This window comes from Asterias amurensis, chromosome 10 (genome assembly GCF_032118995.1).
Source record: "Asterias amurensis chromosome 10, ASM3211899v1".
Taxonomy (NCBI): Eukaryota; Metazoa; Echinodermata; class Asteroidea; order Forcipulatida; family Asteriidae; genus Asterias; species Asterias amurensis.
Genome location: NC_092657.1, coordinates 1982929 through 2112673, shown reverse-complemented (window position 1 = coordinate 2112673; position 129745 = coordinate 1982929). Strand labels below are relative to the sequence as shown.

Below are 129745 nucleotides of genomic sequence, written 5' to 3'. Positions count from 1 at the left end.
TTCTCGGATGAGGTGGCTTTCAAAGTTGGCGACCCTGATCAGCGTGTAGTCGTACAGGAAATCCGTAGTGCTGTATTATCTTTTCCCAGAGTATCTTAGCAACTGTGCCTGCCTTCTGATCGCGAGATGGAACGCCTGGGCATACTTGGTGAAATGATCTGTGATTACCAAAATGTTTTTCATAGCCACCTTTGCTTCTTTCCAGCTTGAGGTAATCGATGCAGAGTAATTCCATAGGCTCAGTTGTGGTGATGCTGACCAAAGGTACACGCGTTTTTGTAGACGGAGTTTTTCTTAGGCAGCATCGCTTGCATTGTTCACACCAAGTTTTGATGTCACTTGCCATCTTGACCAAAGAAAGCGGGTTCTTGCGATGTCGAGCGTTCTTTCGTAGCCCAAGTGACCGAAATCATTGTGGAGTGATGTCATTACTGTGTGTCGAAATTGGTTCAGGGAGAACAAGCTGTTCGGCTGTTGATCCGTCATGGGTCTTTCTGAGACGATAGAGTACGCCGTTTTTCATGTGAAGCTTTTCCCATTGTCTTAGGTACATGAGGCATCCGAGCTTTTCACAACTCCTCTCTGCTCTGGTGGTTTTCTTCCTTTCTCTAGATAGTGTATGACTCTGGATATGTCCGTGTCACTTCTCTGAGCGGATATGATGTCTTTCTCTTGTAGTCTCGGCAACTCATTTGATGGGAGTGACGTGTGACTCTGTGTCATGACATCGCATCTTGCAATTGGAGGTTCGATGAGGGAGTTGTTTCGGGTGGGTGACTGTTGCAGATAGCTTGCACGATGTGGGGAGGAATTGTGATTGCATCCTTTTGGAATGACAAGAGACTTCTTGAAGTATCAGCATGCGATTTGCGAGAGAGTGCATCAGCCGCTCCGTTGTTCTTTCCGGGCTTGTATTTAACAGTGAAATTGAACTGAGATAGTGCCGCAATCCATCTTTGGCCTGTCGCATCTAGTTTGGCAGATGTAGTGACATAAAGGAGAGGATTGTTGTCTGTCAGCACGGACATTGGTTGCCCAGAGATAGTCTCGTAGCTTGTCAGTAATCGCCCACTTCATGGCTAGGAATTCTAACTTATGTGCTGCGTAGTCGAGATTCGGCGGGTTGAGTCCTCTGCTTGCGTAAGCGATGACTCTCTCTGTCCATTTTGGACTTGGCTGAGGACAGCTCCGAGCCCTACTCCTGATGCATCGGTCTGGAGTATAAACGGGAGTGAATAGTCGGCGTAGGCGAGGATCGGTGGAGATGTCAAGTACTGCTTTAACATGTCCATCGCGTTCTGACACTCTTCTGTCCAGATGAAAGGTGGGGTTACAGATGGAGAGGTGTTTTTGGTATTCTTCTTCTTTCGTCTTGGGTCACCAGCAGTGAGCTTGTAGAGAGGTGAGACAACGTGTGAGTATCCTTTAATAAATCTTCTATAGTAGCCAGTGAAGCCGAGGAAGCGTTGTAGTTCCTTGCGATTAGTGGGGTTGGCCAGTGCTCTACTTGTTGCGTCTTCTCTGGATCAGTACTAATGCCTTTGTTCGAAACGATGTGTCCGAGGTATCTAACTTCTTCTTGGAGGAGGTTACACTTGGACGGCTCAGTTTCAGACCGTGTTGCCTCAAACAGGAGAACACTTTAGAGAGGCGGTCGAGATGGTCTTCGAAGTTGGCAGAGATATGATGATGTCATCGAGGTAGAGGAGACACGTGACGTAGTTTTGCTCTCCGAGACAAGTCATCATCAGACGTTGGAATGTAGCTGGGGCATTTGCTAAGCCGAAGGGCATCCGATTACATTCAAATAGTCCCATGGGGGTAGTGAACGCTGTCTTAGGTATGTCTTCGTCCTTCCATTTGAACCTGCCAGTAGCCTGATGTGAGATCTAGAGTGGTGAAGAGTTGAGCATTTCCAAGAGCGTCCAGTGCTTCATCTGATGTGCGAGGGAGAGGATATGCATCACGTACAGTTTTGCTGTTCAGGCGACGATAGTCAATACATATCCGCAGTGAACCATCCTTCTTATGGGCTATCACTATCGGTGAGGCGAATGGACTGTTACTTCTGCGGATGACACCTGCTTCTTCCATGGCCTTGAGATGATCTTTGACAGCTTGGTATTGTGAAGGAGGAATTCGGCGGTGAGGAAGTCGAAAGGGTTGATTGTCTATGAGTGGGATGGAGTGCTTCATCGTCGACGTACATCCAAAGTCCAGGGGACTGGATGAGAATACGTCAGAGTAATTCTGAAGGAGACTCTCTAGCTGCTGCTTTTGTGACTCGCTGTCTAACTTCGCTTTGGATAGGTCAACAAGTGGTGTATGTTTAACATCTCCTGGACTTTCATGGACTTGGCTCAGCTGATAAGAAGGAGAAACATCTTCGTCTTCCTGTCTAGCTTGTAACGTTTCGTAGTCTTCATTGAGTGGTAGATCATCAATGCGCTGGATGTATGCTAGCTGTGCGAGTTTGCAGTTGTGTTTGATGGTTATGGGCTTGGCGGAGATGTTGCAAAGTCTCACGGGTACTTGGCAGTTAGATTCAACATCTGTGACCAGGTTGCTAACTTTTAAAGATGAAGAGCTTCGAGGAAAGTTTTCAACTACTGCAGTGTACGGACCTTTGCCAGGGGGTGCCTGACAAATGATGTCTACTTCTTGGCCTGCTGGTATCACTCGGGGGTATCGGCCGATGTACCTAGCGTAGCCGATGGTACCGTCGCTGTGGCTACCAGGTTCTGAAGCAGAAATACTGTTGAAGGCTGCATACCATGCAGAGCTCTTCGGAGGCAGGAACTTATTACTCTTTGTCACTTGATGGTCTCTCTTCACTGCTCTGATGACATTAGTACCAATGAGGACTGGAACGTTTCTACGGTAACTGTCTGCTTGTACAACAAATGTAGGAACATCCTTGTAGACGACGTCCATTATAGTGATGGTTAAAGGGATGACACCTCGGTGAGGAACGCTGTGCCCACTAGCACTTTCGATGGAGACTTCTGAAGGAGAAATTTCCATGTTCTGGAGCTCAGGGTTTTGCCTCAAGATGTCTTCCGTTATCGACGTGATCTGGGAGCCAGAGTCTATTAGGGCAGTGTAGTTCACACCATTAACGTTGACGACGTCTTCGTTTGTTGGACCAATCAATTGCTGGTGATGGAGAGGTATGTTACCACCGTGGCATATTGAAGACAGACGTGGTGCAGTGTTTGAAGGAGAACTTACTACTGGGCTCGCTGATTCCCGGCCTCTGACGGCTTGCCCATTGGCCGTGGGCCGTTGGAGTTTAAAGGGGCACTTCTGCATCCTTTGGCAATATGACCTTCATTGCCGCATCTGTGGCAGTAGAACACTCGTTGACCAGAGGCATGTTGGTCTGTTCTTGGTTGCTGAGGTCCACGTGGAGTTTGATGAGAGATATCATCTACCCTCAGAGCTAGTTGATGGACAGTGGCGAGAAGTTCTTGTAACACATCATGATCGGTAGTTGGTTTGGGGCTCTTGACATCTGGCACTTTTGGTGAGGATTGCTGGTATGGAGGACGAATCTGCTGCAATTGTTGAGCTTGAAGCTTGGTTCCTGTCTTTGCAGCTGCTGCAATCCTAGACTCTCGTTCCAGTTGACGAAGTTCAATTTGAAGTTCCCGAAACGTCATATCTCTGGGCTTCATCGGTGCGAGTCTCTGTGTAACTTTCTCGTCTTTGACGCCTCTCATAAATTGTAGCGTCAGCATACTATTTCTATTAGGAAAAGGGCGACTTAGGGTTGACTTTTCCTCTATGGTTCTCAGCGTTGCCTCTAGTTCGACGGCGTAGATGCTCGGTATTTCGGTGGGATGTTTCACACGCTCATAGAAGCTGGCTAATGGATCACCAGTCAGAAATACATCTCCGAACTGTGCTTTGAGTTCTGCAAAGGCGTGGCTTGGGGTCTGATGTGTTGGATGGAGATTGAGTACAAGTTTTCTTGCAGCGCCACCAAGATATCTCACGATGGTAGAAAACTGGATTTCTTCAGGCATCGAAGTAGTTTCGATGAGATAATTCACGTCTCGGACCCAATCTTCAATGGCGATTGTTGCACCTTGGTCACGCCCTGTAAACATAGGTACACTTTTCACTTGATGTGATGGAAGTAAACGGTGATGAGATGAAAGCGTAGTGGAGTTGCGGTCAGGTAGGTGGTGATTCTGAGGTGTGAGAACTGGATAGTCGGTTGAAGAAGAACCTTGCCTCGGCGCTTGGCTAGACCTCAAAGGATAGTCATTTGAAGAAGACCCTTGCCTTGGCAATGTGGTAGACATCATTGGAGTTGACCGTTGTGCATGAGTACCTGTAACTGATTGATGCAGTGAGCCTCGGGATAGTCTTCGCTCGATGTTTCCCAGTTGCGAAAGCATGCGATCGGTTGTTTGCTGGATGTCGCCTAGTTCTTCTTGGAAGGGAGAGGTATGTTGAGGTCTGTTCGGAAGAGTTCGACGAGATGATCTGTGACCAAATGCTGCTGTGGACGATGGGAATTCTTCCTCGTCAGACATGCTTCCAAGAACACAGTCCAAAGATAAAATACAGAGTGACAAAGTATGCAAAAGAACACAATTCAAAAGTATCAAAAATGGTCATCAATGCAATACCTTCACAAAATGTAAAATGGCTGTCAGAAAAAAATGATAATATCAATCCAACTGAAGCAATCATGAAATGCAATCAATGTAACCAATGCAAAAACAAATCAGCAATAGCAAAATATAATCTTTGAATGCAAATTGGAACACATCAATATTCAGAAGAAGAAAAAATTCTGTACACAATTGAAGTACCAGAAACAATGAATTTTCGTGCGACAATTCTGAAGGAAATGACTTCAATTATCTCTACCCAATTGAGGTAATAAAGAGAAACTTTCACACAGCTGGACAATCAAAATGTCTCAAATACAATACAAAAGAATTTACAGGTGTTCTTTTACACCCCAGGAATTTAGCATCGCCAAAGGCAAACAACAATGTATGGATTAAAGTTCTTTTCAGCTGAATGAGAACTTTAAGTACCTACTCCCATTAAGTGGACACCTGTCTAAATGCCAGACAAGATTAATGACTCCTAACAATACCAACAATACCAAATCCGAATCCAAAATACAATTGAGACTTGATTCAATCAAATTCCAATAATGTCAATGTTCATAATGGGAATTGTTCATCAGCTGCTTGTCTGGTGGTAACAACCGAACGCACTCTTAATCGGCACAGTGGAAGAGTACAAAGGAGGTCTTTAGTCCGTGTGACAATGCTATTGTGTTTATTGTCCTGATGATGGTGCTTTCCCGATCGTATGAGTTTAAACAACTATGAGTTTGTCCAAAATGGAGGCGATCGAATTCTTTGCGAGAGTTCGTGAAGTCTGCAAATTTTTATTATTGGCAAAATGTTCAAGAACACCGCGATAAACTTGTTCTTGATGTTGGCGAAAATGTTCAACAGTTCCGATCGTGAAGAAAAAACATCCGGCACTCAGGGGCGTTGAAGAGGCTGGATAAGGTTGCTCAATCACGGGTGATCCAAGTTCGATGGTAAGGATACGGCGGTCCAAAATTCTTCACGTCTGGAGTGTTGAGGGTCTCTCCGATCCGCGGGGCAGGGTTCAGGGGGGAAGGCCGCTCTGCCCGCTGGAACCCGGCTGTCCTGGCTGGGGATGCCTTCAACGTCTTGATGGGGTAATCTGTACCGGTCACAAGATTGACGGGTATAATGTACTCTGACGATCAAGTGATGCTTGATGCCGTCGTCGATATGCCCGTACCCGGATTCTCCACCAAATGTGACCCTTGGAATAAGTACGGGCATGAAACGGCAAGTCTGATCATATAGTAGCTCTTTAGTTTTATTGAGATCTGTAAACGGTGAATCTGTTGGGTGAAGACACGCAAAGACGTCAGTTAAGGTCTTCGGCCCAAAACAGAAAGCTCTTGAACCGGAAAGCAGCCCGCAGAGGGCGCTAGCCATGCAAGTAAAGCAAATGATTACGTAACATAAAAATAAACGTGGGGGGGGGGTCGCATCGCACCCGTGACATATGCAATCTTTCAATAAATAATAGGCAATTTGGTTGACCTTTGGTCTCGATATTTGATATCATAATTTACGACTATGAAGACTATTGTGCAACAGCTTTGAACCCCCGTGGTCTTTGTGTACACTTCACGGTATAACAAACATTCTATGCTAAAAGGCAGTTCCGGTATTTGCAGCAAAATGGATGACGATATGAAAACAGGCAAGTTTGTTTTTGTTTTTGTGTCCCAGAAGGGCATACTGGTAACGAAACGCAGCCTGTAAGACAACATAAAGTAATTAATGTGTAAAATTGTGTTTCAAGAAAACGGGATGTGAACGTTTGAGCGGGTTTCTGACATTATATGAAGGTATTATTCAGGATGGATAATACAGTTGCGTAATTCTAGCAAAACCAATTAAACGTAATAGCATTTTGCTTTTTCAAGATCCATTTTATTACTTATATGGCCTTTCGTGACTGAAAATGGTGCCCTTCACGAGCACATGGCGTTTTGGTGTAAACCCCCCCCCCCCTTTCCTCTTTCCCTCCCCTCCCCGTCTCCAACCCCATCCCTTTTCCCGTCTACTGTGGTAGGATGGCTCTAGAGAGAAGTGCTGGTCACAAAGGCCCAAATTTACAGGGCCGCTTAAGCACAACAAATGTTATAAGCACAACGTGCTTACCAGGATAAGGTTACCAGCCTAACTAGCGTCTCACATTGTACCAGCTATTGTTATGTCTGGTCCAGCTATTGTTATGTCTGGTGTCCTGTTCATTTCTGCTTGGCAGAAGTTTCACAATAGTCTCTCAGGCTTAACCTTCCAATCAATCACTGGCGATTTATTATAATTTCTAAAACATTTGCTTATGTATAGGCCTAATGTATGTTACAATTATACACTTTTTGTTCTCTTTTTGTTTTGTATGTTTTGTTGTACATGCAAAGAAACAATATCATTTTGAAGGCAATTGTTTACAAAATCTTTGTGAAATCTTAGCTTTTGTCAATCATTATTAATTTGTTACAGATTTGGTGGAGAATGCTGTAGGAGTTAACATTGACGAGCCACCACCACCGTACAATGTAAGTAGATTGTGACAATGAGCTTCCAACCCAGAAAGATCATCGTTATAACAGATTTCCAATTGATGTTTTCTTAGCACGCAGTGAAAGCATGAGCGAGCCCCACACTTTAAAACTCGGTCTCGGGAAGTCTAAACCCGCCGTTTCTGGGTTAATCTCACCCGGATAATGGTTAAAGGCAGTGGACACTATTGATAATTACTCAAAATAATTATTAGCATAAAACCTAACTTGGTAACGAGTAATGGGGAGAGGTTGATAGTATAAAACATTGTGAGAAACGGCTCTCTCTGAAGTGACTTAGTTCACGAATTTGATTTCGAGACCTCAAGTTTAGAATTTGAGGTCTCGAAATCAAGCATCTGAAAGCACACAACTTCGTTTGACAAGGGTGTTTTTTATTTTATTCATATCTCGCAACCTCGACGACCAATTGAGCTCAAATTTTCACAGGTTTGTTATTTTATGCATTTGTTTAGATACACAAAGTGAGAAGACTGGTCTTTGACAATTACCAATAGTGTCCACTGTCTTTAAGCAACAGGATACTGACTCAGATTCTGTGTCAACTTGACACTGACCCGGGTCATGTTGGTCATGTTGGTCAGATATACCGTTTGTCAAGTTGACCCCCCCCCCCCCCCAAAAAAAAAAAAAAAAAAATGGCACAGGGCCCAAGAGACACAGATCATCCAGCGAGGTCAGTTCTGACCCAAAAGAGTTTAGAGTGCAAGGTCAGTTTTGTAATGGACTTACTTCCCCGCAAATGAGAGTTCTTATTATGGTAGTCAAGAAAGATAAGTGCAAAAAAGGGCTCCATCGATGGGGCTTGAACATGCATGTTTAATACTCTTAGTAACTCTTGGCCAATGAAAAGTCTTCTTTTACCTTTGACCTCTCAGTGACGTCAATGTTATAAATGTGACGTCATAAGCAAGGAGTATGTGAATACAACATTTTGTGAATGTTGTATAATGATTTAGATTTTTTGTTATTAAAACCATTACCAACTTGTCGCCCCCCCCCCCCACAAACATCCACAAAATAAAATGCTTTTGAAAGAGTGTCTGTCTTTTTGTGATAATCTCACTTAACAGAGTCTATAGCAGGAGGTGTGTTATGCCTCCCTAATGGAAAGTATTTTTGTATTTTAGTCTTTTGAATATCTTGTATTTTGTATTTGTACTTAAATAAACATTTTTATATCCTAATGTTTTTCTGTAATTTTAAAAATAGTATATATATATTTTCTTATGCTCTGTAATTTTAAACGCAATTCAGCCTCTGGATGTTTTTAATAAACCAATAATACAAAATAATATTTAAATTTTTGTTTCTGTTTAAATAAAAGGCGTCACCCCCTGCAGGCGAGCATGGACAGCAGTTGCCACCCGCTTTTACAGAACAGGTAAAATGAAATGTCATTTTAAAAGGGATTGTCTTTATTTTGACTGTGGCCGAATTGTTTGTATTAAACTTCTACTCTTAAATGTTATGTTTTATGCACATCCAATAACTGAACGAGCGCCAACAAGATGGTGAAAATGAAACAAGAAGAAAATGATCAGTATTTAGGTATGAGATGAAAACCCCAAAGGGAGACAACCCACCAAGCAGTCAGGTATAGGGACTGCTGAAAACCCAATCCACATGCTAGACTAGAGTCTGAGATAAAAATAGTTCAGAGACTTATTTTTCAAGATGGTTTCAGGAAATTACAATCCATTAAGCATGGTGAAAAAGATAAGCTCCTTGAATTTTAGCCAAATCCTGCGCTCCACTTATAGATTTTACGCTGGTTTCACACAAAGATGTTCATAATAGAGTTAGTTACCAATTTGTGCATAATAGTCAGGTTGTCAGTTAACAATTAAAACTTCGTTCATTTTTTTCCCCCAGCCAAATGTCGGGGGCATGTATCCGGGCCAATCTCCCAGTGTTCTACAGAACCCAACTTTGCAAGTAAGTTTACATTCCCTTAATTACACTTATGGGGTCAGACTTGACCCGCATTCCGGGTCAAAGTGGGCATTGACCCTTAGCTGGGTCAGTGTGACTACCCTACGGTCCGATACCACCCCCGCCGATCTGCACACAAGGGTGAGTTTGGGTCGCTAAGGGTTAGGGTAAAGGTACCGGAACACCGGGAGTAGAAACATTATTGGTGTCAGAAATCAAGATTTTGTTCTTCTTCTTTTTTTGTAATACTTTATTGGTTTCTAATTTCTTACGTAATTTAGGTGCAACCGACGACAGCAGCTGTATTTGCTCACGAGGAATGCTTCGCAGAATGTGTGCGTTTCTGCTGGTGCCGCCCTCTTGGTTGGCTGGCAAAGGAAGAGCTTACACGGGTTGGTTGATTACCTTACTTTTAGAAAGATATAAAAAAGTTCATAATTTTTCTGGTACTTTGATGTTGTCGTGACCTTTTGTCGTTTACGTACATGGTTATTTATGTGCACGTACATGATTTTAACTTGTACATTCGTATGTAAACTGCTCACAAAAAGTAAGGAAACTTTCAATCCAGTATATTTGTTATTATTTAATACTCTATTTGTATATGGTATATATCATTGCAAAGCTGAAATGTTCCTCTTCAAAATGATACCACAATTGCAATGATTACATGTTGCTGGACTTGACCACGTTAATGAGAATGAGACAAAGTCACAAATCAAATGTGCCAAAATTAGCAATTTTGTGTTATAGTGTGAACAATCAAATTGACACTAATTTAAACAATTAAGCAAGACAACTTCATCCACTTTATTGAGACAAGAAGTTTGGTATAGAGCAAGACAACTTACTGATCTTAATACACTTTATTGATACAAGAAGTTCAGTAACGAGTGGATGATCCGAAGGCGTTGATGACAGCCTGGCACCTTCTTCTCATGCTGCACAAAAGTCTTGTGATGCGCTGATGATGAGGGATGGCGTTCAATTCTTCATAAAGGAACCTGGTTAAGTCAGCCACAGTTGATGTGTTGGTGGTTCTGGCGCGGACAGCGCGGCCAAGCTGGTCCCACAGACGTTCCATGAGATTCAGGTCTGGACTGTTAGCGGGCTAATCCATCCGGTGCACCCCAACATTGTTCAGGTAGTCAGTCACCAGTCGGGCTCGATGGGGGCGAGCGTTGTCATCTTGAAAGATGGCATTTTGGTCCAAGAGTCTGCAAGTATGGGACTGCAATCGGCTGTAGAACATCGTCTTACAAATACCCATCAAACAAGGTGTTTTTCAAGAGATGAGGGTTAATTGTTTCTGATGAGCTCTCTGGTGCAAATCTTTGTGTAAATCATTAATGGTTCTGAAAAGCTTGACCGGTTTGATTATTGAGCATTACCTATTGACCATTTAGCACAGACAACGGTAATTTTGGCACATTTGATTTGTGACTTTGCCTCTTTGTTATTCGTGTAGCCAAGTTCAGCAACATGTAATCATTGCAAATGTGGTATCATTTTAAAGAGGAACATTACTCTCTTTGCATTGATATATACCATATACAAAGAGAGTAATAAATAATAACAAATATACTGGATTGAAAAAGTTTCTTTACTTTTTGTGAGCAGTTTATATGAATTATATACGTGCATGGCAGTTATCGTGTATATGAACAAATGGTTCGTCTTGTACGTACATATTATCATGTCAGATTTTTTTTTTCGTGTACGTACATAGGAATTTGTGTGTAGGTTTCCGTACATGATTTTAGTTTGAGTTTGAATCGCATCTTGTACGTACTCTCCATTTAAATGCTGTACATACATGGACATTAAAGTGTACGCACATGTCTTTATCTTGTACCAAATGTTATAGTGTACGTACATTTTATTTAAATAGTGGACGTGCATGGAAATTATAGTGTACGTACGTGGTCATTATCGTGTACGTACACAAAATATCAATAGAATTATGAATGAAATCATCTTACTAATGGTGGTCTTTCTATTTTCCCTGCAGGCCCGATCTCTGTATATGGCCGGGGACTACGATGGCGCACAAGCTGCAGCAAGGTGCGCTAATGCATGGAGTGTGGCTGGTCTGATATCTAGTATCATCTTATTCGCTGGTATAGGGGTTGGAACTTATTTCCTCGTCACCAACCTTTACTAATAATGGGGAACTTTGGGGACGCTTGGTGGCAGCAGACGTACATGGTGAAATCCATTAGTCTCGGTACTGTGCGCATGCTCAGAACCGCATGGAAATTTATCTGGTAAGTCTGCTGCCACCTAGCGTTTCATAGTCTCCCATCGTAATCGGGGCCGATACCATAACGCTGTTAAGCAGAAAAAATGTTTGACAGATTTTCTATGCTAAGCAAAAATTGAGTCGGACACCAGCCACAACAATGCAAATTTCATGTGATTATGGTTGGTAACCTGATTTTGCTAAGTAACTGTTCTTTGTTGAGCAAATTTTTGATATCCGATGATATCATTCTGGGAAAAATGGCTCTGAACATTGTAATGGGGATGTTTTTGTTAACTAATTTTAATGATGCTAGGTCTAGTTGCCTGTGATTTAGAATAAATATTTGCATAATTTATAGCTTTTGTTGTGATACTACTGCATTTTACATTACGTTTTATGTTTGTCTTAAGGCACCTACATACACAAATAAAATGATGGACACTTCCTAGTGGAAAAAAACCAATCCGAACTGTCTTCGTGGCTACACTATCTTCTCTAACTTACACAATTTCTGTGCAGGCTAAATGTATGATTTAACTCTTCCTTTCCATTCATACAAACTACTGTATTTTATTAAAAAAAATTATGTAAACATACAGTTATGGTAGTCATGTCTTCGTTTATCCAATACCCAGTCAGTTTCCCTTGTTGTTTGTTATACTTAAAGGCAGTGGACACTATTGGTAGTTACTCAAAATAATTATGAGCATAAAATCTTTCTTGGTAACGAGTAATGGGGAGAGGTTGGTGGTATAAAACATTGTGAGAAACAGCTCCCTCTGAAGTGCCATAGTTTTCGAGAAAGAAGTAATTTTCCACGAATTTGATTTCGAGACCTCAGGTTTAGAACTTGAGGTCTCGAAATCAACCATCTAAACGCACACAACTTCGTGTGACAAGGGTGTTTTCTTCTTTCATTATTATCTCGCAACTTTGATGACCGATTGAGCTCAAATTTCTCAGGTTAATTATTTTATGCATATTATGTTAGTCTTTGACAACTACCAATAGTGTCCACTGTCTTTATATGGTCCTAATACATCAACGTATATTTAATATTACACAGCATCATTGAATTATAAACATGCAATTTTATAAACTATGTACTAGAATTTTATGAGAAATAAATGTTAATAATACAAAATCAAATGATTTAGTCAGTCGTCTTTTGCTCTAATGTCCGGTGCTCTTATTAAAAACCGTTCGGCCTCTATACACTCCACAATTATAATATTAATAATAAATATAGAAGTTACAAATAATACAGTATAGTTTAAAAACAGGACAGTTATTTTCATAACTGAGAAGTCTCCCGAACAATCCGATAAATCTACTCCGCGGTAGTAGAATAAAGCAAGACAGTTCCCTAAGAACAACTCTAACTGGCAAGTAGATACACACATGGTGTTACCGCAAACCAATATTGATACCTCATCATGCATGCATTGCCTCAAATCCTATATAATTATGATATTATTATTAATATAACAGTTTTAGTACTTGACCAAAAACCTATAGACGATGTGACCTCTGAAGTCACTCGAAAACCATAACGTGATTCGCAACCATACACTGCCGGGCAAAACCTTTGTGTTATGGCAGTCAGCTCGGAAGTAAACACAATCTCACCATGGCTACGCGTCTTTTTGCCCGGGACAGCGAAACATGACTTTGACAGTGTATTGTCAACAGAGGGCGGTTTGAATGTAAACAGAGGTCACATTATCGTCTTTACTAATGGTGACTGTTTTTGTTTTCACGAAACAAACACTTTCCGTCTCAAGTGCCTCAAGCCCCAGAAACATGTGAACCCGGCGGACTGGACTGTCAACAAATACACAAAATTATCGCCTAGAAAATTCACATTTTGTATTGTGTATTACTATTAGAGCCAACCGTCTGTCATCCGACGAACGTATTTTTTAAAAGTTACTGCGCGTAGTCATGGATCCCAATCTGTTGGTATAATTATTAACAGAATCAACGATATGGCTGCATTACTCACTTTCACGAGACCGTGTTTACATAATAGAGTGAATGAGTTTTTAACACAAGACACTCAAACAAAGTACGGCTGCCCCAGAAAAAAATTGACTCTTGTTAAAGGCACTGAACACGTTTGGTAATTGTCAAAGACAAGCATTTTCATTTAATGTATCCCAACATTATACATGAAATAACAAGCCTGTGAAAATTTGGTCATTGGAAATGCTAGAAAATTGTGAAAGAAAAAACATCCATGCTGTACAAAATAGTGTGCTTTCAGATGAGAATAAAAGGCTGATTATAATTTTAAAGAGAAATTACCTCTTTCTCAAAATCTATGTTACTTCAGAGGGAGCCGTTTCTTATAATGTTTTATACCATCAACAGCTTTCTGTTGTTCGGTTATGTTAATTGTATATTTTATATTTTGAATAATTATCAAACGTGCACATTGCCTTGTAAAGAGTCTTTGCTGGATATTTACTGGTGGTCACTAGCTGTAACAAAAGTACTCTTGTAGGCGGAAAAAACCCACAAAAACCACTAGTATTTAATTTTTACTGACATAATGTCTGCAAGTGAAACAAATTTTGTAAAAACACCGTTTCTATACACATTTCGTAAATTTCTGTTAACATTTGTTTACACACACGTAAAAAGGAACAATATCCGTAATTTTATAAAAATCATTGTAATTTGTTTTGTAAAAGAACATGGGAATGGTTTCTCAGTAAGTTTTAAGCAATTACTCAATTTGCTGTAGGCCTACAATTAAATAATCTTGTAGAGCGATAACAGAAATCATTGTAATTGTTTGTAGAAAATACATGAGTAATGTTTTCATAAGTAATTTTACTCAATTGTTTTTATATTTACATAATCTTGTAAAAGTAGATGGATTACACAAATCATTGTATTTTTTTATTTTTATTGTACACATGAGTCATGTCTCTAAGTAGGTTTTCGAGTAATTTTCACTATTATTTCTATGTATGTTTACAGAATCTTGTAGAATGATTACAGAAATCATTGTAATTTTTTAAGTAAAAATACCTGAGCTATCAAATCAAATTAGCAATGATGGTTTTCCCCCTCAAATTGTGAGTAACGTTCTCGTGATTTTAGGTCATAATAGCTCTGCGGTAATGATTAATGGAGAACAAACAAAACTAACAAAACATTGAAAAGGGGTTGATCATAGATCCAACAAAAATCACCTCTCCAAAGTTTGCGTGTGTGTGTGTGTGTGTATCGAATAAAAAACAAGATTATTAAAGCCATTAATTATACACTTTCGGCACAGAAAAAAAAAGTTCACAGATTTAAAATAACTTAAATATTATTCCATGAAATGCTTTACTTTCGAGAAAACATTAAAACAATATTATCAATTATCTTTGTCGAAAATTACGGATTTGTTTTAAACACATGTCATGACACGGCGAAACGTGCGGAGAACAAGGGTGGGTTTTCCCGTTATTTTCTCCCGACTCCGATGACCGATTGAGCCTAAATTTTCACAGGTTTGTTATTTTTTATATCAGTTGTGATCCACGAAGTGTGGGCCTTTGGACAATACTGTTTACCGAAAGTATCCAATGGCTTTAATGAGAAGGAAACAATGTACTTAAAGCTTCATTGTTAAGCAATGACTAATTATTAGGTGACTGGACAGGATCACCTAAGATCTTTCCCGCTCTAAAGAAATGTGCGTCCCTCAAGCCATACAAGCTCAACCACCACCAGTTGTCCAGCGTCCTCCTGAAGACAAGCAGAGTATACTGTACGAAACGTCGAGACCACACCGGGTCTTTTAAGAGCCAACACTCTCTCAAAAGGTATATTATTATACATGGTTGTACACGCAAGTGTACTATTTTTAAGGGTCTTAATAAGTGATTTATTGCATACAATGGGTTTCCATGGTGTTCATCACGTGAGACAAAAACAACAGTATCAACCAATTGAGGACTAGGCGTGGTTGATTAGCATTTGTATAAAATAAGTGCTGCTGCCAATATTTCGCTCCATTATTTGGAATCGGACCAAACTGTTGTCAACGTACAAGGTAAGATGCGACTTTTTTTTCATTTTTCAAAATTATGTTTAAAAAATTTGGCCTTTTTGAGCCAGGATTTGCGGTTGAAAAAAACTGCAAGCATTAAACATGTTCTTCAGACTGATTTGAGGCCGTTTTATTATTCGACACTTTTTTTAAAAAGGGCCTTTATGAACCAAGATTTTTTGTTAAATAACTGCAAGGGGTATAATTTGTTCTTTTGACTGATTAATGACCATTTTATTTTCGGACATTTAACAAAAAAGTGGGCCTTTATGAGACAGGCTTTTTGTTTTTTTAAACTGCAAGGGTTAAACTTCTTCTTGGGACTGATTTGGGACCATTTTGTTTTGTTCGGCAATTTTTTTTTACCATTTTCTTTGAAAATAGGCCCTTTTGAAGCAGATATTTTGGTTAAAATACACTGCAAGGGGTTGAACTTATTCTTTCGATTAATGTTTTACCATTTCATTTTTCGGCCAGTTTTTGAAACAGGCTCTTTTGAGCAAAGATTTATTTAAAGAAAACTGCAAGGGGTTAAACTTGTTCTGTTGACTGATTTGGGATCATTTTATTTTACGGTCAAATTAAAAAAATGGTTTTTTTTTGAGCCAGGATTTTTGTTACAAAACGGCAAGGGGTTAAACTTGTTATTTTGAATGATTTGAACCTTTTGATGTTTCGGCCAATTTAACAAATATATATATATATTTTTAGCCAGGATTTTTATTAAAAAAAACTGCAAATGGTTAAATTTGGGGGGTTTTCGACTGATATGGGACCAATTTATATTTTCTGCCAATTTTTAAAACGTTTTTTTTTCAGCCAGGATTTTCAGTTATAAAAACTGCAAGGGTGAAACTTGTTCTTTTGACTGATTTGGGACCATTTTATTTTCGGCCAATTGTTTAAAAAATGGCACCCTTTGAGCCACGATTTTTCATTGAAAAAACTGCAAGGGGTTAAACCTGTTCTTTTCACTGATAGGGGGGAATTGTATTTTTTCGGGAATAACAAAAAAAAAGAAAGTTTTGTTTGATTGTACCACACGTCGGCCCTCATTCTGCATAAATATCTGTGCGCTTTCATGGTGTACGAATCGTAATTATTTACGTAAATATTTGCGTAAACTAGTCCTTACTGCTGAAATAAATGTGAATTTAAATTAATAAAATCTATGATTGTCATCATTTGTTCTCAGATTCTCTCGCTTCAAGTCAAAGACTAAAGATTCAACGTTGCAACAATGAAGGTCCTGTGTGTGCTTTTGATTCTGGCCGTTGTTGGTAAGTACTTATCAGAATATAATTACTAGGGGGTGCGTTTCACTTGCGCTAACGTTCGCCAAAATGGAACGCTAGGTGGCAGCAGACTTACCAGGTAAATGCCCACTGTTTACGTAGTTCTGATCATGCGCACATTACCGAGAATAATGTACTTTACCCACAGATTTAAAGAACTTCTTAATATCTGTGATTTGTCCTAGTAATTCTGCTGCCACCAAGCGTCCCGAAATTCCCATACTGTGAGTGGAACGAGTTGTGCGCGGCCATCGATGGCGAACGTATAACAACATTGGTTTGATTCTCGGCATACGACACTCAGTGTTTTTATATTTTCAGCCCCACAATTTTTGGGGAACTGACGACCCACCAGTCTTAAAAAATGGAATGATCCAGTCTAGGATAACTAACCTTTTTCAACTTTTAACTTGCTTTGCAACTGAAAAACAACAACAAAATTGCGCAAATTGAGACTCGGAACACCTGGGGCCAATTTCATAGAGATGCTTAAGTCAAAAATTTGCTTAGGCACGAAAATAGCACGCCTTTTTTCAAAACATGTATGCCATATACTTTGCTTGTGACCGGTATTTAGCTGTTGTTTACTTAGCATATCAATTGAGTGGAGTCTTGGCCGGTGATCTGATTTTACTAAGCAAGGATTTTTTTGCTTAAGCAAAATTTTGTGCTTAAGCAGCTCTATGAAATTGGGCCCTGTTCTTAAGTGTTTTTTGTTTGTTATTGTATTACTATATATAGGACACAGTCTGGCGCTCAAATGCAAGAAGTGCACCGGGGCAGAGTGTGCTGCTACGTTGACGTCAGGGGAATGCACCGAGTCCTTCTGCTATGTACGTGAACATAAACCACACCGATTTCTTTAATATCCAAATTGTTTCTTTATGACAAACAAACATACAAACACCCCCCAACAAACACCCCAAGACAGTGTTCCAATGTTTAGACTGCTTGACTTCACAAGCTGGTGGTAGGTTCGAGTTCTACCAAATTAACCACTGCTTTCACAAGTATTGTCGTCTAGTTACCGAAGTAATAGTTCTTGAGAAAGAGGTAATTTCTCGCCCAAATAACAAACTACCTCATTCAGGCCTGAAGCCTTATTTAGGCATCTGAAAATGCACATTGTGCAACAATTGTTGTTTTCTGTCATTGTTCTTTTGCAACTTCGATGACCAATATTGTGTTTCCAAATTTTCACAGATTTGTTGTTTTATGCAATTATGTTGAGGGATACACCAAGTGAGAATACTGGTCTTTGACAACTACCCAACGTGTCCAGTGCCCTTTCCTGACATATTGCCTATATTCTATCAATATATCAGTGCATTTATAAACAAGAGACATTTGTTGTTGTTTATGTTTACAGCGAAAAAGTAAGGATTACGTACTTCTTGAGGCTGGTTGCGGAACCACATCCTTGTGCACAAAGGAGGAGTGCAAGTCCGAATCCAATGGCATCACTAAATGCTGCTGCAAAAAAGATGACTGCAACAGCGCAGGTGCTGTGACCTTCAACCTGGTTGCCCTTGTAACGCTGGTTACAGCAACATTCGTGTTTTAGAAAATCACGATATGTTTAAGTTTACCAATTTTGTAGGCCAACACAATTTGAGCTGAGGGCTTTGATATAGTTTAGGTTTAGTTTATAGTTTAGGTTGTGTGTCAATTTGTTTACTGTGTGACTCTTCTACACTATGATGATAATGGGTGCGTTTGATTAGCTTCCCTGGGTCTTCCCCGCGGTGCTCACTCGGGTGAGCCCCTGACAAGAGGTAATCGGACGATCACTCACCGCTCTCGTAGTGACGTCATGCACCTGGGGCCAGCCCCAAAGTGACCCACTCCACAAACAGGGCACTGGGGGCTGACCCGGGTGAGCCCCTGGAATGACGTCAAAGCTATTCGAACACACCGCGGGGCAGACCGGGGTCGACCCAGGAAAGCTAAACGAACGCACCCATTATTTGAAAGCCTGTGACGATGTTCTTTTAGTTCATTTATAAATATGATACCTTTGGGACATTGGTGGCAGCAAATACACCAACTCATCCCGACTGCCATAGACCTTTAAATCGCAAATACTCGGCACGAGCACTTTTCGCGTGGAATGAGGTGCATGCTGGTCTAGCTAGCGATCAATTTTGATTGCTAGCTAGACTAGCCTGAACATCTAACGTCACACTTCGAGGCTCGTGAATAACGCAAGAGACCTGCCTCCAGACCGGCGTGTATTTTCACCTTAGATTTCACATAGAGATACACAGTCAAAATTCTATTGCGGACTGTTTGGTCATCTATGGAAAGCTCATGTCACTGCACGTTTATCACAAGATATCATTGTATCCAATGGAATCACTAGATCTGCGGAGCAGGGACCTGTCTTATAAAGACTGGGGCCCAGTCTATAGCTAGACCAACATGCACCTCATTCAAATGGAAGTGCCTGCGCAATGGATATTTGCAAAAAGGTCTATGCTTGACGTTGGGATGCATGCAGCTGCTGTGTGTCAAGACTTACAAGGTAAATCCATGTGCGCATGCTCAGATCTAAGAAAGCAACTTGCGGAAATTTATGTCTGCTGCCACCTAGCGTTTCAAAGTCTCCTGTTGGTGTGTCTAGTAGTTATGAACATTTGAGGCTTGATGACACTGCACACGCGGTGCTAGATTTTAACTAATAATTATTTAATTCTTAAATGTGCCAATGGAAATTAAATTTCTGTATATCTATGATGCGGGCAATAAAACATTATAATTTTAATTCTGAAACAACGTTCTCGTATAAAGAATACCGCAACAATTAATTGGTTGCCACTTTCTCTAGCACGTAGAGACTGTATTCAGCTAAGTCTTTCACAAGTGACTTCTATTACATCTTTTGTTGTAAATATAAAATAAAAAAAATTACATTGAATTATCAAAAATCAAGTTATAACTCTGCCTTCAATGGTCCCCTTGGCATACCCCGCCCACTGAAGATTGGCTGAAAATGTATCCAGTGGAGTCAACAACCAACCTGTATAACCCACGCGAAGAAATACCAACATAAATAGATTTAAAAACAGCGATTCACCTCTCGCCGAATATAACCACCTAAACACCACATTACCCCCAAGTGCTCAAAATGGATCCGCCTTCAAGCTACCTACGCTATAAGTAATCATGGTTTCGTAGTTATCAAATCTACAGAGTCACAAAATAGCCCTAAACCTTGTTTGCCCGCGTACTCTAGCCATGTACTTTGACGTATACTTTAAAGGGCTATTATGTACTTTTTGAATGACAAAAAACACAATGTCCATAGATCTGCGTTTCACTTACACAGTTTGAAGATAATGATAGTAGAAAGAATTCCTGAAAATATTACTGGCTGAGGTGCTGTAGTTTTTGAGAAATGAGTAAAACAAATGTCATGAAAATAATTTTCGTCTCACTGATCATGAGACGACGCACAACATGAGACGAAAATTATTTCAGCATGTAAAAACGCATTTTCATGACATTGTTTTACTCATTTCTCAAAAACTACTGCACTTCAGCAACTAATATTTTAAGGTTCGCTTTCTACTATCATTATCTTCTAGTGGTGTAAGTTTAATGTAAATCTGTGGACATTGTGTTTTGTGTTACAAAAAGTACCCAAATTCTTTAAGAGTAGAATATACCTTTATCACGGTGTGGCCATCTTGAGTTTACTCCATTCCAACTCATTGAAACCAAACTGAGGCTGGACGAAATAATAGTCTGGTGCCACGTTTGCGCAATGAATGTTAGCAGGGAAACAGGGGACATGACCAAGATGGTGACAGCGTGATAAAGGTCTATACAACGAACCACATAAAAAACATGCCTGGAAACTGCTTGGTTTGTCTTACGATGAACTAGCAATGTACGGCATTTGTGAAATTGCGGACTTTGGCTCCACGAATATTGCGGACCGTGTTAGTTCAGACAGTAAAAGAAAACCACACAATTTCGATGCATTTTGTGTGGATCGTTATTATGCTGCTTTTATAACATCTTTCTAAACCAATATGAAATTTATAACAATGGTTTCACAAACGCTTTTTATGGACCAACTCGCCCGATCCGAGGCAACGTGTCCCTTTAACCGCCCACTCCACAGGTATCTAACAACCCACGCTTAGAACGCCTCGAGTATTACCGTTTAGAGCCCGTTTCGCGGTTATTTTTAAAATCGTGTTAAGCCACCTGCCCTTTTGAGAAAAGTGTTGTCAATTCATCGGTGTACAATAATTGTGAAGGTTTTTTCTTTCTTTTCTCTGACAATTATCAACTTCAACCACGAATGAACCCACAATTTTGTTTTGTATTTGATATAATATTGTAGTAGTAGTATCGAAGTCTTATATAGCGCACGTATCTACCAAACAAGGTACTCAAGGCGCTGGGTATATAGATACAAACTTTCAGAAAGATAGGTAATTGCAGTGATGAATTTTGAGACCCAATTATTTAGCACCTTATAAGATTCATGGTATAGTGCAGGAAGTAAGACAATTGTAGCAAAAACACAACAAAAATAACTCGTTCCTTAAAGGGAAGGTACACGTTGGTAATTACTCAAAACAAATATTAACTTAAAAACTGACCAGGTAACGAGTATTGGAGAGCTGTTGAGAGTATAAAACATTTTGGGAAACGACTCCCTGTCAAGTAACGTTGTTTTTGAGAAAGAGGTAATTTCTCACTAAAATAATAAAAGACTTCTAGCTTATTCCTATCTGAAAGCACACAAATTCGTCCAACAAGGGTGTTATTTCTTTCATCATTTTCTCGCAACTCCGATGACCAATTGAGCCCGAATGTTCACAGGCTTGTTATTTTATGCTTATGATGGAATACACCAAGTGAGGACACTGGTATTATACAATTACCAAACGTGTACCTTCCCTTTAAAGTATAGGACTGTTTGTATGTTGCGGCTTTTCAGAGTTTTCCAACCTCGGTTGGAAAAACCCCGGGCTGTGACGTTGTATCAGGAAGGTCAATACAGTTTTGGGGTCGAACCATGGCGATCCATTTTGTCTTCCTCCATGGTCAAAGTATTTAGTTATATGCTGGGTGCGTTCGTTTAGCTTCCCTGGGTCGACCCCGGTGTGTGGCGGTTTTTTTTTCCCCAGGACGAACGTGGGTAATTGTCTGCACACGTTCGTCCTCGAAAAAGAAAACGCCACACACCGGGGTCGACCCGGGGAAGCTAATCGAGCGCACCCATTGGTTACGAGGTTATAGGTTACGGACAATCAACGCTTTTCAAATGAAATCTGTTAGCCACCACCACCAGGGCCCACTTTCGAAGAAGGGCACTGGACACCAAAGGCCAGTTTTCCCACTTGGTGTATCTTTAGAATAAAAAATAAAAAACTTGCGAAAAACTGAACTCAATTGGTTGTCGAAATTGCGGGATAATAATGAAAGAAAAAACACCATTGTCACACGAAGTTGTGTGCTTTCAGATGCTTGATTTCGAGACATCAAAATCTAAAAATTCTGAGGTCTCGAAATCAATTTCGTGAAAGATGACTTCTTTCTCAAAAAACTACCTATCTTCAGAGGGAGCCGTTTCTCACAATGTTTTATACTATCAACAGCTCTCAATTGCTCGTTAACAAGTAAGTTTTAATGCTAGCAGTTAGTTTGACTAGATACCAATAGTGTCCAGTGCCTATAATCAGTTATTGTGGGCACAGGTGTTTGACAATAATATGATAATATGAACGTGATTAAAAATGACGTCAAAGGTGCTGCAATTTAAAGAAGGCACTGGACACTTTTGGTATTTACTGAAGATAATTGTTAGCATAAACACTTACTAGCATAAACACTTACTTGCTGACGAGCAAAGGAGAGGATAAAAACATTATGAGAAACGATTGTTTTTGACTTAAAGAGTTAATTTCTCACTCAATTATTTGAATCTGAGAAAGACTTCAAGCCTGATGAAGGCTTTCTGAGGCATCTGAATTGAAAGCACACGAAACTTGTGAAACAAGGGTGTATTTTTTTTTTTTTTTCATTATTCTCTTGCAACTTCGATGACCAATTGAGTCCAAGTGGTGTCAGTTTCGCTCTTTTGAGAGTGAAAGTCAACATGTGTCACTCTTTTCGAGTGAAATTAGAACAAACTTCACTCTCTAATGAGTTGGGGTGGTTCTGAAACCGACGGTTCTTTTCAGAACCACCACAACACATTAGAGATAGTCATTACATGGTGTTACCGCAAACCTTTCTATATCGTATTTCCACCATGCAAAGTTTCAAATCCTACTTAAATTTCACTCTAAAAATCGTGTTGAAAGTACCCGTAACAAAAAGAGATGTCTGCCAAATGGCTCTTTGCAAGAGTGGTGTGGCGGACAAAACGAGCGGTTTTTCGCTCTTTTAAATTAAAGAGAGTACCTTTAAAACGTTTGAACTGAACGGAAATTACGTTTTTAAGGGCGACATAAACTGATCCAATCAAGCCACGAGGAAAATTGTCAAGACCTTCGACTTAAAAACGTCAATATTGTGGATGCAAACGGAAACACGTGTTTTGCAACGTGCTCATTCACAACTGATTTCATTTTGCTGCTGGACAATGTCATGATTCAGACATATCAGTGCAAGTGACCCTGCTTTATTAAAAAAACTGGACACTATTAGTAATTGTCAATGACTAGTCTTCACAGTTGGCGTATCTCAACATATGCATAAAATAACATAACAAACCAGTGAAAATTTGAGCTCAATCGGTCGTCGAAGTTGCGAGATATTGATGAACGAAAAAAAAACACCCTTGTCACACGAAAACACGTGTTTTGCAACGTGCTCATTCACAACTGATTTCATTTTGCTGCTGGACAATGTCATGATTCAGACCAATCAGTGCACCTGACTCTACTTTATTAAAGGCAGTGGACACTATTGGTAATTGTCAAAGACTAGTCTTCACAGTTGGCGTATCTCAACATATGCATAAAATAACAAACCTGTGAAAATTTGAGCTAAATCGGTCGTCGAAGTTGCGAGATATTACTGAACGAAAAAATCAGCCTTGTCGCACCATTGTCACACGAAGTACGGTGTGCTTTCAGATGCTTGATTTCGAGACCTCAAATTCTAAATCTGAGGTGTCGAAATCAAATTCGTGGAAAATTACTTCTCTCTCGAAAACTACGTCACTTCAGAGGGAGCCGTTTCTCACAATGTTTTATACTATCATCCTCTCCCCATAACTCGTAATCAAGAAAGGTTTTATAAAAATAATAATTATTTTGAGTAATTACCAATAGTGTCCACTGCCTTTAACGCCGTAAGTAAATAATCGGCGCTTTACGGAAGCAGGGACCTCGCGCTTAATTGCGTCAAGCGTATTTCACGTGTTAGCAGGAAATTTTAGCTTGTGCTCGTGCGAACTCCACTTTTTACTTAAAAGGGATTCATTGCATTCTTCAGTATAGCGTTTTAACAAGTATTGAAACATGTTTCTATACAGCTGGCCATCAACCTTAGCCCTTTTAAAGAACATTTTTAAACAAGAGTCCAAAGTTCTTTCCATTTATAAAGGTAGCCGCAAAGTTTGTTCAATGTTTTGGGTATTTTTTGTTTGCATCTAGTGATAGTATTACAAGTTACTGTATCTCGATTAACGTCCTAACACTGAGGTTGTCAAATCTTGCGACTTGTGACGACGTCTACAAAGGTTTCTCATAGTATGTGAAATCACGCCTGATGAAAACTGCGCCCTCTTGTGGCGAACACTGATATGCAACGAATTAGACAACTGAATGATACTACTAGCCTGAACATCTGACGTCACACTTCGAGGCTCGAGAGTTACGCCAGAGACCCACCATTGACCCCACGCACAAAATCACCTTTGACCTCGCACCGTTTCACATGGCCTTCATCTGGAAACTTGCAGTTAAATCTTATGTACATGTGTATACACGCATACCCAATACCTGTCCTCCTTAAGAATACGGACAGGGTACCAGTCTACTGATGAACGTGTGTAATGTGACCATGTCAAAGTTTATATTGATCTTGCCATTCCTCTTGCAGAGTTCAATGATTTTGCAAGGAACTGTGATCAATTCTGGCTGAAACACAACATCTAGTGTGTGGATACGATAAACAAGAAGAACTTCCCATTACTATGGGAGTAGAACAGAAAATCACAAAAAGGGGACTAACACACAACATAGTCATATACTGTCAAAAGAAAATGGAATTATAATTGTATAAAACAAATAATGTCAAGGAAGAAGGACTGCTCTGTCAAATCCTACATTATGTTGATGTTTGGGATCGCCTGATGGTAAATATTAGCCTAAGTAACCGGATTTTACTTTGATAAATAAAAGTACAAATAAAAATACATTTAGATATAACTTAGTACCATCCTCCTACATCCAACATCCCATAGTGCAGGGGGGGGGGGGCACGGATCAGAGAAGCACCGAAAGGGAACTCAAACACAGTGACTATACAACAAAGAGCACTGACATAAAATTACGATTATAGTATGATTGTCATGTTTTGCCCAATCCTACATTATGTAGACTTGATTCAAGTCACGTTCTCATGTGAGATGTCCCTAAGCGTATCGCGCCAACTACACTATACGCAAACAAAATAGCAGGGAGCGCTCACCGTCAAAATGTGGTCCCAAACTAAATGGGTTGTGGAATATATTCAGAGCATCACAAAACAATAATTTTCTGGCGATGGCACGGGATTGTGACTTGAGACAAGTCTATACATTATGATGATGCCTAGGATGGCCCTGATATATAGGCCCGAGTCACTGCGTCATAATGTCATGGCATACGTGCGTGAGTCAGCCTATCCACACCCAGCACAAACACCCTCGTCCCCGCGCCTCGAGTTGACCACGTCTTTAAAGGAACATAACAAAATTTTCTTGTTTCTAGCTAAACAGTTGCTGGCAGTGTAAGCACTTAATATAATCCACCATCTACATAAACTGACAAACCTGTAGACTTTCAGATCGATCGGCCATCTGGTTCACGAGAAAATAGTGAAAAACCGATTACACATTTCGCATGACATCAAAAAAATATTAATAAAACGCTCACTGAGCGGTTTACTTCAAACGGGAAATTAGTTTTATTTATTTGTCATCAAATTATGACATTTCATACACATCTATTTCAAGGGATTTTTTTCTACAATCATTATAATTAGACTGTGTAAGTTTTAAGTAAAACTGTGAGCTTCTTACCAATTTTGTAAAGAACCTTTAATATTTTTGTTTTATTTTGCCCGCAAACGATCCATTATTCCTACTGTAGTCAACCGATGTCTATGCCGTAAGGGCGTACGTGAACACACACTTCGTGTACCTGACTGTGGTCACGTCCGTGCTGTCCATCTATGGCGCATGTATTAAAGGGTCTATGTAACTTTTGTAGGACAAAAAACACAATGTCCACAGATTTACACTAAACTTACACAGTTTGAAGATAATGATAGTAGAAAGCTTCCCTGGAAATACTACGTGCTGAGGTGCTGTAGTTTGGGGGAAATGAGTAAAACAATGTCATGAAAATAATTTTCGTCTCAGAGACGAAAATTATTTTAATCATTTACAAACGTATTTTCATGACATTGTTTTACTCATTTCTCACAAACTACAGCACCTCAGTAAGTAATATTCGAAGGGAAGCTTTCCGCTATCATTATCTTCAAACCCTAGTTTAACGTAAATCTATGGACATTTTGAAAAAGTACCCAAATCCTTTAAAGGGAAAAGAGTCGATTTCATAAAGAGTTAGGACTCGTCTTATCTCGATTTAGACGGACGAGTAACTCGTCCTAACGTTTGATTAATCTTTAGGTCTGCATGCTACAGTGCAGGGTTGGGACTCGTCCTAAGTCCTAAGATTAGTCTTAAAGGAACACGTTGCCTTGGAACGGTCGAGTTGGTCTTTGAAAAGCGTTTGTAACCGTTTTTTATAAAATGCATATGGGTAGAAAGATGTTGTAAAAGTAGAATACAATGATCCACACAAACATGCCTCGAAATTGCGTGGTTTTCCTTTTACCTTGTCGACTAACACGTCGGCCATATATGGGGGTCAAAATTTTGACTCCCATAAATGGCCGACCATGTAAGTTCGCAAAGTAGAAGGAAAACCACGCAATTTCGAGGCAAACTTGTGTGGATCATTGTATTCTACTTTTAAAACATCTTTCCAACCATATGCATTTTATAAAAAACGGTTACAAACGCTTTTGTTTAGACCAACTCGTCCGATCCAAGGCAACGTGTTCCTTTAAGTTAGGAAGAGTTTTGTGAAATCGACGGCTAGACACCTTTGGTATTGTTAAAGACCAGTGTTTTCACTATGATTGAAACAAATAGTTTCATTTACCGAACGTACACAATCCAATTAACCACTAATAGCTACGGATTTTTGTATTCCTATAATATATTTTCCAGCGTGCTTGTGCCAATATTCAGTCTGGATTTTTGCCGGCGATATCTAAAAAATGCAACTACCTTTTCAAATGAAATGTGCACATGTTAGTTTTATGGTATATCTACAACTATATAATAATTGAAACAAATAGTGTGTTCTTATTTTACCAACGTAGGAAAAATAAAAACGGAAAATAAAAGTACTCCTTATAGGAATTCTATAGACCGGGGTGTGCTCCACAAAGATTTTTTTTACAAAGTCCAATGGAAAACCTGAAGTACAGGGATAATAAAAAGAACAAAAGATATCTTCACAAGGGTACATATTTGAGAATGCGTATGTATGGTTCTGTTTTGTGTCGTGCAAAAATGTACCCGAATCCTTTAACCATAGTACGTTTGAACGGCACAAGAGCGACACCCGCGTACTATACGCCTTTAATGTGCCGGCGGTGACGACATTACTTATGCGAGCGCCGCATATCATTGGTCGATTATAAAAACGGCCGCAACTACACAGAGTAGACGACTCCTCGTAAATGACGTTACGATAGCTATACTGTGGTGCCGCCATACATCACCCTCTATTAGCTCGCTGGACTGTGCACAAAATAGTTGAGGTTCAATCTAGCCGCAGCATACTACAGGCTGCTAGTGTGTGAATCACTGTTTCGTACACACCATGCCTTCAGTGCAAGACGTGCTAGCCCACCAAGCCCGTGACGATCGACTTAGCTTCTACAGCTCGCCAAGATTCTGTCGACGGAGTCGACTGGATAACGAGTTGGTCCGTGAGAAACCAGACGAATTCGGCTGGCTGAGGGCATTCGATCCGAAGAGGTGCGTCTCGTCGAAGTTACCGCCCGTCATGGCGAGCAGTAAGACCCCACCCCGTCCGGCGTCCGCGTGTATGATCGGACGCACGCGGACGCAGTCCGATGCGGACACGGCATCACTCAGCGATAAAGACTGTTCTAACTCCATCCCACGTACTCCTCCAATTGATGGTGGTAAGTCAACAACCAACCCCACCCAGCGACGAAACAGGCGGCCGATATCACTCGTCATGGACAATCACAAATCGTTGAGTAGTTTAGACGTGAACTCAAACGACAACTATTCTAACCCCAAGCAGGAGCGGGAGGTGTCAACCGGTTCGCCACGCTCTAAGAAATTCCTCTCCGTTGAACGGAGCGCCGTGGAGAGCCTGAGCAAAAGTTGCGGTGATTTGAGGCAGGGGGACCACGAGTCGCCATCTTTCATGAGGCAACTTCACCAACAGCTCCCGGACCCACTGCGATGCCCGAGTCATTTATCCCTGTGTTCGGTCCAAGTATCCACCCCAACCCAGACCGACTCCCATGCCGGTAGTCGGGTCAGTTTACTCTCCGAAGGAGTAGACTCGTACGAAGGACTTTACGAGCGTGCGTACCGAGCCACGTTCGTGGTAGGCTCGACCGAGTTGCCGAACATTGCCGAAGGTAAGAAGGAACGAGAGAGGATGGTTCGCGAATGGTTAGCCAAGCAAGCTGAGTCCGAGGATACGGGGATTAATGTCAATGGACCCTCTTCGTCCTAGTACATCCCAAGTATCGCCATCAAGGTTTCTTGCCTTTTGACCTCGGACTGAGAGCGAGGTCACAACAAACATTTTCAGGGAAGACATTTACCATTTATTATGGCCTCCCAATTTACGCCGCACACCAACAGGGCCTATATTCACTAAAGCAAAGCATAAACAAACTTGCTAAGAACAGACATTTATTGCTTAGCAGAAATGGGTCACCAGCCAAAATACAGTTTGCATTGCTTCAACTGGTACTCCACCCAATTCTTGCTTAGCAAAGATATGTGCTACGCGAAATTATCTGATGAACAGCTTTATGAAATTTGGGCCCTAATTAATGTGTGAGCGTGTGAACTTTATTTTATATTTTGTATCCATATAATGCTAGTATTATATTAGCCTTCTTCCACATGTGGGTTTAAGGCCTTGCAATCCAGCCGTAACAAAATCATAGTTGAAATGTGTGAAAATAATTATGTCTTATTTGAATATTATATTTATATCTCCCACCGTTGAGCTAGTGATGCAGGGCCCATTCACAGAGCTGCTAAAAGCAAAAAGGCAACCAAGCACAACAATGCTTACCAGATTAAAGGTAACCAGCCAAAATACCAGTCACAATCATGTACAGTCTGTGGCTAGTATCCTGCTTAATTTTGCTTAGCAGACAATTGCTGTCTAAGCGGCTCTATGTATTTGGGCCAAAAGGTAAATTGATTTTTTTAAATATTATTATAATAATTAACAGGTATTTTACTTAAGTGTTATTATGTGATTTGGTACTCACGTTTAAACGCCAACAAAGAGATTTACCAATTTTAAAATCTGTGAAGACTTTAAAAATTAATTTTTAACATGGATGTGCAATATTGATCTGGGAAGCAGAAATTGTAACATGTTCTCTTTTCTGCTTCTTTTTATTCTTTACATTGAAGAAGATTCTAGACAAAATCATTATTTGCCTGTCTGAGCATCTACGAGAGATTTAACGCACATTATTTTTTGACGCCGCTTTTTCTACAACATGTGTATTCTGCTAAAACAAAGCGTAGCAGGGAAGAAGTCACGGGCGGTTTACATTGGCTTATCTAAGCAACATTTTATCTGCTTAGCATTTTATATTAAGCTGAACGCCACTTTAAGATTCAGGATTGATTTTTGTGTGAGAGTTTCGAAATTAAGAGAATCTTCCCAGTAGTAAACAATTACACTTTATTACGTAACAAGTGTAAAATAGATTATAATAATTGTAACCAATCTAATGGAGGAGATTTTATACTCATGTTTATTCATGAGAATGGTAGACTAGACTTGTATAGTTATAAATTTAATATTTATTGATAATCTCTAATAATTAATATTGCTGAGACTCCCAGAGTGGTGAGTTAACAATTTAAACAAGGTGAATATTTTAGAGCGCTATGTGTTGTACACCCCGGATGGGCCCAATAACATAAAGCCTGTGTGAGCACTGAACTTTCTTAGCACTAAAGAATCATGCTAAGCAGAAATAGGTTACCAGCCAAAGTACTATACAGTTTACATTGATGTGTCTGGTATCCTACTAAATTTCTTGCTGAGCACAGTTTTCTGCTTAAGATCTTTATGCTGGTCCCGGTTTTATTTAGAGCTGCTTAAGCACACTTAAGTAGGCACAACAGAATCATGCAGGGCAGAATAAGGTTACCAGCCAAACGAGATGTTACATGTACAATTTGTGACTGGTACCCTGCTAAGTTATTTGCTAAGAAAAAAACGTTAAGCATTGTCTGCTTAAGCAGCTCTCTATTGAACTGGCTCTGTACAACTGCGTTTATTGAAACAGACACAGCCTAAGAACCAAACGTGTCCAAAGGTGTCAGTTTATTTGTGTAAATAATTAACATTTAATAACATATTTATAAACTTCCAGAAACTGCATATATACAATATAAATATATTTTGTGTGTGTAAAGTCCATACTCAAAGAATCATTGGTTTCTCTCGTACTGCTAAACACTTCTAGCTAGCGATAACTCGTTAAAGAGGTAAAACAATTAATTGTGTGAATAACTTTTGTTGATAATTGTCAAAGACCAGTCTTCTCACTTGATGCATAAAATCGGTCATCGAAGTTGCGAGATAATAATACAAATGCTTGATTTCGGGACGAGTCAAATTCTAAAACTGAGGTCTCGAAATCAAATTCGATGAAAATTACTTCTTTCTCGAAAACTACTTCACTTCAGATGGAGCCGTTTCTCACAATGTTTTATACTATCAACCTCTCCCCATTACTCATTACCAAGTATGGTTTTATGATAATAACTATTTTGAGTAATTACCAATAGTGTCCACTGCATTTATGGTTTACTAATTGTATATCTGCTGGAAATTGTGAATCAATGTTGAGCAAGGGGTGTCAAGAAAGTGTAAAAACTACCACCAGAAGCTCTGTTGCAATACCCAGCTCAATAAGAGTGCTTTTGTCTTTCTACTTCCAAAATGTGCTTAGAGCTCAATTCATTATAAAGAGAAACATTTTACAAGCTGCTTTAGTACTTTGAATGATGAATAAGTAACTGCTATAGCATAGACATGTCAGGCACACATTTGTCTACAACTCCTTTAGTATTTTGAATAATGAATAAGTAACTGTGAAAACATAAACATGTTAGGGACACTATGTCTCGAACTCCTTTTAAGTACTTTGAATAATGAATAAGTAACTGCGATAGCGTATAATTATGTCTTCAGTGTACGTCAGTGCTGCTTCTATGCAATAGAGGCTGTTTTTACGTCATACTTATTCCGTATTCAGTAATGAATATAAATGTAATTTTATTCCAGTATAACCATTGCCCAGTCAATGATAATGTAAATACACTATTTATTAAAATTTAAGTTTATTTTTGCCGTACATGATCGAGTAGCTGGTCTACTAAATGTTTTATTGAAAATAAAATGTTACACTAAATAAACCAATATACTAACAAAGACATTTTACTCGACTGTTTTTCTTCCAACGGCTTTGTTATTTTTAGGGAGAAAGAGAAGGTGAACAAATAGAGCCAGATACAATTTTCAGACACGTGGGGGTTTGAGTGTATGGGTCATCCTTTTCTAGACATTACACAACATGTATAAGGCGGAAACGACAGGAGACAGTTTTTGTTTTCTTTCTCTCCCACTCTCTTATTTACTCTTACCAAAACCCCGGTTATAAACGGAGATGAATCGTGCAGGGACATAGGGTGAAACGAAATGAGGGACAGGGGTGACGGGCCAGGGATGGGGGACAGGGGTGTTGGGCCAGGGTGAGGCCAGGGGTAAGGGGCAAGTGGTGAGGGCCAGGGTGAGTAGCAGGGGTGAGGGTGGGGGGGGGGGTGAGGGCCAGAATGAGGGACAGGGGTGGGGGTCAGGGGTGAGGAGCAGGGGTGAGCGGCAGGGGTGGAGGCAGGGGTGAGGGCCAGAATGAGGGACAGGGTGGGGGTCAAGGGTGAGGAACAGGGGTGAGCGGCAGGGGTGGGGGGAGGGGTTTTAGGGCAGGGGTTTGGGGCATGGTGAGGGACAGGGCTGGGGGCCAGGGCTGGGGGCCAGGGGTGAGGGCCAGGGTGAGGGACAGGGGTGGGGGCCAGGGGTGAGGGCCAGGGTGAGGGCCAGGGTGAGGGACAGGGGTGGGGGCCAGGGGTGGGGGCCAGGGGTGAGGGCCAGGGGTGAGGGACAGGGGTGAGTGACAGGGGTGGGGGGCCAGGGGTGAGGGCCAGGGGTGAGGGACAGGGGTTGGGGCCAGGGGTGGGGCCAGGGGTGAGGGCCAGGGTGAGGGACAAGGGTGAGGGCCAGGGTGAGGGACAGGGGTGGGGGCCAGGGGTGAGGGCCAGGGTGAGGGACAGGGCTGGGGGCCAGGGGTGAGGGCCAGGGGTGAGGGCCAGGGTGAGGGACAGGAGTGGGGGCCAGGGGTGGGGGCCAGGGGTGAGGGCCAGGGTGAGGGACAGGGGTGGGGGCCAGGGGTGGGGGCCAGGGGTGAGGGCCAGGGTGAGGGACAGGGGTGGGGGCCAGGGGTGAGGGCCAGGGGTAAGGGCCAGGGTGAGGGACAGGGCTGGGGGCCAGGGGTGGGGGCCAGGGGTGAGGGCCAGGGTGAGGGACATGGGTTTGGGGTAGGGGTGAGGGACAGAGTGGGGGCTAGGGGTGAGGGGCAGGGGTTTCAGGCAGGGGTGGGGGCCAGGGTGAGGTCCAGGGATGAGGTCCAGGGGTGAGGGACAGGAGAGGAACATATGTGAAAGACGAAGTAAAGAGTAAGTGTGAATGCACAAGTGTGAAAGGCGAGTTCAGGGACACTGGGTGAGGGAGGGGGAGAAAGGAAGGGGTGAGGCACATGGGCTAGAAAAGGGGGAGCAAAAGGGAGCTGGGTGAGGCTGAGGGCAAAAGGGTGAGGTACATGGGTTAAACAAAGGAGGGAACAAGGATTAAAGCGAAGGGTGAGGGACGGGGAAAAGGGTGAGAAGAGGGACAAGGGTGAAGGGGAAGGGTTGGATACATGAGTGGATGACGAGGGTGAGAAACAGGGGTCAAGACGGAACGACCAGTGTGTAGGACAAGGGTGAGGGGGAAGGTGGCACAATTAGGATGAGGGACAATGGCAAGGTCGAGGCACAAGCGTGAAGGACGATGGTAGGGTACAAGAGCTAGAGGCACGGTTGAGGGAAAATGACAGTGGTGAGGTACAAGGGTGAGGTACACGAGTCAGGGACACGGTTAAAGGGACACGGATGTTTCACATTTCAAACTTCATATTCATATTTCAAAATGTATCGCTCTGAAAGAGTATCAAACGAAATTTAATTTTAAACCTTTATTTTTTTTTGAGATAATCTTGGAGACTCAATTTGTTCTCAATGAAGTCATAATAAAATTTCGCTCAAATAAAAATGGCATGTAACACCATTTTGATACGGTTATTGAGAGTTGTAAACTTTCCCCTACTTTAATAAGGACCCTGTATTTTGAAAAAAATGAATTCATCATCAATTTATGGAGAAAGGTATGGGGCTTAAACCACAGACACTCTGACCTAGATTCAGTTATGAAACATAGCCCTGTCGTATTCCCTCTAGCAAATTCACCAGCCTGAAACCTCATTATTTACCCATTCTCTTCGCGTTAGACGTCCCCGATGGGACCAAAATCATTTTTAAGCATTTCTCTTTCCTTCTCGAAAGATCTCTTGGGACTATAGCAATTTTTTTCATTTCTCTTTTTTTTTTCTCGCAAGATCTCTTCGGCAAAGCCTACCCCTGGACCATGACATTTCGCCATGCTCACACTCTCCACCCACTTAAAATCACTTTAATGCACACTTGTCGTGGGCTTTCTTGCCTACCCATGAAGACCCTTGAAAACAGCTGATTTCTCGGTAAATCTTAGCTTAAGTGGGGTCAGTGGGCAGGTGTCTGAGATATCAATTTACCTGCAAGCAATGCAATAAAAGTATATTATTTTATACAAAAAGTACGTGGATTTAACTAAACTGATGTTTCGCTAGAATTACTTAAACTCTAGATGCGAGAATGTGAGTAATATCCTTGTGATTTTGTTTTCACAGAACTCGGGAAAGTACCGAGTATGCAGTGCTAACACACATCGGTGTAAGGGTGAAATCAAATTAGCACGAGCCCACGGATTTTATTACATATCTTTTTCATTTAATTGTAATGGTCCATCAACTGTTATAATACTTGTTGGACTGGGAATACGAAGTAATTAAAGGAACACGTTGCCTTGGATCGGACGAGTTGGTCTATGAAAAGCGTTTGAAACCGTTTGTTATGAAATGCATATGGTTAGAAAGATGTTTTAAAAGTAGAATACAATGATCCACACAAGTAGCACTCAACATTGTACGGTTTTCATTTTACATCGCGGACTAACACGGTCGGCCATTATGGGAGTCAAGTTTTTGACCCCCATAAATGGCCGACCGTGTTTGTCGACGAGGTAACACGAAAACCACGCAATTTCGAGGCATATTTGTGTAGATCATTGTATTCTACTTTTACAACATCTTTCTAACCATACCGATTTTATAACAAACGGTTATAGAACGCTTTTCAAAGACCAACTCGACCGATCCAAGGCAACGTGTTCCTTTAAGCGCGGAGTTCTACTGCATATTTAAATATACTACTGATGTGACTGAAAGTGTTTGATTCAACAAAAAGTACACATGCATAGAACTGAACTTGTATTTTTGCTAGAATTACTTTAATTTCAGACGCGCCTATGTATTACCTATCTCTTTAATTCAATGATCCATCAACTGTTATATGGCTTGTGGGAATACAAAGTAAAGCGCATACTTTTTTTCTGCTGCAGATTTTTATTTGAATAATGATGTGGCTGACTGGCAGTCGTAATGGAAACCATTTGTGGTCGAGCATGACTTTCAGTGGGCCGTAAAGTGTACCCTGTGGGACATACAGTAATGACCGAATGCAAAGACAAATGGCGCTGATGGGAATTGTGGCATGTCGTGGCCGAGCGGTCACGCGCACAGGACTGCAGCCTTAATCAAGGTTTTCTTACGGTATTCTTTTGCCATGCGGTTTATACCGCGCACGGAGTCCGCAAAGGATGATACACACAGTCGCAGACACGCACGCAACTCTACGGAACCTGCTTGTGGGTTGCTATTGCTGTTCTATTGTTCCCTTTTCTAAAGAATTCCCTTGTGGGGGTTCATGTTGAACAAAGAACTCTCAATTGGTGTTCATTGTTCCATTGTCTAAAGACCCAGCATATAAGGTCGCTCCCGCCGTCCACCGCACGCAGTCCGTCAGTACGGTACACACAACGCATACCGTCCAACGATACACGCGCATACGCACACGCAGTCCACACGCAGTAGCATGCAACATCATATTATTCACCCGAGTCTGTAGTTGGACATGTGTTATGTAACAGTGAGTAGATCTATATATCTCTTTCATAGAAGCATGACTCATCGAAGCTGGGAAGGTCGGTAAAATCCCCTCTGACTCTGCATCCTGATTGCCGAATCACGACTCACACAAAAAGAAATCTACATAAAATCATTGAGTCAGTAATTAAAACATGGACTGGTGGGATTTGTTGTCCTATTTCTCTTACTTTGAATTAATTTAAACCTGTACTTTAGTTGACGCTCATTGTTTATTTACTGTATTTATTTTAATTTTTGTATTTGTATATATATCTTTTTAGGAGGCGGAGAGAGGGGGGTGGTTAGGGTTGTAGATTTTAGATGCGAAGACGAAAAGCCTTTTCGAAATCACTACTTTGGCTTGATGAGGCACCCGGGCTGTTTGAACGTGCTTCTTCTTCTTTTTCTTCTTCAGTTTTTCTATTTTTAAAGGCTAAAAAACATACAAACTACCCGAAGGTTGTTTATCCCAGATCTTGTTTTTCACTGTGATTTTTTTCTCCTTTTGGAGTCAGGTTTACAGACTTAAGATTCCATCAAACGACTATAAGCGATGTTTTTGTTTGTACTCTTGTCAGCATTTAATCTTTAAAAAGTACCTCATAAATGAATTATATCACATTCATTATTACCGCTTGAGTATATAAAAAATAGAATGAATGCATGAGTCGAGTGATCTTTGTGCTCGCCGTCGTGACGGAGAGAGTTATAAAAAAATAAAAAAATAAAAATCCTTTTGCCGAAAATAACAAATGCGGTGACAAGTTCTGTGCTTAAAGGCATTAAACAACGACGCACGACTAGCTATAAATAACCTAAGCTTGCACTCGAGGGAGCTCTGGAGGATTCTCCCTTTTTGCAGGAAACGGAACAAATTGCCGGATTTTATTTCAGGCTGATGTTTGGTATTTTTGTGTCTGCTTTCGTGAGGAGACGGTTAAAGACACTGGACGTTTGGTAATATTGTCAAAGACCATTACTCACTTGGTGTATCCCAACCTAAATAAGAATTTAAAAAAACTATGGAAATTTTGACTCAATGGTCATCGAATTGGTCATCAGACGGCGGGGGGGGGGGGCACCATGTTACATATCTATCAACAGATCTTTGTCTGCCCAGGCTCCTTATAGTTGTAATAAGAATATGTAAAGAAACAGTACAGGACCTTCAAGGTCTACGCTATTTTTAAAATGGTTGTTTATAACTCAAAGTATTCTCTGTTTATGAAATAGATCCTCTATGGTTTTAAATGCCTCATTAAAACTAGTATTACATAATAATAAATCATACGATGTGTACTGATTTGAACAAAGCTTGTTTTTGTTTTGTAGCTGTTGTTCGTTTTTGTTTTGTTTTGCTTAGAGGGGCTTATTTTCACACAACGCCATGGTGCTTTACGCCTCTCTAATGACTTCAACAAAAGGACAAACAGAAACTTCACACTCACAATATTTTACACTATCAGCAGCTCTCCACTATTCCTTTACCAAGTAAGTTTTAATGTTAATGATTATGAGTTATTACCAATAGTGTCCATCAGTGCCTTTAAAGTGGCTGACTTTACACTGTGTGACGTAAAGTGACGGGACTTTCCCTTCCATAACGTTAAAATGGTCATGTCTGTTCGGTGTCTGAGGGATTCCCCGTCAAAAAGGGTCATGCACTTTGTTCCAGACAACGGTTGTTAAAATTCCACGAAATAGAGAGCTAAAAACTGCATCGGGTGTGAGTTTCAACAAGTTTCAACATGTAATCGGAGATTGAATTTCACTCATTCTGAGCCTTTGATTAAGATTGTAGTTGTCGCTCTTATTAAGACTCAAGGGTGTCTGGAATCCTGTCCTAACATATAGTGTGTCTAACACGTATCGTCTACTCAGATATATAAGGTAACTAATGACAGTTTTATAGACGTAATGATCCCTTTTGTAAAAAAAAAAAAGAATTTGACTGCGTATCTCTATGTGAAATGACTAAGGTCAAAGGTGAATCTACACGCCGGTTTTAGAGGCAGTTCACGCGCCTCGAAGTGTGACGTCAGATGATCGGGGTACCAAGCAAGCGCTTGGAGTGAATACGTAACCACAAGCTGCTAAAGAACAACATGTGGGTTTATGGGGATTATTAATGAATTCGGAATGAAACAACCAGTCAATTTAACTATTTGTCATGTCTCCCATGTTTGTCTATAATAATAATAATAATAACAAGTTCTTATATAGCGCATTTCACAATAAACTGTATCAATGCGCTTTACATTAGTCCCCTGGTCATTGGGCCAATAAACATCCCTTTAATCTTTCTCAGCTCCCATTAGGGAGTATACAGCCCCGAGCTGCCGTGGCGCTCCGAAAGCTTTTCATTCACAATATCAACCTCTACCCTCGCAGGTACCCATTTATACCCCTGGGTGTACCCATTTATAACAGTTTGTCTGTCTAGGCTGTCTTCTACAAGCCTTAGCTTGATCTGACAGCCTCATATTCTTTTTATTTTGGCCATTAAAGGCAGTGGACACTATTGGTAATTATTCATAATAATTATTAGCATTAAACCTTAATTGGTAAAGGGTAGTGGAGAGCGGTTGACGGTATAAGTATTGTAGTTTTCGAGAAAGAAGTTATTTTCAACGAATTTGATTTCGAAACCTCAGATTTAGAATTTCGAAATAAAGCATCTGAAAGAACACAACTCCGTGTAACAAGGGAGTTTTTTCTTTCATTATTATCTCACAACTTCCACGACCAAACATGTTTGTTATTTTATGCATATGTTGAGATACACCAACTGTGAAGGCTAGTCTTTGACAATATTACCAACAGTGTTCAGTGTCTTTTCCCTCCATCACTTATGCGTAACATTTTGCTCGTGCCGTTTATTTCCACCCATAGTCCACATTCCACATAAACGATGAATATCTTATAGATGTTTGAACATTCCTTTGAACCCACACTTCAGTCTGTGTCCCAGAAAAACCAGGATGATGACGTATCTAATCAGACAACCTGTTCACACGGAAGGGGACACAGGGGTCAATTCTCCCATGTGATTTGCAGACTTTACTTACCGCACAGGAAGTGGATTCTTCAAGATGATTACCCCCGGAGTTATATTACCAACTCCAGGCGTCTTAAGTTTCGCCAACGATGCGTTTCTTAGCAACAGCCTGTTTGATTTGTCCAGTAAGATTTCCAGAAGAGAAGTAGTTGTCTTGTTCGGTTCTTTGGTTTGGGAGTTTATGGACCGTAAGACTTTAGGACGCGGGCTGTTAATTTTAACATCGCACACATTTTGCTCGTTTAATTGTAGGCCTCTAAAACAACTCATGGGGCTTCCATGAATTCCTCATTACTTTATTTCGTCTTCTCCACCAAATGCTTGCTGATCGAAAATGCAATTAGGTTTAAGAAAACAAAATGGCACTGTGTGCCAAGCGGGGTATTTTCTGATGGCGTTATTGAACACTATGGAACTCTTCGTCTTAAAAATGAGAAGAAAATCAACGAAAGTTAAGACGGTATGTGAGACCCTTTTCCAAGTAAACTCAAATTCCCTTCAGCATAGTGAAAGAGCAATAATAACCCATTTGGATATTTCTTGTTAGTGGCTTGTCTTTACATAACAAAACACATCAACAGTCCGACCACCATGGCCACAATAACCCAAGAAATGGATAAAACTGTTGCTTATAATCCAATCATCTTTTAAGGCTCCGTTTTTTCTTCTTCTTAAAGCCAGTTCCATGTCAGAGTGGCACGTAAATGGGTCATGCCCTTTGTGACCCAGAATCTGAGACAATCCCGGAAGTGTTCAGAGTGTAATTTCATCAAATTTAAAATTGTATTTTCTTGGAAACAAAATCCACTACTTTCTAATGTCATACAATCGAATCTCTCGAATCAATATAAAATGCCATTCGGCGAACCTGACCCTATTATTGCCACACCTGTATGCCGAAGCCTGTCTGATTAATTATGCTCGAGAGCCAATATCCGTTTCCCCCAAGATGTAGGTATATTGCAGGTATTTGACGTAAAGCGGTCCTGCCGGTGCATATATTTCAATACGTTTTAAGCTCCTTTCGCCCGCTCGTTCAGACAGCGAAGTTAACGGTTCGTGAATCTACTTAAATTCACTGGGGTTGATTTCACAAAGAATTGGGACTAGTCCTAGGAGACATTCAAAACACTCTTGTTGTGCAAATTGGTGTGCTTTTACATGCTTTAGAAGGGCTTCGCTTCAGGGCTGAAGTATTATTCGGATTCAAGAAAACAAAAAACAAAAACTACTTCACTTTCAATCTTATCTGTAATATTTGATGAAGTTTAAATGTAGTTAAATAAGTAAACATTTAATTAATTTTGCTCCAAGGTGGTTGGTGATCCTTTTCTACGATTGCTATAAAAATTGACGACGGACCGATTCGAACAGATGCCTTGTCATGCACTTAAACAACCCCCATGTATTAACCTCTCCGTGATCGCATATGCAATCATGTGAGCCAAACAGCTAAGGTCCAGTGAGTTTAACACATAGCGGTCGACACTGACAACATTAAAGGTGTTGTGTAGAATTGGTAAGGATAAAAAACAATAGTAGTGTCCAGTGCCTTTAAAGACACTGGCGAACACTGTTATTGCCAGAAGACCAGTCTTGTCACGATGGTGTATCTCAACTATGCATTAAAAACAAACCTGTGAATATTTTAACTGAAATGGTCGTCGAAGTTGCGAGATAACAATGGAAGGAAAAAAAACACCCTTGTTACCAAGTAAGTTTGTTTGCTTTAAATTATTTCGAGTAATTATCAATAGTGTCAAGTGCCTTTAGGCATGAGACAATAGGAGACGGGTTTCAAAATGCTATATCGAGCACCAATTTGAATGAAAGCTTCTGACTTCAAATTGACTTCTGAGCTACCGTAAAACTGTTGGTCCCGTGCATTGCGCAAACACAGGTAAAAGAACCCAGTACACTTATTGAAAAGAGAAAGGGTTTGCTTGGTGTTTCTTGTTTGATTGGCAGCATATTGCGCCGCAGCACCTTGTACACAAATACATGTAACATTATTGCTATGTAAACTTTTAATGAACTGATTTCAAACTGATTCCTCAGCTAGCCTCACCGGTGGTTCAAGTGGCAGCACTATCTATTGTCCTCGCACTTTTTGTGTCAAGAGGGTCGATGAGCCGCTTACATAAATGCTGATATAACACTCACAAATAACGGAAAAAAAATAATGGGTTCGAAACAGTCACGATATTACGGATTGTCGCCACATGAATAAAACAAATAGGTCTTATCGTGTACGTAAGTTACCGTGTACGTACACGGTACGTTTGAACTTGTATTGTACGTACAAGAATTGTGTACGTACAAGAATAGATCATGCACGTACAGGATAATTCCAGAATTTCGTGCACGAACGTACATACGTACGTTATTTAAAAACTTACCTATACATAATAAGTCTAAACCTCTACGTACTTCAAAAACTTATCTTGTACGTAGAACAACTTATCGAAGATAATTCAGGCTTGTCTTGTACGTTAACGATATTACATAGCTTGACCTTTGATTCTGCTTAATTTTGACCCATTTCTTGGTCATTGTGACACACTTTTCTGGGTCATACTGACCTCCGGGTCAAGTGACCCTCAAAAATGGGTCAGTTCCCATGGAACCGGGGTAAATTATGACAGTTCTGACCCGGTCATTACCACGAAGTGAAGACTTGGCTCGGTCCATAGTCAGTAGTCAACAACCAACCCGGTCCTTAACACGCTCAGTGACCGCGTCACCACACTGCTATTCCCTTTAACGAGAAATAATAGTTAATAACAAGTACGGTCATATTAAGACAGCTGTTTCATTTAATTGTATTAACGACCTGTACTTTGTAATGAGACTACTTCCAAGTGTGAAATAAACAAATCACTTAATTAGATATAACAAAATAAAAGTCGACGAGCTGAGTCCCAGAGCGTCATTTCGTTGTCGCTCAGCTTCCTGTTTTTAGAGCCAAGCTTTCCTCTCAACGGAACTCAACCCAATCAACTCACAGTACTTGTTATTTTTAAAGGCACTGGACACTAATGGTTATTACTCAAAAATAGTTGTTAGCATAAACTAACTTGGTAACGAGCAGTGGAGAGCTTTTGGTAGTATACAACATTGTGAGAAACGGCTCCCTAACTCTGAAACTAAGGTAGTTTTTGAGAAAGAGGTAGGCCTTCAAATAAATAATAAAATACTTCAGCATGAAGCCTTTTATTAATGCATCTGAAAACAGACAAAGTCAAGCAACAAGGAAGTTTTTCTGTCATTATTCTTCAGAGCCAACACTCACCCTAAGAGATTTACACATGGTTGTACCCGCAAGTTTACTATTTATTTGTTTGTTGTTATTTCTCCACACCATGCAAAGCTTCAAACAACACTTCATTATTCTCTTGCTAATACGATGACCAATTGAGCCCAATTTTTCACAGGTTGTTATTTTTTGCATAACTATGTTTGGATACACCAAGTGAGAATACTGTTTTTGACAATTGTTACCAAATGTGTCCTGTGCCTTTAAACACGGGTCTAACGGAGCAGAGTGTCAATCGGAACAACACACATAGTCCTTATGTTTTTGTGACATAGGTCTAATTTGCGCAGTGTCAATCAATGGAATTGATACAGCAGCGCGTGTGTGACGTAACGCTATTAATTAATTTGTTTTTTGTTTTTTGCCTGACTCACTCATGTATATTCATTAATTCCGGACCACAATCGACGTCTGTATTTTTTTAAGACGAGTCCGGAAGAGGTCTTGTTATAGATAACACCCTGAATACATGCATTATAAATCTGTTGTGTGGTCCATGGGATAACACCAAATGATGAGATGAACAGGGCCCAATTGCATAGAGCTGCTAAGCACAAAAATTTGCTTAGCATGAAATTTCTTCATTGATTAAAACAGGATTACCAAACAAATTTCCGCGTGATTTTCAGGATAAGAAAACAACAGTTGAATACCAGTAACAAGCAATATGCAACAAATAGAAATTTGGTTGGTAATCCTGTTTTTATCAAGCAAGAAATTTCATGCTAAGCAAATTTTTGTGCTTAGCAGCTCTATGCAATTGGGCCCAGGTTCAGTAGAGCCTGTGACAACAAAAGTTTACAGAAAGAGATAATTTTGTTTCATAACCAGTCTTGGAGCTTACCTAATGATGCCGTCATTAGCCTTGTCCCACATATCACTATTCATTATATCCATACACTGCAAAATCGCTGTAATGTTTCATTTACAATTTGCAAATTTTATATAACTGAATGTTTTCAACCGCTTTGCAGATTTGAAAACAACAACAGAGTTTAACTGATTGGACTCCCATCCCAGGGATAAACAACAAATTAAGAAAGAGAAAAACAAGCATCAAAGAAACTAGATATCAAGAAGGGCCGAAAGAAGAAAATACTGGGGGGGCGCTGAGCAAAGTAATTGAACTTATGTTGGGTTAGATAAGACAAACTGATGGGTTGCCTCATCGCCAGGGAAACAGCTTAGCAAATTGAAAAGACACAGATCTGAGAAGCAGATTAGAAGAGCCTGCTCCGTCTCTGATTAATGGATATTTTTACCCTAAAAAGATAACATCAGGATCGTGCACTAACGATCGCTGCCTCACGAGAAAAACAGTTTCTTAAAGACACTGGACACTATTGGTAATTGTGACTTGTCAAAGACTAGTCTTCACAGTTTGAGTATCTTATGCATAAAATAACCCTGAATTGTCAAAGATCAGTCTTCTCACTTAGTTTATCTCAACATATCCATAAAATAAAAAACCTGTGAAAATTTGAGCTCAATCGGTCGTCGAAGTTGCGAGATATTTATGAAAGAAAACAAACCCTTGTCGCACCATGGTCACACGAAGTTATGTGCTTTCAGATGGTTGATTTCGAGACCTCAAATTCTAAATCTGAGGTCTCGAAATCAAATTCGTGGAAAATTACTTCTTTCTCAAAAACTACGTCACTTCAGAGGGAGCTGTTTTTCACAATGTTTTAGACGATCAACCTCTCCCCATTACTCGTAATCAAGACAAGTTTTAAGATAATCATTGTTTTGAGTAATTACCAAAAGTGTCCACCGCCTTTAAAGGCACTGGATACTATTGATAATTTCAAAAAAAAAGTGTTAGCATAAAAACTTACTTGGTAACGAGCATTGGAGAGTTGTTGAAGGCATAAAACATTGTGAAGTAACGTAGGTTTTGAGAAAGAGGTTATTAAACAAAAAGATTATTAAAGTATTGGAATACTTCAGGCCTGAAGCCTCTCTAGGAGGCATCTATAAAAGCACACAAACTTCTGTAAAAATCGTGTTTTTCTGTCTCCATTTTCGTGCGTCTTTAATTTTATTGTATACAACTATAGGATATACAACCATGGCTTTAAAACTTTGACGTGGTGCTCACTCACAACTACTGCATAATTTTCAGCAAGTGGCACCCAGAAATCTGCATTTTGTGTGCACGTAATTTTAATAACACATCTTCAGATACGGAAATTGCTTATACGGTTCAGCAATGTTTGTTTACCATCGGAATGCAATTTCAGATGATTGTGTTTGTTTAATTTTTCTTGAGTTGGAGGATGGGCCGCAAGGAGGGCATGCAGTGTCAATAAGAAAATCTTTGCTGCAGTGAAACCACCGTGAAATCTCAGTAAAGTAATTTGGCTGAAATTCATGGGGGGGGGGGGACTATTTCTTTTCCACCTTGCTTCACGTATTTAAAAGTTACAGCTTGATTAGTCTACCGGTTTTTGTAGAAAAAAAGTGAAAATCACAGAGCGATGTTTTCAGGAGAGTCGTTTAAATCAGTTGTACATGAGATCCAAAAAAAAAAATCCTGAATCTTTTTACTCAATTCTCAGAAAATTGTATTACCTCGGTGAGTAATAATAAATTTTAAGGGAAGCTCTCTACCAACATCACTTCAACCCGTGTATAAGTTTAATGTACATATGTGGATATTGTGTTTTGTGTCCTACAAAAAATACCTAAACCCTTAAAGGCACTGGACACCTTTGGTAATTGTCAAGGACCGGTCTTCTCACTTGTTGTATCTCAACATTATGCATCAAATAACAAACCTGTGAAAATTTGGACTCAATTGGTCGTCGAAGTTGCGAGAGAATAACGATAGAAAAAACACCCTTGTCGCACAAGTTGTGTGCTTTCAGATGCTTGAATTTGATACCTCAGCTGAGGTATTTTATTCAATTCAAATATTATTGCATATGTTACTTCATAGGGAGCCGTTTCTCACAATGTTTTATACTATCAACAGCTCTCCATTGCTCGTCACCAAGTTAGTCTTTATGCTCACAATTATTTTGAGTAATTACCAATAGAATTCATGCATTTAATCATTAGATGTATAAGAGACTACATCAGCGCATCTCGTACGACTTCAAAAGCGGCGAGGTCAAACCGACACATAAAACCGAGGCTCAGATTTTACCGAAGCTCTCTCGAGCTTTTCTTCTCTGTGCGTAAAATAATTGAACGATGATGACAGGCTCGAGCTTATTGTAGAACCGGGAGCTGCAGATTCTTTGCCGCCGTGCCGAGGAAGAAAAAAAAAATCGAAATTCGTAAATTGGATGTGTTCGTAATATCTCGCTTTTTTTTTAAAGGCACTGGACACTAACTCCAAATAAATATTAGCATAACAACTCACTTGGTATAACGAGCAAAGGAGACATGTTGATAGTATAACACAATCGAAACGGCTCATTCTGGAGTAATATATTCTTTTGAGAAAGATGTATTTCTCATTCAAATATTTGAATCTGGAAAAGACTTCAGGCCTAAGTTCCTTGTCCAGGCACCTGAAAGCACGTAAATGCTTGTGTAAAAAGGTTGTAGTTTGTTTCTTTCATTATGTTCTTGCAACTTCGATGGCCATTTGAGCCCAAATTATAGATTTGTTTTTGTATGCATAATTGAGATACACCAAGTGAGAATACTGCGGTCTTTGACAATTACCAAACGGGTTCAGTGCCTTCAAACGTATGATTGGTAAAGTGTTACATAAGTCATTACACATGGTGAGGTACACCATGCAAGTTAGAATACTGGTCTTACACCAAGTGAGAATACTGCTCTTTGACAATTACCAAAGGTATCCAGTGCCTTTAATATCCGCAGAGAGTGAACTGATATCATTACGAGGAGTTATGGTTGGAGATTTGTGCAGGGGAGCATGTATAATGACAACAGTGTGAAGAAAGTGTGATTTAATGGGTACCGTACTTTAATGAAGCTGGCTGTGATTAATAACAACAATTTTAGAGTTAATTAAATGCAGGGTATATATACTTGTGGTAATTGTCAAAGACTAGTACCCTCACTAAAGTGAATCCCTATATATGCAATCAACAACCTATTAAAACCTGGGTTCATAGATTTGTCATCGCCGTTGCAAGAAAATTCTGGGGAAAAAATCAAAAGTACCTTTTTGCATCTTACAGGCAAAAATGTTTTAAGTCGAAGTAATTTGGTTTGAATAATATTCAAACCAATTACTTCGAAGGGAATATTTTCTCAAAATAGGTTTACAACCAATAGCTGAAGTATTTCTTATCACAAATAAGTCTTAATGCATTTAAGACCATCATTCATTTAGCGGTCGCAACCGAGATTCCATGCACAACGTCACGCCAGAGGAGTTTATCCCAAATCATGTTTGGACGGTCCACGATTTCAGCCTCCGTATTTCTACCGATCACGTTGATGTATTAGGACCATATAAAGACAGTGGACACTATTGGTAATTGTCAAAGACCAGTCTTCTCACTTGGTGTATCTCAACACATACATAAAATAACCAACCTGTGAAAATTTGAGCTCAATCGGTCGTCGAAGTTGCGAGATAATAATGAAAGAAAAAAACACCCTTGTCACACAAAGTTGTGTGCTTTCATACGCTTGATTTCGAGACCTCAAATTCTAAACTTGAGGTCTTGAAATCAAATTCGTGAAAAAGTACTTCATTCTCGAAAACTATGGCACTTCAGAGGGAGCCGTTTCTCACAATGTTTTATACTATCAACCTCTCCCCATTACTCGTCACCAAGTAAGGTTTTAATGTTATAAGTATTTTGAGTAATTACCAATAGTGTCCACTGCCTTTAATAATGGTAATCTATGTCATTTAATATTTATTTGCCAATCTATTTATTTGCGGGTGTCTAGACCGTATCGGCAGAAAAATCAACCAGATTCGTGTCTCTATTGGGATACCTGACATTGTTAGTAATTATTAGCAGCTCTTTAAAAAGTTGCCCTGAAAAAGAGGCAGTGATGTCTCGAACAGGATTACATATTTTGTAATAGTAATGATTTTTGTCCATTTAATTTCTTATTAAGAATACCTGGATTCCATGCTTTTAATTACTTCGTTTATGCCGTAGGCGTAGTAATCAACGGTCGAGGCGGGTGTCTAGACCGTGTCGGTCAGGAAATTGGTGTCTGCAGGAAAATCAACCAGATTCGTGTAGACCTGACATTGTTAGTCATTTCAAAGATTTGTGTAATAGGCATTGTGACAATATTCTTCTTGAATTGTGGAGTGAAAATCATCATTTCTCATTTGATATATTTTGTTAACAAAACTGACGTGCAAGGGCTGTATAAACGAACTGGCACAAAATTTAGATTTATGTTTTAAATCTATGTTTATTTCGATTTAATAAAGTAATATGAAGCTTTTAATTAGGTATTGTTTGAAGAAAATCACCAATAAAAAAAGAGTAGTAAATAATCCCGCAATTACTTTGCGTCCATCAGCCATCACGTGCAGACAATAATCTTGCAATTTTATGCGATATATGTTTTTTGTGGTTAATGTAAGTGGGTAGTTTTTTTTCTTTTTTTTCTTTTATTATTATTATTATTACTATTTTTTTTTTTTTTTTTTTTTTTTTTTTTTTGGGGGGGGGGTCGTTTGGAAACAGCGCTTCAAATAAAATGTTTCATCGGGGATACAAAATAATGTCTACGAAAATCAGGAAATTATATCAAATTAATGTCAACATTGTTTGAATGCTAGGCCCTAACACAAAAAACTCCGTGCTCATACTATAGGTCTATAATGTCTTGAATAAAACATGGTGACTATCGAACGTTATAAAAAATACTGCATGCCGTTGTCATCTGCAATGCTTGAGATAACCACAATACGGCAGTCTGAAAGTAAACATAGAATCCGGGACACGGAGGTCAGTTTCCGTGGGGCCAAGTCGTGCGAATCGCCGGCTTGAGCTGAGTCGACTCCGGGTAAGTGCCGATCGTATTCCGTGGAAACATAAGGTTTCTTGTATTTTTTACTTACATAGTTTTTTTTTCCGAAGACGTGATCAATACCGGATATTAAACCAAAATTGAACTAACATTGATTGCACAATAAAAATAAATGTAATTTTTTTCTTTTTTTACTTGATCGAAACTGTGTTTTCTTAAAGGGGCACTGTCGTCGTGATAACAGCGAGTCTGTGGCCAGACATCAAATATTGTGCAGTAACTCTCAATAGTTACTACACACCCCGCGCGTTATACAAAATGGTGACGCCTTTAGGCTGAGCTTTTGTTTGTGATAAAGTCATAATAGTTTGAGAAAATTGTATCCGAAAACCTCAACATAAAACACAAATGATTAATTCGGTTGTCACAATCCAAATTAAGGACAATGTTGTATTGCTGAAAAATCTGCATGGTTTATCACTATGCTGACTCAGACAACGTAAAGCCAAAATTGTTCTCAGGTTTGTTAGTGTACGTGCAATCACAAACACCAAACAGAACACTGTCAATGACTATTTTGACAAATTTACAAATTATGTAATAGGCCTATACCTTTTTACCCCAGCAAATAACAAATTGCCTTGGCGCCATTACTACTTATTCTCAACACGTTCTCTACATCCGCTAACGAGAGTCTCAACCATTCGACTCGAGAATCAAGAATGCCCGAAGGCCGCTTTCTTGCAACATCATTCGCCGTTCGTCAACCTCGTTCCACGGCAACCCCTTCAATCTGCGTCTCTCTCGGCCCATATATTGTATTCGATCAGAATAATGGACGCTGCCTTTCTCACTCGAGTGTTTGAAATCGTGCATCGTACGATATATGCCCTTTTCGAAACCACGGCTTCGGCTTTGCATTCGGCTTCAGGCTCCGTCCTCTCGTCTAAAGCCCTAAGCGCGTACGTAACGCACTCGCAAATTGTCAAAAAAACAAACAAACACGGGGCCAGACTAGCCGGGGTCGAATCCTAAGCCAAAGCCGTGGTTTCGCAAAACGGGTTGTGGTGCACGTGGAGCAACTGCAAAGGCCCCAGTGAAAACAAGCGTGTTTACTATAGAACCTGACCATCTGACGTCACACGGTTCCTGAATCACGCCAGAGATCTGCCTTTGAGCCTACGTCCATTATCACCTTTGACCTCACATTCATTTCACATTGCCTTTACGGTATTAAAAGGAGATTCGAAGTTAAATTTGACGTACATGTGTACACATATGAAGCCGATACCTGTCTGTTTCCTTGCGGGTAGAGGCAGGGGACCAGTCTAGCGTGTTTACTGCTCTCGTCGTCGCAGACAGGTCCGAGTGGCGTGACTAAAAGATTTGAAGTTAAATATGACGTACATGTGCATACCTTTCAAGCCAATACAATATTTATGCTAGTGTGTAGAAACAGGGGACCAGTCTATCGTGTTTACTGCCGACAGGTCCGAGTGACGTCACTGGGGGATCCGGGTACTATAGGAACCGCAACGCCAGGTACGCAGCTGAGGAATGAGCAGCAGTCACGTGACGGTCTATTGGGAGGCAGTGGACCGGTTGTTTTGTTGTTGTTGTTTTTTGTTAGCGGCTTCATCAGGGGATTGGACGCGTTTGTTTTGTGTTGTTGTTTTGGTGGCGGATCCATCATAAGGGGGGCGTGGATGTTTTTGTTTTGAGTGTTGTTTATACCGAGTATTTCCCACGACCTCGTCGACATGTTATTCTTCAAAACATGTTTTACTGTGACGATGGTCATTCAGTGTTTTTAGTAAATGTTTTTACAATGGACGCAGTCAGTGCAGACAAATCTTACTTAAATATTGGTTTATTGATCTATATTTCATCATGGCAGCCGTAAAGCTGAGCTGCAAAATATAATAACAAAATTAACCCAAAAAACACCACAGCCTATATACAGGTTCAAAAACAAACAAATCATCAATACAAATGTAGCATTAAAAACTTCATTAGAAATATTTACAAAAATATCAGATTTTGAATCAAAAAAATAACAAAAATAGTAAAACTTAACAGCTTACTCAGTTTTACTTTAAAATATGATTAGAGGATACTGTGATGTTCACTGATTTCGAAGTTCATGACTATGAAATGTTTTCTTTTGAAATTAAGTCACATGTTCGAGAAAACTGCGTATAAAAACCTGTAAAAAAACAGCAGATAATTTCGGTTGCTACATTTAAATATAAGGAAAATGCGTTTACACGCTGAAAATTGTGTATTTTTTCTTTTTTTCTTCATTATTTTCTCCTGACTAACACAAGTGATTAAGCCCAAACTTTCACAGGTTTGTTAATTCAAGGTTTAATGTTGATCACACAAGTATAAAACAAGTATAAAACCCTGGCTCTAGGCCTGTATTTGAGATGCATGTATAATTGAACAGTTCTATTGCATTTACAGTGGGTTACGGCGTTTCGTATTCCCTACCATCCAGCGCCACTCACTCTACCGTCTCCGAGCCACACTCAACGGTCGTTGCCTCATGCGATATTCAAGAAGAATCCTCGGAAGTGAAATTCCATACTACAGTTAAAGGTACTTGACACGTTTGGTAAAGTTAAAAACCAGTATTCTCATTTGGTGTATTCCAACACATTCATAAAATAACAAATCTGTAAAAATTTTGACTCAATTTGTAATCGAATTTGCAAGAAAATAATAACAGAAAATGCACAAAAAAATGTGTGTGCTTGCAGATGCCGAAAAAGGCTTCAAGCCTGAACCCTTATTTGAGGTAGAAATTACCTCTTTCTCAAAAAGTATACGTTACTTCATACCATGGAGCTATAGACTAGTTTGCTCGATGTTTAGAGGGAGTCGTTTCTCACAATATTGTATGCTATCAACAGCTGTCCTCTACTCGTTTACTAAGTAAGTTTTTATGCTAACAATTATTTTGAGTAATTACCAATAGTGTCCATGCCTTTAATAGCAGGGGTCGAAATTGCCACTAGCCCGCTAGCCCGGGACTACCAGATTTACAGCCGGGCTACTCATTTTTCCAGTTTGATAGCCCGACGGGCTAGTGGAAAAATAATGCAAAAATCATGTATTGTAAAGTTTGAGCCGTGACGCGAGACATAATGTGTCTTTCGGGCTACCAAAATCTAATCAGGGCTACTAAAAATTATTGGTCACTAGCCCTGCTGACTACCATGGAAATACACTTAATTTCGACCCCTGAATAGACTACTTTGCATACAGTTGTTATGCTGAAGATAGAATTTCGTTTGCATCAGACCGAACGCGGCTCGTTATAAAGCTTAGTGATACCGGTTTTTTCCACGGGTGAAACAGTAGAAACTCAAGATTATATTTTTTAAATATAGAGTGTTGGAATGGCTTCGGAGTGTCCCAATACTGTTCGCATTCTGATAGATTTATTTTGCAAGTGAAGATAACGTTAGGCCTACGGGATTGATGATAGATCTGGCAAAATGGTCAACACCGTACATGAAATAACAAACCTGTGGAAATTTTGGCTTGTCCGTTTTGCAGTAAAACCAACAAAATAGCCGCATATAATATAGTGTTCATGTTTTGTGATCACAAAGATGGAAAACGAAACCTTTGTAATTTTAAGCATAATCCGCTTTGAGAGTCAGGAGAAAATAGAAGCAAAAAAATGAACAATGTTCAGCTATTATAAGCACAATGTCGTTGTTGTAAAAACCCAAAGCGGTTGTTGCATTTCTTTATTGTTTTATGGCGACTAAACAATTGAAATAAATGCAACAGCTGAATTCATAACATTATGTAATCATACAAAATATAATTATCATATTTGTTTGTTTGAATGATCTTCCCATCAAGAGAACTCGGCAAACTCCCACAAAGGGATATAAACACCAAGCTTGCAACAGCCAATCTCTCTCACAAACATTGGTTTATCGTCTATGATTATGAATTACACAAATCAAGAAAATGTGATTCATTAACTAACGGTCGTTCAGATTGCTTAACTAGACGACAATATTTGTTCTAGTCATTGTGAAATCAGCAGTTAGCTGGTGGATTCGAACCCTCAACCGTGTGATTGCAAGTCCTGCAGTCTAACCACTTGACCGCGATGTATTGGCTAAACAAATTAGCAGTAGTATTTTCCAAGTTAATTCTTTGAAAAGATACGAAAATGCAATGGAACGAAACTGGAAGGATCATGAGGGTAAATTAATAATTTTAGAAAGAGTTATTCAGTTTTAGTAGTTTTCCTGAGACAGCTAGAGTACACACGGGTTCATAGTGTTAATAGGAGCGACAGCCTCTTGTATGGTCAGCCCGGACCCTTTCGTTCGTCCCTGCCTCCTGGTGAGTCAGAACAAATGTCACATGGAATGCTTTCTCATACTGCCCTTCAAACGAGTCCTGATGATCCGTCGTGCCCGAGAGGAAACGCACTCTCCTCGTCTTTCGGAACATCGGAACAGTCTGGCGCCGCGGGGGAAGACTAGGGCGAATCGGCCAGCTGAGTCGCTCCGAGACGCCGGTACAGCTCGGATCCTCAATTACTGCTCCTTCTGGGTTTTCCGTGGTGTGTTTAGAGGAGGGGTAGTGGTCCACGTCTGGGGGAGGATCTTGTTCCTCTATCGTCAAGAGGGGTAAAGTGGGTACCGTTGAGCACCTGGGAAGAACGGGGGTAAGGGACCTGGACCGTGTGTCCCGCCGCGGTGAGTCGTAATGGGATGGGCGATACATCCCGGGTGCCTTCTTCGGGCAGAGTGCGGGCAATACTAGAGATGATGAGGACGGGAGAAGGTTGTAGCTTGCTCCGGGGTAGGTTCTACTGGGATCAAAAGCCTTGAGCCAACCGAAGCTGTCTGGCTTCTCATAGATGGATGTACTCTCGGCCGTGCACAACTTTAAGTGGTTGCAACTGTAATGTCTTTTAGTGGCCATGCTTGGAGATACGTTCAGCATGCGTGTGAAAGCCAGAGGTACCACAAATCTTTCGTCATGTAACTCGTTGCTTCGATGAATGACAGCTAGTGATAGAGCGAATGTGCTCCGGTTCGAGTCCAGCCAGAGTTATTTGTAGCTACTTGTTGTACAAGCTCACAAAATGAGCTAGAAACGTTTGATGCTATCAATGCACCTGTTCTGTGTGCTATGGTCGTGTCAGGTACCCTGGATACAACAGTGACAGTCGCAGTTCTATTCTTCCATCATGAAAGGTACCAGACTATGTAGTTTCACCCAAGCCTCGGTCTGGTAACAATGAGTTGAATAGAAAAAAGCAAGATGGCCGCACCATAAAAAGTCAATGATCAGGAAGAGTCCAAGCATGGAGGCTAGTTCAATTCCCACATGCACAAGAAGAAAACCACTGGAATGGCATCTGAAGTTCACCCACAATGATGCGTCTTGCAAAACAAAAAAAGATACGTATAACAAAATCTTGACACTCAGATTCTATGCAAGTTGCTTTAGTTAATGGCACAAAATCAAAATCACAAGACTTTGTTTGTAAGATGTAAACGTCCAGACGAAAGTCCCCAAAGCTGTGCTCAGACCGGATCGAGAATGAACTGTGCGATTTGTGCCTCGTCACCTTACACTTGTCGATCATACTAGTTTATGCGATACATAACACACTCGGGTTTCTTTTTGAGTCCGATCCTCTCTGCGTGTCCAGGCCATTGTGGTGATTGGGTTTTTTTGTTTTTCCTTTTCTGTCTTCCATGAAAACATATAATCAGTGACTTATCTTGGTGGCTGTTTAATGCCTATATCTGCCATCGCTCTGAGATAAAAATAGAAGATGGTCGCCTACGCATGATGAGACTCTACGGTGGACTAATTGGGTAAATACACAGGGTAGCCTTGATAATAATAATATCAACGTTATTCATCAGTAAAAGTTGGTTTAAAGGCACAAGACACATTTGGTAGTTGTTAAAGGCACTGGACACTATTGGTAATTACTCAAAATAATATTCATCATAAAAACCTTAATAGGTGACGAGTAATGGAGAGAGGTTGGTGGTATAAAACATTGTGAGAAACGGCTCCCTCTGAAGTGACATAGTTTTTGAGAAAGAAGTAATTTTCCACGACTTTGATTTCGAAACCTCAAGTTTGGAATTTGAGGTCTTGAAATCAAGCATCTGAAAGCACACATCTTCGTGTGACAAGGGTGTTGTTTCTTTCATCATTATCTCGCAACTTCGACGACCGATTAAGCTCAAATTTTCACAGGTTTGTTATTTTAGGCATATGTTGAGATACACCAACTGTGAAGACTAGTCTTTGACAATTGCCGATAGTGTCCACTGTCTTTAAAGACCAGTAGGCTTATTCTCATTTGTTGTATCCCAACATTATGCATTAAGTAACAAACCTGAGCAAATTTTGGCTCAATTGGACATCATTGCACAACACTGCGTTTCTTCAGAGGGAGTCGTTTCTCACAATACTTTATACTATCAACAACTCTACGTTGCTCGTTACCAATGTTTGTATGCAAATATATATTTTGAGTAATTACCAAACGTATCCAATACCTTTAACCATTAACCACGGAGGAAGGAAAATAGTGTTATGGTTCAACCTAATCTAGTTCATCAACTCTGAATGGACGGTTTCAATGGCAAACACCTGGTAACCTCGTTACGTGGCCCAACATAACAGCATAACAGTAGGCTAGGCCTATTTTCACCCCAGCATGCATAAAATAACAAACCTGTGAAAATTATGGCTCAACTGGTCATCGGGTGTGCAAGAGAATAATGAAAGAAAAAAGACGCATGTTGAACAATGCTTTCAAATGCATGAGAAAGGCTCCAGCTAGCCCCAAAGACCCCTTTTTCAGATTCAAACATTTTAGTGAGACATTAGCTCTTTCTCAAAAACTACGTTATTCACAGCATGGAGGAATAATATTCCTCCATGTAGGGAGTCGTTTATCACAATTTTTACTACCAGAAGCTCCCCGTTGCTAGTACCAAGTAACTTTTAGTGTTAACAGCTAATATTTTTTTTATTAACCAAAGGTGATCTAGTGCCTTTAATATTTAACCATGGAGGAAGGGAAATAATATTATGGTTCAACCAAATCTAGTTCATCTCTGGTTGGACGGTTTCAATGTCAAACACTAACCTCGTTATGTGGCCAAACATAATATAATAACAAACCCCTGGTGACAAAGTAAGCTCAGTGCTATTTCAAGACATTTTCATATGGGTCGGGGTGGCGCTAATTGGAAGAGACACAATTTTAACACCCTGGTTGTTTGCAGTGTGGCCAGACGTGTCCCCCTATCCCCTCGTAATGTAATCCCTAACACACAATTATTTATCTTCTTGAAAATAGAGTGTAAATCAAGTTATCTCCCTGAAATGGGTCTGGGCTTTAATAACAATAATAGTCATAATCTAAGCATTTATATAGCGTTCTTACACACACAAAAAGGTACCACAACGATTTACAAAAAAAAAAAAAAAAAAAAAGAAAATTAACAATACATGTACAAAGCAATGAAAAATAAATAAATAGCCTAAGAAGCTTTCTCTATAATTATGGTGAAATTCATGGAGGACCACGGTAATTAATTAGTCTGGGGACTCTTATTTATAGATGGTTTAAGGGAATTTCAAATCCTCCAATGAAGCACGAGGAGAGAGAAATAGCTCATTGAATTTAGGCTTAATCCTGCATTTTACTTAGATTTCACGGTGGTTTCACACCAAAGATTATCATAGCGTAAGACGTTCGCCTAGTTCCGGCGATGGCTTTAAAATATTTGTTACGGTAAATTTATTTTATGTTGTTATTACAGCCTGTTTGGTAATTTATTCATAAAAGGATATAGAAAAGTCTGAATATCATTTGGTTTAATCAACACACATCGTTCATAATTGGGATATCACTAAAAATAAATGTGTATTCATGCAATAACCAATGCCCCCATTTCCCTTGTATAAAATGTACTATTTTCAGTGAAGCATAATGGAAAGCTATCACCCGTTACATCCCCAAGACAAATCAACTCAATATTTACATGACCGAGTTCTCACCCATTCGCGGAAAACTTCCAAGCCGGTCAGAGCTAGCACGCGTGGATTCGCGTAATTCTTAAAGGCACTGAACACTAAGGTATTTACTCAAAATAGTTGTTAGCATAGAAACTATACTTGGTATAACGAGCAAGGGAAAGCTGTTGATAGTATAAAATGTTGTGAGAAACGGCTCCCTCTGAAGTAACGTATTTTGTTTTTTTTTGAGAAAAAGGAAATTTGTCTGTTACATAAAATTAAAATTAAAATACTTCCGGCTTGAAGCCTTTTATTTGCAAGCACACACAATGTGCAACCACGGTGTTGTCTCTTTCGTGAAAGAAAAACACCCTTCACAAATTTGTCATTATTCTCTTGCAACTTCGATGATGACCAATTCAGCAAAAAAAATCACCAGGTTGGTTATTTTATTCATATGTTGGGATACATCAAAAGTGAGAACACTGGTCTTTGACAATACTAAATGTCTCCAGCCGTCGCGATATCATCAAACTCTTCCTAACCTTGGATTAATCATAGGACTTAGGACGAGTTAATTTCCATATTGATTGGCATTTAGAACGCATTAAACCCATTCGACGTTTGGGACGAGTTATTCGTCCTAACTCGAGATAAGATTAATCCCAGAGTTTCGTGAAATCGGCTGCCCCAGTGCCTTTAAACTCTCTATATCGAATTCACGTACTGATTGCTTTATATTCACAGATGGTAAACCTCTTCTACAAACTCTACAAATCTCAAGTTATTTGTTTTACCGAGAATTCACAGAGACAGAAGAGGGAAGAAGAGGGTTGAGGCTATAACGGCCCAACTGTAGAATCATCCCAACTGTAGTTGCGATCGGTCCCAACTTCAGTGTTACATTCGGGATGTCCCCGCTTTGTTATACAGCTGTAGGATGGCCCAACTGTAGCTGGGATTGCCAAATAGTAATGATAGTGGGCAATGGAGAGACAAATGATACATATCTCAATTAGATACAGGATTAAATGCACAGAAATACGAAAGAAAACGGGAAGATTAAGAGATAGGACAATAAAACAAGCTAAATTGAGATGGGCTGGACGCACTACCCGAATAATCGACATAAGATGAACAACAAGAATAATGGATTGGCAACCAAGGGCAGGGAAAAGGAAAAGAGGTAGACAGAGAAGAGGGTGGAGAGATGACATCAGGGTATATGCAGGAATAACATGGACCAGAACTGCAAGAAATAGAAACGAATTGTGTTCGAATGAGGGCTTCATCTTACATGTGGATGAACACAGCCTAAAAATAATAATGATCGATCATAGCGACAGATAGTGAAGTAGATAATAACAAGTTTGGCTTCTCAAAGTATGTATCCTCTTAAGTTCATTTCGGTTTGCACTTTGGCTTATAAGTGACACATCACAGTGCTGCTCATGCATGCATGAGCAAATAATAGACGTTAATCTGAATTCCTACTTATTATGGTATGTCACTTAACACTACTCGTGACAACATTTTGAAGCATCAATTGTTTCTACTTCATGGGAACCACCAGCAGTGTAGTGTTTTTGATGATCCAGTTAATGCATAATACCTGCCTTGTTTGTTCAATTCGTCCTTCAGACGGGACGTAAAGCCGTTGGTCCCGTGCGTTGTGTAACGCGTGCGTCAAAAACAGTGCACTAATCGAAAGAGAAGTGGTTCGCCCGTGTGTTCCTGACTGGATTGGCAGCATGTTGTGCCACATCACCTTGTAAACCATTACATGGTGCTATGTAAATGAATAGATCTCATACTTAAATCGCAGTCTAATCCCGCAGACCTTGCAGGAAATACTGTATGCTAAAGCGCCTTGAGCGTCACCGAGTGACGCGCGCTATATAAGAAGCAACTACTATTACCACTGGTTACCTGCTTGGAGACAGATCTCTGGATCCCAACTATAGTTGGGCTACCCAACTGTAACACTCTAGTTATGGGACCGGTCCCAACTACAGTTGGGACAATTCTCAAGTTGGGCAACGACTTCAAACTCTTGGATTTAGTAGACAATCTTCAAGGAGGAATTGATACACTGAATCTTATACCCACGGGGATGACTAACTTAATATGCAGGAGGCAGACTGGCGCTGATGCTGTAACTTGAGCCATCCGTTTGTTGGAGATGTTTTTTAAAGGGTGGGAACTTTTTGTACTCACACAAACACAAACTTACACGGTTTGAAGACAATGATGGTAGAAATAAGCTTCCCTTTTAAAATATTAATTGCTAAGGTGATGTAGTTTTGAGAAATGAGTGAAACAATGTCACGAAAATAACGTTCGTCCCAGGAAACGAAAATTAGTTTAGCATAAACAACGTATTACGCGAGTCTCCTGAAAACATCGCTCTGTGATTTTCAATTTTTCCTCTCAAAAACTTGACGACTAATGAAGCTCAAACATTTACGGGTAAAATTATATTACAATTAGATCTTCATTCACAGTGAGTAAGGATTCATCTACTACTTCATCACATCGTTGACTAATAAAGGAAACTTTGTGGAGATCCATGTACGTAAGCAACCCTCCATTGTTTTGTATTTGCAAGGCTATCATTAGCGTACATGTGGTAAACATAACCCATAATAAATATTACTTTATTATATTATAAGATTTCACAGCTGGAAAATAATTAACTACTTCACCAAATCGTTGACTAATAAAACAAAATTTGTTGAGATACATATACGTAAACAACCCTCCATTGTTTCGAATTTGCAAGGCTGTACTTTGGCTTAGTAAACAGAGCCCATAATTAATACGGAATAAGTTATCAAAACTGGAAAAACTACTTCATCACATCGTTGAATAATTAGGAAACTTTGTTGAGATACATGTACGTATTTATTTGCAATGCTGTACATTGGCGTGGGAAACAAAGTCCATAATAAATATGATTTAATACGGAATAAGTTTTCGTAAACTGGACAACTAATTGGCCAATCACATCGTCGACTATGATACAACTTTGTGGAGATACGCAAGCAATTCTCCATAGTTTTGAATTTGCAAGGCTACCATTGGCATAGTCAGAGCCCACAAATAAGTTGTCTTCATAATACTTGATAAGATTTAACAATTTGAAGATTTATAGCCTATTTCTAATCACATCGTTGGCTAAAAATACACCTCTTTCTCCTTCGTAAGTCTTCTGCATTACCATTTATAGAACCAATCACCGCTGAAGCTCTTCTTTAACGAGTTGCATTTTTGCAATTGATTGGGAACGCGTGCTGATTATTTGCCATAGTCTGTGTATGTTTTCTGCATGTAGAAATTAATGAGCGAGAAGTGCATCTCTTATTTTTATAGTAGTACTGTAATGATAGACACGTGAGGAGAAATATCATCACTTATTATAGATGGTTTGTTTGCTAATTCACGTTTCTTCACGAAAACAAGAGAGAGGCAAACCCATAAAAACAAAACCCCAAAACATTAACGAATGGATGTTAAAATTAATGAGCGAGAAAGTGCATGTCTTATTTTTATAGTAGTACTATAATGATAGACACGCGAGGAGAAATATCATTACTTATTATAGATGGTTTGTTTGCTAATTCACGTTTCTTCACGAAAAAAGAGAGAGGCCTATACCCATAAAAACAAAACCTAAAAACATTAACAAATGGATGTTCCAAAAATAGTAACAACAGCATAAAAATAGTAACAACAGACATGCACTTTCTCGCTCATTAATTCCAACTCATTTAGAGATTCATTACATGGTGTTACCGCAAACTCTTCTATATCTTATTTCCACCATGCAAAGTTTCAAATCCTACTTAACAACAGCATAGTTTATCTGATAGACACGCGAAAACCGGAAGTTTCATGGATGTAGCTGCTCTTGTTATTTTAAATTCCTGTAGGAGAAATATCAATATTTATTAATGGTTGGTTTCGATTCACACCTTTTAGAGTTTTACGAGGACGGCAGATGACGCCGATAGTATTGATTGGACATTAGTTGATAGACACTCTTGGTTTATCAAAACATATCTCCATTAAGGTTTATTAATTTAATGTATCATATACAGACGTTCCTTTTAAGAAGAGAAGTTTGGATATCGAACGAACGGCCTTCCACTGCCAAAATCAACAAGAATAGCAATCTGACTGACACATACCGAACAAACTTATTGACCAATATGAAGACCGCCAACAAAGCACAGTTTGTAGAGAGCTGGTATCGTTAACCGGAGGTCATTGGTTAAAGTCCCGCTCCGGTCAATTTATCTTTGTTCAACCCCGACAAACTATCATTCAACAGACCCTAGTGGGTGCGTTCGATTAGCTTCCCTGGGTCGACCCCGATGTGTGGCGGGTATTTTTTGCAGGACGAACGTGGGTTATTATCTGCACACGTTCGTCCTGGGAAAAAAAACCGCCATACACCGGGGTCGACCCGGGGGAGCTAAACGAACGCACCCTATAATATATGACGTCACGAAACCCCAACAGCGCCCTCACTGAGGTCATTGAAGACCCATCATTGGCTGAGAGTTATCCAAGTCCAAACAATGCGTGAACAACAAGATGGTCATAAACTTTACTGTATTATACAAAGCCTTACTTTGGTTATCAAGTGTGCGGCCTTAACTCTCACTAAAGAAATCAACAAACATTATCATTCAATAGACCATCTCATATGACGTCATAAGATCCAAACAACACCCCCTCTAAGGTTATATTAAAGACCTATCATGCATTTGCTGAGATTTGTGCGCTGCGCGTTTCCATTGTTTGAACTCAGCACGGCAGCCAATAAGATTCTGACTGTTTTGAACTGTTATTTTCTTTATGCATTTTAACTTTTAACTTTTTGTCTTGGTGTTTTTTGGTTGTAATTCCTGGGTTCCCCGATGGAAGATATCAACTGAATAATAGCAAATAAAAAACAAACAAACAAAAAGGAAAATAAAATAAATAAACTTTCATAAAATAAGGAAAACAATTTTTAATTCACAAACAGCAGATATGCTAAAATCTAACACAAGTTCAACCCCAAACATAATCATATTAAGCTTAAGCCCAACCCCAAACATAACCATAACCTTAAACCACACAAAGGAAACTTAAATCACACAACAATTATTTACAAATACCTATAGATTCCAACTCTTTTCGTCAGATGCCAAATAATTGCACAATAGAATTTACAAATATCCTTACTAGTCTTATACTATATAACAAATATTGCTTTTTCATTACTGCCAAACTTCTTTTTGCACTTTAAATATACAAGGCACAAATATTTTTTGTTATAAATTGCTGAATTAATAAACACACCACTTCAAACGAAAGGCCACTTCGGTTATTTACACTGGCTTACATAATATGTTAAATAATATTATTTTCTATTTGATTGCAAAAGCCTCTTGTAATTGCATGCGAGACCTTGCCAGTCTCATTTTAAACATAATGTAGAAGTTGTAATTAAAATGTATAAAAGAAAAATAATAAAGAATAAGTAACAAATACTTTAAAGTTTATAGATTACAAACATTAAAGATGTTAAGTTTGCAGCGGGATAAATATATATTTTTGCATCTCACCTCATATATTGTACATTAAGTACTGTAATTGTATTCGCCAGTACTTTAGTACTACTTGAGTATGCATTTTGTACTTGGACTCTGATTTTAAGTACTCGCTTCTAGTACTTAAGTCCTACTCAAGTACCATTTTAATGGCACTTGTACTCGTTCTCATACACATGGCTAGCAAAATACTTGTTAACGAAGTCCATACTCAGAAATTGATTTTAAAATAACCTCAACTTGAAGTCATGACAGTTATACTCGTACTGGAGTACTACTCTAGTACTATTTGGATGGCACATAACTCACTCCTTTACCTGGCTATTAAATAACGGTACTCTAAGTCCATATGGATGAAAAAACCTACACACAAAGTCATGTACTCAACTGAAAAAGTACTCGAACTCTGATTTTAAGTACTCGCTTCTAGTACTTAAGTCCTACTCAAGTACCATTTTTATGGCACTTGTACTCATTCTCATTAATGGCTAGCAAAATACTTGTAAATAAAGTCCATACTTTGAAGTTGATTTTAAAATAACCTCAACTTGAAGTCATGATTGTCATGCACTCAATACTCGTACTGGAGTACTACTCTAGAACTATTAAGATGGCACATAACTCACTCCTATATCCGGCTATAAAATAATGGTACTCAAAGTCCATACTCGATGAAAAAACCTGAACACGAAATCATGTACTCAGCTGAAAAAGTACTTGAACTCTGCTTTTAAGTACTTGATACTAGTAATTGAGTACTACTCAAATACCATTTTGATGGTACTTTTACTCATTGTCATACTCGGCAAGCAAACTACTCAGACTCAAAGTCCATACATGAAGTATCGGGCGTACAAATGCATACCTTCCTTCTAAGACTCTCATCCAAACTGGAGACATGGATACTGCTGCTTTAACACACCGAGATTACGAAGCCCTTTCACTCCATAAAGGTGCAGTGTCTTCAGTCTATAAGGTCAAGAAAAAAGAAATAATATATCAGCAACTTATCAGGACAGGTTGCCTTGAATCGGGCGAGTTGGTCTATGAAAAGTGTTTGGAACCTTTTTTTATATGAAACTGATATGGTCAGAAAGATGTTTGCAAAGTAGAATATAATAATCCAGACAAATAAGCCTCGAAATTGCAAGGTTTGTACGTTGTAAAACCACCAAGGTCAGCCATTTTGTTTTTGACTCAACAAAAAAAGGCGGACCATTTTAGTTCACGAAGTAAAAGGAGAACCATGCAACTCCAAGGTATATTTGTGTGGATCATTATACTAACATTTATTTTGAAAAAACATCCTTCTAACCATATGCATTTTATAACAAAAAGCTTTCTAAAGACGAACTCGCTTGAATCCAAGGCAACGTGTCCCATTACAATTTACCTTTTCCCAACCTTCATGAGGACTCTATCTATAATGTATTGAAAAATGAGTGGATCATCAAACTGAATTAGACCCTTTAGCAGCCCCCCCTTTTAAAAACAAAATACAATTTGGTACTTGAAAAAATTAACAATAGTATTAGGCCTATACTAATTCACAGAAAAAGCAAAAAAAAAAAAGAGAATGACAAAATAACCAGTAATTTTGTACGTAGTAAATAATCTTAAAATACATGTAGGCCTATGTTAATAATGCAGTAGCCCCTATGGGCATCATAAAACATCAAACAATGAAACACAATGTAGTTTGAAGCAATTTGTTACATACATGTCATTCAAACAAACAAGACTTTAAAAGTCCCTGGACATTTAGAATATAGTTAGCTTGGCGAATATGAATAGGTAAGTCAAGCCATTATGAGTGTGCAATGAATTTAATAGTAATTTATAAACAGTATTTATAAAGCGCCATAATCCACCTAAAAAGACACTTGAGGCGCTTTAAAGATATCAATATGTAAAAACAAGACAAGGAACTTGTTGAAAAATCTGTAAACAGGTTTCAAGAGCATGACACTTCTAGATCCTTAAAGGAGTACTAAGAATGAGGAATATAAAAGGAATCATCGACCAAAAAATAATACATTTCATAAATGCGAACAATTCAAATATAGAATTACCATAAATGAATCAATTGAAATACATGAGCAATAAAATAAAAGGAATAGGCAAGAGTAATACACACTTCATAAATGCAGACAATGCAATACAATCAAAATACAGGAATAGTTGAAAGAAAGGAATAGGCAAAGGATAACACTTCATAAATGCAGACAATGAAATATAGAATTAGCATTCAAGAATCAATCAATGTACATGAGCAATAAAATAAAAGGAATAGGCAAGAGCAATACACTTCATGAATGTAGACAATTCAAATATAGATTCAAAATACAGAAATAGTTGAAAGAAAGGAATAGGCAAAAGATAACACACTTCATAAATGCAGACAATGAAATATAAAATTAGCATTCAAGAATCAATTGAAATACAGGAGCAATAAAATGAAAGGAATAGGCAATATTATGCACTTCATGAATATAGACAATTCAAATAAAGAATCGAAATACAGAAATAGTTGAAAGAAAGGAATATGTAAAGGTTAAAACACTTCATAAATGCAGACAATGAAATATAAATTAGTATATAGGATCAATTGAAAATACAGGAGCAATAAAATGAAAGGAATAGGCAACAGTAATGCACTTCATGAATATAGACAATTCAAATATACAATCGAAATTCAGAAATAATTGAAAGAAAGGAAAAGGCAAAGTTTAACACACTTCATAATAATGCTGACAAGAAATATACTATTAGCATACAAGAGTCAATCGAAATACAGGGGCAATAAAATAAAAGGAATAGGCAAAAGTTAAATACACATTCAGTGGGTGCCAGCTAGTCTCACTTTAAGTAGTTTTTAAGCAGTTTGATTTTGCCTATAAGTCATGTGTATTTCACAGGTCGTGCGCTTGCGTTCTGCAAGTCATAAGGCATTCTTCGCTAACGCACAACAGAATGGTAATTGCAAACGACTTCTTCGAAAGTTAAAACTTACTTTTTGCAGTTTTTGAGCAACTTGATTGTTGCAGCCTCTGTGATGTCCTTACAACAGTTGAAGCGAGCCGACACCAGCGTCTTGTTACAATAACTTGCCAGAGCGGAGACGCTGAAGACAACGGGAAAACAAAATGTTATTCAGTCAGGATAATATGATAACTTTGTATCTAGGTATGTTCCGACACCCCTTTGTTCCAACACACCTACATGTAAATCCCTTCTCCCACTAGATCTGGAAGTGTGGAAGCGTCGTGGCCCAGTGGTTAAGAGCAATGAATTCAAACTCTGGTGTTTCTGATCAGCAGAGTGTGGGTTCGAATCCCCAGCCATGACACTTGTGTCTTTAAGCAAGACACTTAACCATTGCTTCCTCCTTCGTAAAGTTGTTGGTCCCATGTTGTGTAATGCATGTAAAAGCAGTGCACTTTTTATCGAAAAGAGAAGGGGTGCGCCCCGGTGTTCCTGGCTGTGGCTGCTGTATGCGCCGTAGCACCTTGTAAACATAATTGGGTCTCAGAATTCATCTCTGCAATAACCTATCTTTCTGAAAGTTTTCATGTATTCTGTTCCGCGCCTTAAGTACCTTGTTTGGTAGATACGTGCGCTATATAAGACTTCAATACTATTATTATCTCTTTTCCCTGTTGAATGCAGCCCTGGGGAGGAACTGTGACTTTTTTTACTGAAGGTAAACAACAAGTTGGTCCTTGCATCTTTGTATCACTCCTGTACCCTACAATTACAAATCCTGCCCCCGTTGAGTTCGGTTGATTACCTTTTGTGGTCAACCCCTGTTGAGCTGACATCAAGTGAGGTCAAGTGATGACAACACGTTGCTAAAGAACGCACTCCTTCATTGTTTACTTTCTTACATCCTGAGACATCCAAAGATCTGAGAAGAAAACAAGAAAGAAGAAGAAAAATACGGTATCAATCAAAAACAGAAATATAAGCCACTTATCATCCTATATAATTGGTTTTTACCATCTTGGTCGTGTTCCCCGTTTCCAATAACAGTAATGAATGCTGACATTCATTGCCCAAACATGGCACCAGACTTTTATTGCGTCCAGCCTCACTTTGGTTACAATGAGTTGAAATGGAGTAAAATCAAGATGGCCACACCCTGATAAAGGTCTATAGGTGTATCGGTGTATATGTATCGGACACCAAACCTCAGAATTCCGAGAAATGTATCATGTGACTCGGGCGATTCGTTTCTCAGCTTCAAATGGTTTTCTTGATTTCTAATCAACGAGGACACTACAAACATTATAATTTCACAGGTACTTTCTACCATTTCAATCTTTAAAACAAGTACATGTCAGTTTTCAGATATTAATTACACAATTTTGTTTTCGGGATCACTACCAAAGTCCGACCCTACTAGATCACACAAAATGAAACTAATCTAATACATTTCTCATGCACATGAAGCAGAAGTGTAAAGCCGGAACTAGAGTGTCATTTGCCGCAGGGGCTGGGGTGCTAAGGACATATGAACAACCCTCATCTACACCATAAGGACTTGATCACATTTTCTCGTTTATTCTTGCCCGCGGCAAACCCACAAATCAGTTCCCCTAAGCTGGCTGATCACATTGTTCTCCTTGAAGGCACTGGACACGTTTGGTAGTTGCCAAAGACCAGGGCCCAGTTTCAAAGAGCTGCTTAAGCAAAGAATTTTGCTTAAGCAAAAAGTTCATTGCTTAGTAAAATCTGATTACCGGCCAAGACTCCACTCAATTGTTATGCTAAGTAAACAACAGCTAAATACTAGTCATAAGCAATGTATATGGCATGAAATTTTGGCCAGTAACATGTGTACAATAAGCAAGCTATTTTCTTGCTTAAGCAAATTTTTTGCTTAAGCAGCTCTATGAAATTGGCCCCTGTATTCTCACACCGAGTGTATCCCAACATAATGTGCATAAAATTAAATAAATTGTGAAGATTTGCCTCATTTGGTCATCAAATTTGCAAGAGAATAATGAAAGAACAAAAACTGGTTGCATTTGTGTGATTTCAGAAGCATAATTAAAAAGACTTCAGCTTAAGTCTTTATTATTTTAGTGAGAAATTACTTCTTTCTCTCTTTCTCAAAAACCATGTTACGTCGTTTCTCACAATGTCTTATACTATCAACAGCTCTACAATGTTTGTAACTAATTGTTTATGCTTGCAATTAATTTGAGTAGCTACCAATAGTATGCCTTTAAGGCCTTGTAAAAGAAAAGAGAAAAAAAGAGAGAAAAAAAAAGAGAAAAAAAGGCCGCTTTCACATGAGTACCTGTAAGAAAGGTCACCAGTAATGGGTGCCGGTAGTCTGTCCCCGTGTGATTATTTAACAAGCTTTCACATGGCTTCTGATGACACAAATTTACCAACGTCCCTTGCTATTCAGGGGTGGGGTTGAAGGTCATGCTTGTTAACTCACAGCACACTTTCTTTTACTAGTGACTTGTTCTGTGCACAAAGAATAATATTGCCAAAGCAAGGGTCCTCTTTTTTCCTTTTTGATAAGATATTGCCTAACATCACAAGGCCAGATGGCCATTTCAAGGTGATGGTACACTTAAGTGATTTGGGCTGCCACGGAGATCATCAACTGTCACTAGGGGCATGTTGCAACCTACTCATGTGGCTGAAACAGGGGTACCACATTCACAGTCCGTATTAAGGATGTAAGGATATACACTAGGACCGTGGTTAGTTAAAGACTCTGGACACTCAGCAAACTACTGAGTGATTTGAAGGCAATGCCCACTTTCATTTTTCTGGGCTTTCAGCCTAATCACGTCTTTACTTGAAGACACTGGAAACTATTGGTAATTGTCAAAGATCAGTCTTCTCACTTGGTGTATCTCAACATAATGCATAAAATAACAAACCTGTGAAAATTTGAGTTCAGTCGGTCGTCGAAGTTGCGAGATAATAATGAAAAAAAAAACACCCTTGTCACACGAAGTTGTGTGCTTTCAGATGCTTGATTTCGAAACCTCAAATTCTAAATCTGAGGTCTCGACATCAAATTCGTGGAGAATTACTTCTTTCTCAAAAACTACGTTACTTCAGAGGGAGCCGTTTCTCACAATGTTTTATATGTACTACCAACCTCTCCCCATTACTCGTTACCAAGTAAGGGTTTATGATAATAATTATTTTGATTAGTTACCAATAGTGGCCACTGCCTTTAAGCAGAATGTAGCTTAGAGGATCGTTTTTATCTGCACTACCGCCGAGTGAGTTCTTACAAGTTACTTGGTCTCAATGTTTCGACTAGCTTGACTAGCTTAGAGACCAATTCAAGAACTGACTCGGCGGAAGTGCAATTAATTACAATCCTATGAGTAAAGAAGTAGTCCCAGCCCGGGTACTTAGTAAAAAAGCAGGACAGTTCTTTTCAGAACTGAGAAGTCTCCCGGACATCCGATAAGTCTACTCCGCGGTAGTAGAATAAAGAAAGACTGTTCTCTAAAGAAAAAATCTACCTGGCAAGTATAGATGCACACATGGTGTTACTGCAAACCAAATGTAATCATATACAGTCGACTCTCACTTATAGTAATAATAAAGAACACTTAAAAGAGTGCCGAGAGGAGAAAAAGACAATATTATAACTGAGGATTGTGTGAGTAACTTGTTTGAACAGTTGAGATTTTAAGTTTGTCTTGAATATTGTGATGGTTGGAGATGATAATACAGGGTGTTACCGAAAACCAAATATATATCGATACCTCACAATGCAATGCCTCAAAAGATGCAAAACACCAAATTAAACAAGGTTTTCCACCGGTTCTGAATCATTGATATGTTTGTGCACAGGATGCTCCTAAGATCTGTACTAAGAAGCAAACTGCTTCGTTCTAGCCTACAGTATACACGAGTGAAGTGCATGCACTACATGTATGTCAATATGTGTATAAGAGATGTTAAATTTGAATCGGGGATAAAGACACCCATACACCGATGTGTGATAGCACTGTTTACTCGGTATTTGCCCAAGTCTTGTGAACAAATATCACAGGCTTTTTTTTTGGGTGGGATTGGAACCACACCCTTGTGATTCTAGTGCAGTTTCTTGTTCATGTATCTATAGTGTGCTGTGTGTAAGACAAGGTTTAGAAAATCTGAGGAAAGACAAGTTCTCAAAAGAACATAATCTATCTGGCAAGTAGATACACTCATAGTGTTACCGCAAACCAAATTTATATTGAGACCTCACCATGCCTCAAATTATATATAGCTTGCTCTAGTCATCTTGTATATGGGTAAAACCAAAAGTGATATTCTTTACACCGATGCTAATTTCCATCTATTCAATTATTATTATTATTATTATAATTTACCTGATGGTTGACAGATAAGTTGCAATCTCAACGATGGCAGCATTAGTGATGTGGTTGCAATTAGCTAAGACAAGAGTATTCAGTCTCTTACAGTTCCTGACGATCTTTCTTATACACGAATCTCTTATCTAAAAATAGAAATATAAATCTCAACTGTAAACATATTAAATGCTGCCATAAGCCTATTCGGAAATCCAGCTGTGCATGTCTGTTACTGCTGACAAAGCAATTTGTTGCTCTCTAGTGACCATTTGACAATACCCGCTGATATGCGCAGCTGAAACTCCGAATAGGCTTATTGCAAAAGAAGTGGAAATGGCCAACCACACTTTAAAGGCAGTGAACACTATTGGTAATTACTCAAAATATTTATCATCATAAAATCTTTCTTGATTACAAGTAATGGGGAGAGGTTGATGGTATAAAACATAATGAGAAACAGCTCCCTCTGAAGTGACGTAGTTTTCAAGAAAGAAGTTTTTTTCCACAAATTTGATTACGAGACCTCAAGTTTAGAATTTGAGGTCTCGAAATCAAGCATCAGAATCCACACAACTTTGTGTAACAAGGCTGTTTTTTCTTTCATTATTATCTCGCAAATTCGACGACCGATTGAGCTCAAATTTTTACAGGTTTGTTATTTTATGCATATGTTGAGATACACCAACTGTGAAGACTAGTCTTTGACAATTACCAATAGTGTCCACTGTCTTTAAGAGACAGATCGCCTTTGAACAGGGTGATTTTGGACCAAAATAAGTGTGGTTGGAAAGAGGTTTCAAAAGTGGTGAAGTCAAGTAAAACAAAAAACAAGGGCTCTTTTTTGCGTAAATACCATAGGTCTTTTGGTTTTGCCATTGTAAGCAGTTTGCAAACAGCTTTTTCTGATTTCGCTTGTCTAGAAACTTTGTTGATTTATTTTGGCAGTAGGCTCACTACAATTAATTATTATTTTTATAGTTACACTTATTAATAAAATTAATATTTTGTATAATATAGGTTTTCTTTGTCAATTTCGGCAAATGAGCAGCCAAATTTACCACCAATCTATTCTATTTCGCGCAAAATCGAACGGGGTAGTTCGATTTTGTTTTATGGTTAGACAAATGTAATGTTGCGTCATTCGATTTAACAAAATATTCATTCAACTTAACAATTCATCAAAGCACCATTCAAATTCGCAAACGTTCCTTGAGGCGTGTGTGTCACGAAAAAGGATGACAACACGCTAAATTGAACAGAGTGCTAAAGGAATTTGACTTGACTCAAAACGAAAAGGAGAGGCAAAACAGCTTTAATTCGAACGCATGAAAATGAAATTGACTGCTCATTTGCCGAGTTTGACCGAGAAAACCTATAATTACAATTATATAATTCTATACATGTGTATTATTATTATTTCTAATTCTATTATTTTGTTTTTTGTTTTTTCCAGAATTGATCTGCGAGTCAGAGATTCAGAAAGACTTTCAGAAACTAAAGATTTATTAATTACCTGCTTGCAGCCTCTGAGATCTAAATGTTGAAGATTTCTTAGATGTCCGGCTAAGACACTAATGCAGTCATCAGTCACCTGGTAATAGACAAAGACAATCTCATCACTTTAAAGGGAAGGCATAGAGGTTTGAGGTAAGACACCTGGGCCCAATTTCATAGAGCTGCTAAGCACAGAAATTTACATAGCATGAAATATTTTCCTTGATAAAAACAGAATAACCAACCAAATTTGCACGCGATTTTCAGGATTTGCAAACAACAGCGGAATACCAGTAACTAGCAATTTGCAACAATTGGATATTTGGTTGGTAATCCTGTTTTTATCAAGGAAGAAATTTCATGCTAAGCAAATTTTCGTGCTTAGCAGCTCTATGAAATTAGGCCCTGCACGGAGACATCAAAGCTACATGTACAGACAGCAATGTAGGACAGAACCCTATGGATAGCCAACACAGTTTGGGGACATGAAAAATCTAACTAAATAAACTAATTGGAAGTTTGGTAATCACTATTTAAAGACACTGGACACTATTGGTAATTGTCAAAGATCAGTCTTCTCACTTGGTGTATCTCAACATATATGCATAAAATAACAAACCTGTGAAAATTTGAACTCAATTGGTCATCGAAGTTGCGAGAGAATAATGGAAGAAAAAACACCCTTGTCACCCAAAGTTGTGTGCTTTCAGATGCTTGATTTGGGGACGTCGACCATAATCTAATTATGAGTCCTCAAAATCAAATTCGTGGAAAATTACTAATTTCTTGAAAACTACGTTACTTCAGAGGGAGCCGTTTCTCACAATGTTGTACACTATTAACAACTCCCCATTACTCGCTACCAAGTAAATTTTTATGCTAATGTTTATTTTGAGTAACTACCAAAAGTGTCCACTGCCTTTAAGCTTATATAGAAGGTAAATGTATCCCAAAATGCTTTACACTATCAATACACGGATGTAAGCTTCTAACTTAAGATTTTTATTGCTATTATCTTAAAGAGTGATAACAATGTACCACACGTATACCTTCACTTTAACCTTGACAAAGCAGGCCTGTATGCTTTGTTTTTGAAAGGGCAAGGGCACCAAGCCATTTTATTTTTGGTAAAGGGCACCCTATGTGGAAATTGATACTACTGGAGCATTACAAGGCCACCAAGGCATGGAGGCAATTGCCTTCGGTGCCTGCGTGAAGTATCGTGCCTGCAAAGGTCTGTTTCCTTTAAGATTAAGACGAGAAATGATAAGAATGGGGGCATACATGTACGATCTGTCTACTCTACAGGTGTCAAAAACCAATTGTCCCTTAAAGCAATTTATGCACTTAAGCTTCTAGGGTTGTCGGGATTGACTCTCTCATGGCAGAAACATGCATCATCCAGTGGCGTTTACCGGTAACACTTATTCTTAATGCTCGAGGCTAAACAGGTAGTTGGTCTTTTCGGCTTCTCACGTTGCTTAAATTTCCGGGTAAAAGTTCATTTTCAGGTACATGTACGGTGGATGCTCCAACTCAAATGTTCTTAAAATAAAGTTTTGCAATCTATGAACAAGTATTGCATTCCATTAAACATAGTCGTTGCAATGAAAAATATCTTGAATTATTATAATTTGTTTAAAGGGAAAGTACACGTTTGGTAACTACTCAAAACAAATATTAACTTAAAAACTATGGTAACTTGGTAACGATCATTGGAGAACTGTTGATAGTATAAAACATTGTGGGAAATGACTCCCTCTGAAGTAACATAGTTTTTGAGAAAGAGGTAATTTCTCACTAAAATACTAAAAGACTTCTAGCTAGAACATGTAGAAGTCTTTTATTCCTCTCTGAAAGCACACAAATTCGTCAAAAAAGGCTGTTTTTTCTTTCATCATTTTTTTGCAACTTCGATGACCAAGTGAGCCCAAATTTTCACAGGCTTGTTATTTTATACTTATGATGGGATACACCAAGTGAGAACACTGGTCATTGACAATTACTAATAGTGTCCAGTGTCTTTAAACGATAACCAAACCAGTACAGTGCCTTTAAAGGTATTTAGGTAGTTTAAAGGAACACGTTGCCTTGGATCTGACGAGTTGGTCTATAAAAAGCGTTTGTAACCCTTTTTTACAAAATGCATATGGTTGGAAAGATGTTTTAAAAGTAGAATACAATGATTCACACAAGTTTGTCTCGAAATTGCTTGGTTTTCCTTTTACTGTGCGAACTAACACGGTCGGCCATTCATGGGAGTCAAAAATTTGACTCCCATAAATGGCCAACCGTGTTAGTCGAGGCATGTTTGTGTGGATCATTGTATTCTACTTTTACAACATCTTTCTACTCATAATGCATTTTATAAAAAAACGGTTACAAACTCTTTTCAAAGACCAACTCGACCGATCCAAGGCAACGTGTTCCTTTAAGTACTTCAGTTTCAGGAGGTATGTTGGAAGTTTCAACTAAATCTTCTTTGAAATAATTTTTTTTAACTTTGACCGCTCGGCCGCTTATCCACTCAGCCACGATACGTGTAGGCCATCAAAGTACTCGCTAAGATTTTAAATTCTGCAAATTTATTTAAACAAAGAGATGACCATATTTAAATCTGTGCTCCGAGTTCAGGGCCCGTTTTTTTTAATAATCTGAGTAGCGGATATAACTGTACATTTCCTGATCTTAAAATAACAACCGAAGGCACAACAAATCATTTCAGACAGTAGGGTAAGACTATTATCGTTAAAGCCATTGGACAATTTCGGTAAACAGAAGACTATTATCGTTAAGAGAAGGGCTTTGCCCCTGCATTTCTGGCATTGGCTGCCGAGTGCGCCGCCGAACCTTGTAGACCCTTATAAGGTGCTACATAAATCTAGTCTCATAAACCATGATTACTCCAAAACCCATCTTGAAAAGTGTCTCTCTTTGTTCAAGAGCCTTCAAAGGTACTGGACACTATCGGTTATTACTCAAAATAATTGTTAGCATAAAACCATACCTGGTAACAAGCAATGAAGAGCTGTTGCCTCTGAAGTAACGCAGTTTTCAATTTTGAGACCTCAGAATAAGATTTTGAGGTCCCGAAATCAAGCATCTGAAAGCACACAACTTCGTGTGACAAGATTGTTTTTTCTTCCATTATTATCTCACTACTTCGATGACCAATTGAGCTCAAATTTTCACAGTTTTTTTTATGCATATGTTGAGATACACCAAGTGAGAAGACTGGTCATTGACAATTACCAAAGGAGTCCAGTATCTTTAAAGGCACTGTACACGTTTTGGTAATTGTCAATGACCAGTCTTCTCACTTGGTGTATCCAATCATAAGCATAAAATAACAAACCTGTGAAAATTTGGGCTCAATTGGTCATCAAAGTTGCGAGAAAATGATGAAAAGAAAAAACACCCTTGTTGGACGAATTTGTGTGCTTTCAGATAGGAATAAAAGAGTTCTAGCTAGAAGTCTTTTATCATTTTAGTGAGAAATTACTTGTTTTCTCCAAAAACTACATTACTTCAGAGGGAGTCGTTTCCCACCATGTTTTATACTATCAACAGCTCTCCAATACTTGTTACCAATTAATTTTTGATGTTTATATTTGTTTTGAGTAATTACCAAAGGAGTCCAGTACCTTTAAGCACCTTATTGGCGGATAGATGTACATGCATTACAAGCCTACAAGGGCCTTGTCATACGAGGCAACTTTTACAGGCAACTTGGAGGCAACCAACTGCAGTGCTTGCTACATGACCACTTTGGTAGCACCCTTACTCTATGGTAGCACACAAGGAATGTTTTTTACAATTTCTTACGATCCCAAAGAAAAATATGCGAGCATTCAAATGTGAATGCCCTTTCTTCTTTGAGATTGCCTGGAAGTGATTGCCTGTCATGGCGTTAAAGGGAAATTACACGTTTGGTAATTACTCATAACTAATATTAACTTAAAAACTGACTTGGTAACGAGCATTGGAGAGCTGTTGATAGTATAAAACATTGTGGGAAACGACTCCCTCTGAAGTAACGTAGTTTTTAAGAAAGGGGTAATTTCTCACTAAAATAATAAAAGACGTCAAGCTAGAAGTCTTTTATTCTTATCTGAAAGCACACAAATTCGTCCAACAAGGGTGTTTTTTCTTTCATCAACTACTCGCAACTTCGATGACCAATTGAGCCCAAATTTTTACAGGCTTGGTATTTTATGGTTATGATGGGATACACCAAGTGAGAAGACTGGTCTTTGACAATTACCAAACGTGTACCTTCCCTTTAAAGGCAGTGGACACTATTGGTAATTACTTAAAATAATTATTAGCATAAAACCTTTCTTGGTGACGAGTAATGGGGAGAGGTTGATGGTATAAAACATTGTGAGAAACGGCTCCCTCTGAAGTGCCATAGTTTTTGAGAAAGAAGTAATTTTCCACGAATTTGATTTCGAGACCTCAGATTTAGAACTTGAGGTCTTGAAATCAACCATCTAAACACAAACAACTTCGTGTGACAAGGGTGTTTTTTTCTTTCATTATTATCTCGCAACTTCGATGACCGATTGAGCTCAAATTTTCACAGGTTAGTTATTTTATGCATATGTTGAGATACACCCACTGTGGAGGCTAGTCTTTGACAATTACCAATAGTGTCCACTGCCTTTAACACTACTAGTGACTAGACTACATTATCATTGTTTTTTATTTATATTAATGATGTTTATTGCTACCAAAATAGATTACAGGATGAAAAGGAAGTATTATGAAACTCTAATTGATTGTAAAAGACTTACTGTGTACTAACATGACTAATGTCTGAAACGTGCATAGGCCATTACTGGCAGCTGATTACCAGGTGCGGATGTGTATGTGTAATTACTTTTGATGCTTAGTGAATGATGGATTCATCATTGTGGAAAGCAAAGGCTTGTGTTAAAGCCAGGGGACACTATTGGTAATTGTCAAAGACCAGTCTTCTCACTTGGTGTATCTCAACATATGCATAAAGTAACAAACCTGTGAAAATTTGAGCGCGATCGGTCGTCGGAGTTGCGAGATAACTATGAAAGAAAAAACACACTTGTCACACTAAGTTGTGTGCTTTCAGATGCTTGATTTCAAGACCTCAAGTTCTAAACTTGAGGTCTCGAAATCAAATTCGTGGAAAATTACTTCTTTCTCCAAAACTACGTCACTTCAGAGGGAGCCGTTTCTCACAATGTTTTATACTATCAACCTCTCCCCATTACTCTTTACCAAGTAAGGTTTTATGCCAATAATTATTTTGAGTAATTACCAATAGTGTCCACTGCCTTTAAAGCCATTGGACTCTTTCAGTACATAAAAAAAAAGTTCAATAACTTTACAGAAGGTAGTGGTGAAAGACTTCTCTTGTACGTATGTAATATTATTCCATGAAATGCTTTACTTTTTGAGAAAACAGTAAAACAATATCAATGCTCGATAGCGAGAATTACGGATTTATTTTAAACACATGTCATGACACGGCGAAACGCGCGGATACAAGGGTGGGTTTTCCCGTTATTTTCTTCCGACTCCGATGACCGATTGAGCCTACATGTTCACAGGTTTGTTATTTTATATAGAAGTTGTGATACACAAAGTGTGGGCCTTGGACAATACTGTTTACCGACAGGCTTTAAAACAGGTCATGTGAACAGACAAAGGTTTTACATGATAATTATGTTTTTTAATGATATTTTTTTATGATATTTTTGTAAAAGGTCTTGGACATATATGTATATTAAACGAACTGGATACTTGGTAACAAGCAATGGAGAGCTGTTGATAGTATAAAACATTGTGAGAAACGGCTCCCTACGACGTTACGTAGTTTTTGAGAAAGAGGTAAATACTCACTAAAATAATAAAAGACTTCTAGACAGAAGCCTTTTATTCCTATCTGAAAGCACACTATTTTGTACAACAAGGGTGTTTTTTCTTTCATCATTTTCTTGCAACTTCGACAACCAATTGAGTCAAAATTTTCACAGGCTTGTTATTTTATGCATATATGTTGGGATAATTCAAGTGAGAGTACTGGTCTTTGACAATTACCAAACGTGTTCAGTGCCTTTAAACCAATGTAAAGAACTAGCCTGGCAAATAGGCACAGGAAGACTATTCTGAAGAAATCGAGCACCATCAGGCTAGAGACAAGGGTGTTTTTTCTGTCATAATTTTCTTGCAACTTCGAGGACAAATTGAGTCAAAATTTTCACAGGTTTGTTATTTTATGCATATGTTGGGATACACCAAGTGAGAGTACTGGTCTTTGACAATTTAAACCAGTGTAAAGAACTAGCCTGGCAAATATGCACAGGAAGACTATACCGAAGAAATCGAGCACCATCAGGCTAGAGACAAGGGTGTTTTTTCTATAATCATTTTCTTGCAACTTCGAGGACCAATTGGGTCAAAATTTTCACAGGTTTGTTATTTTATGCATATGTTGGGATACACCAAGTGAGAGTACTGAGCCCAATTTCATAGAGCTGCTTAAGCAAAAATTTTGCTTAAGCCCAAAATTTATTGCTTAGTAAAATCAGATTACCGGCCAAGACTCCACTCAATTGTAATGCTAAGTAAACAACAGCTTAATACTAGTCAAAAGCAATGTATATAGCAGGAAATGTTGGCCAGTAACATGTGTAATATAAGGGAGCCATTTTCGTGCTTAAGCAAATTTTTTGCTTAAGCAGCTCTATGAAATTGGCCCCTGGTCTTTGACAATTTAAACCAGTGTAAAGAACTAGCCTGGCAAATATGCACAAGAAGACTATACCGAAGAAATCGAGCACCATCAGACTAGAGACTTACCCTGTAGCATTGTCCGATATTGAGAGTGCGAAGATGTCTGCATTCTTTGCCGATCAATCGTAGAGTCTCAGGTGACAACTGAAGACATCCCAACACTTCAAGGACTTGTAAACTGAGAATGAAACAGTGAAGGTTCTTTTTATTATAAGGAGGTATATATGGCAATCTACTGTAACAATCCAAAACCGTAAAGCAGAGACGTCTACAGTTTGCATACAGCTGAGTGAACCCCAGCCCTAGTTTGAATGTAAAAAGAAAAACAAGATGCATGATATAAGTTTAGCAGCGAAGTTAGCTACTCGTGTGCACAGAGTTAATAATAATAATAATATGAAGCATTTATATAGCGCTCTACGGAGAACAGAGCGCTTTACATGAGACTATGACAACAAAAGAAAAACAAACAAACTAGGATGGGTAAGGAAAAAGAAATGTCTTGAGGAGGCTTTTGAATACAGGCAACGAGATCGCCTCTCTCAGACCCGCAGGGAGCTCATTCCATAGGCGAGGGGCAGCTATGGAGGATGAGCTATCCCCAGCTTTCCGTCTAGTTCTAGGAACGGAAAGCCGGGTCTGATCAGCTGATGAGCGGAGTCGTTGCCTGTATTCATCAGCAGTATTGGAGTTTTGGGAATGAACAAGTTCAACCAGATATGATGGAGATTGGGTGTGGAGGATTTTGTATACATGAGTGAACATTTTGAAGGTTATACGTTCTTTAACAGGGAGCCAATGCAGCGGTGCAATCAGGCCGGCAGAAGGCTGGTCACGACCACACGCAAATAGTAGCCGAGCGGCCTTGTTTTGCAGACGCTCGAGTTCACTGCCTAAACTGTGTGTCAGTTATCCACTTATTGCGGGTCAAATCAATTATATAACTACTCACCTCTTTCCATGTCTAGTGATGACTTTCCTAAGACATTCATCAGAAACTGACTGGCATCCATTCAGACATAAAGATTTCAACCTGCATTCAAACCATATCCAACATTAACTGGTTAAAAGCACATTTTAAAGAACGCTATAAGTAGAGTGTGGGATTGAGTCCCGGCCTTCACACTTTTGTATTTAAGCAAAAAGTGTCTTGCTTAAAACATTAATTGCTTCATACTTCAAATGTGATGTTAATAGACCAGAGGGCCTGGTGACATTTCATGGTAGTGCTGAAATGGCAATTCTTAAGTTCCCCTGGGTCTGGCTGGGGTCATGTGACCTAGAGCCCAGCACATAATAGAGAAGGAATTCGCAGATGCAGATGCACCACAGCACCATGCGAACTGTGACATGGTGCTATGTTAATAATTCAGTCTTACATTATGTTTTAAACATAGCTCTGTATAGACGATTTAGCCTACGTTTACATTCAAACCGCCCTCTGTTGAAAAAACACTGTATACATGGTATACGTCAAAAAAAGGCGCGTAGTCATGGTAAGATTGCATACACTTTCTAGCTGGCTGCCAAAACACAAAGGTTTCGCCCGGCAGTATGCGCAAATCATGTTATAGTTTTCGAGTGCGTCAGAGGTCACATCGGTTACACCTTGTAGAAAACTAATCCTGAGTGCTTTGAGACGCCGTCAAGCATGTATATATTTACAGTTGGTGGTTCTCAAGTTCTCACAGAAAGTTTGTCTTTGAAAGAAACTGAAAGGAAAACGAACTGTTCCGAATGAATAATCAGACCATGGGCCAATTTCATAGAGCTGCCTAAGCAAAAAAACTGCTTAAGCACGAAAATAGCTGGCTTATTTTACACAGGTTACTGGCCAAAATGTCATGCCATACACATTGCTTATGACTAGTATTTAGCTGTTGTTTACTTAGCATAACAATTAAGTGGAGTCTTGGCCGGTAATCTGATTTTACTAAGCAATGAATTTTTTGCTTAAGCAAAATTTTTTGCTTTAGCAGCTATATGAAACTGGCCCCATGAAGTGACTCCATACCTTTTGCAACTGTCTGATATTGCAGCCAGTCCATTATCAGTGACTTGGCACCAGCTAGCGTCTAGGGACGTTAGATATTGACATCTTGATGCGTGTAGGAGTAAAGAGTCACCGGTCAGCTCACCTCCAGTACATCCGCTTACATTCAACTCCTGAAACCCATAGCAGTAAACATAATCAGAATCCAAAATTGGTAAGCATATTCTTCTTCTCACTGTTAAGCCTGGTTCATACTGTCTGCGAATGCGATAAGAACTTTGACACCACAAATTCTCAATGAATACTTTGCAACAGTTAAACTGTGCTCAACTCGTAACATACATTCCCTGCCAAAACATCCCTGTGGTGCAAAAATTTGCTTCATATTTGCATTTGCAGGAAGTATAAATCAGGCTTTACAAAAACAAACCAGCTGAAAAGCAGTGGACACTATTGGTACTCAAAATAACTATTGGCAAAAAACCTTACTTGGTAACGAGTAATGGAGAGTTGTTGATAGTATACAACATTGTGATAAACGGCTACCTCTAAAGAAACGTAGTTTTTGAGAAAGACGTTATTTTCCACGAATTTGATTTTGAGACCTCAGAATTAGATTTTGGGGTCTCAAAATCAAGCATCTGGAAGCACACAACTTCAGGTGACAAGGGTGTTTTTTCTTTCACTATTATCTCGCAACTTCAATGACCAATTGAGCTCAAATTTTCACAGAATAGGTATTTTATGAAAATGCTGAGATGCACCAAGTGAGAAGACTGGTCTTTGACAATAATCTTAAGCCTGGTTCATACTTGCTGTGAATGATAATGCGATACGAACTTTGACACCACAAATTCTCAACGAATACTTCACAACGGTTGAACTGTGCTCAACTCCTGACATACATTCCCTGCCAAAACAGCCATGTGACGCCAAAATTCGCTTCACATTCGTATGAACCAGGCTTTACAGAAACAAACCCACTGAACCATTTCATAGCGATTTTTAAACAAATTCTGAGCTACATTTTCATACTGACTGTCAACAAAGACATGAGGAAATAGACCCTTCCCATGAAATATGTAAGTTGCACATAGTGCTTGCGCTAACGTTTTGGTTGGCAAAATGAGGGAACATCGCGCTGTTTTGTACACGGCTAATGGGTGCGTGACGCAGACGCGATTGCGCGTCTGCTTAGTGCACAACTCTATAGTGTGTGCCAACCAACAGGGTCTGTACGCATGCGTGAATGTAATTAGCATATTTCATGGGAAGGGTCCATTCCAAAACTGTTCTGGGTGTACAAAACAAAATTGTGAATAAAAACAAATTTCATTTTTTTTACCTGAAGGCTGTCCGCACAGCTGCGGAAGAGATTGCGCAATCCATTCTCTGTAACGATGTTACCATGGCATTGAGTGATTGACAGGCTGACAGGATGTCTCTCACCAATCTGGGTCAGCCAGAAGTCTGTTACCTGCCTCTTGTGGAGTCCAATTGTTCTCCCTGTGTTTATAAAAGAGACCAGTTAAAGATACTATGAGTATCACACGCTCTAACGAAAAAAGGTTTAACTTTTACTTTTAATGGTCAGGAACCATGACAAAAATTTAAAACGTTTCTTATAAAACACATAAGAATTGGTCACGTGATATATTGTCGGGATCCCGACAAAAACTAATTTTGAGCACTTTATTTCACTGCTACTAATAATTGGCGAACTTTTTCGAGCAATGGCTCAAATGAAAGCTTGTAACTTTCTCGACCCCCATCAAAATACCTATTGAACTTTAAATCAAAATTTTTTAGTCAAATCGGCAAAAAATCTGACATAGCACCTTTAAGTTCATTCCTAGAAACACCTGCAGAGCATGCAAGAACTTACATGTACATGTACATGTAAATCCTGAATACGGTGCAGACAATAGGTGAGTTTGGAGTGTGATAGACCCAAAAACTGCACAGTTGAGTTTAACATGTTATATACATGTATATTTGGTTTGCGGTAACACCATGTGTGTATCTACTTGCCAGGTAGAGTTAAAAGTTTGTTCTTAGAGAACTGTCTTGCTTTATTCTACTGCCGCGGAGTAGATAATCGGGGTCAGGAGACTTCTCAAACCAAATATACATTGATACCTCACCATGCAATGCCTCAAATCCTATTATTAACTTTGTATTGAGTTTTAAATATATTATTCTACATAATTTTGGGAAAGTGTGGTTGAAACAGACAAAGGGTTTTCAATCTAAGAATAATAATAATGAGTAGATACACACATAGTGTTACCGCAAACCAAATTATACAATAATAATGTCTTTGAGTACAAAACATTGCGCTGCCAGCACCCCAGCAATGGTGCTGCAGCCAAGTCTTGGTCTATCGCTTTATTATTATAAGAACTTATGATTATTATTATTATTATTAAGATCACACCCATATGTTGTATCAAGTTTTTCGTTCTTTTCAGAACTGAGAAGTCTCCCAAACAATCCCAAAAATATATAGCAAGACAGTTCTCTTAAAAAACTCTACTTGGCAAGTAGATACACACATGGTGTTACCGCAAACCAAATATAATATATTGATACCTCAACATGCAATGCCTCAAAACACATAATTAAGCTTGGGTGATATCATGATATTATCGAATATCGCGATATTAATTTGGAAACAATTTCGATATCAGATCGATTTGGTTTTAATGGAAATATCGATATATCGAAATATATCACGATATCGATTAAATATCGCAATATCACGATGTATTTCCTAGCTGAGACATCTTGCACCCCATAGGTTTGGAGTAAAACCAGAAGAATAGGTCATTAGAACACCTCTCTTATGCTATGACTGTCTCTTCTACAACTTTCACTTGGGAGTTTGAAGACTGATGATGTCAAATTTAATTAATCACGATTATATCGAAAATCGCGATATATTATCGGCGATATATCGTGAATAAAATAAATCGATATCGCCCAAGCTTGCACATAACATCTGAATGCCTACTCACACAAAGTATCATCCATGGCAATACAATGAAACCTGGAGCAGCTGACGGCACATTGGATGAGATCAGAGAAGCTCAAATAACTGAAGATATGAAGTAGAATTTCATCTGGTAGAAGCTCCCAGATAGAGAGACCCTCACCACCCCTCGGACTCTGTCAACGAGTAAAGAACAAATTGATGAGTCTTCAAGATAATAATATACACAGCAGTCCCTTTAATGCAGGTTATTAAGTATTGTATCACTTTACAGAACATCTCCTCCCAGTTGTAACAACAGTTCGGTTCATATTTTCAATAAATTTAATTTTGTTATGTGATTCACCAGAATCTGTGTTTTTTATATATATTCAATATATTCAATATTTAATCCTTTATTCATCATGCCCAGAATGAAAATCACTTTTTCGATTTGCACATTAAACATGTTAAATGAGTTATTAAAAATAGCACAAAAATATACATGAACCGTAGAAATTAAAACAGCAACAGTATAATAAAAATAAATAAATAGCTTTAAAATACACTGGAATTAAAATATACATCAAAACAGAAAATAAACCAAGAATGGAAAGGAAAAGGGGATGGAAAAGGAGAGAAGGACGGGGGGGCTGGGAAGACAATACATGGGAACGAGGAAGAGGCCATCTAGGTGACATGGATTGGGAAGTACGAAGCAAGTCATCTAATAAAATTGTTGTTTAAATACCATTTGACATTCGATTAGGTTTTGCTGACGATAGAAAGTAATTAGTTGACTTATAAAGTTTTCTTAACTAATGTTCTAACTGGCCCAGCACAGAATCAGGGAGAGTCGTGAGCTCTGCTTTCTGCTCGTCCAAATATGCCACAATCGGGGGCGTGTGCCTATGGAATTGTTCTCCAACCCCTAAAATGTACAGGGATAAGAGTCAATGCCGAGTGCCGACAAACAACTCTAAAACTGGGATTCAAATCTTCGGGGATACATTGAAATGATGGCATTTCAACCTTTTATCACCCTTCGGAATTCTAGATTCCAAGGAGCTTTTGTGAACAGTATCCTCAGTGCTGGAGATGTAGATCAAAGAGCATGTCTTATTTAATTTGAAGAAAAGTATTTTTTATTACCAGGCATGCCAGGTAGACTCTTAAAAAGACTGAAATCAGACAAAAGACTGAAAAATCTCATCCCTGAATGTACCCGCTTATGAAACGCTCTCCCTACATGTACCTGGCCCAGCACAAAATTGTGTGAAATAAACTTTGGCTATTTTGAGATGTCTGATATACTTTTTTCTTCCTCCATGGATATACATGTACTTACATCACACATGAGCTGGAGAGTTAGAGGAGGGATGTTATGACTTGAAGACGTATTCAACGCTCTGGAAGCTAGACCTTCTGTTAACCAAAAAAAAGATCATCAAAATATATATTCAATCTTTCTGTCTTCACTAAATCAGTCATGACTAGCCCATAAAACAATAAAAGGTAGGGTCATACTGTACACTAGTAAATACTCCAACAATGAATGACAATAAAAACTTACTTGGTGAAAAGCACTGTATAGCTGTTGATAAACTTATTTGAGAAAGGATTCCTAGAGAAAGTCATATGGTTTCTCAGGTTTCTGAGGGTTGGTGTCTGTTTGCAAATGCTGCGGCCAGAGATGCAGTTGGTAATGAGGGATTTGTAAACAAACGCATTGGGTGAAGTATTCAAACAGCTGAACGGGTTGAACAAAGTTTCTTGGACAACTAAAAAAAAAAATTTCTGTTCGTTTGCATTGGTAAGAACATGAACTAAGAAAAAGTTAAAGTTGTTGTGCAGGGTTTTAAGATGTTGTGTTAACAATATCAACAATTACCTTTGAGTTGTGCTGAGTTGACTGCAAGAAACTCCTCCTTCATCATCTCTTGGCTCTGCCCTTCCCTGACGTCTTTTGATTCTCTCGACCTCCAACTTGCTGATTTAGGTCGTGACTTGTGACCTCTGACCCCTGGTTCGATATCGCCCTTAGGCGGGGCTGGTCGGGACTTCGCTGATGCTGGCCTCTTTGTCTGCACCAAGGGGGAGCCAGATGCTGTTACTGAATCAGCCAAGGGTAGCCTTTGGCCGCCGGCCTGTAGACCATCTCCAACTGACCGTCTTGAACCCCATGTCGAGCTGGAAGTCGCCCATCGTCTGTTATACATTGGACTGTCAATCAGTTGCCCCGTTCTGCTCTTGTTGGTCGAAGATTTCGGCCGTGCGACACCCTGGCTGCTCCTCTGCGGCCCAGCACTGCTTGGACGAGGCTTGAGTTGTCTATCGCGGCCATTCTCGTTCAATAGTTTGCTTATGTCTTCTTGGTGTGGAAGGTCGAAGGTCACTTCATGAGCTGCTGGTTGACTATGGTTGGGGTCCATATCAAGGACTTTAGAGCGTCTTCCAGTTTCGTTAGCAGCAAGCCACGCATCAACTCTTGTTGGCAAGTCACCTCCTTTGACCCTTTTACCATCGCCTTGTCCCCCAAGTACATCTTCAACCACACCTGGACTTGCCACTCTTTGGAAGTCTCCACCGCCATCGATGCTCAATCTAGGAACGAAATTGGCAATTTTTCCCATCACAGTGGCCACATTGTCAGCGCCTTTTCTAAGAAGATCTTCATCTTGAACTTGTTGTGACACTTGGATGTCCCACGCACTCCCTGTGGTCATATCAGTCCGGTCAGTATAAGCAGGAGCAGCAGAAAGATCTAGCTTGTCGACAAATTGAAGACCAGAACCTTCTTGGTCTCGTGATTTTCCATCGAGAAAAACAGCTCCACAAACCTGACATGAAGAGCTCATGGTTGTGTTTAAACCATTACACTCTGGGCACGTCTTAACATATTGGTTTTGAACATCATCCAGTTTGGGAGCGTCACCAGCTGGTCCGACCAAGAGTGGTTCAGCAGTCGGTAGACTCTGTGATGTCTTGAAGATATCTTCAACCATCAAGTCATCCTTTTCGAGTCCATCAGTAACCTCTCGACCTCCAACTCTTTCTTTACCAAGAGTCAACTTGTTTGACTCAAATGCACTACTTTCCACTTGTTGAGTTTGACTTTTACGAGGAGAGATCTTTTTCTGATGGTCTCTTCTCCTTTCGTGATGTTCTCTGACCCCATCAACGTGTCGCTCTGGAGTCTTTGGCCGCCTCGGACTTGGATTCCTCACAAGCGCTTCGGAACTATTTTTAGGTTTATGTCGTTTTACTTGAGAACTTTTCCTTTCATTGTTTGGTGGTCTGGGTTTGAATGCACCACTTTTCGTCAATCGATCTGGATCAGAGTCTGTACTCTGCTCAGAGCAAAGAAAGTTACCGATTTCAGTTCCCAAAGGAAGTGGGAGAGGGGCAGAGTTCATTAGTATGTCTTCATTGGTGTTGGTGTCTAAATTGTTCGAGCGGACAGCACGTGTAGAAACAGAACTTGACTTTTCTTTAGTTTTAGAGTGACCTTGCTTGTTTTCCAACTTATCATCACGTAAAGATTTATCCGTTGAAAAGAAATCGTCAATGTTATTGTTGGTGGCGGCTTCTTCTTGCTCACTTTGAGAGTTTAAGGAGCCTGCTTGTCGACTCCTTGACTTCTTTGGCAAAGGCAGTTCAGGGTGGCGCAAACGGTCGGATGCATCAAGGGTACTTTTCAAAATACTTTCTGTCCCGTAGAATTCCTGGTCTCGGGCAGGCTTAACCTCGTTGAACGTAGTCACTTGCTTGAGAGGGGAGAACGGTCTTTCTTGAGGACGGTGAGTGCTTAAACCAAGGTCCTCATCAAGGTCATCCCTAGCTTGGTCAATAATTTCTTCACCAACTTCATCTTCCCAAGTGTCATCAAGCTCAGATGAATCTTGGTGACTTGATGGCTGGGGCAAGTTGCTTTTCACTCTAAGGTCCTCAAACAGCCCCAGGCCCTCCAATTCTCTCGAAGTTATTGCGGGTTGGGAAACCTTTGGTGTGTAATGGTTTTCTGATTTTGAAGACTTTTCCTTTAAAGGACCTTCTGCAGGCTCTGAAAAGCTCACATCATCAAAACCACGGTTATTGGACTCAAGATTATGTTGAGCTCTCGATGAACTTGTCTCCTTCGCTAACTTCTTCTTCTTCTTCAAGTTCTTGCTCAGACTTTGAATGTATTTTCTCAGGATCTCATCTCCTTGCTTAGCTGCTTCCTGTAAAGCCCCGAGGTCAAAGGTCATGTCATTCTCCAGAGATTCTGAAGAGGTATTCCCTTGAGGGGCATCGAGGGTATCCTCACAGCCGTCATTCTTGTCTAAATCTGAGCTATGGAAAGATGGCGACTGATGTTTGGAGACTTTCTTGGAAGTCAAATAAACAGAATCGTTTGATGGAATAACATTGACTATCTCACCTTCTTCAGAAACTTGCTGTTTCCAAGACCTCCTTACATCTTGTTTTAAGCTTGATGGCATGGGAGCGACTATTCTCTCGACTGCTTTCTCACTTGATAATGGTTCTTGTCGGCCAACAGGAGCTGCTGGCTTCATCCTCGGGTCGTGATGCGACAAACCGGCCATGAGTTCGCCATGCATTTCATTCCTCATCTGACGCACCTCCGTCATCTGGTGTAGTATATTCTGCGCGTACACCGCACTGTGGTCATCTGCTGCACTTACCGCTGGCTGCACAATAGCGTCATCCTGGCGATAGATGTACTTCTTTAAGTGTTTCTTTCTTGAATCAAGATGCTCTTTATGAACACTGGAGGACGTCTTATCTCCTGTGTCAAGCTGCTCTGTGAAATCAAGATGATATCTGTAATCAGCTGGATCTTTCAAATCACCTTGATCTCCGAAATCTATGCCATCTCTTGAAAATTCCTGATCAGCGAGATAATCCTTATTTTTTGAGGACGAGTTATCTCTTGAATCATACTGTCTTGAAACAAAATGATCACCAATCAAATCAGTATGAGTTCTTGAATCAACATAATCTCTCATATCAGTAGACGCATCGTCTCTTTTTAAAACTGCTTTTGACTTTCTCGTTATTTCAGCGTTTAAACCCTGTCGATGTGGTTTTTGAAGATGATTTCTGAGTTGAGCCTCATAATCGCTTGAGGCAGTTTCGTAACTGCCTTGAATTGGTGGTTTTGTAGTCGAAAGATGAACTACTTTGTCAACACTTCCGTTTGCTCGAGATCTTGGTTTGTGCGATCGGAAAATCTCTTCAACATTGTTAGATATCTCAAACTCCTCAGAGTTAATCATCTCCAGCATTGATTTTCTTTTTTCCGCAACTTGTTGATAACTGATTCCATTGCTCTCGGGTCTATTACCCTTCCGAGAATTTCGTTTATCTTTTCCATTAGTATCAAGAAAGTAATGCTGTGTTTTCTTGCTTGATTTAGGAATGGCACCAGTCTGGCTGTAAGTTGTGGCTCCATAACTTGAACTGTTCTTGGGTCCATTTCGTTCTGTTTGTCCGTTTGTTTTCAATGGAGAGTCGGTCGTGCTTGGTTTCTCTTTTGAGGGTGGGCTCGGACTTTGGGGATAGTGTTGATCAAAGTAAGCGAGTCGTTTGAGTCGTAGGTCGCTCAGTTGAGGTTTTCTTGCACTCTCCATGACCGAAGAATCACAAGTTACCTACATGTATCAAAATGAAGTAAAGATTATTAAAGGCAGTGGACACTATTGGTAATTACTCAAAATAATTGTTAGCATAAAACATTACTTGTTGAGAAGTAATGGGGAGAGGTTCATGGTATAAAACATTGTGAGAAATGGCTACCTCTAAAGTGACATAGTTTTTGAGAAAGATGTAATTTTCCACAAATTTGATTTTGAGACCTCAAGTTTAGAATTTGAGGTCTCGTAATCAAGCATCTGAAAGCACACAACTTCGTGTGGTGTAGTTACAATGTATCTCGCAACTTTGACGACCAATTGAGTTCAATTTTTTACAGGTTTGTTATTTTATGCATTATGTTGAAATACACCAAGTGAGAAAAATGGTCTTTGACAATTACCAATAGTTTCCAGTGTCTTCAAGTAAAGACGTGATTAGGGTGAAAGCCCAGAAAAATGAAAGTGGGCATTGCCTTCAAATCACTTAGTAGTTTGCTGACATGGAGCTGCTTTTTAGTTAGAAAATAAGTTGTTTATGCACGAAACACCTACACAATATGTACAGTACAATGGGTGGTTCGATGAGCTTCCCTGGGCCTACCACGGTCTGCCCCCGGTATGTTCGAATAGCTTTGACGTCATTCCAGGGGCTTACCCGGGTCAGCCCCAAGTGCCATGCTTGTGGAGTGGGTCACTTTGGGGCAGGCCCTAGGTGCATGACGTCACCACAAGCGAGTGGATGAGTGATCGTTCAATAAGCTCTTGTCAGGGCTCACCCTAGCCTTTAGTCAAGGCGCACGCGGCACACCGGATGGCACGCACATCCCCAAAAATGTAACGCACGAAAAAAGACTATCACCGCGAGCGGCGAAGCCGCGAAGCGCCTTTACCAACTCGTTAAGGGGCCTTATGTTTTTCTTTACATTTGCCAACGATTTTGGTGGGAGAATTGTAATGCATAATGCATTAGCGTGGTGAGTTTGCTGGCCAATAAGAAGCCACAATTACTTGCATGACGTCACAAGAACGTTTGATGCAAATTCGTTACATTTTCTCCCACGAAAATTGTTGGCAAATGTAAAGAAAAACATAAGGCCCCTAAAACGAGTTGGTAAAGGGGCTTCGCGGCTTCGCCGCTCGCGGTGATAGTCTTTTTTCGTGCGTTACATTTTTGGGGGCTGTGCGTGCTATCCGGTGTGCCGCATGCGCCTTGACTAAAGGCTAGGCTCACCCGAGTAAGCACCTTGGGGTCGACACAGGGAAGCTAATCGAACGCACCCATTGTTAATGTTTGTGCAGTGTTGAAATACAACCATAGCATAATTTTCTTTTTCTAGCCTAAGCTAAGTAGGCCTAAGTCAATTTCATAATTTATAAAAATAGCAAATTGTGTTCACTCACTGTCAGACTGTTCAGTGTTCTGTCAAGTTACACAAACATAACAAGTTTCTGTATCACGCCACCACTTTTTCATTCGATATGAATGGTATCCAATTTGGATAACTTTCTTCCGTATGGCGCCACCAGTTTTCACTCATTTTTTTACAAAAAGGGATATCTCATTCTCATGACATTGAGGTAGGCCCTAGGCCTAATAAAATAATAAGATATATATAGGGGGCCTATTATTATTTCGTATCGAATGAAAAAGTGGTGGCGCCATCAATCATATGGAAACTTTTTCCGGACGGGAAAGTTATCGGAAATAGTAATTAATAGGAAAAGTTTCCGTATGGCGCCACCACTTTTTCATTTGATATGAAATAGTATAGGAACTTATTTACCTGATTGATATATCCCTTTTTCTAAAAATGAGTGAAAAAGTGGTGGCGCCATGCGGAAAGTTATCCAATTAATACCCCAGGGCCAAACTGCCAAACAACACACACTTTGCAGCATGTGCAGTGGCAAGGATATTTTTTATGGAATCATTCTACTTTTCAAAGCTTTACTTGGCCTACTACTTTTATATTAAAATACTTGTTTACTACCATGACTACGTACTAGCTAGCTCCCCTCAAACTTCAATGCACCCATATATCAAAACACAAGATGACAACAACTTAACATGGCAACATATATTTTAAAAGCATCTCTAGTCTAGTCATGCATGTCAACTCATAAAGTCAATGTCAATTTCGTCTCTCTCGAAACGGGATTTTGACTCGTCTGTCGTGTGTGACAAAAATAGCATAATTAAAGTAAAATAAAAAGTGACATAGCTAGGAAACACTGAACTTCCAATCGGTTCACAAGTCAGAGTCATATTCAGATTACATACCTCAAATTCTAGGACGATTTGTAGATTTTTAGGACGGTTTTTCGATGCTTTCAATCCCAAAGACCAAGCGTTTTTTGACACACTGTTTGCGCCGTTGTTAATGGTGCTGGGTCAATTTTAGAGCTGGCACCAAAATTGATAACGACCGTCACGCAGTTGTTCGAGCACCAACTTTCCCTTATTTTCAACTGGAATGTTTTTAAAGTAAAATCTTAAAATCAAATTGCTTTTGTCGAAAAGCTGATCAAAAAATGCCCAGTCATGTAATTGCAGTGTGTATCGTCGGGAAAATAAATTGGAAATGTTCAGCAAAGTGGGAAAAATCAACGATTGACTGTGACCGTTGTTGACGGTCGTAAACTGACTATTTCAACTTATTTTTAACCTTGTTGATTGCCGTAACTTTATGGAGCCTCAAACTGTTGAGGGCGCCCTGCTACTTTAACGGTGTGTTTTATTTTTGGGAATGGGCAAGTGCCGGTTTTCACGAGTGGGTGGGTAAGAAACATGATAACAATTAAAAGTGTTGTATTTTGGAGTTTGACACCGCTCGTCCGATTTGTGCAATGGTGATGCAATTCAACATTCCCAACATTCAAGTACTTCTTGCCGGTTTGTATGCTTTACACGTGTCCTTAGATATGATTTCCCTCCCCTCGCGTTTACTTTGAAATTGAACTTTGCTTTGTCCTTTCTGTAGTTTGTATTTTGTGTGGCCTGTTTTTGCCGGTCTGAGCAAGGTTTGTAATAATTACTATATAAACAGCCGAGCTTATTCAGCTGGTATTTCTTGGTAGCTAAATAAGTTAGTAAGTGTGCACTCAACACTCTTTGCAGTGCGGTATTACCAGCAGCAACTTGGTGATAAGTTAGAACAGTGGAGTGCAATATTATTGGTAAGCAAGCAAGTTTACTGTTTCTGTTTTTGTACTATACCCCCCTAAATTAGAAATAGATAGTTAAATTATCCTGTTTGTGGTTTCTGTTTGTGCTGATTTGCCCGCCTTAAGGCTAAGCACTTTGAGGAATGTTTATTCATATTATTGCACATACAACTATTCTGTTCAATCGCTATATAATTATAAATATTGTTTTATTATTATTAATAATATTGCTACAAAATACAATGTCTGTCTAGCTAGCTAGTGCGTCATGGTCTGAGCAAAGGTTTGGAATAATTGTTATATAGCCGAGCGCCTCATTTACTGGTGCTGGTACTGTAGTGGTAGCTAGTAGTAGTACAGTAGCTAGATAGATTAAGTGTGCAATTATCATGCTATTGCTAGACCCCAGTATCTGATGGGGCGCTGTACTCCTTCTGAAATTTTGTCATTATCGAAAATCATTAATACGACCGATAATTATCGGTACGACCGATAATGACAAAATGTCGCAAAAAAGGAGTCGGTGCCCTAGACCCAGTGACTGGGGCGCTAGATTCCTTTTTTCGAAATTTTGACAGTGATGACCGATAATGTCAAAATTTCGAAAAAAAGGAATCTGGGTCTAACAGCGCCCCAGTTTTTACTGCATCTTTCATTATCAATATCATGCATGGATGGGCAAACACAACACTCACTGCATTACCATACAAACTACATACCACCAGCAACTTTGTGAAACCAGGCATGCCAGAGAGGGTGAACTGAAACAGTGCAATAATCATATTCATAGAGTTGTTTAAGCAGAAAATAATAGCTTTACAATTTTCTGCTTGGCAGAAATAAAAGCAGGACACCAGTAAATATAATAATTGTACGAGTCACATGGTATTTTGACTCCATACAGATGCAGGACTTCAAAATCTGTTAGAGACCCTGGACACTATTGGTAATTGTCAAAGACCAGTCTTCTCACTTATCTCGCTGTATCTCAACATATGCATAAAATAACAAACCTGTGAAATTTGAGCTCAATCAGTCATCGAAGTTGCGAGATAATAATGAAAGAAAAAACACCCTTGTCACACGAAGTCGTGTGCTTTCAGAGGCTTGATTTCGATACCTCAAATTCTAAATTTGAGGTCTCGAAATCAAATTCGTGGAAAATTACTTCTTTCTCGAAAACTACTCAATTTCAGAGGGAGCTGTTTCTCGCAATGTTTTACACTATCAACCTCTCCCAATTACTCGTTACCAAGTAAGGTTTTATGCTCAAAATTACTTTGAGTAGTTACCAATAGTGTCCACTGCCTTTAAACCAATTGTTCTCTTTCTTTTTCTGTAGGTGATTTTCTTTTCAGATAAAAGTACTCTAACACTCTAAAGGGACCATGGCTTCCTACATGGTATGGCGGTCTTCGATTTACTCAACGCTGTTCGTTGGGTACTTTCTCTACTACCTCAACAGAAAGTCGTTTTCATTCCTGATGCCGTATGTTATCGAAGAGGAAGGAATGAACAAGAGTGAGCTTGGTGAGAAGTTCATAATTTTGTAAACAAAGGCAGAGTAAAACAAAAATTATAGCTTCCCTGAACGCTTCCTTGTTTGAAGGCAGTATGGATTTTAATTTTATTGTTTTAAGAGTCCCTGCCTGTAAGAGTGTACCAAGTGGTGATTCATGGGTTCTCAGATCTTCTTCTAAAAAATTAGAGTGATACATCATCATACCAAACGAATAAATCCAAAATTTTAGTTTGCTGACGCTTTCGGTTTTGGAGTTACCAGTTATCAAAGTTTGGGCCAAAAAGCCCTCGAGAAACGAATAGTACATTCCCTGTAAACACAAAAATGTGCGCCAAGGTCATCCCAACAAAAGTAAAACATTTTTTGAAACCTCCAGTTGGGCTCATAACAAAAGTAAAAAAAAAAAATTGGGATCTCGTTGGCGCATCATGTTACGCGCACCTGAACCTTTGACGAACAGTGCCCTCGTGCCATTTTCAACGCCTCATAACTCAGCGCGCCTATAAGATCCCATGAATTAAACAAGTTTAAATGAAAGAGCTTGCATCCCTAAAACAAATTTAAGTGCAAAGTGCGTGGGATCTCGTTGGCGCATAGAGATAATAGAGGTCAAAGTTCAAATTTTACCAATATATTGCGTTTTCGCACCTCCGTAACTTCGCGCGCCAACAACAAAAAATTGTTTTTATGGCAACTGGGTATTGGAACAGTTTTCATCTAATGACAAATGAAAAAAGAATCTTGGGATCTCTGCAACTTGCATGTCAAAAGATTTTTTGAAAATTTTCTAAAGTATTGTCATTCCACACATTTTGGCCTAAATTGGCACAACATTCACTTTTTTCATCACTGTAAGCATCTATGCCAATAAGATCCCATCAATGTTTTCTTGTATTTGGTTAAGTTGAGTGTTCCTAAACAGATTTCAATTGAAAAATAATTGGGATCATGTTGGCCCACCAATATAACAAAGGTCAAAGGTCATATGAAACTACACTACTGCCTATTTCGGGTGATTTTGCGTCGTCTAGAAATCCACGCGCCAATATGATCCCATTAAGTTGTCTGTGTTCTATGATTATATAGATTCTCAGCAACACATAAAAAGCAAAAACCAAATGGGATTTGAGTGGCGCTAACAAATGTTACAGATCAAAAGTTCACAATACATGCCTATACACATTGTACTTATGCATTGCTGTGGCAACTGAAAGTGAGAAATATCCCCCAATTTCAAAATGTTGGCAAACCATGAAGGGGATAGGTCTCCAAAATGAATTTTGGTCAAGATATAGACTGGACTTGTTTTTACAAATGGTGTTAGTTTAATGTTGGTTGGTAACTGTTGCCAAGGTCAAAGGTTACAAAGAATATGGATGTTTTTTTATATTTCCGTCAAGAGCCAACTTCAGAGCCTTTTCAAGATTTTATTTAAAGAACAAGGGCTCTATCATTTCAGTTTGGGACAGCCACTTATAATATCTAGGCACATATGGTTGTCCCAAATTAATTATAGAGCCCTTCCTTTTTTGATAAAATGTTGACAGGGCTTCGAAGTTGGTTCTTGACAGAAAATGTATTACAAAACACCAATATTTTCTGTGGAGAGCCAACTTCAAAGCCATGTCATAATTTTATCAAATGAACAAGGGCTCTATAATTAATTTGGGACAATCACATGTGCCTAGATATTATAAGTGGCTGTCCCAAACTGAAATGATAGAGCCCTTGTTCATTAAATAAAATCTTGAAAAGGCTCTGAAGTTGGCTCTTGACAGAAAATATAAAAAACACCCATATTCTTTGTAACCTTTGACCTTGGCAACAGTTACCAACCAACATTAAACTAACACCATTTGTAAAAACAAGTCCATTCTATCTCTTGACCAAAATTCGTTTTGGAGACCTATCCCCTTCATGGTTTGCCAACATTTTGAAATTGGGGGATATTTCTCACTTTCGGTTGCCACAGCAATGCATAAGTATAGGCATGTATTGTGAACTTTTGATCTGTAATATTTGTTAGCGCCACTCAAATCCCATTTGGTTTTTGCTTTTTATGTGTTGCTGAGAATCTATATAATCATAAAACGCAGACAACTTAATGGGATCATATTGGCGCGTGGATTTCTAGATGACGCAAAATCACCCGAAATAGGCAGTAGTGTAGTTTCATATGACCTTTGACCTTTGTTATATTGGCGGGGCCAACATGATCCCAATTATTTTTCAATTGAAATCTGTTTAGGAACACTCAACTTAACCAAATACAAGAAAACATTGATGGGATCTTGTTGGCACAGATACTTACAGTGATGAAAAAAGTGAATGTTGTGCCAATTTAGGCCAAAATGTGTGGAATGACAATACTTTAGAAAATTTTCAAAAAATCTTTTGACATGCAAGTTGCAGAGATCCCAAGATTCTTTTTTCATTTGTCATTAGATGAAAACTGTTCCAATACCCAGTTGCCATAAAAACAATTTTTTGTTGTTGGCGCGCGAAGTTATGGAGGTGCGAAAACGCAATATATTGGTAAAATTTGAACTTTGACCTCTATTATCTCTCTGCGCCAACGAGATCCCACTCACTTTGCACTTAAATTTGTTTTAGGGATGCAAGCTCTTTCATTTGAACTTGTTCAATTCATGGGATCCTATAGGCGCGTTGAGTTATGAGGCGTTGAAAATGGCACGAGGGCACTGTTCGTCAAAGGTTCAGGTGCGCGTAACATGATGCGCCAACGAGATCCCAAATTTTTTTTTATACTTTTGTTATAAGCCCAACTGGAGGTTTCAAAAAATGTTTTACTTTTTCTGGGATGACCTTGGCGCACGTTTTTGTGTTTACAGGGAATGTACTATTCGTTTCTTGAGGGCTTTTTGGCCCAAACTTTGATAACTGGTAACTCCAAAACCGAAAGCGTCAGCAAACTAAAATTTTGGATTTATTCGTTTGGTATGATGGTGTATCACTCTAATTTTTTGGAAGAAGATCTGCGAACCCATGAATCACACCCCCCCCTAATTTGGTACATTCTTACAGGCAGGGACTCTTAACAGTTCAAAATGAGATTTAAAAAAACATACAATGTCAATCCCACCCGAATCCCACCCAAGGAACATGCCTGTGATATTTTTTCACAGGACTCGGGAAAGTACTGAGTATACAGTGCTAACACACATCAGTGTACGGGTAAACAAAATTATATTCTTTATATCCGATGCAAATTTAACATCTATTAGACCTAGACAATAACAACTTATCCACCAGAAAAAAAAATACAGGTAGTACAAGTTGCAAGTCAGAACTTGGCCTGCGACGGTTACATGGTTAGAATACCTTTATTGCCTCTGTGAAGTATCAGGCCTGAAACTGCAAAACTTCAAGGGTTACTGAGGCAGAACATTTCAAGGGGCACCAAGGCAATGACCAGGAGTCTCTGTTGCCTTCGTGAAGTACCTTCCTCAGGCCTGTATGCTTCGTTTTCCGAAGGGCAAGGGCACCAATGCATTTTCTCCTTTGTAAAGGGCGCCCTAATGAAGAATTTGTAAATTTCTACTGGAGCATTTGAAAGACACCAAGGGGCATGGAGGCAGGTTGCCTGTTGCCTCCCGTGAAGTATATCAGGCCCGAGTCCTGAGGCTAGAACAAGGGGCATCAAGGCTATGACCGACCAGGAGCATGGAGGCTTTTGATATATCAGACCTGATCATTTATTCTGTGTTTCCCCTCTTTACAGGTGCCATTACAAGTAGCATCTCACTAGCCTACACAATCAGTAAATTTGCCAGCGGTATCTTGTCGGACAAGCTCAGCGCTCGTATCATGTTCTCTACTGGTCTCATGATCGCAAGTCTCCTCGTCCTTCAGTTTACCAGCTTCAACTCCATGAACGCTTTCATGATCATTATGTTTCTCAACGGACTGGCCCAAGGAGGAGGATGGCCTGGCTGCTCCAAAATCTTAAAAAAGGTTGGTTAACATGGTTAAGATATAGTAGATGACACTGCTCTGGAATTGCACTGGTCGTGGGTTGGAATCCCACCCGAGTAAAATGCCTGTGATTTCATGATCATTATGTTTCTCAACGGACTGGCCCAAGGAGGAGGGTGGCCTGGCTGCTCCAAAATCTTAAAAAAGGTTGGTTAACATGGTTTAGATAAAATAGATGACACTGCTCTGGAATTGCACTGGTCGTGGGTTCGAATCCCACACAAGTAAAATGCCTGTGATTTGTTTTCAACTCGGTGTATTATGGGTTAGAACCTAAATGAATATGGTGAAGATAAACAAGCATTATTATTATTATTATTATTTCATTTTATCACAGCATGCAAAAGAAAGATCTTATTTTCCTTTGTGCCGGTAATTCCTCGAGTCGGGCTACTCTTGTAGCCTTAGATCTCAAGGGTCTTTCTCAGGATCCTCGCTGTTCCCAAAAGCGCTGCCTTCTGTAACAGATCTACCCTCACATTTGTCCCTATTTCATCTAGATGTTTCCCCAGTGCTTTGGGAATGGTGCCAAGTGCTCCAACCACCACGGGACTACTTTTACCTTTACCTGCCAAATCTTACAAAGTTCCCTGGCCAGGTCCTGGTACTTCTCGATCTTTTCCATTATTATTATTATTGGTAGACTTTGGTGTTTCTTTTGTTTTAGTGGTTTCTACCCTCTGAGTTGGGCCTCTGGTGGAGTGTTCTCTCTACAAGTGCTAACTTGGCCGGAGTACTCGGACCAATTTGTCTTGCTCTGGTTGCAAAGGAGTATGGGTGGAGAGGTGCAATGAACGCAGGAGGTAAGGGTGTTGCTACGGTTGATAAGTGATGTTTGAATCATTGCAGCAAAAGCTGTAGTATAAAACACAATTGTTGTCTTTTCGCACAACAAGTGTACATTTTGTAAAATTTGACAACCTTGCTACAATTTAGCAAGCGACCCTTGCTAAAATGCTCTCGTGTGAAAAGGAACGGAGCAAACCCATCATGAGACCGCTCTTGACCACAACACACCTAAATCCGTCAACATAAGCAAAAATAAAACTATAACTGAATAGTAAACCTATGGGTACAACACATGTACTTAATCTTTGTTGAGGGAGTGTTGGCTCTGAGAAGAACCGGTGTAGCGGTCAACTTAACAATGCAACATTTTTTCCAGAACCATTTTATAAAATCGTTTTGATAACTCCCTCGTTTGGTTTGACTCTACATAGCAATATTAGGTATTGTGTGGGCTGTCGTGTCGTTCTTGATGATCAAAAATTCTCCAGAGGATGTAGGCTTACAAACCCTGACTGATAAAGATTCACAGAATAATAAAGTTGGTAAGTACATGCTGGTTTTTTTTTTTTTTTTGATCTACACAGCTATATTTTACAGGATTGGTGAAGATAAAAAACATTATTTTTTTAAATTTAAGTTTGAAAGGTTACTGGTTATGAAGTTCATTCTAGAATGTTTTGGGGTTTTTTTTTCTGTGAAATTTTTTCTTTTTGAAGTCATATTTGAGAAAACTGACGCCAGAAACCTAAAGAAAGAAACTGATTTCAGTTGTTGCAACCAAACATGCGGACAATGTTATCAGGATTTGGCTGACATTCATGGAGCCTTTCTCTTTCATCATGCTTAGAAAGGCACTGGACACGTCTGGTAGTTACTCAAAATAATTGTTAACGTAAAAAATAGCCCGGTGACAAGCAGTGGAGAGCTATTGATAGATGTAAGGTTTAAAAACAAATTATAATGGGAATGGTTTTTTTTTAATTTTTTTTTATTGATACATGTAGGTCCTGCCAAAGTACAAAGTTCCGCAACTACTCGTGACATCATCGCAAGCCCGTTCCTTTGGATTGTGAGCATATTATTCTTACTTAATGCCCATATATCCTACGGCATCATGGACTGGGGACAGCTATTTCTTATACAGGAAGTAGGATTCGACAACAAAGTTGGTGAGTTGGCAATCCTTGCAGGTGTTTTCACAAAGTTTTAAATACGTAATGTCTGGGGCTATAGTCCTTTTCAAATCCACGTTTTTGTGTTTTACCCTGCTTGCCTACGGTTCCAGCTTGGTGTCTATTCACCCAGTTGTAGTTGTTATCTGTATAATAGTTGTAACATAATCTTTCACACTGGAACCCACTTACCCCAAGGTCCGTAATCCTGACTCAAAAGCATGCTTGCTTGAAGCCTTTTAGCCTAACTTTTTTCAAATTTTATTTTATTTCAATCTATATCTACCATCGCCAAAAAAAAAAGGATGACTAAAGATTTGATAACAACTTAAAGGAACACGTTGCCTTGGATCGGACGAGTTGGTCAAAACAAAAGCGTTTGTAACCGTTTTTTATAAAATGCATATGGTTGGAAAGATGTTTTAAAAGTAGAATACAATGATCCACACAAGATTGCCTCGAAATTGCGTGGTTTTCCTTCTACTGTGCGAACTAACATGGTCGGCCATTTATGGGAGTCAAAATTTTGACCCCCATAAATGGCCGACGTGTTAGTCGACGAGGTAAAAGGAAAACCACGCAATTTCGAGGCATGTTTGTGTGGATCATTGTATTCTACTTTTACAACATCTTTCTACCCATATGCATTTTATAAAAAACGGTTACAAACGCTTTTCAAAGACCAACTCGACCGATCCAAGGCAACGTGTTCCTTTAAGCGCAAACTATTAATAAATTAAAAAACACACACAGTGGTACAAGGAAAAAAAACCCAAATTGAAACAAAAATTGAACTACACTGGACCCAGAACAGAATAACTAGTAAGCTCTGCAGCCAATTTCATGAAATGCTGGGATTAATCCTATCTCAAGTTTAGTATAGGACAAGTTAGAATGGGTTCAATGCGTCCTTACGTGTATGGATACGGAGCTTAACTCATCCTAAAGTCCTAAGATTAATTCTTAGTAAGGAAGAGTTTGGTGAAAATGACGGCTGTATTGATGGTTTGAATTTTGAGATTGAAATTGGACGACGTATAAGGCGCTTTTTGCATAAGAGAGCATGCAGAAATAACTTCTTTCTCTTCCTTTTTTATCCCCTCAGGGAGTGCCTTTATGAGTTCTTATTCCATTGGAGCGATTGTAGGAAGCATTGCGTCTGGCTACGTCACTGATAAACTTATTGCCAGGGTAAATTTATTATTATTCCCAATATAAGATTAAATCTGAAAAATCAAATCTCATAATACCAATGGTCTCATATTATTGTGGGTGCCGTTGACAGGAAACTGAAAGATAATTTGTGTCTGTTTGAAATATCTTTCTTACAACAATAGCAATAATCACAACTCGTTTTTATGTACAGCTTTATCTATGGGTTTCTTGAAGCACATCACAACACACGGAACCTACAGCTTTACATCCCTTCCAAAGGATATGGCAATAATGGTGAAGTGTCTTGCTTGAGGGCTCAAGTCAATGTCAGATCGAAATTCGAGCCGACACTCTGCTGATCAGAAACACCAGAGCTTGAGTACAGCACTCTTAACTTCCCAGCATTCAAAGCTCAACATTTGATTTTTTAAATGTTTCAAGACTGGGATTCAAACCCACACTCTGCTGATCAGAAACACAATAGCAGGAGTCCAGTGCGCTTGTCTGCTCAGTAACGACACTCCACATGTATTTGTGATTTCAAAGTGTCAAGACCAGGACTCGAACCCACATTCTGCTGCGAACAGAAACACCAGAGCTCAAGTCCAGTGCACTTATAAACCTCAGCTACGACACTCCACCATAGATGTAATTATAATTTGAATTTCTTATTTTCTTTCCCTCAGGCAAGCAAGCAGTCTAAAGGAAGCCCTCGTTTTATATGGTTCCTCATCATGGAGGCTGTCAATCTACTTTTTATACACATGTTCAGGACTGAAGTTAATTTGGAAACGAGTCAGGTAACAGAAACTAAGAGTTATTTTTCTTTTCATTTTTAAAAATGAAAATATCTATGTTATGAGTTGTTTGTCAATGCATCATTTTTTTAACCATTTAATAAAGACACAAGTTTCAAGACATGACCTGGCAATGATTCGAACGACACATTCAAACAGACTTTGATTCTTGATATCAGTGCAGGCTGGGTTACTTTATCTATCATTGCAAACCACAGTGAATGATATTGAATGGTCAGACAGTAGGAGGGTTGACTATAAACCGTGTATGCATTCACAACATGATATCATATTGCATGCTGGCATCATTCAAAAGAACAGTGGATGATATTGAATGGTCAGACAGTAGGAGGGTTGACTATAGTGTGTAATCATTCACAACATGATTGCAGGCAGGCATAGCTTATCTTTCATTCCAAACCACAGTGGATAATATTGAATGGTCAAATAGTAGGAGGGTTAACACAGCTTCCCATTATTGTTTTTATTAGGTATTCCTTCTGCTGATCAGTTTTGTGATGGGTGTATGTCAGTACAGCTGCTTCTCTGTGTATGGTGTAGTAGCCATTGAGAATGCTCCAGCTCACCTCTCAGGTACCTCGCATGCTTTTGCTGGCATGGCTTGCAATGGTAGGTATTTTTTTATTTGTTTATGAGTGATGGCCAATCATCAGAAGGCTTTAGGAATAGCAGCAACATGTTCTAGTTTCTGCAGCGTAATTACTGGCAGTGTGAACTTCTCCCAGGTTTTCTCCGACATCCCAATTGACACAAGGTACTTTAACAGCAGGTAAAACACCTTGTCCTGGACGGTGCTTATCCGCTGGTTGACCTGGCACTAAGTGTGACAAGGTTTTTGATTAAAACTCTGTGGATTTTTTTATTTCTTACTAATTGTCTACACAAAACTCTGGAAAGTGTACAGAGTTTGTATGTTTGGTTTGCTGTAACACTATGTCCGATCTACTTGCAAGGTAGATTATGTTCTTTCGAGAACTTGTACAAATTTAAAACCGATTTAAAACCGCTTTCAAAAACCATCTTATCTCCCAGTATACAGCATAGTTTACAAGTACATTTGTTTTTGTCTTGGTTTAAAGCCATTGGACCCTTTCGGTAAACAGTGTTGTCCAAGGCCCACACTTTGTGTACCACAACTTCTACATCAAATAACAAACCTGTGAAAATTTAGGCTCAATCGGTCATCGGAGTCGGGAGAAAACAACGGAAAAACCCACCCTTGTTTTCGCGCGTTTCGCCGTGTCATGACATGTGTTTAAAATAAATCCGTAATTCTCGTTAACGAGAATTTATATTGTTTTGCTGTTTTCTAAAAAAAGTAAAGCATTTCATGGAATAATATTTCAAGAAAAGTCTTTCACCATTGCCTTCTGTAAACCCTGTAAGTTATTTGTAAATCTGTGAACTTTTATTTTTTGTTATGAACCGAAAGGGTCCAATGGCTTTAAATGTGCTTTATTTTGCTTGGTACCTCTTTTATTAAACGTGTCGTAATGTTGCATAACTCAGTCTGATTTCTACTACAGTTTATGTCCACTCCGTTTGTTTGTCTGGTTTTGTTTCATTGTTTTGTTTTGTCTTTTGTGATTTTTTTGCTTGTTCTTTATTGTTTACTTAAGTCTATTTTTGTTTGTTTAAGGCATTCCGTTTATAAGCTTCGGCTTCCTGGGTTGTGCCTCCACGTATTAGTTTTATTGCATCTATTGTTTTGTTTTCTTATTAAGTGATTACCCTCTACTAGAAATAAATGTTCGTTGAATTGAATTGAATTGAATTGAAAATGTATACCCAGCGAGGAAGTAGACACACACACATGGTGTTACCGCAAACCAAATTATGTATTGATACCTCACCATGCAATGCCTCAAATCCCATGTACAGAGCTTTAACACACATGTATAGGTTGATCTGAAAGATTTGATATCTTTTTGTTTTCTCTTAGTTGGCGTCCTGTTGGCAGGGTTTCCCTTGACCTACCTCGCCGAGATGTACAACTGGGGAGTCGTTTTGATGTATCTGGAAATTATGTCTCTTGCGAGTGTATTCCTTCTGATCGTAACAAGGAATGCCGACGCCAGGATTGGAAAATCGGCGAAGAAGCTGGAGTAAGGAGCTCAACAGGTATGATAACTTTACGAGGAGTCGATAATGGGACACATTTAAAAGCCTCCATTACCCAGGGGCCAATTTCATAAAGCTGCTTGAAGAGAAAATAATAAAATTGCTTAGCAAGTTTCTGCTTAGCACATTTACAGGAAAGCTCCATCAAGCTCCACAAAATGAGTTGACATTTGACCTCAGCATTTTCTGTGTTCTATATTGTATTCCTATGTATGGAACCATCCATGGTTGAACAGACCAAAGAATACTGTTTACATGTTCTTCAAAGCAGTGGGGTGCTGTCAACTTTTTAATTTAACAATTGCCAAAAATGAATATTGCAAATTTTTCAGAATAATATTTTTAATCACTGCCTTTTTCTAAATAAAATAAAACGGATTAAACTGGTGCCAATGAGTGTTAGTGTAATAAGCAAGAGGATCAAAACTTGGATGCTGCATTAAGTGTTTGCTGCAATGTTTATGTTGTGCTAGTTTAAATAATAATAAGAATAATAAATAACATTTATAAAGAGCCTTTTACAAAAGTTAAAAGCGATGTACAGAAACTACGAATAAACACAAATTATAATAACTTAGCTTAGCATAAAAGTAAATGAGTTATTAACATGGCTTTGAAGGATTAAAGAGATGAAGCCTGACTGATGTGAAGATGGAGATTGTTTCAATAAGGTTTTTAATTCACTTTTTCAATATTAAAAACATTAAAGGCAGTGGACACTATTGGTAATAACTCAAAATAATTATTACCATTAAACCTTTCTTGGTAACGAGTAATGGGGAGAAGTTGACAGAATAAAACATTGTGAGAAACGGCTCCCTCTGAAGTGCCATAGTTTTCGAGAAAGAAGTAATTTTCCATGAATTTGATTTCGAGACCTCAGATTTAGAACTTGAGGTCTCGAAATCAACCATCTAAACGCACACAAGTTCGTGTGACAAGGGTGTTTTTTCTTTCATTATTATCTCGCAACTTCTATGACCAATTGTGCTCAAATTTTCACAGGTTAGTTATTTTATGCAAGTGTTGAGATACACCAACTGTGAAGGCTAGTTTTGACAATTACCAATAGTGTCCACTGCCTTTAAGACAAAATGACCAGAGAACAGCAATTGCATACTTTTTTTATTTTTTTTAGAACTACCTAGGCCTACATGCCTTTGCATATTTTTAAGAGGATTGTGAGAGAATCGTAAGTTCTTGTACTTCAGAGGAGGTTTCTGAACAGTACACATGTATAGGAATGATGATGACAATGATCAAGCTTAAAGGAACACGTTGCCTTGGATCGGACGAGTTGGTCTATTAAAAGCGTTTGAAACCGTTTGTTATGAAATGCATATGGTTAGAAAGATGTTTGAAAAGTAGAATATAATGATCCACACAAGTATCACTCAAAATTACACGGTTTTCCTTTTACGTCGCGAACTATCACGGTCGGCCATTTATGGGAGTCAAAATTTTGACTCCCATAAATGGCCGACCGTGTTAGTCGACAGAGTAAAAAGAAAACCACACAATTTCGAGGCATATTTGTGTAGATCATCGTATTCTACTTTTACAATATCTTTCTAACCATATACATTTTACAACAAACGGTTACAGAACGCTTTTCAAGACCAACTCGACCAATCCAAGGCAACGTGTTCCTTTAAGACGAAACTATAAATAAATAGTGAACTTGCAGGTACAATCATGTAAATCTCTTATGAGTGAGTGTTCGCTCTGAAAAGAGCCGGTAGGGTCTCAACGTTTCGTACAGTAGACCTATACTCTGCTCGTCTTCAGGAAAGAAGAGTATACTGTTCGAAACGTCAAGACCAAACCGGCTCTTTTGAGCGAACACTCACTAATAAGAGATTTACATGGTTGTACCCGCAAGTTCACTATATTTATTCATAGTTTCTTCTTATTTCTCCACACCATGCAAAGCTTCGAACAATACTTAAGATCAAGCTTGGATACTTTAACAGTTACTACAAAACGTACATGTACATGTATTCATCTTTTTGAAAATCATGTGTACATCTTTTGATTTCATAGACCTTACGTTATATTTAGTTCTGGATATTTGTTTTTGATATATTTGTAATTGATATTACGCTGCGGCAGTGTATGTCTTCCACTTCTCAGCGTAACAGCTTTTTCTTGTGCCATAGAAAACTGAAATCACTGCTTTAAAGTTCCCATCTTCTCTAGTAAACTTGAATCCTTAATTCTGATTGGTTGATCATACGGTGTAGCTAGACCAATTTTAGTGGTGAGCAATATATATCCATTTTTTGAAGCCCACCAAGGGTGAGCGGATCAACAAAATTATTCATGTTTAATGGGAAGATACATGTTTGGTAATTACTCAAAACAAATACTAACTTAAAAACTGAATTGGTAACTAGCATTGGAGAGCTGATGATAGTATAACACATTGTGGGAAACGACTCCCTCTGAAGTAACGTAGTTTTTGAGAAAGAGGTGATTTCTCACTCACTAAAATAATAAAAGACTTCTAGCTAGAAGTCTTTTATTCCTATCTGAAAGCACACAAATTCGTCCAACAAGGTTGTTGTTTCTTTCATCATTTTCTCCCAACTCCGATGACTAATTGAGTTCAAATTTTCACAGGTTTGTTATTTTATGCATATGTTGAGATACACCAAGTGAGAACACTGGTCTTTGACAATTACCAATAGTGTACCTTCCCTTTTAAATGGGGCCATTATTACTGAAGTCAATTTCTTTTACAGTGATTTTGTTTCTCTTTTTTTAGAGAAAGAAAAATGTAAAGAAATTTGTTTCCAACAGTGAGTGAGAATTTTGTCACAGCTGGATTAAATGTTCTGTTTTAACTCTTTTAGTTATGTTATTTCTATATGTATCTCTTTTCCCATTTTATTTGCCCATTTTGCTTTACTTCATTAAAGGGTCTATGTAACTTTTGTAGGACAAAAAACACAATGTCCACAGATTTACACTAAACTTACACAGTTTGAAGATTATGATAGTAGAAAGCTTCCCTGAAAATATTACGTGCTGAGGTGCTGTAGTTTGGGGGAAATGAGTAAAACAATGTCATTAAAATAATTTTCGTCCCATGAGACGAAAATTATTTTAATTATTTTACAAACGTATTTTCATGACATTGTTTTACTCATTCTCAAAAACTACAGTACCTCAGTAAGTAATATTTGAAGGGAAGCTTTCCACTATCATTATCTTCAGACCCTGTAAGTTTAATGTAAATCTATGGACATTTTGAAAAGGTACCCAAATCCTTTAAAAACTGTCAAATTTAAAAAAATAAATTTAAGATTTTATAACTGAAACGTTGATGCAGTACTACGTACGTATTTTATTATGTAACCTTGCAAATAAAATTAAAGTTCAGTTATTTGTGTATGCTTGTACAAAATGGAAGTTCTGTTTTTACTTCTGGTGCTAATTTGAGATTTTATATTGATCATAGTTGTTGAGATTTTATATCATGAATATAATAGTATTGAATTGTTATACTTAAGTTATTTGGGCCTTCTTTTAGTTTCCTTTTTTTAAGGGTATTTTGATGTTTTTAATCACAATGAAAGTATAATTTATAAAGAATTATAACTGTAAAAAATGTGAATTGACATGCAAAGTATGAAAATTTAAAAAAAACTATGAAACAAATGTACACTTGTAGCAATTTATTATCTACAACAAGTCTGAGTAACTTTGCTGCCCACAGTCACGTCAACAAAATAATAATTTCAATAGATGTTCAACATTAAAAATGTTTAAGCATAAATTATTGACCAACAAAGAGTACATTTACTGCCATAATGGGTGCACTAAACTAAATAAGCAAACATTTGTAAACCCGGAAATCCAAAACTTTTTTGAAGCACTAATGTGTGAACTATGAGTAGTTATCACAAAGTGAGGGCTCTGTGCTTTAACACCAGGGCCCAATTTCATAGAGCTGCTAAGCACAAAAATCTGCTTTAGCATGAAATTTCTTCCTTGATAAAAACAGGATTACCAACCAAATTTCCATTTGTTACATATTGATTGCTACTGGTATTCAGCTGTTGTTTGCTTATCCTGAAAATCACGTAGAAAAAGCTGTGAGACTTTATAGTATTTTTAAAGTACTTTTGAAGAATTTGCATGTTGCATGAATTGTTATTGTGTGTGAAGCATGCACTTGGAAAAAAATTTACTGGACAAAGGGAATAGCGCCACCTATTGTCAGAAACAAAATACTTCACTTTATGCACGACTGTGGCGCTGCTTTTGTGTAAAATAGCGTGTCCCAATTTGAGACATTACTAGTCCGAATTGCTGCTGAGAATGAGTGGAGGCGTTTACGGAGGAGGTAAGATTAATCTTAGTCTCATTTGTGGCCTATAAAGAGTTCAGGTTTCGGACTAATACTGGAATCTGACACTGACACTGACTCGGCGTCAACTTGCGACTATGTTCATTTTTGTTGCACCAGTATCGTGATAAATAACAGGCTATATGATTTGTTTGATTTATTTTGTAGTAAACTTGTCTCTTCGCATTAGGCCACTTCCCTAAGAAAAACCCACCCCTGGCTTTTGTTAAACTAAACTAGGGGAAATATGCATTTAGGGTTGATTGAAAAGCTTAATATTTTTTTTATAAATGCGTTTATTTATTCAATTTCATTGTTCACATTATTTTATCTGTTTATTGTTTGACTTGTTTGTTAATGTTATTGTTTATTTTCCTGATTTGTGTCAAGCGGGGTTTCGATTCAAGCTTGTTAATGAAATAGTAAAAACTACTTTTGAAACTTTTATTTAAGTTTACTGTTTTGTTTTTGTACCCTTTTCTTTCAAAGTTTTCAGTTCATTCATTAACTTTGTTTAAAATTCAATCCTATCCTAGTTTTTAGTCTTTCTAACCATAAAAATGATAATTCACAGAAAGATTGTCTGGCATTTCTATGTCGTGTACAAATTATTTCCATGATCTACTTCATTCTCGGTAAAGCATGCAGCATCTCAGGCAGTTGTTATCAACTACAGACACACTGACTGACTGGTGTCAGGTGGATTGACTAGACAAAAATGTCTCTGTGGAATGTTAAACTTGTGTGGCTAGATAGTAACGTCTAGGAGTTGTAGGACAAATCTCTTTAATTTGAATTAAGAATTTGGACTAAAGTTCTTCAATCAACTTCATAAACTTTTTTTACAAGACCTAAACTGTAAGGGATGATATTCAGCAAAAAAATATAGAGTGTAATTTGAAATGTGTGAGTTGGTTCATTATCAAAGGAATCAAGTTTAAGGTGACTAAAACTTTACTTCTTTTGTTCAGATGAGGTGGGAGCCCTTGTGTTCGATGTCGGGTCGTATTCACTCAGAGCTGGCTATGCAGGAGAAGACTCTCCGAAGGTAGGCAATCGTTAGAGTTTTTTAATTCCTACCTTGAAAGCTTACTTGATGGTAAGCATCCTGTGAAACGATTTTGTCTGAAACGAAAGTTGCAAGAAAATGATGAAAGAAAAACACCCTTGCTGCACAAGTTTGTGTGTTTCAGACGCCTGATAAAAAAGGCTTCTGGTCTGAAGTCTTTTAACATTTGAGTGAAAAATTACCTTGTTGTCAAAAACTACAGCACTTCAGACATGTCACAGGGAGCCATTTCTCACAATATTTTGAAGTTTTCAACAGCTCTCCATTGCTCAATACCAAGTAAGTTTTTGCACTAGCAATTATTTTGAGTAATTACCAAAAGTGTCCATTGCCTTGAAATAATTTATGTTTCATCCCCAGGCGGAGATCTCGACGCCGTTGGGTTCCTTAGACAACAAAGAAACAGAGTCCTTGGATCTTGACGGTTTATCGTCGGGATCCATCAGGGATGGAAAGAAGAAATACATTGTAGACATAAACTCACTCTCAGTTCCCCTGGCTGGCGTTGAAATGGGAAACCCCCTGAAGGACGGCATGAGTAAGTAGCCACGCAAACTCCCTTTTATTATTATTATTATTATTATTTATTCGACCATTTCATAAAGAACAACAACAATACTTGTAATTGCAAATAAGATATAGGAAAAAAAGGTAAAAAAAATATGTTGAACAGAACTCATAATGGCATACATGCTAAATATTGGCAACTAAAGCACTTGTCCTGAATGATGATGACTGACATACATGTAAGGTTTGGATACAACAAGAAACATGTGAAGAATAGATGAGCGAGTAGGGTAGATTGGGAAAGGACAGGAAAACATGGTGGGGGAGGGAAGAGCAGTGAACTACAATTAGGGACCAATAACTCTTGTTATTTCATGTACTGGTTGGTCACACAAAACATGTACACTGTCTGTCACTATTAAGCTGGGGCGATATCGATTTATTTTATTCACGATATAATGGCGATTAATGAAATTTGACATCATCAGTCTTAAATCTCCAAGTGAAAGTTGTAGAAGAGACAGTCATAGCATAAGAGTGGTGTTCTAATGACCTATTCTTCTGGTTTTACTCTAAACGTATGGGGTGCAAGATGTCTCAGCTAGCAAATACATCGCGATATTTAATCGATATCGCGATATATCGCGATATATCGATATTTCGATTAAAACCAAATCCATCCGATATCGAAATCGTTTCCAAATTAATATCGCGATATTCGATAATTTTGTGATATCGCCCAAGCTTAATGAACACTGTCTGTCACTATTTTGTCAGCTCTACCAACCCAGTGTACATGTAATACATGTACCTTCAAACTACAACAGAACATTTTATTCATTTTTATGACGTACTAATTGCTATATCTTTTCATTTTCTAGTTGATGATTGGGATATGTATGGTGCCCTCTTGGACCACACCTATAAAAGATACATCCAGTCAGATTCCGCTGAGCATCCGGTACTTATGTCAGAACCTCCAGTAAGTGTGCAGCATATAAATATTAATAAAGTCTACTTCGTAGAATAATTTAATAATAACTAATTAAAACATAGCCCATTTTTTACAATAGCCGTATCGATGTGCTTTATAGTGCCCTTGGCCCAATTTCATAGCGCTGCTTAACGGAAGGCAACTTTTCGTGCTTACTGTAGCAGAAATAATTGCTAAGGTGCAAGCGTATTTCACAGGTTAGCAGAAAAGTTAGGTGGCAATATTGCACGTTCACCATGGATTTGCATTGTGTCGTCATTTATTTTTGTGCAGTGAGCACCAGAAGGTTAGCACGCCTTAACGTGTGCTTGCGGTTAGCAGCGCTATGAAATGTAAATCACACAGTAAGCACAAAATCGGCCGCTAAGCAGCGCTATGAAATTGGGCCCTGGTCATCGGGCCAATAACTTTCCTTTCATCTTTCTCGCCTCCCAAGGGAGTTAAGTATACAGCCCTTAGCCGCCTTTGGCGCTCTAATGGCTTGTTCATTCACAAAATCAACCTCTACCCTCGCAGGTACCCATTTATACCACTGGGCGAAGAGAAGCAATTATAGTAAAGCATTTCCTCAAAGACACAAGTGTCACGACCGGGATTCAAACCCACATCCTGATGACTTAACCACCAGAACTTGAATTTGATGCTCTAAACCACTCGGCCATAAAACCCTAAAAAATTGGGAGTAAGGAAATAACCAAGTGCTGATGAGGTCTGAGTAATAGTTGTTTTCTTTTTGTTTTGTTTGCAGTGGAACACAAGACACAAGAGAGAGAAACTGACTGAAGTCATGTTTGAGAAATACAGCATTCCAGCTTTCTTCCTGTGCAAGAATGCTGTTCTTACTGCGTATCCTTTAAAATTCCACTAATTCGTGAATTGTGATTCTTTTGGATAATACCTTAAAGGAACGTTACAGAATTGGTAAGAAACAAAAATCGTGAAGATTACAGATTTTTCATAAAACTTACACGGTCTAATGATAATGATAGAAGAAAACATCCCTTGAAATATTTTTGTCTGTTATGTCATATTTGATGAGAAATAAATAATCTAACTTCGCGTTTGGAGTTTATCGCTCAGTGAGTGTTTATTCATTTATATTTTGGCAAAATTTGTAATCGGTTTTTCACTATTCTCTCGTGACCCAGATGGCTGATCGATCTTGAACTTCTACAGGTTTGTAAGTTTATGTATATGGTGGATTACATAAAGTGCTTACACTGCCAGCAACTGTTTTGTTAACATAAACAAATTCTGTAATGTTCCTTTAAAGGCACTTTTAGTAATTACTCAAATTAATTATTGCCATAAAAACTTACTTGGTAATGAGCAATGGAGAGCTATTGATTGATAGTGTAAAACATTATGAGAAACGGCTCCTCGGAGGCAACGTAGTTTTTGACAGTATTACCGAACCTTAACTGTAATGCATCAGTTTTGCCAACATACGTTCCACAGGGTTGGTAATAGACAGTGGAGCAACACATACTACAGCTACACCAGTACATGAAGGCTATGTTCTACAACAAGGTAGGCGTGCATTTGTGGTCAAACGGGCCCCTTCCCTCAAACCAATCAACAGAGACGCGCTATATTTTTTCGTATTTCCACGAGTGCGCGTGTGATAACGTATTTATCTTCAAGCAAACTTGGTGCGTGACATAGAACACACAAGACGCAGGTAGTGATATTAGCTGTGCAATATAGATTTACATCACCATTCCATTCCAAACCAGCCCCTTCCTTCAAACCAATCAACCCCCCAAGTAGACACTTTATTCAACTGAAATTTTCACATGTGACTTTTCTTCAATTTTTCAATTCAATTTCAATTCATTAAGGTTTATTAAAAATATCACAAAATACACGACAGAAGTTAAAAAGACTTACAAATACTCTTGTATTTTTTCTTTCTGTAAATCAGCATTACGCTAACAACAAGAAGTCTATGACCCCACCTTTATTTACTTACAGTTGTTTTGTGTTCCTTTGTTTCACAGGTATTGTTAAGAGTCCACTAGCTGGAGACTTTGTCACCATGCAGTGTAAAGAGCTTTTTGACGAGATGAAAATAGACGTGGTTCCCCCATACCTTATAGCTTCCAAGGCAAGTACTGTATGTTTGTGGTAACACACACGATTAAAATAGAAGTGGTTCCCCCATACCTTATAGCTTCCGAGGCAAGTACTGTATGTTTGTGGTAACACACACGATTAAAATAGAAGTGGTTCCCCCATACCTTATAGCTTCCAAGGCAAGTACAGTTTATTTGTGGTAACACACACAATTAACATAGAAGTGGTTCCCCCCATACCTTATAGCTTCCAAGGCAAGTACAGTTTATTTGTGGTAACACACACAATTAAAATAGAAGTGGTTCCCCCATACCTTATAGCTTCCGAGGCAAGTACTGTATGTTTGTGGTAACACACGATTAAAATAGAAGTGGTTCCCCCAAAGTACCCTTATAAAGTACCCTTATATCGTTTTCGACTAGCTTGCTCTAGTCATTGTCTAGTTATTGATTGTCAAGAAATCACTCCCCAAGATTGAAGTTTTCAAAGATCCACTACTGACCCAATTCACCTGACGTCATCATCATTTTGGTGGTCAATGTAAATGTGTGTTATTCAGAGAAGTGCGCATTTTAGGCGACGCAGCGTTTACTCGTAAACCTATTGACCACCAACATGGTGAACCTGGCATCAGTCGCCACGTGTGACGAGGGTGCAAGGTGTCAATTAAAGCTATTGTAGTAGTTCCGCCTAGGGAGCAGGGTTCTCCACACGATGATAGTGCAGGATTGTTCAGCGCCCTGAACAAAATTTAACCAGAGGTAGTAGTTAAAAAGCAGGACAGTTATTTTCAGAACTGAGAAGCCTGCTCTGTGGTAGTAGAGTAAAGCAAGACATCAGGGCCCAATTTCATGGCTCTGCTTACCGTAAGCACAGAATCGGCGTTACGGAAGCAGGGAATTCTGTGCTTACGGCAAGCATTTTTCATGGGTTAGCGGCGAATTTTGGCATCTGCGCGTGCGTACTCAACGTTACTAGGCATTCTACGCTTACAAGGCCAGCGCAGAAATTCGGCGCATGTACGTAAGCGGGGAATCGTGATTGTAAGTGTGGAATTCGGCGATAAGCAGAGACTTGAAATTGGGCCTTGTTCTCTAAAGAACCTGGCAAGTAGATCAACACATGGTGTAACTGCAAATCAAATATATATTGTTACCTAACCCTGTTCTATATTTGGCGTTCTCAGGAGTCGGTCAAGGAAGGCGCACCTGCCAACTTCAAGAGGAAAGAAGTACCCCAGGTTACGAAGTCATGGCATAACTACAAGGTCAAACAGTTAATGCAAGACTTTCAGGTCACGACGCTTCAAGTTGCTGATACACCGTATGAGCCAGAGTAAGTTTTTCCTTTTCTCTTGAGGTTCCTGGCCGAGCAGTTAAGAGCACGAGACTAAAGCGCTAGAAATATAAAATGATTGATAGTCTTTATCTGTCAAGAGATCCCCTAATTAATTACTTGTTTCATGTTCAGTTTTATTTATTTATATATTTATTGAAAAAACAGTTATATTTTTGTTTATAAATTTGTATCTACAGTCTTGTAAGTGATCATTATTATGATCTTATTTCTCCGGCGTTTTTCCAAAGACCAAATATCATAGTTGTGGCTTTGTTTTGCCTCCTTTAGTTAATTCCTGCGACTGTATAACTTTGTCCGCTTGTTGTCTGTTTCGTCCATTTGCCTTCACTTGTCTATAGGCCTCCCATATTACAAAATGTATAAGCTGTGCTTTGGGGATTAGCCTTTAGTTTGCTCCCCATGTGAATTTTATTATTTTCGTTCAGTTTTTGTATAGGTTTTCTCGGTCAAATTCGGCAAATGAGCAGACAATTTCATTTTCATGCATTCAAATTAAAGCTGTTTTGCCTCTCCAGTTGTTACTGCGTTTCAAATTCAGAATTCGGCTATTCAATTTCGTTTTGGGTCGAGTCAAATTCCTTTAGCACTCCGTTCAATTTAGCGTTGCGTCATTCTTTTTCATGACACGTACGCCTCAAGAAGCATCTGTGAATTTGAATGCTGCTTTGATGAATTGTTAAATTGAATGATTATTTTGTTAATTCGAATGATGCAACATTACATTTGACTAATCCTAAAACGAAATCGAATGACCCTTTTAAGTAGCATTCGATTTTGCGCGAAATAGAATAGCTTGGCGGTTAAATTGGCTGCTCATTTTCCAAAATTGACAGAGAAAACCTATATTAATTGTTGTATTTCTTGTACGTGTTATTTATTTTTATTACTGTATATTGTGCATTTACTTGTATTATAGAAATAAATTATATTTGAACTGAATTTAATTGAACATTTCCCTCTACATGTATTTATTGGCTATGTGTTAATAGAAATAAATTATATTTGAATGAATTGAATTACATTTTTGGTCTTTATTTAGTGATTTATTTTTGTCTCCTCTTCCAAACTTTCTTCAGCGCTGCCGATCAGCTTCCTTCTGTCCTGTACGATTTCCCCAACGGCTACCATCAAGAATTTGCCGAGGAACGAGTCCGTATTCCAGAGGGACTGTTCGACCCCTCACATGTTAAGGTCTGTATCTTTATGTGATCTGCAAATTATCTTTTATTTTTCATTTTGATCTGCAACTTGAATCTGTCTAATTTCACCTGTTGAATTGTCATTATTTATTTGTATGTAATCTGCAAATTATCTTTTATTTTTCATTTTGATGTGCATTGAATCTGTCTATTTTCACCTGTTGAATTGTCATTATTTATTTTTATGTGATCTGCAAATTATCTTTTATTTTTCATTTTGATGTGCATTGAATCTGTCTATTTTCACCTGTTGAATTGTCATTATTTATTTTTATGTGAATTTGCAAATGATCTTTTATTTTTCATTTTGATATGCAACTTTATGTGATGTTGCAAATTATTTTTGATTTTGACTATGTTGACTTTTTATTATGTACACACAACTAAATCTTCCTATTGCTGTTTTCGCATTTATAATTGGTTTTCAATACTGCTATCACTTTTGATTATTTGTGTATTTAATTATGTTCTTGTCAAATATTCTTTTATGTCTCTATATGCATGGATCTGTAACTGTGATATCTTGAATGTACTTGATTTTTAATCCACTGCATCTAGATGCAGCTTGATTTTTAGGTAGAATTTATTGGGTGCTCTTTTTCAAATATTCTTTTTATGGTTCTGTTACTTGGATATACTTGGATATTAATCCAGTGCATCTAGCTTAATTTTTAGATAGAATTTTGAAGCAGGATTGTAAAAGGATAGTCAGGTTGGCGTAGTAGTTATTTTCTCTGCCTTCCACCTAGGGACGCCAGGTTCGAATCATGAATGTGTAGTTTTCCTGCGAACGATTCTTTTAGTTGGGGTCTCAAACTTTGTTCAATTGTTAAGGGTAACAAAAGGGTTATTTATGTTAATGGTTAAAGTGTAGTCTTAAACTTGACTTATGTCCATGGTTCTTTTCCTGAGATTATCTTGATTTGTAATCTGCTGTATCTATGTAACTTGATTTTTAGATGGAATTCGGAAGTGGTTATTTAAAAGGGGATGTTCAGCTAGGCATAGTGGTGTCTTTATTAGGCTTTTTCCTCCAGGACAACCTTTAAGGTTTTTAAGTCCCTACACTTGGTTAAAGGCAGTGGACACTATTGGTAATTACTCAAAACAATTAATAGCTTAAAACCTTTCTTGGTGACGAGTAATGGGGAGAGGTTGATGGAATAAAACATTTGGAGAAATGGTTCCCTCTGAAGTGCCATAGTTTTCGAGAAAGAAGTAATTTTCCACGAATTTGATTTTGAGACCTCAGATTTAGAACTTGAGGTCTCGAAATCAACCATCTAAATGCACACAACTTCGTGTGACAAGGGTTTTTTTTTTTCTTTCATTAATATCTCGCAAGTTCGATGAGAGATTGAGCTCAAATTTTCACAGGTTTGTTATTTTATGCATATGTTGAGATACACCAACTGTGAAGGCTAGTCTTTGACAAATACCAATAGTGTCCACTGCCTTTAAAACACAGCTTCAGGCCTAAAATCTTTTACAATCTTTGTCGGCCACGCATTTGTTGTGTGCTTCTTCCATGACTCACAGCATAATGGTTACGATAGTTATAAATAAATGCAAATGGATTCTAATTGTTTACTAACATCCATCAACGCTCTTCTTACTCCAGGGCTTTGAGGGCAACACCATGCTTGGTGTCGGCCATGTGGCCAGTACTAGCATCGGACTTTTAGACGCTGACATCAGAGCTGTAAGTATTTTCACCTTTACAGTTTCTAGTTGAGCCTTGCGACTAGAGCGCAAGTGTCAAAGTCGCGACTATTGATTGCTTAGTTGAGCCTCAACTATCGTTTTTTTCAACTACTTGGGGAGATAGTGCTTTCTGCACTGCCAGCCAGGCTTTGGATTGATGATACCCAGGCCTACATCCGTATGGACTGTAAAGGAAGTAAACCTGTTTCAGCCCTAGGAGTAGGTTGCAACAGCATCTGGAAAAAAATAATTGCAGCCCACACCTTGAAGTGGCCTTCAGGCCTTGTGTATCTGGCGACTTGAAAATATATATTTAAAAAAATTAAATCAAATCGTGCCTCCACGACTACTACAAAAATTGATTCGGACATGGCAATTTTGTCTGATTATTTTCTGTTTGATGTTTTGATGCCCACAGGCAATGTACAGCAATGTGATCGTCACTGGAGGAAATACATTGTTGAATGGATTTATCGATCGACTCCAGAGAGAACTTCAAAATAAAACACCCCAGGTAAAAAAATAAAAGCAACTTGCTAAATCCTTATCCTAAATAGACCTTTATTATTGTGTAGCCATCTTGAATTTCTCCCTTTGATATCAATGTTTCAAAACCGAGGCTGGAAGAACAAAATAGTCTGGTTCCTATTTGCAAAATGATTTTTAGGATTCATTATTGTTATTCGATACGAGGAGCATGACCAAGATGGAGGTTAGCTTTGCGGTGTCTCTCCTTGCCTTCTCATTCCTCTCCTTGAGAAATTACCTCTTTCTCAAAAACTACGTTACTTCAGAGGGAAATATTCTCACAATGTTTTATACAATCAATAGCTGTACATTGCTTAGGAAGAAACTATAAATAAATAGTAACCTTGTGGGTTCCACCATGTGTAAATCTCTTTTGAGGGAGTGTTGGCTCTGAAAAGAGCCGGTTTTGTCTTGACGTCTTCAGGAAGACGAGAGAGTATACTGTTTGAAATAACCAGAGTATTCTGTTTGAAACGTCAAGACCAAACCGGCTCTTTTGAGCGAACACTCACACAAAAGAGATTTACACATGGTTGTACCTGCAAGTTTTCTATTTATTTACAGTTTCTTTCTATTTCTCCACATGTAGAGTGTCATGGCCGAGTGGTTAAGAGCATCGAATTCAAGTTCTGGTGCGAATTCACCGGAGTGTGGGTTCGAATCCCGGTCGTGACACTTGTGTCCTTGAGCAAGATACTTTACTATAATTGCTTCTCTTCACCCAGGGGTATAAATGGATACCTGCGAGGGTAGAGGTTGATATTGTGAATGAAAAAGCCTTTGGAGCGATACAAACTGTTGCCCAGGTTGTATACTCCCAAGGGAGCTGAGAAACATTAAAAAGGGATGTTATTGGCCCTATGACCAGGGCACTAATGTAAAGCCCTTAGAGAATTAAGTGTTAGTTATTAGGCGCTATATAAATCGAAAGTTATTGTTATAATGCAAAGCTTCAAACAATACTTCTCCATTGTTTGTTACCAAGTTAGTTTTTATGCTAACACTTATTTTGAGTAATTACCAGTTGTGTGTACCAAGCCTACATCTGTATGCATGGACTGCAAAAGGGGTAACCCTGTTTCAGCCCTAGGAGTAGGTGGCAACGGCCTCTGGAAGAAAAAAAATTGTAGCCCACACCTTGAAGTGGCCTTCAGGCCTTGTGCGTCTGGCAACTTTCATAAAAAATTAATTTAAAAAAAAATGTTTCCAGTGCCTTAAACCAATACATGTAGGTCACAGTTCAAATTCTGCTTCAGCATATTTTGTCTTTGCTTAACCCCAAATTTGCTTTCTTGCTTTTTGAATAGAACATGCGTCTGAAGATCATTGCCCCCTCTGGAACCACAGAGAGACGGTTCAGCTCCTGGATAGGAGGATCCATCTTGGCTTCTCTAGTAAGTTCAAGGGTCAAACTTCAAGGGTCAAAGTTCAAGGGTCAAAGTTCAAGGGATAAAGAATATTAATTTTGGTTTTAACTCATTTACAGCGATGTGTGTTAGCAATCAGTACTTTCCCGAGCTCTGTAAACAAAATCGCAGGCATATTACTTGTGGGTTCGAATCCCATCCAAGTTATATACCTGTGATTTTTTTTTCGCAGAGATCAAATGAAATATAAATTGGTAAACAGGATTTAACTTATATTATTACTCTTAATGTTAGCTTTGTATCTGTGATTTTCTGTTTTCTTAACAACTCACTGGCTATAACAGTTTTTTAAAGAGTTTCAATTCTTTTGGTTTTGTTTGTTGTCCTTTTATCTGCTTTTATGAATTGTTAAACTTGTAAAGTTGTATCCTTGTTTACGCATGAGCAATTCTGCTTTTGGTCGCTGTGTTTGAATATTTTTATTTTTTTACTTTTATGCAAGTCACCAGACTCACAAGTCTTGAAGGCCACTGCATAACAAACCAGAAATAATAATTATGTCAAGTCAATCTGTCAATATATTTATTTTGCTGATTTTTTTTCTTCTGCAGGGAACTTTCCAACAGATGTGGATCTCGAGACAAGAATACGAAGAAGCGGGAAAGAGTTGTGTAGAGCGGAAATGTCCTTGAAGTATCGTCAATGTTTTTTGTTTTTTTTACAAAATAACCTCAAGGATTGTCAGTCACAAATCTGTCTTGAACGGATACCCTTAAGGGATGAAAACATTCACATGTCAAGAAATAGTTTGAGTGCTTTTATTCTTGGGCATGTGTCATTTTTGTGTAATAATGAAGTAAATTTGTGCACTCGAAATAAATTATTTTGTGCGTTCAAAACTATATTGTGCACTTACAATTCGTGCAGACGAAATATTATATTTAGAGGGCAGGAAATTATTAAAGGAGCCTAAAAATGTTTTAAAGCGCATGAATAGTTCATTTTTGAGTACACAACATGATTTTGTGGGTAAACAATGGGAGCGTCCAACAGCTCATGTTGAGTGTACAAAATTATTTTGGATGCTCGAAATCAAGAACTCAAATTGTTTCCTTTGCTCATGAAATTGCTTTCATGAAAATACTTTGTCCTTTTAGGAATGGATCTTGTTTTCTTTCAGAATGATGGTTCATATACATGTAATACCCCATTTTTTTGCTTTCAAATATCACGGATTGTCGTGCGACACGCGTAAGGACGTATCAAGCTGTTTCGATCTTTTACAAACTGTTTCGAGACGCTGGAGTTTCATAGACTCCTCAAAGAGTTATAGTCGATGTAGGAAGTTTAAAATTCAGAATAGGAGTTGAAAAACACCTTCATGCCATTCAACTGGCAACTGGTGAAAAATTGTGTACCATGAATATTCATTAGTAGAATGACACCAATCATGAATAATTAATGTTTCCCTGTCATACAAGCTGTTAACTGAAATTGATTGAGTGCTTCAAGGGGTTTTTCAGTTTCAGACAAAACTGAATAAAGCAAAATTTAAGTCGGCCACTTATTCGCTGAAAATGACCGGTGAAACCTACGATAGTATTTCTGTTCTTTTAGTTCTTGCTTTTACTAGAATAAGGTCACCAGTCAAAATGACCTTTCACTTGTACTATTTTTAACTGGTATCCTGGTTAAAGCACTATTTTGTGCTTTGAGCAATTCTATTAAATTGGGCACAGGCATTAACTTCTTATATGTTTTGCTTTGTCTTTGGTTGTATTATTTAATGCTGGAAGCTACATAAAGTGAAACTTATTGATATAAATTTTTCCCTTACTATTTGTTCATTTCGATGACTTTAATCAACTATTGTTTCCTCCTTTTTAATGGGAGACTTTTGGTCTTATAAATGTGCGCATGCTCACAGCTTTGTAAACAATAGAAATTGACATGGTAAGTCTGTTGCCACTCTTCGCTTCAAAGTCTCCACTGATGTGCAGGATTAATATTATGGGAAAATGAAAAAAACAAATGAAAGCCTGGCCATTCTTGTACGCAGTTTCGGAAATACCAACTTTTTTGTGGAGAAATCATCAATAAGAGAAGGATCTTTGTGGAACAGCTGTGTACAGGCTCGAGAAAAACGCCGTTTCGAAAATACTGTGGGTTTTCCGTTGGGAAAAATGCTGGGATCTTTGCAAAACTTAGGTTGTCAGGCTCTCGGGAAAAAAATGGAAGCTTGAATTGATAATTCCAGTGTGCCGTTTCGAACATACAAAGGTTTTGTGGTAGGAAAAATAAAGTATCTTTGCTGAGCTTGTATTGATAGGTTAATGAAAACAAATAGAAACTTGTGTAATTCCAGTGTGCATTTTCGAACATACACAGGTTTTTTTCCCGGGAAAACAACTAATCTTTGCGAAACACAGGATTTCACCCAGGCTTGGGGGAACAAGCTGTGAGCTTTACAAATGCAGTGTGGCGTTTCGAAAATACATCTTGTTAAGTTAGCATATCGTTTAAGTTATAGACCTGCCATGTGGTTTCAATTTGTAAAACTCGCCCATAGATCGTCCATTGATAAACAGACTGGAACGGGAGACCACGCGCATCAGTCGCGTGCTGGTCTCACCTTCAAGCCGCTTGACAAAAGACTACCCGTGACTTTGAACAATAATTGTTTCGCGAAATTATTTCGCGTTGATGTTTCCGTACACAGTCAATGTTGATAGTTTGTAATCATTGGATACTAGTCCTATATTGTTTTATTAAAGGCAGATACTTCTGGTTAGGCCATCTTCTGGCAATGACTCAAGAAGTTAAAAGCCACAACAAAATACTTTGTAACGGGCACTCATCAGAGAGCTGTATTTATACAACATTGTTTGAGGAATGTCCCCCTTTGAAGTAATGTAGTTTTATAAGACAGCGGTAACTTTACCCCCCAAAATGGAGCCCGAGAAAGGCATGAAGCGTTTGTGATACACCAAGTGTATTGCAAAGGTCGGTGGTTCGAATTCCAGCCGATTAATTTGACTGTGATTGTTTTTCACAGAACTCGAGAAAGTACTAAACTGGCTTAAACAGTGCCTATTAATGGGTTTGAAAACCTAAATAAATAAAACGAAAACAGTCTGCTGTTTTGAATATTGAGTCAGTCAAAATTAATTGACGCGTCGACCTGATTAACTTCCATTTGGTTGTTTGCCCATTATTTAAGTAGTATAATTAAAAGCCGTGGGTTGACGGACAGAGTTTTAGAGTGATTTGCATCACTTTCGGTTTTAGTTTAATGCGAATAATCATGAGTCTCTTTAATGCAGAGATTCTTGGGTTGAACGGTGGTGGATTGTTGAGCCGTGAAGTCGACAATTATTATTTGAGATTTTTACCGGTAAGTCCGCTTTAAAACTTCACTCAACTTCCATTTGGTTGTTTGCCCATTATTTAAGTAATATAATTAAAAGCCATGGGTTGACAGGCAGAGTTTTAGAGTGATTTGCGTCCCTTTCGGTTTTAGTTTAATGCGAATAATCATGAGTCTCATTAATGCAGAGATTCTTGGGTTGAACGGTGGTGGATTGTTGAGCCGTGAAGTCGACAATTATTATTTGAGATTTTTACCGGTAAGTCCGCTTTAAAACTTCACTCTAAAACTATCTGAGCTTCTTTGATATCACCGGTGAATCTTTACACGTCCGTCAACGAATGTTTAAAGGCACTGGACACTTGGTAATTACTTAAACTGTTAGCATAACAACGCATTAAATTGGTAACGAGCAGTGGAGAGCTGTTGATAGTAATAAAACACTGTGAGAAACGGCTCCCTCTGAAGTAACGTAGTTTTTGAGGAAGAAGTAATTTCTCACTGAAATAGTAAAAGGCCCTTTATTATGTATCGAACAAGGTTTTTTTTATGCAACTTCGATTGACAAAATTGCGCCCAAATTTCCACATGCATGTATTTAGTGTATTATGCGAAAAACATAACCGGTAAACAATCATTTTTGATTTTCTGTCGCCAATGTGTATAGTTTTTATTGTTCCATTATTTGCTTAAGATATTAGATACTGCCGACTTCGAAAATTAAAAGCACCGTAAATATAAATACTTTGGCCGGCTCGTTTTTATTAATTCCTTAGACTTAGAGCTATGTAAATAATTAATTCGCATCTTTTTGATTTGACTCTAAAACTGGGCTACATTTCTATCCTGTTTGCCTCCTTGTTTCTATGGTAAACGTGAGTCAATTTATAAACGAGTCATATTGTGCACCAAATATATTTATGAAGGTCAATAGAAAATTATTGGTTTGATTATTAAAAGTCATAAGAGGAGGAAGGTTTCACTATAGATGACGGCTCCCCCAGCAAGCCAATAAGCAAAACAACTTTGATTAAATTTGTCAACACCTATCTCAAGGGGAGCGTTTGAAACCTCGTTGCAGAACCTATAGCACCATCTCAGAATTAACCTGCATAATGCATCTGACGCCTTCATGGCGATCAACTCAGCGCGGGAAATTCCCACGGTTGGTTGTGTCAAAGACCATATTCTTACTTGGTATCCCAACATATGCATCCAATAACAAACCTGTGAAAATTTGGGCTCAATATTGTTCATCGAATAATGACAGAAAAAACACGCATTGCATTTATTTGTGTGTTTTCAGGTGCATATTAAAATGTGTGTTCCATTAATCAAGTCCGTTTGTCAGCAAGCAATTAGGGACTTTTCGTTTTCGACGACGGATGGTTCTGCGACGGTTGTTCAGCTAAACGTTGTCGTTTTCAGCACAACGAAGATTCATCCCAAGTACTGTCATAGAAATTGAGGGACGACCGTCCTCAAAGCCGACGCATGCGCAGATGACGCCAAATGTCATCTTTACCGTCGCAGAACCATCCGTCGTCGAAAACGAAAAGTCCCTACTATTTAACAGCCGACATTTTACAGGAAAGTACCATTTGATTTACATCCCTTTGTTTGTTGTTTCTCGTCACTGGCAATATTGAGAGATAAATAGGACAAGTAAACTAAAGTTGACCACCGATCTGATTTTGTGTTCCATTTTTATTAGCTGTTTGGTCAGCTATCAATATTTAACAATTGACAGCAAGGTATTCATAGATTTACATTCCTAATGGTTTATTTCCTTTTCACGGTCAATATTTTTCGAGATAAAAATTGGTTAATAAACAAACTAAAAATGGCCACCAATTTGATTTTGGGATCAGACGAAGCTTTGTTTGACAATAAAATTTGTATTCCATTTTTTTAGTTGTTTGTCATCAGTGGACAATTAAAAGCTGACAACTGACAGAACAGTACTAATTAATTTGCATAACTTTGTTATAATAATTAGCCTATTTAATAGAAACAACAACCAGATAAAAAATATAGGTTATACTGCCTCGTCGAACGCTTGCTGTTCTTTGTGTGCAGTGAAATTGTCCGAAAACACTTGTCATTCTCCATAAAGTGTATACAAATTCAGTTCTACACAAAACCGTTTGCAGTTTACTTTCTACCGGTCTTCTCTTATACTGTCCACACAATTTCGAGGTCTGTAATATTAAAGGAACACGTTGCCTTGGACCGGTCGAACTGGTCTTTCAAAAGCTTTTGTAACCGTTTGTTATAAAAATGCACTTAAAAAAATGGTTGGAAAGATGGTTTAAAATTAGAATACACATTGTATGGGCATTATGAGGTGCACTGTTTTATGTTACATCTTAGTGTACCTTTATGCAAATGAGCTCTCCCTGAGTGACGTTGGACAGCATGGATGGGATCGTGTGTTTTGCGTTCATCACTCTTCTAGCGTTGGGCGCAATGTCTCACAGCGTGCCCGAGTCACGTAAGTTATTGTTTCGAATAGGCCTATCAAGCTAAACAAAAAACAAACAATAGTGTAGCTGACTTTGTTAGAAATTACACTTGTTTGCTTCCCTTTAAAGACAGTGGACACTATTGGTAATTGTCAAAGACCAGTCTTTATCACTTGGTGTATCTCAACATATGCATGAAATAACAAACCTGTGAAAATTTGAGCTCAGTTGGTCGTCGAAAGTTGCGAGATAATAATGAAAGAAAAACAACCTTTTCACATGAAGTTGTGTGCGTTTAGATGGTTGATTTCGAGACCTCAAAATTCTAAACTTGAGGTCTCGAAATCAAATTCGTGGAAAATTACTTTTTCTCGAAAACTACGTCACTTCAGAGGGAGCCGTTTCTCGCAATGTTGTTTACTATCAACCTCTCCCCATTACTCGTTACCAATTTATTTTGAGTAATTACCAATAGTGTCCACTGCCTTTAAAGCTGTTTCAAAGGGGATCAAATAAGTGGCTTGTGTTTTCTCTGACTAATGCATGACGACAATGGGGAGGGGGTGAGGAAGAGGTGTAAAAACGGAGGAGGACGACATGAGTGGGGAGGGGGAGGAAGAGGGGAGGACGGTGGGGGAAGGGGCAAGAAGGAGGAGATTTGAACAAATTAAGAGTCTTTCTCGAAAGATTTAACTTAAAAGTTGCGTTACAATAAACATAAATATGTTTACAAGTGTAACTGAAACTATCAAGTAGAAACACATGAATATAAAGAGGGAAGGCAGACAGCACAGAAGAAACATCGGTTCAAAATTACCTTGGAGGAAATGAGGATCGAGGGGATAAAGGAAAGGGCTGGTATGACCACTCGTGGTTGGAAAAACAAAAGACGTAATCAAAGATAAAAGAGGAAGAACATTAATTTAAATGAGGGGCAACAATGAAGATATCTATTGTGGAAAGAGAAGTCAAAGACAGCATGTTATTTTTTTTTTTTTTTTTTTTTTTTTTTTTTTTTATAAGCCTAAAATATTTTACCCAACAGAATCTCAAAACAACCCAACGGGGTGCAGTGAGCTAATTATTCCCCAAGTGAACTCAGCAATGAGAGCCAACCGTTCGGTTGGCAGTGGATTTCACTGCGTGATTGCTCAAACTCGGGATGACCTACAACTACAAGTGGCATGCCAGTATAACGCCAGTAACGCAACACGGGGACTGCAACTGGGACTCGCATTAGACAAAGGTCTTACTTTTTCTCGAGTATTCTATGATGGTTTGTCCGGCGACCCCTGTCTGCCAGAGTTTTTCATCTCACCTACCAACACTATAGGTGCTTTGTATGACCCTGATGCGATGTCATGTGTTTTCAAAGCAGTGCCAAGTCAGAGAGGTAAATGAAATTTTAGCAGGAATTATCACGTGTGTAGTGGACTTTCTGAACCCACAATTTAAAAACCCTTTTCGGCACCATGGTACTGTTTTCACAAGTACCTCTTGAGGGGCTAACTTAACCACCTCGAATGAACTTGTATAACAGGACCAACGAAATTACGAAATATGATACTGTTCCAGCGACTGAAACCCCTCAGTTTTGTTTTGGGTTTGTTTGGGTTTTTTTTGTTTTTTTTACTACAAACACTTAAAGGAACACGTTGCCTTAGATCGGAACGAGTTGATGAAAAGCGTTTGTGACCGTTTGTTATAAAATGCACTATGGATAGAAAGATGTTTTAAAAGTAGAATACATTGATCCACACAAATTTGCCTCGAAATTTCAGTCGGCCATTTATGGGAGTCAACAATTTGACACCCATAAATGGCCGACCGTGTTAGTCGACTAGGTAAAAGAAAAACCACGCAATTTCGAGTAAATACTTGTGTGGGTCATTATAAAATATCTTTATAATCGTAATTTTTATGCATTTTAGAACAAACGATTACAAACGCTTTTCAAAGACACATTCGACCGATCCAAGGCAACGTTTCCTTTAGTTTTCTTTGGTATTATTTCAGAATCGCTGTGCGGCTCGCCGTATATCAACGTAACCGATGACGTCACGATAGAATTGAGTGTTTTAAGTCCCGGGTCACACATATACTCATGTATATGGCTGATTACTAGTAGTTCTGGTTTGATAACAACAGTCAACTTGACTCGCTTGAGTTCTGCACTGGGCCAACAGATCTTAATTGGAAAGGGACATAACCGTTCAGATTCATCGTCTGTGGTAGATGAGGTATACGGGCAGAACCATCATGTGAAGTTAGTTTTCGTCAAGGCAACTGAAATGTGGATTGAATTGTCATATCGGCTCTTTCACGGGTGTTCCGACAACGAGACCATTGCTCTGTTTGCACAAAACTACACCGGATGGAAAGGTAATAACTGTTGTGTGATATTTTTGTTGATGATTTTTGCAGGAATACTAAAGTGACAATATTAATTCTTTTTTTTACCCATACACTACACTTTACATCACTGTTAAGTTTGCCATTGTCACGCAAAGAAACATAGTCGACGTTAAAGCCATTATACACTTTCGGTAAACAGTATTGTCCAGGTCCCACACTTCTTGTATCACAACTTCGATATAAAATAACAAACCTGTGAAAATTTAGGCTCAATCGGTCATCGGAGTCGGGAGAAAATAACAGGAAAACCCACCCTTGCTTCCGCACGTTTCGCCGTGTCATGACATGTGTTTAAAATAAATCCGTAATTCTCGCTATCGAGAATTGATATTGTTTTAATGTTTTCTCGAAAAGTAAAGCATTTCATGGAACAATATTTCAAGAGAAGTCTTTCACCATTACCTTCTGTAAACCCTGTAAGTTATTTGTAAATCTGTAAACTTTTTTTTTCTGTACCGAAGGTGTATAATGGCTTAAAAGTGCCCTCCTATGTTCAAAAATACAACCAACTATAATTCAATTGTTGTCAAATTAAAAACTCACTTATTGGTTTGATTTAGCGGAATGCGATGGAAATCAGATACTGTGCTTGCCTGACTTGAAGTGCCTGTCACCCGATGCTGTTTGCGATGGTCTGTTCGACTGCTCAAATTACATCGACGAAATTGGTTGCGGTAAGTTACCATTGGTTTTGAAACTCTAAAACTTGTTTATCTTCAGTTGTTAATTTTCTTCAGGTTCCTACGGAGACAAATTTTTAAAACCTCAAATGAGGCACATTTACATTACATGCTGACATTTTTTCCATTGTGCCTGTCTAACTACATCATTATACCGGTCACCTCATAATATGAATTGATGTCCTAAGATGGGTCATGCCACACGTCCTAGAGGGGTGTTCATCAAGATAGCAGTATTAGTTTGAAGGGGCACGGACAAGTTCTGCCAGCACAACCGTCGTGTACAAAATCAGTCTGTTTGTTGACAATTAATGGTGGACGAACCAATTTATAAAAACCAATTAATCAACACCGGTGTCAGATGCAATTGTGTCCGCCATCCAATACTACCCGCTGCGGACGCTTTTGCATATGTAATCGTGTCCGGAGCAAAGCAAACGAACACGTTAGCCATTTTTTTTGGCTAAGTGCATGTCATGAATGACATGGGAAATTCGCTGCAATCATAAAATATATGCACTGAACCTACGTATGTGCAGCATCAATATTCACGTATTTTATGATTGCAGCGTCTACCCAACGGCCGAACATTTCCAATGTCATTCATGACATGCACTTAGCAAAAAAAAAATGGCTAACGTGTTCCGTCGACAAAGGACGTTTAATTTACTACAAGGACGGTTTTGCACGGGGGCGGCAGAACTGCATGTGCAAATTTGTCCGGGCGGACACAATTGCATTATGCAGCAGCGTCCGGGCGGACACGATTACATGAACCGTCCGGCGGACAATATTGCCTATGCAGTAGTGTCCTAAGTCATTGCATGCGACACCGGTCAGTTCTTATGTCATGATACCCTAAGCTGGACCATTCCACACGTCCTAGAGGGGTTTTTACTTGTCCGTGATTAATTTCAGTTACACGCTTTTAAATTCACGCATTTCCCCCAATCCACTCAATGGGAGACTTTTCGGACGCTTGGTAGGCAGACTTACCAGGTAAAATCCATTGTTCTCGGTCATGTGCGCACGCTCAGAACTACGTAAACAATGGAAATATACCTGGTAAGTCTGCTGCCACCTAGCGTTCCAAAGTCTCCCATTGACTTTCCACTACCTAATTATTGGTGAAATTATATTTCAGACGTATGTGGAAATAGCAGCGTTTTCTTAGGTCAGAACAAGCCGATGACATTTTGGACGACGGTAAACCCAGCTGAACAGTTTGTCGCCATTTACCGCGGAAATGGTGATGTTTACGGCTCAATAAAAACACCACTACACAACTTGCATGCAAACTCGGACATATCATCCGGATTATACCCCATTGACTGCATCTGGGCAATACATGCACCTAACGGGACAAAGGTTAAACTCGAAGTGCTCGCCTTCGAGGGAGTTGGCCTGCTTCTAAAAGTTTTTGACAGCAGTGACCCGGCCGACGGAACTCCAATCCTGGTCAAAGACTCGCTTCCCCTCCAGTACAATCCTCCTGCGAATGTGCTTTCTCATGGGCCACTTTTGACGGTCGTGCTGAGAAGTTTGGGGGAATCATCCATAAGAGTGCGAATCATTGTGACGCCTTACGAAATTGTTGGTAAGAAAACAATTTAAACATGTTTTATCTTGTCATTGTACAAATGTGTACGTGTGTGGTCTCATGGAACTCCACTATAAGTAAACGTTAGGTGGCAGCAGACTTATTAGGTAATAATGTCAATTGTTTACAGAAATCTATATTAAAGTATAATCATGTTACCGGGAAGCTGTGGAGGTAAGTCTACCTTGTTGCCACCTATACCCAAAACGTCCCCCATCAAGTTTAGTTGTGACTGAAGTTTATCTGTAAATGTTATTTTTAAATGACATCCACTTTCAGACTGTAAAGATGAGGAGTACACCTGTTCGTTTGGTCTGGAGTGCCTGGAGTCTACCTCTCAAGTCTGTGATGGATTTAGAGATTGCAATTTCAGTGAGGACGAGTTCGGCTGTGGTAAGTACTAACATCGGCAATGGTAAACTTTCCAACGCTAGGTGGCAGCAGACTTCCCAGGTAAATTTCCATTGTTTACGTATTAGTTCTGAACATGCGCATAATTCTGAGAACAATGGCTTTACCCGGTAAGTTTGCTGCCCTCTATCGTCCCAGAAAGTCTCCCACTGGGTGTACAGTTACTAATGAAGCTCAAACACCCTTGCTCCTAAAAGTTGACAAGCGTTGTATTTTTTTAGAATGTAGAATGACCTAACTACAAATCTGAACTATTAAGCACCTTTGACCTTTCACCCCGCATTAAATTCACATGTAGATTCACAGTCAAATCCTAATAGGCCTACATGGATTCATAGTACATCAGATGCATGCTGCTGCGCGTATGCACTGACCGAACATCCCCTGGACCAATCAAAACACAGATATAGAAAGCTTAATACGTCACAGCACGTGTAGCCAATGAAATCGTTGTATCCGTTGAAATCACTGGATTTCTGTTAAACCAATACCTTACTGATAAAGACAGGGGACCAGTTAGTTAGACGTGCTGAACGTGATGAGTGAAACCCTTATTACAAACAAACAAAATCGTAGTGATAGCCTCACGTTTCGAACCTGGCAGTGTCTTTCAAAAACTATTGCTTACCTTTTTTGTCTTACTTTTTTTTATAGGTGTATGCGACTCGATGAATGTAAGCTGCACGTCGGGAGAGTGTGTTCGCCAAAGCCAATTATGTGACGGTCATTTCGACTGCGCTGATTATACAGATGAAATGCTGTGTGGTAAGAATATTTGAGTTCTGCTTCAATGTTTTATGTACTAAAGTACGAATCAATGGGGGTTCCCTTGAGACAGCGGATCAGTCAGTGTTGTAAAAAATCCAGCGGATAAGCAACGTTACCCTGGCCACTGAAACTTAGAATTATGCTTATCATGTGTATTATAGGACCGGGGCATCGCAGGGTTTTAAAAGAGAGAGGGAGAGAGAGGGGGAGGGGGGGTGATAGAGAGGTGGGTAAATAACATTTTGTGGCGTGTCGTTGCCTAGCGGTTAGGAGCACCGGATTCAAGCTCTGGTGTTCTATCAGAGTGTGGGTTCGAGTC

The 129745-nt window shown here is 38.9% G+C and overlaps 6 protein-coding genes across 9 annotated transcripts; 5 read left to right on the top strand and 1 right to left on the bottom strand.

The window, feature by feature from the left end:
- The first annotated feature begins 6145 nt into the window (after positions 1-6145).
- On the top strand, positions 6146-12507 carry LOC139943309 (uncharacterized). Its single transcript, XM_071940129.1, has 6 exons — positions 6146-6282; positions 7092-7147; positions 8499-8555; positions 9047-9109; positions 9388-9498; positions 11118-12507. The coding sequence occupies exons 1-6, from the start codon at positions 6228-6230 to the stop codon at positions 11268-11270; spliced, it is 495 nt and encodes a 164-aa protein (XP_071796230.1). The 5' UTR covers positions 6146-6227; the 3' UTR covers positions 11271-12507.
- A 2830-nt stretch (positions 12508-15337) lies between these two features.
- On the top strand, positions 15338-19897 carry LOC139943054 (uncharacterized). The gene is made up of 4 exons (XM_071939865.1): positions 15338-15405; positions 16598-16682; positions 17439-17530; positions 18067-19897. The coding sequence occupies exons 2-4, from the start codon at positions 16643-16645 to the stop codon at positions 18259-18261; spliced, it is 327 nt and encodes a 108-aa protein (XP_071795966.1). The 5' UTR covers positions 15338-15405; positions 16598-16642; the 3' UTR covers positions 18262-19897.
- A 7870-nt stretch (positions 19898-27767) lies between these two features.
- On the top strand, positions 27768-31609 carry LOC139943003 (uncharacterized). Its single transcript, XM_071939817.1, has one exon. The coding sequence runs from the start codon at positions 27836-27838 to the stop codon at positions 28730-28732; it is 897 nt and encodes a 298-aa protein (XP_071795918.1). The 5' UTR covers positions 27768-27835; the 3' UTR covers positions 28733-31609.
- Positions 31610-58498: 26889 nt separating this feature from the next.
- On the bottom strand, positions 58499-90209 carry LOC139942887 (uncharacterized). The gene is made up of 13 exons (XM_071939694.1): positions 90107-90209; positions 84078-87843; positions 83535-83611; positions 82233-82383; positions 80561-80721; positions 79237-79388; positions 78175-78255; positions 77289-77400; positions 70465-70542; positions 68970-69097; positions 65396-65512; positions 64619-64729; positions 58499-62574 (listed from the first exon to the last, which is right to left on the bottom strand). Exons 2-13 carry the CDS (start codon positions 87820-87822, stop codon positions 62487-62489), a joined length of 5001 nt encoding a protein of 1666 aa, XP_071795795.1. The 5' UTR covers positions 87823-87843; positions 90107-90209; the 3' UTR covers positions 58499-62486.
- A 350-nt stretch (positions 90210-90559) lies between these two features.
- On the top strand, positions 90560-103913 carry LOC139942881 (glucose-6-phosphate exchanger SLC37A4-like). 4 transcript variants are annotated; one of them, XM_071939686.1, is made up of 10 exons: positions 90560-90600; positions 92349-92520; positions 96255-96487; positions 97176-97311; positions 97729-97839; positions 98302-98466; positions 99575-99660; positions 100311-100424; positions 100913-101051; positions 102385-103913. In XM_071939686.1, the coding sequence occupies exons 2-10, from the start codon at positions 92379-92381 to the stop codon at positions 102549-102551; spliced, it is 1293 nt and encodes a 430-aa protein (XP_071795787.1). In that variant the 5' UTR covers positions 90560-90600; positions 92349-92378; the 3' UTR covers positions 102552-103913. The 4 variants fall into 4 exon arrangements, with proteins under 4 accessions (XP_071795787.1, XP_071795785.1, XP_071795788.1 ...); XM_071939684.1 differs by having other exon boundaries at positions 90571-90718; positions 92333-92520; XM_071939687.1 differs by having other exon boundaries at positions 90581-90604.
- Positions 103914-106795: 2882 nt separating this feature from the next.
- On the top strand, positions 106796-119473 carry LOC139942880 (actin-like protein 6B). The gene is made up of 13 exons (XM_071939683.1): positions 106796-106914; positions 107889-107965; positions 108347-108524; positions 109375-109475; positions 110236-110333; positions 110923-111017; positions 111488-111594; positions 112750-112898; positions 113999-114113; positions 115743-115823; positions 116244-116339; positions 117661-117747; positions 118332-119473. The coding sequence occupies exons 1-13, from the start codon at positions 106890-106892 to the stop codon at positions 118410-118412; spliced, it is 1290 nt and encodes a 429-aa protein (XP_071795784.1). The 5' UTR covers positions 106796-106889; the 3' UTR covers positions 118413-119473.
- Positions 119474-129745: the final 10272 nt, after the last annotated feature.

What these genes read in the sequence shown, in the direction of transcription:
- LOC139943309 (XM_071940129.1), top strand. Translation starts at nt 6,228, where the DNA reads ATGCTAAAAGGCAGTTCCGGTATTTGCAGCAAAATGGATGACGATATG. An exon ending in AGCCACCACCACCGTACAAT is followed by an intron (nt 7,148 to 8,498) that starts GTAAGTAGATTG and finishes TTTAAATAAAAG; the next exon opens with GCGTCACCCCCTGCAGGCGA. An exon ending in CAAAGGAAGAGCTTACACGG is followed by an intron (nt 9,499 to 11,117) that starts GTTGGTTGATTA and finishes TTTTCCCTGCAG; the next exon opens with GCCCGATCTCTGTATATGGC.
- LOC139943054 (XM_071939865.1), top strand. Translation starts at nt 16,643, where the DNA reads ATGAAGGTCCTGTGTGTGCTTTTGATTCTGGCCGTTGTTG. An exon ending in TTTGATTCTGGCCGTTGTTG is followed by an intron (nt 16,683 to 17,438) that starts GTAAGTACTTAT and finishes TACTATATATAG; the next exon opens with GACACAGTCTGGCGCTCAAA. An exon ending in GCACCGAGTCCTTCTGCTAT is followed by an intron (nt 17,531 to 18,066) that starts GTACGTGAACAT and finishes TTATGTTTACAG; the next exon opens with CGAAAAAGTAAGGATTACGT.
- LOC139943003 (XM_071939817.1), top strand. Translation starts at nt 27,836, where the DNA reads ATGCCTTCAGTGCAAGACGTGCTAGCCCACCAAGCCCGTGACGATCGA.
- LOC139942887 (XM_071939694.1), bottom strand. Translation starts at nt 87,822, where the DNA reads ATGGAGAGTGCAAGAAAACCTCAACTGAGCGACCTACGACTCAAACGA. An exon ending in ATCACTAGACATGGAAAGAG is followed by an intron (nt 77,401 to 78,174) that starts GTGAGTAGTTAT and finishes TTTCATTCTCAG; the next exon opens with TTTACAAGTCCTTGAAGTGT. An exon ending in ACAGGGGTTGACCACAAAAG is followed by an intron (nt 64,730 to 65,395) that starts GTAATCAACCGA and finishes CGTTGTCTTCAG; the next exon opens with CGTCTCCGCTCTGGCAAGTT.
- LOC139942881 (XM_071939686.1), top strand. Translation starts at nt 92,379, where the DNA reads ATGGCTTCCTACATGGTATGGCGGTCTTCGATTTACTCAACGCTGTTC. An exon ending in AGGTGCAATGAACGCAGGAG is followed by an intron (nt 97,312 to 97,728) that starts GTAAGGGTGTTG and finishes GACTCTACATAG; the next exon opens with CAATATTAGGTATTGTGTGG. An exon ending in CTGATAAACTTATTGCCAGG is followed by an intron (nt 99,661 to 100,310) that starts GTAAATTTATTA and finishes TCTTTCCCTCAG; the next exon opens with GCAAGCAAGCAGTCTAAAGG.
- LOC139942880 (XM_071939683.1), top strand. Translation starts at nt 106,890, where the DNA reads ATGAGTGGAGGCGTTTACGGAGGAG. An exon ending in TACTTATGTCAGAACCTCCA is followed by an intron (nt 109,476 to 110,235) that starts GTAAGTGTGCAG and finishes TTTTGTTTGCAG; the next exon opens with TGGAACACAAGACACAAGAG. An exon ending in CATACCTTATAGCTTCCAAG is followed by an intron (nt 111,595 to 112,749) that starts GCAAGTACTGTA and finishes TGGCGTTCTCAG; the next exon opens with GAGTCGGTCAAGGAAGGCGC.